General features: G+C 41.0%; 3 protein-coding genes across 7 annotated transcripts in view; 1 reads left to right on the top strand and 2 right to left on the bottom strand.

The window, feature by feature from the left end:
* Window positions 1-7,622: 7,622 nt before the first annotated feature.
* On the bottom strand, window positions 7,623-11,663 carry ANAPC13 (anaphase promoting complex subunit 13). The gene is made up of 2 exons (XM_007457551.1): window positions 11,544-11,663; window positions 7,623-7,762 (listed from the first exon to the last, which is right to left on the bottom strand). The coding sequence occupies exons 1-2, from the start codon at window positions 11,640-11,642 to the stop codon at window positions 7,637-7,639; spliced, it is 225 nt and encodes a 74-aa protein (XP_007457613.1). The 5' UTR covers window positions 11,643-11,663; the 3' UTR covers window positions 7,623-7,636.
* Window positions 11,664-13,135: 1,472 nt separating this feature from the next.
* On the top strand, window positions 13,136-92,008 carry CEP63 (centrosomal protein 63). 4 transcript variants are annotated; one of them, XM_007457547.1, is made up of 15 exons: window positions 13,480-13,514; window positions 21,112-21,180; window positions 22,163-22,340; window positions 39,340-39,435; window positions 40,283-40,405; window positions 45,715-45,828; window positions 75,167-75,400; window positions 75,678-75,817; window positions 76,621-76,758; window positions 79,382-79,496; window positions 82,638-82,835; window positions 84,522-84,608; window positions 88,512-88,717; window positions 89,539-89,818; window positions 91,612-92,006. In XM_007457547.1, the coding sequence occupies exons 1-15, from the start codon at window positions 13,480-13,482 to the stop codon at window positions 91,768-91,770; spliced, it is 2,172 nt and encodes a 723-aa protein (XP_007457609.1). In that variant the 3' UTR covers window positions 91,771-92,006. The 4 variants fall into 4 exon arrangements, with proteins under 4 accessions (XP_007457611.1, XP_007457609.1, XP_007457612.1 ...); XM_007457549.1 differs by lacking the exons at window positions 13,480-13,514; window positions 88,512-88,717; window positions 89,539-89,818 and adding an exon at window positions 13,136-13,222 and having other exon boundaries at window positions 91,612-92,008; XM_007457548.1 differs by lacking the exons at window positions 13,480-13,514; window positions 76,621-76,758 and having other exon boundaries at window positions 21,137-21,180; window positions 89,539-89,690; window positions 91,608-91,645.
* Window positions 92,009-112,286: 20,278 nt separating this feature from the next.
* Window positions 112,287-113,743, bottom strand: part of KY (kyphoscoliosis peptidase) — a 47,234-nt gene continuing 45,777 nt past the window's right edge. Inside the window, exon 10 of one of the 2 annotated variants that reach the window (XM_007457546.1) lies at window positions 112,287-113,543. In XM_007457546.1, coding sequence (XP_007457608.1) covers window positions 112,648-113,543 — 896 coding nt within the window. In that variant the 3' untranslated portion in view covers window positions 112,287-112,647. The remainder of the gene's footprint in view (window positions 113,544-113,743) is intronic. The other variant, XM_007457545.1, reaches the window with a different exon arrangement.

Here is a 113,743-nt window from a genome sequence, read left to right as displayed (position 1 = left end):
TGCTGAACGTCAGTAGAATGAGTTACTGAATGCTGACACAAGTTTTAACGTACGTTCCAAATCTTTATTCAAAGGCAGTGGAAATACTTTTTTTTAAAAGCAATGCCATTCTGATTTTCACAATATCTACATTATAATTTTCAAAAGTTACCCATAACCCCAACACTATCCTTTTCCAGAAGAAGATAAGATGTGACAATTTCCTTCTTGGACAGTCTAATCTTGTTCCAAGAGGCAACCACTGCCAATAATTTGCTGTCTTTCCTTCCAGACTTATAAAAACATGTTTATGTACATTTGCATACAGATATACCTACATGTACATTTATTATGTTTAAATTAGCACATATGTTAAGAGCTCTATGAAACATGAATTTTAGAATAAATTGTGAATTTATGAAGTAAATAAATTAAGATGTCTAATGTAAGTGTATACAGTTCTTTATAACTACAAAACAGTTATGAATTTATTGTACTCATTTTATTCCCTAACCCTGTGATGTAGGCTCAGAGAGGTTGACAGGCAGGCTCCTGGTCACACAGCTGGTAAGTAATAGAGCTAGAACTTGAACCCAGATGTTTTGCCTTCTAATTCTTTGCTGGTTCTATTATATAAAATAATCCCCGAGGATTTGGGGGGAATAATTATCTACGTAATAAAATGGATTATTCTTTGCTTGACTTCTGAGTATCAGTGTAGAATTTTTTTGGAAACGCTTATTTTATTATATTGAAAACAAATAAAAGCTAATGTTTATCAAGTGCTTCCCATGTGCCAGAAACTGTTCTAAGCACTTTACTTGCATTGTCTCATTTAGTCTTCCAATAAGCCATCACGTAAGCAGTATTGTCAACCCAATTTCCAACATGGAAACTCAGGTTCAGAAAGGTAAATAACTTATTTGAGGATGGGTACCAGATGCGCTACGCTGGCATTTTTTTTCTACACTGGGTTTGCAACCTAGGTCTTTCTGCCTCCAAAGTCTGTACTTTTAGCCACTATACTTTGCAGCAGCCAATATATACTTTACTTATATGTAATTTCATATAAGTAACTATTACGTAGAATAAAACAAGATGCAAATGTGATGAGTTCTACTTTAAAGGAATTTGCAACATGAAAGAAGAAAGATAAGTCTAATGTATAGAGGAAGATATTTAGAAAAATGCTTGAATAAGAGAAAGGGAGAAAAATAGCAAGAAAGAGAAATAGGAACATATACAGAGAAAGACTGATTCCTTGATTGATTTTAGAGAAAGACTGAAACCTGGTGAAAGAGGTAGGAAGCAGTCAATGGGAGGAGGGGGGACCAGAGCCACAGCGCTTCCACTCCTGTCTTGAGTCCAGTCCATCGGGAACCCTCCAGTCCGGCCTGGGGCTCATTTTTCTTGTACTCCTGAAGCCTCTGCTGCCTGTACTCCCTGGCTAAGAGCTTGGATTTGTCAGCACTGAATCTCTTAGAGGGCAGCCCTGGCTGAAAAGCAGCTGTAAGTGGGGCAGAAGGAGTATCTCCCAACATCTGCATAGCCCTGGGGGTTGAGAGCCTGAGCTGGGAGAAGAGTGGCTGGGAAGGCGAGAGCCAGGAAGATGGGCCTGAAGAGAAGGGCCTCACCAGGCGGGCCTGTTCCCATCTGTCTGGGCTGAGCTGGGGTAGGCTGCGGAGGGTCTTATTGGATGACAGATGTAAGGGTGTCCCCACTGGCAAAGAGGCAGGGATGCTGCCACCTCACTCTTCCTCAAGAAGACCTCACAGTTAGACTGACTGCCAGTTAGAGTGAGTACCAATCTGTGAACACGGTGGTGGGGGCAGCGGGTAGTGCTTGAGACTGAGCTGCATGGGCAGAGGTGACAGGAGAATGGAGGCAGGACCATGGCAAGGGCGGAGGAAAACCCCTTTGGCCTCGGGTGGTGGCGCGATGATAAAAGGGAACTGAGTCACTAGGGGAGGTGTGGAATCACTGGGATGGGTTTATGCATCAACCTCCCTCACTTCCTTTCCAGTCATTTGGCTGTTTTCACATTCTCCACCCTTTGCCAACTCCTCACCTCCCCCATCAAGTCCGGTTTGTGTGCACTGTGTGTGTATGTGTCTTTGGGTGTATTCACGCACAGTTGGCTCTAAGTAAGAATATTAGCTAAAGACAGAGGAATTTGTGACTGATGACTTTGACCTATAAAAGCAGCTTTTCCATATGGCTCAACACAGAAGGGTAAACTAAATAAAAACCTAGGTAGAACCCGTCATGAAGGAATGTGTTGACGGGGTTTCCCAGCTCCGTAGTTGTGCTTCTCCTCTTACTTGGTCAGAGGCTGTATTGTGAGCCAGCTGCATTGCTGTACCCAGGGCGACAGAGTGCACATCCATATAGTAGTTGGCTGAGCTCCAGATGAAACTTGGTCAAGAATATGCCTGGGATTGGGTGATCATCTCTCTTCAGGTTCTCTTAGCCATCCACAAAAATCTGTCTTGCTGCACTTCTAGCATTTCTATACATACCCCTCACCCCAGGGTCAGCTATCAGGCAGCAAGAATGACAGAGAAGCTCAGGAAACAATTTCAGCAACCGCACTTGTAGGATGTGCTGAGGAGCCAGAATACATTTCAGGACTCTGCAGCAAGCCTGGAGGTCTGCACCAGCTTTTCTCTTCCTTTTCCTGGACCTGCCTGCTTTTCTGTCACCCCAAAGGCCGATACTCATGGTGTCTTGAATTCTCACTACCAAGGTGGAACCCCTACAGATGGCTGCCAAAGACCAGCTACAGAATTTACGGAGCCCAGTACAAAAGGAAAACGCGGGCCACTTGTTCAAAAATGATTACTGATTTCAACAGAGCCACAGCAGGGCCTTCTGCGTGCAGGGCCTGTATGTCTGCACAGGTTGTGTGCCCACGAAGCCAGTCCTGGTTGGCTCAGGTGCAGAGGCCAAGGCCAGGAAGGCCACAGACGTGAAGTCCTCTCAAGAGATGGCGCAGCTGCTTTTCCCCGCCAGCCCCTAACCTCTCCCAGTACTTCCCAGAGGAGCCCATGGATGAGGTGCAGCGTGGCAATGGACTGGGGGATGAATTTAACCGTGGCAGGGCCACATCAAGGAGGAAGATTTGGGAAACAAACAGTCTTTCTAGAGTCTAATAGATCATTCCAGGACAGTACCTAACATCTCCAAATAACTTAACACAAAGAGCTGGGAAACGGCATAGGCCGGACTATAAGCTGGGGTCACAGGTGGGCAAAACCCCTGATTCTGGCTACCTTTTTCTGTAACCCAGATTCTGAACTCCCTGCACCTTCCATGTGCCCTCTTGGCCCCCAGAGAGGGAGTGAGAAGCCCACTAGGTGAGCTGTCCAGTCCATGTGTGGCCAGCCAGAATTCCGGAGACTCACACAAACCCTTACCCAGCACACTGGGAATCCAGATACGTAATCGCTCCCAAGCAAAACACCACATTTATTCAGGTCCTTGAGTTAGAGTTTACTTAAAGTTCTGCCAGCAATTCTGACTTTCTTAAAGGAATTGAGCGCCTCCTGCTGGGTACTAAGTAGCATTGGCATCAAACTGTCAAAGCACCAAAATCTGAAAACACATCTTAGGGATTTGACCTTGTACACAAACCAGTGACAACAACATGACTCATGGTGGTAAAATTATGAGTTATATGAATTACATATAGGTTTGGTAATAGGTTGAATTTTTAAATGTTTCATGACTCCTAGGTTCCTAGCAAAATTTTTTCAGTTTTTTTAATCTCAGTTGTAAAAGAAGGTAAACATTTGGAAGTTCTAAATGATCCAATAGGATTTTCTTCCCATTTCAGAATGCAGTGGTCACAGAAGGTTTTTCAGGGGACATCACGTGGTCCAGGAAGAGGACACAGATTTTAGGATCAGACAGCCTAGGTTGGAACCCATTTACTATTTGAGTGACTTTAACTTGGAATGAATTATTCAATTTTAAGCTGCTATCACTTGATCAATGAGGACAATAATATCCACCTTAAAAAGTGGACATGAGGGCTGGAGGTCACGTGTCTACAACACAAAGAAGCACTCAGTTAACTGTATTATTGTTACTATATTATTAAGAAGTGGGTTTAAGTTGGACTTCAAAGGATGGGCAGCTCCTGGACCAGATTCTCCATTGCTAGAGGACAGAGGCTGCACCCAGAGTCGTGTGTCTGGCTCAGAGAATTTCCCCCTTGGTCACAGGTTAGCACTCGCACTGGGCACCCGAGTCTCTTTTGAACCACACAACCACCATCCGGGGTGCTGGCTTCCTGACACACACCTCTCACCTGGCACTTGTGGGCAATGACCTCTAAGACACTCCAAGTCCCTCTACTGCCACCCCCATATTGCTGGTTCAAGCCATCATCATCCCTCACTTGAGCCAAGGCAAAGCTCTTCTGTCTTTCCACTTCTGTTCTTACCTGCTCAAACCCAGAGTGACTTAGGTTAAAAAAAAAAAGGTTAAAAAAAATAAAACCTGATTAGGCCACTCCTCTACCTCCTCCTGCCTCCCCACCCACCTTGTTCGGGATGCCAGCTCCACCTCTGAGCTTTATGCAATTTGCTCTTGGCCATCAATCCTCACCCCCTAATTCTTTCCCTGGCTACTCCTACCCATCCGTCAGGTGTTGGCCCACAAACTCAAGGAGGGTACAGGAAATATCATGTTTTCTTATTTTCTTCAGAGCAAATTAAGTCTTTTCGGCTCCATTCTGCTGTGCTGCAGCAGAAATTAGATCTGTGGTCCCTGAGGCATCCTTTCCTCTTTCAGGGTCTCACAAGCATTTAGGATGTTCATAAATGAGCTTGAAAATGGGCGAGGACCTCTACTCTCCAGTCCATCTGCGTCCCTGCTGCTGTCCTCACCGTCAACTCTGAGGGGCCCTTGAAGGAGGCGGTTCCAGTGCTAGGGTGTCTTTGGCCAAGCTGGGAGACTCAGGTTGACTTCACGTTTCCTTTGGGGCACCTCCGAACCACAAGCTTCTGAAGTCCACCATCTCCCTGGGTACCACCAACCACTGGGGCGCAGACTTCCACTACTCCTACTGCTCCCCAAAAGGGGGTAGGGTTGGTTTTGAGCACATGCTCTCTGCTGTGAACGGGAAGCATTAAGGACCTGACCACTTCCTTGGACAATGGAAAAAATTCAAACACAAAATATTTGAAATTATGTGCTATAAAAGCTACTTACCACAAAGTTTTGCTGTGATTATCTAATCTAAACCAGGTCCCCAGTCATACTCCCTATACCCTGCAACAGTCACTGCTGGGGCCCAGATCCCCTTTGCCCCATCTGTCTGTGCACCCGTTCCCTGACTGTGTTGGCTGCCAGGAGATACACTGTTCCCTGGAGAGCCCTGGCCCCTGGCAATGCCTGGTTATGCCCTCCCTGGGGCACGGAGGGAAGGCAGAGCCAACGGCTGACCACCGCATACTCAACACGAAGGCCTAGGATCTTGCTTCAAGGTGGGAAGACTCTTGGTAACATCGTGCTCTGTAGCTCCTGTGGGATCAGGCAGAGGCCAGACTCCAGCTGAAGCCACATCTTTGCTCAGGTTCTTCCCCTGCCCTACCCTGCTTCCCTCACAGATTTCTCCTGAGCGCACAATCTCAATAAATTCCTTGCACAAGAAACTGCTTCAGATTTTGCTTCTAGGAACCTAAGGGACATCTTCTATTTTTTCTTCCTAGCGTGTCACCATTTAAAATCAAAGATTTGTATGCCTGTTGGTTAAATGCTTGTTTCCTTCACTAAATAAAGGCAGAAGCCATACTTATTTTGTTCACTGCCATATTCTCAGCACCAAGTGAGGTGCCTCCCATAGAGGAGAGCAACACACATGCTTTGAACTCGAAAGTTACAGGAACCAAGGCGCAGGAACCAACTGGAAAGCTACAGGGACACAGCCTCTGAGCCTCCCTCTGCAGACACTTTCCTCCTTGGGTATTCTGGCACATAAGGTTGAAAAGGCACCCTACAACGGCACCCTAGCATCTCTTGTGCCTATGATCCTCAAGCCAGTCCTAGATGGGCAGATTCCAAAGCTGCAGTTGACAATTTGGCCCAGAATTTGTCACCTAATTCCTCACGTGAGCTATGGTTGTCACCACATCACAGGTCACAAACTTGGCATGGGGGCAGTTCTCAGATAAGGGTCATAAGCCAAGCAGATAAACCAACAGCTGCCTGTCTTACAAGCCTAATTCTGATTCAGCTGAAATCCAGACAGCTTTCATATTTCACTGTTCCACCAATACCCCTGGGAAAGGCTGGGTCCACAAGCATGGATGGATTCATATGAACATCTCCTAATATCCAGATGTCAGTGTTTTAGGTATTATACACCACAAATAAAGTTGTAGTAAAGCCCTCATTTAACTAGAACATGGAAGAACTGTGGAATTTTAGGTACTTTAATTTTTTGAAAAGCTTTGTTCTCTTTTGGTATAAAATGTTTTTCCTGAACATCATAATTCTCTTTTCTACTGGGTTGTCTGTCTTCAGTTATTGAGGGACTGCTGACTTGGGGTCTTTATTCTGAGATAAATGACTTCAAGGCAAGTCACTGATCCACAGGGAGATCAGCCTGGGTGTGTCTGGATGTCAGGTGAGTTGTTACAACCATGTTTCTGATCGAAACCCTAAAATCGGCTTATTTGTTTTGTGGTACACTTCCTACTCCTAAAAGGTAAGTAAATAAAATGGCCCAGTTAAAAAAACAACAAGAAGAGAGATTTCAATTATTCAGTGTTTCCAGTTTTTCAATGAGGGATACAGATGTAAAAGCCAGGGCCTCTTCCCACAGAGTTTACAATCTGGGGAGAGAACAAAAGAGATACCACATAAAACAGGCAAAGAATTCTAGGAGATAATGTCCATCAATGCGTTTTCCAAAATACAAGTTATTGCACAAATGTGTAACTAAATATTGACTCCATGGTGTTTCAGTTATATCTGAAAGGGCTTTGAGAAAATAAGAAATCCTGTTACTGGGTAAAACTAATGGTCTATCTCGCCTTTCCAGGGGCACCAAAGGAAGCTGTAGGGGGAGCAGGGGTTAACCGTCAAGAAAGCTTTTAATTTGTAAATTTATCCAAAGTTTGAAAATACCATGGCGAATCTTAGGAATCCCAGTAGTCAGTGAATGGGCCATATATACGTCCATTACATCTACAGACTCCACACACATCCACTCAGATGATTCTCGGAATGCAGGTACATGAGAAGTTAATTCTCATGTCTAGCTTCGTCGTTCTCATGTCTGGCTTTCCCTCTCATATCTTCAATCACCTGTGTCACAGGACACATATAAGTAGTTGGGAAGCGTTAAACTCTGACAGTAAAGCAAAATCAGAGTTAAAGGCAAATGTTTAATGAATCATGCTCAAATACTAGCTAGTCAATGAAGAACTTTAGGTTCAAAGGGCCAGATATTCTGCAATCCCAAGAAATCGCAATCAGCTTCTGGTTCGGGTTGAGTATTTTCACATTGCATTTTGTGGCCACAAAATTAGTTAATACAGTTTTGAGCGTTGATCTAACACTAAAAGATTCAAATTAGGAGGCTGAAAGAAAACATTTTGTATCTGTGTATTAAAAAAAAATCTGTGGATGAACAAGGAGCCAGGCATCAGTTTCCAATGGGGGGAACGTTCTCATGGAGGTACTGTAAGGCCAAGTCAGTCCACTTCATTTCTTGTTCTTTAACAGATTCTGTGGTGCCACCATTGTCCTGTTCAGGTTCAGGAAGCTCATTCTGAAAAGGTACAATGGACATTCAGGACGATGTTACACTCTACGTTAACAAACCCCTTAAAACTCAAAAGCACTTGGAATTAAAACCTGTGAGTTCCTAGAAACAGGCAGCATAGAAGCGTATCCTAAGGAAAGAGCTAGAAAATAAAAAATGTGAGGAAACATCACAAGTCTCGCTCAAACGTGCCCCATCCGTCTCCAGCCGGGAGTGATGGCATTATGACTGGTACTTGTGTGGCAGGCAGCGTGGCAGAAGGCTCAGGACACAGGCTTCTGGGAGCCACTGGGATCCAAGGCCATGACTCCACCATTTGTTGGGTTACTCAGGCAAGGTATTCAGACCCTTGCAGCCTTTGCTTCCTCTTAGGCAATGAGAGAAAAAAGTAGTCACCATCTCACAGGAAGGCTGTGAGGGCTAAATGAGGAAATGCAGGTCAGGTGCCCAGCACTGCGTGCGGTATCCAGTGCAAGGACTAACTGTCATCCTTACTAGCGGCTAGGAACACTGAAAAGAGCCAGTACTAAATCTTTTTTTGGGAAGGCTGCTTTATAGAATACCATATTTGCTGGCATGTTCCTTAAGCACAAGAAAGGTATTCAACAACGATCCTGTATCCAATGTGCCTATATTATAATGGAGGTAGGAGCACTGAAAATGTAACACAATAGATGAGGCTGCCCCCTAGCGGTGGAGCAGGGCAACATAAAACAACATAGCCTACCCGCAACTTTCTTAAAATGGTAAGCCACGGGCCACACTTAGTGTAGAATCTGGGGAATTTTTTAAATATATTTCGAGCTTTACTGAGATTTAATTTACATATAACATTGTGTAAGTTTAAAATGTACAATGTGATGATTTGAATACACATATATAGTGAAATGATTACTGCAATAAGGTTAACACATCCATCACCTTGCACAGTTCACCATTTTTTGGCGTGTGGTGAGAAGTTTTTGATAGTTTCCTTGTATTTTAAATTTAAATTTATTACTACTGGAACTCTGTTTCGTACTAGAATTCACTGATACCAATATATTTCTTTTCAGTTATCTGAATTTACACTTTTTTTTAAGGGTAGCAAACTGTTATTCAATATCCAGACTTATGATTTCCCACTGGACTCCAATGTGCAGTATATGACTATAATAACGTTTTTCCTTCAAAGTGATGTTCAATATGAATAAAATGATTTAATTACAATATGTACAAGTATGTTTGAATCACATCTTGCTCTACAAATACTCAGATTCAAACAACTTGTACAAATTGAAAGGAACTACCATTTTCTCTAAAGCAATATCGCAAAGAGAAAGTTTTGTTTCAATAACTACTTACAGCTGACAAAGCATAAACAAGTCCTTGGTTAATCAATTATTTGATTCAGATATTACTTAATTTCATCTTGTTCTAAAATAACGTTTTTCACTTGGTCACTATTGTCTCTTGCAATGAATGCCAACAGATAAAATTGCATATATGCCTGGAAAACAAACACAAAGTATCATAAAGTATCGTGAACATAATAATCATCTATTGTGGGGTACTGCAAAAATGGCCACAATTCTTTGTAGCCACTCCTATGAAAAGGCACTGTCTATTTCCCCAATCTTGCATTGGGACTGATCATGTGACTTCTTGGCCTAGGCTCCATGAAGCCTTGCAGTTTCCTCTCATGCTGCTCTTAGAACCCTAAAATGATTGTGAAGTCTGGGCTAATCTGCAGGATCATGAGACTGTGGCCTAGTCAGCTCATCATCCCAGCCTCTAGCCAGCCTGCTGGCTGACTGCAAAACACCACCAAGTCCAGCAGAGATCAACCGAGCTGGCAAAGATCACAAGACTCTCTCAGCTGAATGACAAAATCATGACATAAATAACGGCTGTTTTAAGCCACTATGTTTTGGGGTTATTTGTTAGGCAGCAACAAAAGCTAACGACAAAAACATTGCCTTAGAATCACAAGTCCTGGGAAAAAACACAGATTAGCAACAGGGCCAGGCTACAACTTGGAAGTCAGCATGGAAATCTCCCTCTCCCTCAACCCCTTCCACACAAATGGTCCCCAAATCCTGCTATTAGCATGTCCAGTTTTCAGCAATTCCCCTCCACTTTCTTGCTTTTGTTTAGGTCCTCCTCCCTTGTTTAGACACTGCATTAGCTTCCTAATCGGTCTCTTTGCCCTGTCACTGGCCCCTTTCTCCTTGGCACACGTCCTCTAACAATGCTGCTAAACTGATTTTCTAATATATTTGACCATGGCAGATCTCTACTTTGAAGACCACTCACTCCTGGATATCCTCAGGATGAGGGCTAAGCATGGCATCAAATGCTCCTCTCAAAATTGGGTCCAAGACCAACTTTTCTCCCTACCTTTTATGAGAAGTACATCCTCCATCCACACTGAATTGCCTCACCATCTCCCAAAGCAGTTTAAAACTCTGAGCCTTTGCACATCTGTCCCCTCTGCTGGTTGGCCCTTGTCTACCCTCACTAAACCTCTTTTCCTCCCTATGACCAGCTTAAATGTGATTTATCTCTCTGAAGCCCTTCCTCATGCCCACCAGGCAATCAGCCACTTCTTATACTACACAGCTGTTCACAACCCTCACTTACAACACTTACTATTACAATTATTTATTGATATATGTTGCCTCTCTAGACTCCGAGGGGCAGAAACTGTACTTATGTTTACCAAGTCTTAAGGTACACAGTAGGCTTCAAGAATTGCTTGTGGAATGAAAGAACCACCACTGGACAGGATCTGGAGCCTCACAGACTTCGGTGTGAAGTCCAACTTATTGGCTACCAACCTTTGGGCAAGTTCCCCTCTTTGATCCTGTTTCCTTCCTATACAGTGGGCAGAACACAACCACCCTTGAAGGTTATTTTAAGGATACAGATAATGTATGTCAGATTTCAACCTTGGTCTATGACACAGAACAGGTATTCAATAAGTGGAACTATAATTCTCATTATGCTCTTTTGACTATTTTTCTAAACTTAAACTTAAGCTGTTACTTGTTATTTGTTATGTTTATCATTCACTGAACATACTACCTCTTATTCTTAGATGAAAATGTAAATGGAAGCAGCACATGGTCTGCCTGCAAGCTCTATTTTATTAATGGCTCTTTGCAATTGGCAGGCTCTAAAGAAAAACAGTCTCTGTTCTCCTTGCTAGGCCTCTGTGACATAAATAGGATTTTTAATAAATATTTATTCAAGCAAAATGTTTAGGTCACTTATTACGTTAGGTTTAACAAACTCATTGCAGGAGAATTTTCCAGAGGTCAGGAAAGAAAAGAGTGTGATGGTCTAAATGCAAAAGAAGAAAAGCCAGGTCTCTTCCAAATATTTTCCAGGGAACCTAGAATAGGTATGTGTTCCAAAAATGTGAGCTTCTAAAAATGTCAACTGAGAAACCACAGGTAGAGAAGAAATAAAGTGCATATGCCACTGCTTCTTGTTCCTCCTCATTGTGTGCATTAAACTTTCATCATCTGGTTTACTAGCTTTGGTGTGGTAGACAGAACATGGCTCAGAAGACCTGGGTTCTAGTTCTGGAATGACCCCCTAACTGAGCTGGTCACGTCAGCCTTCTGAACCACATTTCTCTTCAAAGTCAAGCTAAATGTTCTCCAGAAGCTTCTAGAGTTAGAGGACTCCACAGCTTTGATTTCTTTGCCTTACTAGTTTATTTGTCTTGATATCTTACCCCTACTAGGGTCTACCAGATCATACCTTTAACCTATCACCCTCAGCACCAATTACAGCCTACCAGTGGTATTGCAACATCCTCATAAGGCAGCTTGTCTTCTCGCCAAGCATCGTCAATCAAATCCAAGATCCTTCCATCTCTCTGTACCTCACTGTCCATTCTCCTGCAGCTTTGATCTTGCCAGATCTGTAAGCCAAAAAGATTATTTCTTAAACATGAAGACTGAGGAGATGATGTAATCTAGCAGTAGGGTTCTCCAGGCTTTTTAGCCTGGATGTGAATTGTGGCATATCACCCTGGGAAAGACTCATCTCATCTGGGTCAGGTTGCAGTTTATTTATAAGACCATAGTCCCTCCCAGCTGATTTTCCCGGTCACACACAGATTGCACCTTTCTGTAAGATTTTCTCAGATCACTCCAGCTTCAGCAGACATTCTGCCCTTGACCGGTTCCTTCTTGTCCTTATGATCCACTATACAAGTTAGGTCGGTTTTATGACTGATTGCTCAGGCATTACTGTTTCCAATTGCTGTGTGTAAAATTTGTATCAATGACTCAGCATAGCCTTCCCCAATCTGGCCTCAATCTTTTCCCACCTGTCCCTCTTCCAAACACCTCTAACTCTGCCATACTTTCCAACCTTTGCACTTAAAGGTCTCTTTGCCCCATCATTAACACCTACTCTTCCTTCCAAACTCAAAGTTGGGCGTCAGCTCATCGGGGTCAATATCCCATTTCCAGAATTAGGCGCTAAGGTGCCTTCACTCTTCGGGAGCTGAAAGGGTGGATAGCATAAGACGTGCAATGACCAGGACACGGCCACCATCCCAAGTACTTTGCCACACTTGCCAGAATAAGCCATTACCACTTTCCTGAACAAAAATTTTCTTACACATGTGACTATCCCAATTCTTGGAATGCACGATCTTGTTCCTTTTTTCCCCAGCTAACCCTCAGTCAGTCTAAAAACTTAGCTCCCAGGTCGCCTCCTGCAGGAACTTTCTCTAAGCGCCAAAGAGAACGCGGTCCCCGCCCCTCCGCAGGCCCCATAGTTCCCTGGGAGCAGTGAATGGTCCCCATCGGGAGCTTGTTACATTGCCCGTCACAGGGTCTTCCCAGACAGGCGGTGCGTACGTTCCCCGGGGCAGGGCAGTTTTATCCATCTCTGTTTTAGAGCTCTGCAAACATATAGTTACAGTAGCAAAGCTAGAACTTTTTCCCGCGCTAAAAATGACCCTCGTAGGCCACCACCATCCGTACAGGTGTGGGAGGCGGCCCCACAGCCGCGGCTTCCGGCCCGAGGCAGGATATACCAAATGCGGCAGCGGGGAAAGCCCAGGACCGCGGCGCAAGTCCCCTTCCACCCGTCCCGAAGTGCGGTGAGGGGAGTGGTTATGAGGATGAGGTTAAGAGAACGGCCTCGGCCAAGAGGAGCAGCATAAGTCCGAACGCGCTCCCGCTTCTCCAAGACCTAGGCTAGGGGCGCGGGAAACCCTTACCAGCACCCGGCCCAGCGCGGCGCCCGCCTCCAGCGGACCACACCCCCAGTGTCACGTGACCGGCAAGGTCCTCTCTCCGATCCCCAGATATGGGTGAGCCCATTTGCAGGCGCGGAGGGGGAGTCAGGGAGGATGTTGCTTCAATTAAAAGTGAGGGGGCAGTGGGCGGGACGAACGTGCAGACGACTGTGGCTGGACGTCAGGTTGGCGGTGACGCGCGTGCGCGCCCCCGGCCGGAGGTAACGGCGGGAAGCTTCGGATGCGCGCTCGCGGCATCTCCGTAACAGCATGTGCGAACGTCGGACGAAAGAGGGGTGGCAGTGCCTGCAGGCAGCTCTGGCTGTGGTGGGGCCGCGGCCCGAGCGGTCGTATGGCCCGGGGCCGGCTTCCTCAGCGGCCCGCTGGCCTCCAGGCTCGCCCCCGCCGGCCCGGGTCCGCCCCTGCGCCCCACCCTTCGGCCTCGCAGCTGACGCCCTGCGGACCCGCGAAGCCAGATATGGCTTCCCCCAGCGCACTGTTCGGGCCAGCCACGTGGTCAGCCCTTCCCCGGAGGCCGGGCCGGCGGGAGGGCTGCGGGGTGGGCGAGCTGCTCATCTTCCCCGAGCGGAATCGGCCGCGGGCCAGTCTTCCACTTCAGGGGAGAGACCCCCGGCCCAGTCCTTCCGCCTGGGCTGCCTCATCTGGTTAGCTTCCTCACATTGTTGAGACTTAGGTCTTTGATGGCGGGTGATAGCGGTTCATTTATGGGTGGGAAGTTTAGCAAGTTGTAAAAAGTGAGTTTATTTAAAAACCTTAATGTTAGTACATTAGGCAGTGAAATGTGGCAGAAATCATGAAGGTCTGAAGTTGGGGAACCCTGAACTTTAGGATTGCTCCATTCAAATCAGGGATGGGAAATAGATAATGAAGTAAGGGAATAAAAGGAACGGGTTCTTAGAATACTTTAATCATGAAGGTATTTGAAGGCAGTAAATCTCGGCTCATAATGTGTTGTTTTGTTTTGTTTTTTTAATGTCTTACAACATCAGGGTAAAGATGAGCTTGCTCTCAGCGACTAGTCATCGTTTACAGTTACAACACTCTTACTTGCAGAGTAGTTTTCCTTGAGCCTTACAGACAATTCCTAAGCCAATCTTAAAATTTTTTTTCTTCCTTTAATAAAAGCAGTATTGTAGGATTTGTGCCCTGTATTTATACAGTTCCCCACATGCTTGCATTTAATTTTATTTTCTAGATACGAAGAGGAAATCATAAGGATCGTTAACTACATGTTGCCTTCAAATATTTTTATTTATATTGATCATAGCTGTAGCTTAATGATATAACAAAGGGTATGTATTTTCTTATTTGGAATGCAGTGTCATCTTTAGGTTGATTTTTATCCTGAGCTTCTTGCCTTTTGACCATATCATTACCAGTGATCAGTATGGTAAGAATGACTGAAATTAAAGTGGGTTAGATATTTATAAACATTCAGTCACACTGCTCTTTAAAATGTATTCAGGTTTTAACAATTATTTGTAGTTATTGTATATGTTAATTGTACTGATGCCACTTGTCTCCCATTAAAAGGTAGAACACCTTTGTTTGTTCCTTCCTGTTCTCACTTATGTAGTAGTGGTGGCAGATGGTAACAGCGTCAGTGGTCCAATTTATCAGAGCTTCCTACTTTTAAACATATGTCAACTTGATTTGAAATTCAGCTAAAGCCAACATTGACCTGGGCTTCAGGAATTGAATTTTCGGTTTTTATGTTACTTTAGTTTTTTTTTCTTCAAGAGCTAAGTTTGTGTTTTCAGTTTTACAAAACCACAGTATTGTCATCACATCTATGAAAATTAATAAAAATCCCATAATGTCAATATTCAGTCTGGGTTCAGGTTTCCCCACCTGTCCCATACATGTATTTTTATAAGTAGCTTGTTTGGATCAAAATCCCGTAGAGATCCACGTGTTGCATTGAGTTGATAACACCTTTTCAGTCTTTTTTAATATAGCAGTTTCATTGCCTCTCTTTTTTCCCTTAACATTCTAGATTTAGTTGATTGCATCCACATGGTATCCTTTAACTTGTACATCTATTCCCTTTATTCCCTCTAAACTGGTAGTAAGGTCTGGAAATGCACTGTCCAATATAGTAGGTATCAGCCATCAGTGGCTATTTAAATGAATTAAAATGAAATAAAGCTAAAGATTTCAGTTCCCTAGTTGCATTGGCCACATTTCAAGGGCCCAATAGTTTGGTGTATATGTAAAATATTTCCATAATTGCATAAAGTTCTGTTGAACAGCACTGATCTAGAAGCTTGATCAGATTCAACCTTGACTTTTTTTGTGGGGGTGAGGGCAGGGCAAGATTTCATCGGTGGTGCAAAACACTCCAGAGAGGCACATGATGTTTGAGTTTTCTCTCTGTGTTGTTAAAATTGAGCATTGTAGTGGGTTCAGGTGTTGTCAGCTCAGTCCATCCATCATGAAATTCTCCATGAGCCTTTCACTTAATGGTGAGATCCTTTCATGGATTTAGGTTGGCTATATCCACTATTGGCATTGGCAGTTGCAATACGGTGATTTTCTGATTCTGTCATTCCTCAGCATTTATTAGCTGGAAATTTTTTATGAAGAAGAACTTTTTACTTCACCAGCTATTTGACTACCCCACCAGCTATTTGAAATACAGTTTGTATAGGAAAGGCAAGAAAAATGCTTAATTCTTTCCCTCTATTTTCAGAACACAGTAATGAGTTGGTGGCCTAGCAACCTCCAAAGGTAACCATGAGGGTTTTGCCTTTTTTTTTTTTTTATCATCATGAAATTATAGACTTGAATATATTTAAACTTTCAACCTACTGCAGTATTTTTTTGGGGGGGTACTCAAGTTGTCCTGTTGTTGGCGAGTGGCAGCCTGTTTAAGTTGGCTTCTGTCCACTTTGATATGACCAGTAATCTTTGAGAGTTTCCTTATTTTCTGGTAAAACATGTTCCTGGCTCATTTAAACATTTCTGGCCACCAAGAAGCCCTGGTTCCTTTCAGTGGGAGATGGTGTTTAGAGACCAGTCTGGGTGCTGAAGGTACTCTTGCTACTAGATTGGTCACTGGTTTTAGGATTTACAGTGGCCAAAGTTAGGAAATATGTACATTTTTTAAAAAGAGAAGTATCCAGAATTCACACTGATATTTCCAATTTAATTTCATAGTTTTTTTTAAACACTTGATTTTATATTTGTATCTTTTTTGCCTATTAACATACTTTTTCTGTATTATATATAATGCTTTCAAATTAATGATACTAATTTTACTATTAACAATATGATTCCTGAGTGATGTTTAGGGTTTCTGTATAGTACGTTTTTGTCCTTGGTATATATCCCAGTTGGAATATGTACAGTAAAATTGTTGCATTTTAAAACCAATGAAACAATTTGTTATATGGTAAGGGTGCCAACTTGATATCTAATTGATAGTTGATTTATTTCATTTTGTTTCCAATTTTTTTTTTTTTTTGGCGATATGCGGCCTCTCACTGTTGTGGCCTCTCCTGTTGCAGAGCACAGGCTCCGGACGCGCAGGCTCAGCGGCCATGGCTTACGGGCCTAGCCGCTCCGCGGCATGTGGGATCCTTCTGGACCAGGGCACGAACCTGTGTCCCCTGCATCGGCAGGTGGACTCTCAACCACTGCGCCACCAGGGAAGCCCCTATTTCCAATATTTTTCAATACTGCTTTTTTTTCCAACTGGATTTCTTTCATTATATTATAAAACATTAGCATAGTGCCTGTAAAACAAATAGCTGTTAAGGTATACATCCAGACAAGTTTAGCTTCCTGTTTTCTTTACCCTATTTCCCTTCCTTATAGGTATCATATTTACCAGCTTTGAGCTTATCCTTCCAGAAGAACAAATACACTATATATATTATATATTTATATATAATTATATATCCTTAATATATTCTGACATTTATATTATATATAACATATATATAATTTATATTTATGCAATATATATAATATGTATCTAATTTTCTCCCTTTCATAGGTAAAAAGTAGGGTTTGCATATATTGTTTTGTATCTTGCTTTTTTCATCTAATATTATATGCCCTGTAGATCCCACCATAGAAGTATGTAGAGATCGTTTTCCCTTTTCACAGCTTCATAGTATTATTCCATTGGTGGATGAATATTCAACTAGTTCCCTGTCGATAGGCATTTGTGTTGTTTCCTACTCTTGCAAATAGTCCTGCAATGTATATCCTTCTGCATGTATGGTTTTGTATTCTTGCCAACATATGTTTGGGATAGATTCCTAGAAGTGTCATTGTTGGATCAAAGGGTAAATGCATATATTTCAGTTGCTAAGTATTGTCAGAATTTCCTCTATAGCAGTTGTACCGTTTTGCATTCCTACCTACAGTGTATGTGAATGCCTGTTCCCATAGCCTTGTCATCAGAGCGCATTTTCAAACTTAATTTTTCATTAATCTAATACAGAAGAAAGGGTAACTCAGTGTAGTTTAAATTTGTGTTTCTCTTATTGTAAACAAGGTTGAGCATGTTTTCATATGTTTAAGGTCATTTGCATTTCTTTTTATGAGAACTCTTTGTTCATACCTTCTGCACATTTTTCTATAGATTTTTATTTTTCCTTCAGTTTTTAGAAGCTCTTTATATATTTGGTTAGTTAACCCCTTGTGATAAAACTTTCAAGTAATGTCATCTGTCTTTCAGCTTTGCTTACAGCATTTTTCCCATGTAAAAGTGTAGTTTTGTCTACTAAGATTTCTTAGTCTTAGCCCCTTATTCTTTCTGGATTTTGAGTCATAGTTTGGACAGTGTTTTGAAATTTCATTTTTATTTTGGAAAATTTCTTTGATACTTTATCTGATAATTTTTTTCCCTTAAATTTAAGTAGGAACCTTTCTGGACAGTCATAAATGATATTGATTAGTTATTGGAGCAGGCACAGTTTATCAGTCATAGTATATCTGTCATAGCCATAAATCTTTGTAATCACAGTAACACCAAGGCAGGTAAGGGACAAAGCATTGTTATCTTCCTTTAAATGAGACTTGATGAGTAGGCATATTCCTTCTCTTAGTACACATATCTAACCAGAGTTTTTATTTTCTTCCTGTGTCCCATTTTGTGAGTAATTTGATCTTGGGTGCATACTCTGGATATTTTTCCTGATCTGTAAAATAGGTTAAATTGGAGCCCTTTGGGTTCTTTCTAGCTCTTAAATTCCAATATGTTAATGAATATCAAAGATTTGCGCATTACTAGATACCCTCTTTGTTTTTTGTTTTTTTTAATTTTGGTTGTGCTGGGTCTTCGCATGCGGGCTTCTCTCATTGTGGTGTGCAGGCTTTAGTTGCCCTGCGGCATGTGGGATCTTAGTTTTCCGACCAGGGATTGAACCCGGGTCCCCTGCATTGGAAGGTGGATTCTTAACCGCTGGACAACCAGGGAAGTCCCTAGGTAACCTCTTTGGATTCTTTTTTCCTAAGATTTAAAGTATGTTTTCCCTGCTTCCCAGACTTGGTGAAAAAGCCTGTATTTCCTTTAACCATTTTATTCTAGATTTCACTGATTTAAAGTAGTCTTCATTCGAAACGAGAGTTTTAAATATAACTTCTGTTCGTTGATATCTTGGTCTAACTGCAGAAATGACTAAGAGTGTCCTGTACCAATTGTAGAGCTACACAGTTTCCATTTAACTACATTAACATTTCATGTTAGTGGCAAGGAGCAGCAGATTATCAAACAGTAATTGCTTAAATTTGTATTTATTTGGATAAAGAATAAATTTTATATAATTACCACATGGCACAGGCAAAAAAGAAAGCAAATGGTGTAGTGCGTGGAGCTGAATGAGGGTCAGGTTGGTTAGGAAAGGAGTCAGTGATATAGCTGTGAGAAACTCGGATGAGAAAAGTCCCCAGAAGATCTGAGTCCTTGCTGTTTACCAGATCCTCAGGAATGAGAAATGATGGTTTGTCAGCTGCTCGAGGAGATGGTGAAAGTATTGTTAAAAGATCATTATATATTAGTAAGATTATTTTCCACAGAGAATGTTACTGTTTCCTCCCCACCCCATCCCCACCGTTTTTTTTTTTAAAAACAGAGATCTCCTTAACTAAGTCTTAGACCATGATTTTAATTTCTGAAATGGCTATTTTCCCCTATGTGGACTATTTTCACTGTTGTGCTACTGCCACCTGGTGGCCATGGTGGTGACATCATAGTTAAGTTTGTATATTTTTTCCTGTGTCCAGACTTTTCAATTTGATTTGATTTTGTTTATGCCAAGAACACATTATTAAATCAAAAGAAGATATGATGATGTATTTTAAGATCTGGAGTACTGTAAAATATATAAAGATTGCACAATGGCTGGAACTTAGGAGTCACATTGCTTAGGTTTGAATCCTAGGACTGTGGTTTGTAGTTTACCATAATCAAGTTATTTAACCTTCTGAGCCTCAGTTTCCTCAAAGTAATAGTAGTTATGTTTTAAAATTGTTATGAAGATTGAATCTGACAATATAGACAGGCAGAACAGTTGAGCATTCAGTGACTTTTAGCTTCTATTATAAATATTCCTAATTACTAAATAATATCATCCAGAAAATATATTAATGTATTGTATGTTACTAAATCTGTTTCTAATATATATTACTAAATGTATTTTTTAAGAATAACATGACCTAAAGGAGTATAATTCTACTAATGATAGTTTTGAATAACTGTAGTAGCTCTGTCCTGAGGAAGAGCACTTTCCTATGTATTTAATAAATATCCATATAGAGTTGTCAGGAGCATGGTGCAGAATATATGTAATTGGCTATTAGAATCCCACTAAAAAGCTGGAAGAAACCTTGGAGATTATATAGATCATGCTTCTTACTTTATGGAGGCAAAAACTGAAGTCCAAGGACACAAAGCTACTTAGTTGCAGAGTAGGACTCTATCCTGGGTTTCCATCTACATGGTACTGTGTGAACTGTGTACTGCCTCTCAGTTCCCTAGAGTGGATCAAAACACAGAATCTGCATCCTCTTGTAATTGACTGTATCATTGTTTGAAAGAAAGTGGAATAGACCATGAAAACATTTTTCTTTAGGTTTTTATTTTGTCTAATGTTGGTGTAATACAAAGGATAAACCAGCTGGAAAGAAATCCTCTCTGCCATATGTGTGCATGAACAGTTATTTAGTACTCCTGTTAGTAACTTTAGAAATAGATGCAAATAACGTGTAGTGGTTGTATTTTCCAGTCTTCTCGTTCTCCTGTGTCTCAGTTTTATCTCCCTTCCCTTCTTTCTCTGCTAGACTCTTCTCTGTAGTTCTCCAGCTATGACCAGTTGGCATAGGGGTATAGGTGAAAAGGGAGGGGAATTGAGATACATTCAGCCAAAAGCATTCAGCACAGGCCAGGTTGAAATGCTACTCTAAGCCCTGGAGCTGCAGGTGTGGAAAAAACTGGTTTTCTACCCTTGACGGTTGAATAGTAGGGGAAAAAGGTGTGCAAAAGGACATTTCCAGGGTGGTGTAACTCCTATGAAAGAACCTGTTAAGGACTGGGAGCAATGAAGTGCAGAGGAGGGAGGGCCCACGTAGCTGCCTCTTAGGTGAGGGAAGGTGTTCTAGGAGCTTCATGGGCCTGTCATCTAGCCGGTGAGTAGGATCTCCCATGATGGGCCAAGAAGTTGAAGCGCAGGGCATTTAACCTCTTTACAATATCTCTTTAAAAGAAGCTACACGTTTCCTCTGACCTCTCAATTTGTTAGTGTCAGTGTTCCTCTGTTGCTAGCACCCCATCTCCACCCAAGCCCACTCTTACATGAGGAAGTAGGGATGTGACAGTGAGGTATTTGATTTCAGTCGTGCAGGGGGAGTGTCAGTGGCAATTCAGATCATTTTAAATTGTTTTGTTTTAGTCTGAAATGTATTTGGTTCCAGTATTTCTTGAAGAGATATTCCTTGACTGCTTCTACAGTCATCTTAAGGAGTGCTGCATTTTCTCATTGTTATTTGTATGCTTTCATTTACATTCTTAAGTTTGTAAGTTGGAATGTTAGAACATAAAAAATGAATTTTCTCCTGACAGAGTTCTTTGCTTTCCCAGTTGCCAAAACAAAGGGGATTTGGCGATGGAGGCTTTGTTGGAAGGAATACAAAATCGGGGACATGATGGGTAAGTTTGCTTTGACCTTAAGCTTCTCACTGAGTTTAAAAAGCATGTCTGAGTTATGCCTCTGACCATTCTGTGCTTTGGGTACAGAAGCAGAAGTGTGAGCAAAATCTAAGCTGATCCATGTCGTGTTTGTGGACAGTATCTCCCCTTGGGGTGTTTCCCTCATCTCAGCAGTGTGAAGCTGGATGCTTACTATCATCCCAGTTAAATTTTCTGCTTTTAAAAAGGTAAAGGCTATAGAGGTTTTATGACACTAAGAACAAATGCTTTTTTTTAAAAAAGTATTTAAGCCTTAGGAGTTATCTCTGTGGCCATTCCCGGAAATCTCTGAATCCAGTACATCTGTGTCCACTTCTGTTTCTACCTTTGTAACATCTGGCATGTGTCCACTTCTGTTTCTACCTTTGTAACATCTGGCATCTCCAGAAACATTGAAGGATATCAGTAAGTTTACAACAATAAGATAGGATGCGGTAAGTTTCTAATAATAAGTTGGAAAGAAATAGTTGGAATAAATTTGGCTCAAGGATGGAGGTTCTTAAAACAGCTCTTAAAACTGTATTGTCACTTCCCCAATAGCCTACTTGTTTCCAAAGCTTTTTATTTTGTTTGACTAGCTGAGAATGTGACATATGCTTGCCTGGATTCTTCCTGAAAGCTTCCCTAAAATGTTACAGAAGAGCTAGTTGTTGGTTGTGGAAGCCTCACTCACAAACCAGACTTCAAACATAAACCTTGCGTTTGACCAGTTGACTTAGGCTTTAGGTCGGCTACTGGAGGAGGACAAACTTTGTGGAATAAGTGATCATCTTATGTGAGCATTAAAAGGAAAAGCTCAGAGATCCTGTTCTCTGCTTCTGATTATTTGTTGACACTGTTCCACTTCAGGTAGCTTTACATCTTGCCATATTTTTACATGTGAAAGATGAAAAGCCACTTGGAGATATGTTCTATGTTCTTAAGGGCCTGTCTTTATTTATAGGGGATTTTTGACATCCTGTGAAGCAGAACTACAGGAGCTCATGAAACAGATTGACATAATGGTAGCTCATAAAAAATCTGAGTGGGAAGGACAGACACATGTTCTAGAAACTTGCTTGGACAACCGTGAACGGGAACTTAAGGCTCTCAGGAGTCAGGTGGATATGAAACACAAAGAGGTAAAGCAGATGATTTGCTACTCTTTTTGATATTTTCATCTTACCTTTTATAATAAATATGTTTCTTAAATATTTGTTGAAGAAAGCATTTAAAAATTTTTGAATTCAATTTATTTAAAACAAAACAAAACAAAACACAGTTCACCCATTTCTCCCATCCCCTGATCCGAGCCTTGTCTCTTGCAGCCACCAATCTGTTCTCTATATCTATGAGCTTATTTTTTGTTTGTTTCTGTAGATTCTACATGTAAGGGAGATCATACAATATTTGTTTTTCTTTGTCTGAATTATTTCAGTTAGCATAATGCCTTCAAGGTCTAGCCATGCTGTGGCACATGGCAACTTTTTTTTATGGCTGAATAATATTCTTTATATATGTGTGTGTGTACCACAGTTTCTTTTTTTTAAAAATAAATTTATTTATTTATTTTATTTTTGGCTGTGTTGGGTCTTTGTTTCTGTGCGAGGGCTTTTTCTAGTTGCGGCAAGCGGGAGCCACTCTTCATCACAGTGCGCGGGCCTCTCACTGTTGCGGCCTCTCTTGTTGCGGAGCACAGGCTCCAGACGCACAGGCTCAGTAGTTGTGGCTCACGGGCCCAGTTGCTCTGTGGCATGTGGGATCTTCCCAGACCAGGGCTCAAACCTGTGTCCCCTGCATTGGCAGGCAGACTCTCAACTACTGCACCACCAGGGAAGCCCCCCACAGTTTCTTTATCCATTCATTCATCAATAAATACTTAGGTTGTTTCTAGGTATCTTTGTTATTGTAAATGAAGCTGCAGTGAACAGGGGGGTGCATATATCTTTTTGAATTAATTTTTTTTTGTTTTCTTCAGATAAATACCCAGAGTGGAATTATTGGATCATATGGTAGTTCTATTTTTAATTTTTTGAGGCATCTCCATACTATTTTCCATAATGGTTGCACCAACTTAACATTCTCAACCAAGTGTACAAGGGTTCCCTTTTGTCCACACCCTTGCCAACACTTGTTATTTGTTGTCTTTTTGATACTAGCCATCCTGCAAGGTGTGAGTTGATATCTCTGTGGTTTTGATATGCATTTCCCTGATGATTAGTGATGTTGACCATCTTTTTCATGTACCTGTTGGTCATCTGTATGTCTTCTTTGGAAAAATGTCTGTTTGGATCTTCTGCCCAGTTTTTCAGTGGATAGTTTGTTTTTTTGCTATTGAATTGTAAAAGTTCTTTGTATATTTTGGATATCAGCCCCTTGTCAGATACATGATGTGCAGTTATTTTCTCCCATTCAATAAGTTGCCTTTTCATGTTGTTGATGATTTACTTTGCTGTGTAGAAGCTTTTAGTTTGAAGTAGTCTCACTTGTGTAGTTTTGCTTTTGCTGCTTTTACTTTTTTTGCTTTTGCTTTTGGTGCAGATTCAAAATATCATCACTAAGACCTATATCAAGGAGCTTACTGCCTATGTTTTCTTCTAGGAGTTTTATGGTTTCAGGTCTTACGTTCAAGTCTTTAATCCATTTTGAGTTAATTTTTGTGAATGGTGTAAGATAGTGGTCCAGCTTCATTCTCTTGCATGTGGCTGTCCAGTTTTCCCAACATCATTTATTGAAGAAACTGTCCTTTCCCCATCGTTTATTCTTGGTTTATTTGTCATAAATTAATTGATCGTATATGTGTGGGTTTATTTCTGCGATCTCTATTCTCTGTTCTGTTCTATCGATCTATGTCTCTGTTTTTATGCCAATACAGTACCATTTGTATGTAATAATAGCCTTATAATATACTTTGAAGTTAGGGAGTGTGGTGCCTCCAGCTTTGTTCTTCTTTCTCAAGATTGCTTTGGCTATTCAGTTCCATGCAAGTTTTAAGATTTTTTGTTTTATTTGTATGAGAAATGCCATTGGAATTTTGATAGGGATTGCACTGAATCTGTAGATTGCTTTGGATAGTATGGCAGTTTCAACAATATTGATTCTCTCAATCCATGAGCATAGAATATCTTTCCACTTATTTGTGTCTTTTTCAGTTTCTTTCATTAATGTCTCGTAGTTTTCAGTATACAGATCTTTCACCTCCTTGGTTAAATTTATTCCTAGGTATTTTATTTTTGATGCAGTTGTATATGGGGTTGTTTTCTTAATTTCTCTTTTTGATAGTTATTATTTAAAAAAACAATAGATTTTTGTGTATTCATATTGTATCCAGTAACTTTATTGAATTCATTTATTAGTTCTGTTAGTTTGTGATAGAGTCTTTAGGGTTTCCTAGCTATTTTCATGTGATCTGCAAACAGTGAGTTTTACTTCTGCCTTTTCGATTTGGATGCCTTTTCTTTCTTTTTTTTGCCTAACTATTCTGGCTAGTATTTCTAATACTATGTTGAATAAAAGTGGTGAGAGTGGACATCCTTGTCCTGTTCCTGACCTTAGAGGAAAAGCTTTGAGCTTTTCAATATTGAGTATGATTTAGCTGTAGGCTTGTCATATATGACCTTAACTATGTTGAGGTATGTTTCCTCTATACCTGCTTTTTTGAGAGATTTGAGATTTTATTATAAATGGATTTAAATTTTGTCAAATGCTTTTTATGCATCTGTTGAGGTGATCATGATTTTTGTCTTCATTTTGTTAATGAGGTGTATCACACTGACTGATTTACAGATATTGGACAATCCCTGTATCCTTAGAATAAATTTCACTTCATGATTGTATATGATCCTTTTAATGTGTTGCTGAATTCAGTTTGCTAATATTTTGTTGAGAATTTTTGCATCTGTGTTCATCGGGGATATTAGCCTGTAAAAAGAAAGTTTTTTTGTTTGGTGGCACTCTTGTCTGGTTTTGGTATCAGGCTAATACTGGCCTCATAAAATGTGTTTTGAAAAGATTCCCCCTCTTATATTTTTTGGAAGAATTTGAAAAAGCTTGATATTAATTCTTCTTTGAATGTTTGGTGGAATCCACCAGTGAAGCCATTTGGTCCTGGACTTTTGTTTGTTGAGAGTTTTTGTTGAATGAATTGATCTGCTTGCTGGTAAGTGGTCTGTTCATATTTTCTATTTCGTCATGATTCAGTCTTAGTAGCTTATATGTTTGTCAGAGTTTATCCTCTTCTTGTAGTTTGTCCAATCTGTTGGCATGTAATTTTTCATAGTAGTCTGTATGATCCTTTGTATTTCTGTGGTGTCACTTGTAATATCTCCTCTTTCATTTCTGACTTACTTGAGTCTTTTCTCTTTATTTTCTTGGTGAGTCTAGCTGAGGTTTTGTCAATTGTATTTCTCTTTTCACAGAACTAACTCCTAGTTTCATTGATCTTTTCTGTTGTCTTTTTAGTCTCTATTTCATTTATTTCTGCCCTAATTTACTAACTTTGGGCTTTTTTTGTTCTTTTTCTAGTTCTTTAAGGTGTAGTTAGGTTGTTTGTCTGAGGCTTTTCTTGTTTCTAGAGGTAGGTGTTTATCACTATGAACTTCCCTCATAGAACTGTTTTTGCTGCATTCTGTAAATTTTGGCATGTTACATTTCCATTTTGTTTTTCTCAAGGTATCTTTTGATTTCTCTTTTGATTTCTTCTTTGCCCATTGGTTATTCAGTAGCATGTTGTTTAATCTCCACATATTTGTGTATTTCCCATTTTTCTTCATGTAATTTCTCATTTCATGCCATTGTGGTTGGAAAAGATGCTTGATATGATTGCAGTCTTCTTAAATTTATTAAGACTTGATCTGTGGCCTAACATGATCTATCTTGGAAGATGTTCCATATACGCTTGAGAAGAATATGTATTCTGTTGCTTTTGGATAGAATAGTCTATAAATATGTGTTAAGTCCATCTGGTTTAACATGTTGTTTAAGGCTGATGTCTCCTTATTGATTTTCTGTCTGGATGATCTTTCCATTGATGTAAGTGGGATATTAAAGTTCCCTACTGTTATTGTATTGCTGTCTATGTCTCCCTTTAGGTCTGTTAATAATTGTGCTACATGTTTAGGTGCTCCTATGTTGGCTGCATAAAGATTTACAAATGTTATATCCTCTCATTGGATTAACCCCTTTATCATTATGTAATGTCTTCTTTGTCTCTTATTAAAGCATTTATATTAAAGTCTTTTTTTGTGTGTGTGTGATATAAGTATAGCTACTCCATCTTTCTTTGCCATTTCCATTTGCGTGGAATCTCTTTTACCATCCCTTCACTTTCGGTCTGTGTCCTTATATTGAAATTGTATCTCTTACAGGCAGCATATATAGGTGTGTCTTGCTTTTTATTCCTTCAGCCACTCTATGTCTTTTTGTTGGAGAATTTAGTCCATTTACATTTAAAGTTATTATTGATGGGCATGTCCTTATTGCCATTTTGTTAATTGTTTTCTAGCAGTTTTTGTAGTTTCTCTCTGTTCCTTTTTTCTTCTCTTGCTCTCTTCCTTTGTGGTTTGATGACTTTCTTTAGTGGTATGCTTATGTTCCTTTCTCTTTCTCTTTTGTGTATTTATTCTAGGTTTTTGCTTTGTGGTTGACGTGCGTCTTACACTTAACTTATATCTATAACAGTCTATTTTAAGTTGGTAGCATCTTAAGTTTGATCCCATTCTAAAGCTCAACACTTACTCTCATGTTTTATGTTTTTGATGTCACATTTTATGTATTTTTACCTTGTGTATCTTTTAGCTAATTATTATAATCATAGTTGTCTTTTAACCTTTATACTAGCTTTATTAGTGATTAATCCACTACCTTCACTATATATTTACTTTTCCAGTGAGATTTATCCTTTCATATGTGTTCTTGTTACTAATTAGCATCCTTTCTTTCAGCTTGAAGTTCCTTTAAAATTTCTTGTCAGGCCAGTTTAGTTTAGTGGTGGTGAACTCTAACTTCTGCTTCTCTGGAAAACTCGTTATCTCTTCTTCAATTCTGAATGAAAATTTTGCTCGGTAGAGTATTCTTGGTTGGAAGTTTTCTTCTTTCAGCACTTTGAATGTATTGTGCTTTCTGGCCTGCAAAGTTTGTGCTGAAAAATCTGCTCATAGTTTTATAAGGTTTCCCTTGTATAGAACTAGTTGTTTTTCTTCTGCTTCTTTTAAGATTCTCTCCTTGTCTTTAACTTTTGACATTTTAATTATAATGTGTCTTGGTGTGGGTCTCTTTGATAGCATCTTTTTTGGGACTCTCAGGGCTTCCTGGATCTGGATGTCTGTTTCCTTCCCCAAGCTAGGGAATTTTTCAGCCATTATATTTTCAAATAAGTTTTCTGCCCCTTTCTCTCTTCTCCTTCTGGGAGCCCTATAAATTAAATGTTAGTCTGTTTGATGTTGTTCCATAAATTCCTTTTTTCATTCTTTTTTCTTTCTGCTGCTCTGGTTGGGTAAGTTCAACTGCCTTGTCCTTGAGTTGACTGATATTTTCTTCTGCTTCATCTAGTGTGCTGTTGAACCCCTCTAGTGTATTTTTTTCAGTTCAGTTAATACATTCTTTGGCTCTGTGACTTCTATTTGGTACTTTCTTATATTTTTTCGTCTCTTTGTTGAAGTTCTCACTGTGTTCATCCATTCTTCTCCCCATCTTTATGACCATTACTTTGAACTCTTTATCAGGTAAATTACTGATCTCCATTTCGTTAAGATTTTTTCTGAGGTTTATCTTGTTCTTTCATTTGGAACATATTCCTCTCTTTCTTCATTTTGCTCAACTCTCTGTTGGTTTCTGTACAGTAGACGAAACAGCCACTTCTTCTGGTCTTGAAGGAGTGGCCTTGTGTAGGAGACGAACCTTGTTATTACAAGGTTATACCTTGTTATAACCCTGCCTCAGCTCCTGGTTGTCTCTCAAACCTCTGTGCTTGTCCAGGCAGCCTCTTATAGTTTTAGTAGTTCCCAGTAGTTGAAGATATGCCAAGACCTGCTACTGTCCCAGAGTGGAGGATCTCAGCACCTAGATTGAATCTGACTGGTAGCTAACCCTCAGACAGCAGCTTTTATGCAAATATATATAGTTCTGAGGGGCTGCAAGGGTAGGCCACATTGGTCCTCAGAGCCAGGTGATCTAGAGGTGTCCACTATGTGGTGTCCAGATGAACTGTTTTCTGGGTGATACTGATGGGTTGGAGCAAGGCAAAGGGAGAGTGCCTAGATGGTGTCCACAGCCTATATTCCTTGATAGCAACTCCATAGGCCACTAAATGTGAGCCAAACCTGAAGCCTGCTCCTCAGGCCGAAGGTCCAAGACAAGTAAAGAGGACTCTTTCACAGAAACCCTAGGGAGTGTGCCTCATTCTGCTTTCTGTGCAGTGCCTTGGGGTTGGTAGCCTGCCAAGAACTATCCCTCTGATTGCCATAGTCTTGTGGGATCCAGGGATGCAAATCCCTCCAGTCACCTAGAGCTAGGTAATCAAGGGGAGTCCCCTGGGCACCAGCCACGTGTATAGCTACCCTCCAGGAGACACTGGTGCACTAGAGGCAGCAGAGTGTGAGAGCAAAGGTAGCACCTGCCCTCCAAGGTCTCTGGAAAGGATTACAGTCAACCCCAAGATGCATGCCTAATCAGAAGCTTGCCCCTCAGTTAGCAGTCAGGATGATCAGTTAATAGTCTCCCTTCACAGAAAGATTGAGCTCCTGGGTCTGTTGCCTTTGCTGTGCCCTTGGGGTTGTAGCTGTTTAAGAACTCTTTCTCCTTGGGCTACAGTCCTGTAGGACCCATGAGTATAAGCCCTACTGACCACCAGAGCCAGTTGACGTAGAGGTGTTCCCTAGCATCAGTCACAAAAATCCAGGCACCAGACAGGGGCATGAGCTCCTTTCTGGGTGACACCAATTATTACAGTTCCTTGGGACCCAGAACACAAGCTCCCCTGGCCTCCAGAGCCAGGTAACCAAGAATCATATCCTGGGTAGCAGCTGTAAAAGTCAGGACACCTGATGTGTGTAAAAGCTCCCTTCTGAGAGATACTGGTGCTCTGGAGCACAGCAAAGGTAGTGCCTGCCAGTCTTTGTTCCCAGAGCGTTCCAGCAGGCTCCTAGATGTGTGTGTTGAACTAGATTCCTGCCCCTCTGATGGAGGTTTTAATATAAGCAGGTGAGCCTTATTCACTTTAAGTGTAGGCATGATTGGCTGCCTCTGAGCTGTACTCTGGGGTGGGTGAGTCCAAGCACATGAGCCCTCTAAGAGGTGTTTCTCATCACTATCATTTTGTGGGTCTTGGGATGCAAGACCCATTGGTTTTCAAAAATTAGATGTTTGGGGGGCTTATCTGTCAAGTGCATGTCTTAAAAGCTGGCGTGCCCAATGTGGGGTTTGAACCCCTTGCTCCTCAGGGAGTTTTGAGTTCCCTTCTGGTTGTTGGTTGCTATATCAGGGGTGAGGTTTATGGTGAGATTGTGTCCCCATCTCCCCTACAGGCTTTTTTATGGTTTTCTTCTCTTTAACCCAATGTGTAGTCGTCACTCAGCCAGCCTTTAGGTTCTTTTTTCGAGAGGGAATTGTTCCATATTTAGCTGTAGATCCAGTGAGTCTGTCGGAGGAGGCGAGTTCAGGATCTTCCTACACTGCCATCTTGAACTGGTGATACTGTCTTTTTCATAATGCAAAGAAAGCATTTGTGTGTCAAATTCTGATGGTTTCTTTCAGAAGAAGAATTCATTGGTGAAAATGCATAAGAATGTTAATATTTATTTCAAAGATTATGTTACCTTGGTCACATGTAATACATACAGTAACTTCTTTAAGAAAATGTAAAGAGTGTCACATGATCTTTGTAAAAACCTTCATTCTATTACATGCCTATGTTAATAATCACCGAGTTTAGCGAATGTTGTTTTTGGCCTCATTGTATGACTGCTGTAAAAAGTTAGGCCCCAAATTTAATAATTGGCTTCTTTTTTCTTTTTACAGAAGATGTTGAGGGTAGGAGTTTATTATTTATTTATTTTACTTTTGCTGTGTTGGGTCTTCGTTTCTGTGCAAGGGCTATCTCTAGTTGTGGCAAGCAGGGGCCACTCTTCATTGCGGTGCGCGGGCCTCTCACTATCGCGGCCTCTCGTTGCGGAGCATAGGCTCCAGACGCGCAGGCTCAGTAGTTGTGGCTCATGGACCCAGTTGCTCTGCGGCATGTGGGATCCTCCCAGACCAGGGCTCGAATCCATGTCCCCTGCATTAGCAGGCAGATTCTCAACCACTGCGCCACCAGGGAAGCCCTATAACTGGCTTCTTTTGGTTGGGTTTAAAATAAAATTCAGAAAGCTCTTCTTAAAAATTTTATATTTGTGGGCTTCCCTGGTGGCGCAGTGGTTGAGAGTCTGCCTGCCGATGCAGGGGACGTGGGTTCGTGCCCCGGTCCAGGAGGATCCCACATGCCGCCGAGCAGCTGGGCCCATGGGCCGTGGCCGCTGGGCTTGCGCGTCCGGAGCCTGTGCTCTGCAACGGAAGAGGCCACAGTGGTGAGAGGCCTGCGTACCACAAACAAACAAACAAAAACAAGTGAACAAACAAAAAAATTTATATTTGCACTTGTTGACAATTAGGGAAAAAGAAAGAAAAGAGGAAAATAAATATTATTTGCGATCTCATCACCCAATGTTATTGGTGATTTGGGGGAAAAGTTTAATAACATTTGCTAATTGATTTCTCTTTTTTTTTTTTTTGCGGTATGTGGGCCTCTCACTGTTGTGGCCTCTCCCATTGCGGAGCACAGGCTCCGGACGCATAGGCTCAGCGGCCATGGCTCACGGGCCCAGCCGCTCTGCGGCATGTGGGATCTTCCCGGACCGGGACACGAACCCGTGTCCCCTGCATCGGCAGGCGGACTCTCAATCACTGCTCCACCAGGGAAGCCCTGATTTCTCTTAATTTAGCTGGTACGGTGAAAAGAACATTGAATATTGGAAGGGAAGCAGAAAGCATATATAAGTGCAAGAATTGCCCCTAAATTTCTGGCATCAATGTTGATCTCAGAAGGATTGGAAGAGTTGTAGTGAAACATTGGTCCCAAGCCCCACTTGGATGGGCTTTCCTACCAGTAGGATCACCAGTGCTGTCATTCAGCTTCTTCAGGGGTCCTTCTGTGAGTGGTAGATTCTGTTGATGATACTCACTTATCAAGAATATTTTAGAAATGTTTCATGTCACAAGGAGAGTGTTAGGCTTCATAAAGTGTTTTTTTCCTTTTTCTCAATTGGCCATGTGCACATTGGGTCAAAGCAGTACAGTTGACCCTTAAACAACGTGGGGGTTGGGGGCATCAACCCCTAATGCATTCGAAAATCCACATATAACTTTACAGTCAATCCTCCTTATCTGAGATTCCACATCCATGAATTCATGTAGTACTATAGTATTTATTGAAAAAAAAATCCATATATAAGTGGACTCATGCAGTTCAACCATGTTGTTCAAGGGTCAACCATACATAGTAACATTGCCCGTGTTAGATTCAGTGTTCTGAGAATGCCACTTGCTAAACTGGAATTTATTTTAAAATTTGGGTAGACTTTTGAGAATGTATTTTAAAATTACACCTCATGAGACTTCCCTGGTGGCGCAGTGGTTAAGAATATGTCTGCCAATGCAGGGGACATGGGTTTGAGCCCTGGTCCGGGAAGATCCCACATGCCACGGAGCAACTAAGCCTGCGAGCCACAACTACTGAAACCCGTGCGCCTATAGCCCGTGCTCCGCAACAAGAGAAGCCACCGCAGTGAGAAGCCCGCACACCACATGAAGATTAGCCCCTGCTCGCTGCAACTAGAGGAAGTCCACATGCAGCAGTAAAGACCCAGTGCAGCCAAAAATAAATAAATAAATTTTTAAAAATTAAAAAAAATAAAATTAGACCTCATGAAAAGATATTGAAGGTGAGTAAAAAAGTGCATGGAATGATAATCATATTTGATTTTTTAAAAATCATAATTTAGGTAGGGTCAGTGCTCCTTGGTAAGTTACTTTAGTTACTACTTCTTTATTTCTCCTGGGGCAAAACAAAAGTAGTTCTGTTTAGAAAGTTAAGGTGATAGTGCTTTCCTAGTTATAAACCACTGTACAGTTGAGCCTTGAACAACCTGTGGGTTAGGGGCACTGATCCCCGATGCACTTGAAAATCTACATATAACTTTACAGTTTGGCCCTTGTAATCTGTATCTGTTCTGAATCTGCAGATTCAACCAACTTTGGGTGGTGTAGTATAGTAGTACATATTTATCGAAAAAAATCCATGTATAAGTGGACCTGCACAGTTCAAATCGTCAACTATATATGTGGATATCTAAGTTGTTTACTTTGTTAGGAACCCATTAAGGAAATTCCTGTATGTGTGATCATGAGAATATTCATGCCGAGGCTGTTGAAACTTATTCCTGCAGCTTAGTTTTGATGTCAAGGGCATTACTGCACTACATGCAGTAATAAAACTACTCGTTTTATTGTGCTTCACTCTATAATGCTTTGCCAATATTGTATTTTTTTAAAAATTGAAGTTTTGTGGCAACCTTGTGTTGAACAAGTCTGTTGGCACCTTTTTTTCTAACAGCATTTGCTCACTTCATGTCTCTGAGTCACATTTTGGTGATTCTTGCAATATTTCAAATCCTCTACCAACATCAAGATTATGACTCACTGAAGGCTCTGATGATGGTTAGCATTTTTTTCTTTAGCCATAAAGTGTTTTTAAATTAAGATATATACATTGTTTTTTAGACATAATACTCTTGCACACTTAGTTGACTACAGTACAGTGTAAACATAACATTTATATGCACTGCAAAACCAAAAAAATACATGTGACTCATTTTACCACAGTATTTGCCTTATTGTGATCTGGAAGGAACCTGCAGTATCTCTGAAGTATGCCTGTACTTAATACCTTAAAGAGGAATTAAAGAGATTGAGTAGATAAGTTCCTTGGTAAAGATTTGAAGATTACAGGTTTGGCCTGGGTACATAAAAGATGTTTAGAAATGTAGCTGTCAATGATTTGCTGCTTCATTGATTGGGTTGCTGGAAGTTGATTAAATTTCTAGAGGTAAAGTGTTTTTACCAAATACTAGTTATAGGAATCTGTTCCATAGAGTTTGTCTGTGAAATTGTAATTTCACTGTGTTATTGGTAATAATATGTTTATAATCTACTTTGAATAGCACATGATAGAAGAACTAGAATATAGAGCTTTAAGTTTTTGTCAGTTTTATTTGTTTGAAAGTTTCAGGCCTAGAAGCAGTTAGTCCTATGGTATAAACCAGTGCTACTGAAATGACAGGTTCATGGTGAGATGAAAGAATTGCACCAGAATGTAAAGTAGTACATTGCATCCTTCACTTCACAGAAAGTTTTGCTGTATAAAAATGTCAGTTGCACTAAACAGTGTGTTTTGTAACGTAGTTGATTTACATTCTGCTTCAAGGTTCTTAAATCACACTGGATTGCTGTTGTGACCAGCTCCAGCCCATCTGCAGATCATACTTGGAGGAGTACTAGTAAAAACAACTTGTTTCATAAGTGAATGATCTGTTTTCTGGTTACATTGTTGGGATTGGATTGGTTTTAATGGACGTTTCTGCTGCTGTTACCTTCTAATGCCCTACAGAGCAGGTAGAGCTAATGAAATAAGTAAGGAATTTGGAGTCTTGGCTGTGCCTTTTCTCAGCTGAATGGCCTTGGACATTAACCTCTCTGAGCCCATTTCATCATGTGTAAAATTAGGATATAATCCCTATATTCCCGTGTTGTTGTGAAGATTGAGTTACTGTTTTAAGAAATCACTTTGAAAACTAAATTGTAGTTGAAACGATATCATCCATACTGACAGTTTTCAAACCTTCGCTTCCATTTCTCTAATGCCATCTCTTGCTCTCAGCAATTAAACTTTCTTCCTCCTCTTTTTCTTTAAGAAATTTAGATATTGTTGTGTGCCCATTAAGAACCAGACTCTGGTAAATAAATGAAATTAAACAATCTTTTCTTCACATTTTATATTTATGCTTTCCTTACATAGTAAATGAAAAGAAAAATGGTTCTACAAAGCTCGTAAGGAAAAACAGTGATCATCTGCCCTAGTCCTCTGAACCTAGGATTCTTGCTTCTCTGAGGCAGTCATTTCAGTATCTTTTACTCTTTTTTTGTTTGTTTGTTATTCTCTTCATATTTCTATATAACATTTTATGGCAATATTCTTAATTTTCAATTTTAACTATTTATCTAATAACTTGTTGCTATGAAAATTAAGGGCTTTGCTCTCATATACAATTTCCATCCCCTCATCCCGCCAGAATTGTATATCTTTATTTTTCATTAGGTCAGTGTTTAGTGTTTATATCAAGATGATAATTATTATTTACAGCTGAGTCAGATAGCATAATAATAATCAAGCTTATTTCTTGTGCAATGTTTTTGTTTTCTGGGGAATTAGTAACTGTCTTATTTTTATTTGCTTTTTAAAAAAGTACCTTCTCAATGATAGGAAGAATCGATAATGCCAATATCTAGATTTGCCATGGATCTCTTTCTTTTATTGCTTCTGCTTTTTTTCACTTTTGTTGTCTTATCTCCTTGTGTGTGTGGGGTTACTTTCTGAGTGGGTTATCAAGCACTGTATTTGTAAAATTATTTGAAGAAATAGTTTAAGACACAGAATAGTGGGTTTTTTTTCCCTTTGGAGAAAGTTTAGGTTTTTTTTTTCAAGTTCCTGGAGTCCCTAGCACTTTGGAGATGCCTGGGGACAGACATTAGCACTCTCTTAAGATCATCTTAAACTGATTTCAGAGATTCAGATGTCTGCAGTTGATTGGCAATTTCAAGAAGGCCTGTTCTACATCTGGCCCATTCTTACTCCTAGGGTACAGCCTTTCAGGGTCCCAACTCAAAGCAAGGAGGGGTTCAGAGCTGTTCTTCTCTTAGCCCCTTGAAGTTATCAAAACTCCTTCGGCCTCTTATCCTTTCAGCTGCCTTCTCTAGTTTCAGTTAATACTTGCCCCAAACTCTGGGCTCACCTCCCTCCACCTCTAGCCTAGCCCAGATGCTGACCTGGTAATTCTTCCCTATCATGTTAGTGCTTGACTTCAGGCACAGTTTTTAAGAAATCTTACTTATATAGTTGTCCTCAGTGTATGGACTGGCCCAGAATACCTAGTCTGCCATTACCAAATGTTAAAGTCTGAAAGATTCACATTTAACTAAGAACATCCTGAGTGAAATTTACTACTAAATTCTACAGCCAATCAAACTTTCAACCAGATGTGAAAAGAGAATAAAGGTATTTTCAGACATATAAAATCTCAAAAGAATGTTCTACCAAAATGAGAAGTAAACTTATGAAGAAGATGACAGAAAATTTTTTTAAAAAGCAGAAAGCAGAAAAGCACAGAAAGCCTCCAGAATAATGGTGAAGGGAGTTCCCAAGATGACAGCTATATAGGTAGCCTAGAGTAGCTTACCAATATTTGAGAATGGCAAGCTCCAGGAAGGATGTTTTCACAGGAATAAAGAAAGTAAAAGAAAGAAAAGGAAAGGAAATTGCAATAGCTATGTTTACTGTGTTCAAGGAGGTAAAAGACAAGATTGAGCATTTCTTATCTTTCGAAAAAATTGGAAACTATTAAAAGATGAGTGGAAATCATAATGTTGAAAAATAGAATAAACAAAATTAAGGCCTTTAAGATTAAGAGATAATTGGTGAACTGGAAGATATGACAGAAGAAAATGTTTGGAATAAAGCACAGACAGAATGATAGAAAATATAGAAGGTCAAATATGAGTGTTTTGGGACTCCCTGAAGGAGAAAACAAAGTGAGAATGGGCTAAAGCAATATTTGAAGATAAGTTGACCGAGATTTTGCCAGAAGTGAGGAAGGCCATGTACTTAAGAAATCCAAAAACCTCAAGCAAGATAAACAAAAAGAAATATTTACCTAGGTTGAAAACTAAAGACAAAGAGGACATCTGAAAAGTTATCAAAGAAAACAAAACAAAACAAAACCAGATATTTACCAAGAAAAAAAGGTGATCTACGAACGGCTTCTAACAGCTGACTTGTCAGCTAAAACAGTGAAAGCCAGAAGACAATAGAATGATGTCCACTTTTTTCCCTGCCAAACCAGAAATAAATTCTATACCCAGAATAAAGGTGAAATCAAGACATTTTCAGATCAACAAAGATTAAGAGAATTTGTCACTAGGAGACCTGCACCAAGGAAATACTAAAAGAATGTTCTTCAGGCAGAAGGAAAGTGACCCCAGATGGAAGCTCAAGAGATAAAGGAAGAAACGAAAGGCGACAGTAAATATGTGGGTGAATCTAAACGAATATTTACTGTATATAACAACAAGAGCCTTCAGTTGAACGTATATGTGGAATTATGATGGCATTTTAGTCAAGTTGGTGGGGGCGGTAAATGGAATTAAAGTATTTCTGTAGTCCTTGGATTGCCTGGGAATTGGTAAAACTAATGTTAATGTTAGCTAATGTTAATCTAATTAACATTAGTTAAGTCTAATGTTAATTAGTTAAGTTTTAATCTTGAAAGAACCATTAAAATATATAGTAATATGTTAATAGAGTATATGTCTTCTAAGCTAACAGAAGGAGAAAAATGAAGTAAGAAGTTACCAGCCCCAAAGAAGGCAAGAGAGGAGAGAAAAAGGAACATAGGAATGTAGAGCTTATTAAGTACAAATAGCACTTAGTAAGACAATAGATATAAATCCAAAGAGGTCCGGTAAATGTAAATGTACTAAATGGCTTAATTAAAAGATAAAAATTGTCCAACTGGGTAAAGATAATTGAACTCAATTATTTGATGTTTATAAAGATACAGCAAAGTTGAAAGTAAAATGTAAAATTAAAATAATATACCATACAAACACTTTGAATAGAGAGATGGTGTAGCTAAACTGTACTTGAAGCAGAAGCAGTGAACGTTACCAAAGGTGAAGAGAAACACTTCATAATGATAAAATATGAAATCTCCGTATATGTAACTGTAACAGATATTCTTACTGGCCTGTATCACATCTTCCTTGCCCCCTCATTTCACCTGGATATTATATACAGCTTACTGTGTACTGCCAGCATCTCACTACACTGTGCTTCTCTTTCTGGAAACTTAAAAGCTGCTCAGGTGAAACCTGGGATTGTGGGGGCAGTTAACACTCCTGGGGCAAGCCTCAAGCAGTGGAGGGACTGGAATCGGTGGATAAACTCTCCAGTTTCCCATCCCTTAGAGGGAGAATTCTGAAACACATTCTGTTTGGTTCCTTGGTGAGTTCCCTGTGGGAGTGGCTCCAGCGCTTACTGCAGAAATCAGCTCAGTAACACACTTTATTGGCTTTCCTTCCTTCTCTGGATCTCTCTCTTCATTTCCTTACTGTGTTTCCTGGGATCACCTCCAATTTACCTACCTGCCCTAAAATCTACACTTTTGGGAGAACTCAAACTAAGACAAAAAACAATCTGAATTTGTAAGTATCTAATTAATTTTAAATTTCTCTCTGTTTCTCTTATCTGTATGCAAAGAGTGGCAGAACTACAGGGAGGAATAGATGAAGCCACAATTGTAGTTGGGGATTTTAACCCAATTTTCTTAGTAACTGATGGAACAAGAGACAGATGTCAGTAAGGATGTAGATTTGAGCACCACAACAAACTTGACCTAATTTATATATACAGAACATTGCACAAGAGAACTGTGGTGTATGTTTTTTTCTAGCACAAGCAACTCTTTCTAAAACTGACCATATGATAAATCTTGACACAATTCAGAGTCTTGAAATAATGGAGTATGTTCTTTGAACATAGTGGAAACAAGTTACAAAAAGATACCTAAATACTAAAAACCCTTTGACATACTTTTGTAAATGTTTTTCTCAGTTTATTGATTTTTAATTTTAATGGTTTTTTTTCAAATATAGAAGTTTCACATTTTGCAGAGTCAAATCTGTCATTCTCAAATGACTCTTTCATTAGTTTTAAGCTCAGTTTCTCCCTATCCAGGAATTCAGTAAATACTCATTTAAATAAAAAAAAAATTTTTAAGTAGTTTTTTCTATTTTATTGGCTATATTTAATCATTCCTTTGGTTTGAACTTCAGAATCACTTTTTCGTTCCAAAAAAGAATTCTACTAGAATTTTTAATTGCATTAACTCCTTGTTCTTATAAAAACTTTATTTTTGCATTTTTTTATTCAGGTATAATTGAGATATAACATTATATTAGTTTAGTTATACAATGTAATGATTCAATATTTGTATATATTGTGAAATGATCACCACAGTAAGTCTAGTAACATCTGTCACCATACATAGTCACAAATGTTTTTTTTCTTGTGATGAGAACTTTTAAGATCTACAGTTTTTTAATTTTTAAATTACCATTCTGTATTGTGATTGAGATTACTACTTACTGTTCCCAGTTCTTCCTTTCCCTTCTAGCCATTAGTAGATAAAATGCTAACTGGTTATTGAGAGATGTAGAGAAATGCTGATGGATATTGATGGAAGTGAGGGCTGGACATGAGCTAGCTGTGGCTGGCATCAAACCACTGAAAAATGGGTTAGGATAACATGCTCACTCTGGCTGGTGAAACTGGTTTTCTTTGAAGTGGGGTAAATGGTAAAGCAGGTACAAGTCTCCTGCTGTCTTTCTGTCTGATGTTACTATTCTGTACTTTGATTTATAGAATTTATTCTTGAAGTCTTATAGATTTTTGTTCCATATTTTTAGATTCCAAGGTTCTTGTAACTTTATCTCTCTTAATTTTTTGTGAGGTTTTTTTTTTGATAAAAAGGGTTGGGGAGAATAAATGAGACAGAGGAAGTTTCCCTCTAAACCTAGAAATTCTAGAGCAATTGCTCGTTTTCCATTGTTTGGCATTGTTATGGATTATTAAATAATTAGATATTTGACTTCCTGAGAAATTGTACAGTTGAGAACGTGTATTCACAGATAAGTACAAAGGTTATTTCCTAGTTTTGTGTTTCAGGGTTATTGTTTCAATGCTAATAGTGAAAAATGCTACCACCTCTCTGCTTTTAGGTTGGAATGTTGCGTCAGCAGGTTGAAGAACATGAAAAAGCCAAGCAAGAGATGGCCATAGAGTATAAGCTGGAGTTAAAGAAACTACATGAAGAAGTAAGATTTTAATTCTGTTACGTGTTGTATAATTCTGTCTCTTCAACCCATGAGAATTTTGTTAATGAGCCAGTTTCTACTTCATAGAGTGGATGTATATATACTAAGGGAGGTGCAGGGGTGGAAATCTATTTCTCTGTTCTGAAACCCAGGTAAAGAATCTTGCCTATTTATATGTTTGGTACTACCTACAACAGCGATTCTAAAATGTGTTTGTTGGTTGAGTACCTGAAAGAAATAGAGCTATTTTTGTATAATACCATGAAATACTGTTACCAAAAGCTTATATTAAATGTTTTAATTTTAAAGTTGAATCAGTTACTAGATTTTAAATAATGGAGGATCCAAAGGTTTCAGAAGCATTTTGGGATAGATAAGAAAAGTAAGAAAATTCTATCAGTTAACTCAATTTTATTCTTCAGATTGGGAAAAAACTGCTTTTATTTTCATTTAATTCCACAGTACTCCTCTCTTGCTTACTTACTCAGTGTTCCGCAGGAGAATGGTTCAAGAACCACAGGCCTAGAGAAGAGAGACAGGGTTTTTATTTGCTGCTTTTATTGTGGGGTGGGTTTAGGGGCCCCTAAGTGCAAGGCGATTGTACATTGTAAGAAAAATTAAACTTCTGTTTATAAAATATTTTCCCTTTATTTTTTCTTTGACTCAATATATTTCTTTTCTGGTGTTTATTTTTTATATGTAGTTTTGAGTTGTTATTTTATCTGACATGCTGTCTATTTTCAGGGATACTAGTTAGCTCTACGTGTGCTTTCATAATGCCAATTTGTTGTATCAGCACTGTTTACACATTCTTAAATTTTAAGTCTAGAAATAACTGTGTCTACAGTTAGGCAGACTGAAGAGAAGCTATGAAAAGCTACAGAGAAAACATGTGAGAGACTTCAGAGGAAATGCCAAAAATCACAGGGAAGATCGGTCTGAAATTGAGAGGTTAACTGGAAAAATAGAGGTATGTTCACAGTACTGATTTGTTCATAGTGATTGTCAGCCTTCATGTAGGAAAATGCTGTTTCTAATAGTGCTATTTCCTGAAACCAATTTTCTCTCATCTCCAGGACTACTACTGAGCTATTTCAAAGGTGGGAGGGTGGTCCACTGTGCATCCTGTCACCAGGATGGTTACTAGCTATCAGTAGCTCTCAGTAGGGCAGTACCCTCCTTTGAGGGCATTGGAAATGTATGGAGACATTGTTCTGGTTGTCAGAATGACTGGGAGTGAAACTGGTGTGTAGGGCCCAGGGACCAGGGACACTAAACATGGCTGGGACTTTTCCACACAAGAAGGAGTATTGAACCCAAAATGCCAATATTGAGGAACATTGACTACCAGTTACTAGCTGTCCACCATGGGCAGTGTCCTTGTCTTATTTATCACCTAACAGAGTAGGGGCTTAGTAAGTGTTGAAGGTACTAAGTGTTGAAGCTTTTTTGTACAGAGTACTCTGCATATCAGATTGTTTATCATCAGTTCCCATTTAGATATGGTAAGTCACTTACTTCCCCCTTTGCTGACTTTTTTTTTATTAAGACTGAGTAACTCCATTACTATTGTATATATTGATTCCCTAGAGGAGTTAAGGGAGTGGTGGGTTAATACCACCAAGAGTAGATGAAAGAGCAGCACGAGGCTGTCACTTCTTTCCCCTTGGATCCCCTCCTCTGTCTATGCTCTTGGTTCTCAAGTGTACCTAAGAGTCACCCAGAGCCCTCTTTAGGCTCTCAGAGATTTTGATCCAGTTGTATGGCATGCGAGCTAGGACTCTGCATTTTATCTAGCTTCCCTAGCCAATGCTAATTTGAGAAACATTGTTCAACATCTTTGTGTGATTACTTATAATTTTTCTACTCAGTGACCTGTCACCCACAAATGCCAGTATTTTATTACTACCTAGAATTTTAATTTCTGCATTTAATATTTTCTTACATCTCAATATTTTTATACATTTGAAGAGCTTAGAATCAGATACTGCTTTCCCTGCAGCCCTCTTCAGTGAAATCTGGGGTTTTTTTGAAAAACCGCTCATGTTCTTGTTCCCCATTACCACTTCCTGACCATTGTCTTTTCTTTGTACCTCAGAATCTCCCATCTTTTTTTTTTTTACATCGGTATTAGAGTATAATGGCTTTACAAGGGTGCATCTCCCTCCCTCCCACCCTCCCTATCGCACCCCTCTAGGTGGTCACAAAGCACCGAGCTGATCTCCCTGTGCTATGCGGCTGCTTCCCACTAGCTATTTTACGTTTGGTAGTGTATATATGTCCATGCCACTCTCTCACTTTGTCCCAGCTTACCCTTCCCCCTCCCCGTATCCTCAAGTTCATTCTCTAGTAGGTCTGCACCTTTATTCCTGTCTGGCCCCTAGGTTCTTCTGACCTTTTTTTTTTTTAGATTCCATATATATGTGTTAGTATACGGTATTTGTCTTTTTCTGACTTACTACACTCTGTATGACAGTCTCTAGGTCCATCCACCTCACTACAAATAACTCAGTTTCGTTCCTTTTTATAGCTGAGTAATATTCCATTGTATATATGTGCCACATCTTCTTTATCCATTCATCTGTCGATGGACACTTAGGTTGTTTCCATCTCCTGGCTATTGTAAATAGAGCTGCAATGAACATTGTGGCTGTTTTTGAATTATGGTTTTCTCAGGGTATATGCCCAGTAGTGGGATTGCTGAGTCGTATGGTAGTTCTATTTTTAGTTTTTTAAGGAACCTCCATACTGTTCTCCATAGTGGCTATATCAATTTACATTCCCACCAACAAGAAACTCCATCTTTGATTTTCATGTCATCAGCATATACCACCAACCAGTGTACATACAGCCAAAGTTAGTCATCTTCTGATCCCTGGTTACTCCCCTGTTCAAAGACTTCAGCTCCCAGTTCACTGTCATTCTCTCCAACCTTGCTCGTATCGTAATTCTTGAGGATTTCAGTATCCACAGAGATGATGCTTATAATACTGTGGTCTTTGAGTTCCTTGGTGTTCTCTCCTCCACAGATATTTTGATCTCCTATCTGTCTCTTCTCCCTTTTCCCGTTGTCATTCCTTAGGTGTTACCATTACCAATACTTGCAATCCTCCTAGAATCACATTTTTAAGCATCACATTCTCCAACTACCATCCCTGTCTTTTCAGCTCTCTCCCTCTGGCTCCTGATGCTCGATACTCACCTGACCCCCCCATCCCTTAAAGTGCTTGGATCCTGCCCCTTGTCACTGCTCCGTCTCTACCTTGTGTCCTCAGTTACAAGTCCTTACCCAGCTTCCATCCCATGGTTACACTCCTTATATTCCCCTTCAATTCTGTGCTCTCACTTCATTGCCTTTGCTTGGCAAAACTGTAACTCTCGTTAAATCCAGCTTTCTCCCCACTTTCTACCTGCCATGTGTGGCAGACCATGGCTGGAGAAAAATATAATCGTGCTGACTGGCCTCATTTTAAATTCATGGTCACTCACCTCAAATGGGTCCTCATGCTGCCCAGAATCATATTATATTTCCCCTCACTCTCCTACTTTCCATAATGACTGTTTCATACTTTCTCTTTTCTTGAATTTTCAACACTTTTCCCCACATCCTCACTTTTGGATGATGATCTTCCTTTCTATTTCATTGAGAAAATAGAAGATAATTTTCACAAACTTGCAACCTTGTGTCTACCTGCCTATTTGCAACTGCACCCGTATACTCCGCCTTCCTGCTGGAGGGACGGTCCATGCTCTCCCAATTCCCTACCCACGACATCACTCTAGAAATGCTCCTCTCTTCTGCATCATCAGGTTTTTCCTCCCTACTGGATATTTTCCACCAACATGCAAACTTCCCCCCTCTTAAATATCCTTTCTTGACCTCTCTCTTCATCCTCTGGATACTGCCCCATTTTTCTCCTTCATTTTATAACTAAACTACTTTAAGTACCTATACTTGTCTCCAGTTCCTTTCCTTCCATTTTTCTTACACCCACTCAGTAAGGCTTTTGCCCCCTCTCTCTGCAGAAGCTATTTGCATGGAGGTCACCAGTGACTTCCCCATTACTCAAGCCTGTGGCCAGCCCTCATCTTCCCTCATCTGCAGCATTGGACCCAGCTGGTCTCCGTCCTCCTTACACCTCTTTCTGGATTTGGCTTGGAGAACGATTGCACTTTCCTGGGTTTTCTCCTACCTTGTTTGCCACTCTTTCTCAGTCTCTTTTGTTCCCCAACCTTTTAGCATTGGAACACCTTACGGTTGTGTCATTGTAATCTTCTTTTTTCTGTCTAGGCCCACTCCCTTGGTGATATCATTCAGTCTCATAGTTTTAAGCATTGTGTATATGTTGATAATTCCCACATTTGTATATCTAGTCCTGACCTCTCCTTTTTGCTACAGAATAATTTCCAACCTCCTGTTTCACATCTCCAATGTCTAAAGCTGTCTCAAACTTGACATGTCCAAAATAAAGGTCCTGATTTTTTTCTCTCCTATCTTCCAGCACCATTTCTGTTTCAGTTAATGGCAACTCCATTCCTCAGATTGCTCAAGCCTAAAAACCTTGGAGTCACCCTTGATTTCTCTTTTCCCAGCACAATAGCCAGAATGATTCTGTTGTAATGTAAGTCAAATCATGTCCTCTCCTGTACATAAACCTTCCAGTAGCTTCTCTTAAAAGATAAAGTTATCATAATGACCTACGTAGTCTCACCGCCTGTTAACTCTGACCTTTCCCTTCTTTTTTTCCCTTTTACTCACTTATTCCAGCCACAGCAACCTCCTTGCTCATCCTTGAACATACCAGGATGCTTCCACTTCAAGGCCTTGTACTTGCTGTTCCCTCTTCCCAGAATAGTATAACTTCATCCCTGTCTCCCTTGGTGTTTACTTAAATGTTACTCAATGTGGCCACTCCTTTTTAAAATTGCAGCCCCCCAACTCTGAGCACTTCATGCTCTATTTTCCCCAAAACAGGTACAGTTGGCCTTCTGTATCTGTGGGTTCCGCATCCATGGATTCAACCAACCATGGATCTAAAATATTCTGGGGGAAAAAAGTTCCAGAAAGTTCCAGAAAGCAAACCTTGAATCTGTCATGCACAAGCAACTGTTTTCACAGCATTTACATTGTATTTACAACTATTTACATAGCATTTACATTGTATTAGGTATCGTAAGTAATCTAGAAATGATTTCAGGTATATGGGAGGATGTGCATTGGTTATATGCGAATAATACACCATTTTGTATAAGGGACGTGAGCATCTGTGGATTTTAGAATCTGCAGAGGCCTGAAACTAGTCCCCCACAGATACTGAGGGATGACTGTATTACTATCTAATGTATTGTACAATGAATGTGTTGCCTATCTCCCTCCAATTGAGTGGGGCTAGAATTTTTGTTTTGTTAAATAGTGTATTCCCAGCACCTAGAACAGTACCTGGCATGTATATGGTAGAAATAATGAATAAGTGAGTATCAGCTGGTGAACAGTAATTACCCTAAGCTAGCATGAGACTTCTGGAGTTGAGCCTCCTGGAGGACAGTGATGGAAAGACTGAGTTTCCTTTCTCTTTGGTTTGCCTCATTTTCATAAATACTGGGCTCATTTTCTTGATCATACAACTTGAAGTTACTATTGATCCATTATTGATTTTGAACTGTTTGGCTTTGGGTTACAGATATCTGTTAAAATTTAATACAGATATTTCTTGTTATTTATGTCTTTGCAGTTCTGTTGAGATAATAAAAATTTGGATATCAAAGGGTACTGTGTTAACTGATTCTATTTGGTTCCTGAGTTTTAGACACTGATAAGAATTGGGCTACCCAGGGATTTATCTGAAAATTTAGTTGAATCTGTTTAGTTCCTGGGTTTGGATATCAAAAGTTGGGCAGTGAGGGATATCTGTAATCATATTTTGAAATTTTCATTATCTTAGCATCAGTTTTCTGAAAAATCACTAAAAAAATTATTAGCAACCCTTAGGTGGCAGCAGATCTTTGAAAATCATGAATCCAGTATTTAGCATCTGTGTTTCATACTCTTTGCCATTAGGGTGTTAAATTTAGAAAGACAGATCTCCAGAGGCACAGTATGTAAGGAATTTAGTATTACTCTATAGTTCTATCAGCTAAGTGAGTAATGGGGCTCCTGCTGTGGAGAAAGGTGCATGTGTACCCAGGGACCTGGGGAACAATTAAAGTAAAAGTGAATCTGGAAAGTAGTGACAGCAAGGGGAAGCACTTAGAAGTTAAGTACCTTAATTGCTTCTTCAGGAATTTCGTCAGAGATCACTGGACTGGGAGAAGCAGCGCTTGATTTATCAGCAACAGGTGTCTTCTCTGGAGGCACAAAGGAAGGCTCTGGCTGAACAATCAGAGATAATTCAGGTAAGTTTAAGACATTTTGGGATAATGAGAGGCAGAGAGGTTTTGATTAAATTTGAGCTGGCTTAATGCAGTGCGCATGTGCTCACCATGTCCACCCACGTCCCCACGCCCTCTTGCTCCCTTGCTTGCTGCTTTCCTCAATGGTTCCTAACTCCTCACCCGTGCTCTTTCTTGCTCTCTCGCTCTGTCACTATCTTGCATTCTCATGCTCACTCCACACTCACATTTGTTTCACTCTCCTAATCTTGGTCTCTCCCTCTCTCCTTTTCTCTTTCTACCTCTGCTCTCTCTGTCTCCTTTTCCATTTCTTTCTGGCTCTGGCTTACTTAATTCTGGCTGTTCCTGGCTCTTGCCTTGGTTTCACTTCAGTCTGTGTCTTGTTCCATCTCTGATAGTTTGGGGTGCCTTGGCTGAGGTCCCTCAGCCAGGGAGCTTTGGCCAGTCCACCTGTTTGGACACAAATATTGAAAGATTCACACTAACTAAAAGCAGTATCTTTTTGGCAACAGAAACACTTCTTAGAACACTACTAGAAACTGTTTTTTAATGAAAAAGAAATGGCTTAAACAAAACAAAAAATTAGCTACCTAATTTAGGAACTTTCTTCTTAGAACATATTCAGTTTGTTTGCTTTTTCAATTAAAAACCAAGATCACATGGGAAATGAAAATAGAGGGTAATGAATATTTGTGACCATCTTCTGTGTGCTAGACACTGTCTCAGTGCTTCTTCTAAATGTAGTTATCTAGAATATATAGTTATCTATTATCTGTTTAATACCATGATAATTTGTCAAGGTTGGTAGTTATCTCAGTTTTATAGAAGAGAGAATTACTGGAGTAGTTAAGAGAGCTAGAGAGAAGCTCTAAAAAAATTTTTTTTTAAGAAACAATTTGTATTATTTGCTGCTCTAAGTTTCAGTAATATATTGGCTTTTAATCATCCCCCCTGAAATATCAGCAGACTAGTAAACTACCACAAATGGCTCTGCTGTTAGTGAGTCTACTCAGAATGGCAAGAGGGGCCCACAGCAATCTCAAGGAACAAAATTAGTTACTAGGCTGCAGTAAGCTATGCAGCCAGAGTGGGCCAGTAAAATCCTGGATGTCTAGACCAGCGTTTTTTGGCCTGAATGCTAAAGCACTTATACATAAACATAAATAGCTATAAGATATTGTAGGCCTCAGATTGGCAAAATAGAAAATTGAGTCCTAGTTTTTAAGTTCTCAATTATTCATCTATGTAGTATGCTTATTGTTGATTGTAGATCCTTTTTTCAAATTACTGTTGTGATTACTCAGCATAATTAAAGCTTCATTGTTAGTAAAAATGAGATTTTTATTTACCATAATTTAGCTGGGGCTAGAGTAAGATGCCTTTAAAAAGCCAACGTTTGTTTTCCCTACTTAAAAGTATTTGAATTATTCTTCTGATAGTTTTCTTTAAACTAAAACTGTTACTATAAATGTTACTATATTTCTTTCTCCCTTGTGGTCCTCATTTAAAAAATTTTTTAAAAATGAATTTCTGTATACTCATTATCCAGCAATAATAGTTATCATTTTGCCAGTCTTTTAAAAAATTGTGGTAAAAAGCATTAAAACTTACCATTTTAACCATTTTAAAGAGTACAATAGTGTTAACTATATACCCCTTGTTGTGTAACAAATCTCTAGAACTTTTTCAGCTTGAAAGACTAAGACTCTTTGAGCAACAACTCATTTTGCCAATTTTGTTTCATCCTTCCCTACTTTTTACTTTTGGCTGGAATATTACAGAGCAAATCACAGACATTGTCTTATTTCCCAACAGATAGGACTTAAAAAATAAACATACTAGAGTCACATTAACAGACTAAATAACTTCTTAAATAATTTAGTATCTAGTCTGTTCAAATTTCGTGAGTTGTGTGAAATAATGTCTTGGACTCCAGTTAAGGTTGAAACATTGCATTTTGTTGATATGTGAATCACCATTGAACAATAAAGGTAGAAAGTCTTGCAGATCGGATAAATGGATATCAACATCCACACTTCCCCCCAATTTAAAAAAAATTTTGATGGAAAGTTTTTTCTTCTGTATTTTTTAACATCTAAAATTGGAGTTCAGGGAATTCCCTGGCGGTCCAGTGTTTAGGACTGAGCGCTTTCACTGCTGTGGGCCCAGGTTCAATCCCTGGTCGGGGAACTAAAATCCCTCAAGCCACGTAACCAAAAAAAAAAAAAAAGTGGAGTTCAGAATAACTTCTCACTCTTTGAGTCATATATTTGCTTGATTTTTTTCTTTTAGTCAGCTATTAAAATGACATAATACATGTTCATTTTAGAAATATGAGAAAATGTAGATGAAATGAGAATTAAATAAAATTACTCATAATTCCATCCTTTAGAGATTTACCGTGGTTAACATTTGTGTGTAAGTTTCTTCTGACTTTTTCTGTGCTTGTATGCTGTGTACATTGCACTCATGTACATTTGGTAGGAAAAACACTGTATGTGTGTGTATTGGAAGAGAGGAATAGTTGCAAACTTAAAAAATTACTAAGAATGGCAAAATGTTGATAATTGTTGAAGCTAAGTGATGAATATATAGGGTTTCATCATCTTACTCTTTCCATATTGTATACATTTGAAATTTTCCATAAAACATAATGTGAAAATGTAAATTTTTGCTTACAATGTGACAGGCAGTATGCTAAGCACTTTATAATGCAGTATTTTATTTAATTTTCACAAGTTAAGAATTTTCCTTTTTAAATACATGTCAACGAATGTGAGTCATAATGATTGTATAGAAGTTCAATCTACCATTAAATGTCTTCATTTATATAACCAATCTTTTGTTGTGGAACATGTAGTTTTTTTACTTTTTCACTCTTATAAGTAGTGCATGGGTGAACATCCTTATTTAAATATTTAGGAGTATATGTCCATTTATTTTCTTAGGAAATGACCCTAGAAGTGAGATTGCTGCATCAGAGTAGTCGTACATTCTTAAAGATTTTAATATATATTGTCAAAGTACTCTTCAAAGGTGCATTGATACACACTTCACCAGCAATGTTTGGGAATGTCCATTTCCTCACACTTTCTTAATATTGTCCATTTCCTCCCACTCTCAGTATTGGGCACTATTATTTATTTTATTATTTTTAAAAATTTCTCCTACTTTTAGGCTTGTCTTTGTCAATCTGATAGGTGGAAAAAATGGTATCTGATTATTTGTTTTAATTTGTATTTCTTTAATTATGAATGAGATTGAGCATTTTTTTCATCTACTTATGGCTATTTCCATTCTTTTGTAAATTATGTTCTTTGCTTTGCTCTTTTTTTTTCTGGTTATTTTTCTGGTTATTTTTTCTGGTTATTTTAAACTTTGTTAATTAGGAAAATACTTTCTATAAATTCAGTATATTTTTTCTTTCACAACAATAAAATAAAAATGTCTAAATGTACAAAGCACTAATCACTCTGACATATTGTGTGGAAGAATGTATAGCAGTTCACGTCACAATACACTGATTTTCAAAAACCAATATATTTTCTTCTATTTCAATCAAGCATTACAGCCTGAGACCCAGAAGAGGTCATAATGAAACCTTATCCAACCAAATCAGAACTAAAATAAACAATTTTTTAAACCAGTAATGCACCTTTGTAGCCTCTTAGCCCAGTTACCAAATGCTGCTTACATACATTCAACATCTAGCTTACTGGCATGATTTTTTATAAAAATGAGAAACTTTTGCAGATATATGATTAGAAGGTACACAGATTGCATTACATTAAACACAAAGGCAGTGTGGTCCTTGTAGGAGAAATCAAGTCAGTACCCCCTGGTAGAAATGTTCTATAAAAATGTGTCACATTGAAGCGTCTGTGTTTTCAGCCAATTATCTGTCCCTGATATATTTCCTTGGAGTATATGATCCGTCAGGACTTCAGGTTTCTTAATCCAAAATATCTGACTGAATTTAGGTACATCTGTAAAGCAGCTGAAAAGGTTTCTCCAATAGTCTGACATCACAGAAAGTGGGTTGAGAAATCCCTCTCTTTACCGGAAGACATACTTCTTCTACTTCAGGCGTCAACAGCTCACAAAGGGAAAGAAAAAAAAAAACAATCAAAACTTCCCCTCCCACACAATCCCACACAAGCTAAACAAAAACTACCCCCTCCCCCCATAAAACCCCAGCACCAAAGTGTCAATCATTCCTGGGAAATAGAACATACCCCTTGGATTCTCTGATTTTTTAGCTGTTCAAACTTGAAGGACAGGAATGACCTTATGTCCTTGTGGGGAGGAAGGAAGACATGTTAATAATGACTGTAGAGCCATTGAGAACGTGCATTATCTATTACACAATTAACTTAGAGCCCTGTCCTCCAACAGAGGTGGCCGCAACTTCATTTAAATTCTTTGCTCATTTTTTAAAGGATATTTATATTTTACTATTTTGAAAGAGCTCTTCCTACATTAAATATATTAACTCTTTGCTGTTTCATTGCAATTGTGTGTGTTTTCCCAGTTTACCTTAATTCTGCTTAGTAATTTTTATGGAAATACAATTGTTTTATAAACAATTGTTTAGAATGGCTTAATTCTATTAGTTTTTTCTTTAAGGTTTTTATCTTGGTTGTCATACTATGAATCCTTACTAAACCAAGATTTCTTCTAATGCTTTATAATTTCTTCTTAATATATTTGATATGAAAATTATTTTGGTATAAGGGATTTGGTAGGAATCTATATTTGTCTTTTTCCAAATGGTTATCCACATAATTTGTTGACTGTTAACATTTTGAGAACTTTACAGAATGATTCTAAAATTCATATGGAAGGATAAATGAGTGGTACTAGGCAACATTTTTAAAGAGTAAAGGCGATGTTTCCTTTATCAAATATTAAAATGTATTAAATTTAAAAGTACAGTTGTTAAACAACATGACATTATTAGATGCAAAGACAGAATGATGGTTATTATAAGCATAGGAAAAGATCAGTATAGTCACTAAAACATAAGGTCTTTTCTGTTTAGAGGTCAAAGAATCACTTGCTCCTTTCCCTCCTGCTCAAATAATATAAGAGTGAAAAGGAAACATTTAGGGAAATCTTAAGAGAACATAAGAACATTTGAAAAAAAATTAAAAGTATTAAGCCAACACAGAGTGTAAAATATTTAGCTTATTCATAGTATGTGAGAAAAGTAAAGGGTGCATTGTATATGTTTTCATTTTGAAATATTTAGATGAGCTATGTGATATTGTTCAAGTTAGTTTTTTTTTTTTTTTTTTTTTTTTCCTTTTGTTTTATTTGTTGTTTTCCCCTTTCTTATTTTTTTTTTTTTTTCCTTGCGTTATGCGGGCCTCTCACTGCTGTGGCCTCTCCCATTTGTGGAGCACAGGCTCCGGACGCGCAGGCTCAGCGGCCATGGCTCACGGGCCCAGCCGCTCCGCAGCACGTGGGATCTTCCCGAAACGGGGCACGAACCCGCGTCTCCTGCATCGGCAGGCGGACCCTCAAGCACTGCGCCACCAGGGAAGCCCTCAAGTTAGTTTTAGATCCTCTGTTCAATTATATATGTATATTTATAGGTTTGAGTATATGTTATATTTTTAAAAGCACCATTTTCTTTATGAGGAAAAGATGATCCTAACTCAAATGTTAATCTGTTGTCTTGGTAGAATTATCAGAGTTAATTGAATTGGCTCAGACCTACTGTTTAAAAGTTTATGGTGACAGAGACACAACAGTGATAAGAATGTCTTACTGGGAGCTGTACCGTTAATGGGCTGGCTCTTCAAGCTGCTACTTAGTGGAAATACTGCAGAGCTGTGGCCTGCACTGACACATTTGGAGTTGACTCTGATGGGGAGCTTCGTAAAAATTGATGCCTGCGGTGGCCATAACTTCATGTTGAGATCCTTTGGAAAATAAAAATCCCTGTTGCTTTGTATCATATTCTTCTCAGTAATCTCACTATATGGAAAAGTTATTTTCTTGAAGCCCCAGGATTACATACCACAAAGCCAGGGGAGGATTTGTGTTCGACCCCCAATCCCCAGCCCTTTCCAAACTATTTTCACACTTTCGCTGCCCACCCTTGGTTTTTGTTTTTATCTCCGTGACATAAATTGCTTTCTTAATTATTTCTTTACTTTTAACCACCTCTGTTGTGATTTGTGTTGTTGAAATAATTCTACCCACTCCACTAGAATAGTTAGGATGCTATATATTATATTAATAAGAGGAAACTCTGGTTTCTGGTTCAAAAAATTAGTGGCAGTGGTTAGTGGGAAAAAAAAAGGTTTAAAAGTATATTAGCCTTAAGATACCTCTAACACCAAATATTTAAGAGAAATAATCATTATTTTATAACTGGTTATATTTTTATTTCTGGCTCTCTTCATATTGGAAAGAGGTAGTCTTGAGATATTGTAGTGTAGCTTTGTCCAATAGAAATATGAGTCACCTATGTATAAAATTTTCTAGCAGTCACATTAAAAAAATAAAAAGAAACAAAATTAATATATTCTATTTATCTCAGTTTGTCAAAATATTATCATTACATTCACGTTTTTAAAAAATTGAGTCTTTGAAATTCAGTGTGTATTTCACGCTTTGAGTACATCTCAGTTTGGACTAGCCACAATGCAGGTGCTCAGTGGCTACGTGTGGCTAGTGACTGCTGTATTGGCCTAGTGTATTCATTCTAGTTAATGAAAATTTAGAATTTGTTCTTGTAATAATTATGTACTTTTCACTATGCTTAAAAACGGTGTATTTGTATGTGATTGAAATATTGAATAATTAAAGATAGGCTATGCCTGCCCACAGCAGTCATGGCCAGGCTTTACAGTCAGCTGGCCTGGGGACCAATCCCACCTACCAGTATGCCTGTAGTAATTGTGGTCCAACCAAAACAGGAGGGCACACCCATACAGGGGATACCCCCGGAGCACTTGGCTGAAGATGTAGCTGATATACCTCATACATAGAAACAAACATAGAGTTAGGCAAACACAGAGGAGACAAAGGAATATCTTCCAAATGAAAACTAAGACCAAACCTCAGGGAAAGAAAACTATATGAAGCAGAGATAAGCAGCTTACCAGACAAAGAGTTCAAAGTAATAGTCAAAGAGTCTCCAAACTTGGGACAAGAGTGGATGAACTCAGTAAGAGCTCAAAGTGATAGAAAATATAAAGATCCAGTCAGAACTGAAGAATACAATAACTGAAATGAAAAGTGCACTAGAGGGAATCAAAAGCAGATTAGAGAATGTAAAAGAATGGATCAGCAATCTGGAAGACAGGGTAGTAGAAATTATCCAATTAAAACAGCAGAAAGAACAAAGGATTTTTAAAAATGAAGATAGTTTAAGGGATCCCTGAGATAACATCAAGCATACTATCATTGGCATTATAGGTGTCCTGGAAGGAGAAGAGAGAGAGAAAGGGACAGAAAACCTATTTGAAGAAATAATGACTGAAAACTTGCGTAACCTGGTGAAGCAAACAGGCATGCAAGTCCAGGAAGCCCAGAAGGAGTTCCAAACAAGATGAATCCAGAGGCCCACATAAAGACACAATATAATCAGATGTTAAAAGTTAAAAATAAAGAGAATCTTAAAAGCATCGACACTGCGCACGCACACACACACACAGGAGCTAGTTACGTAAAAAGGAATCCCCCATAGGTTGTCAGCTGATTTTTAAGCAGAAACTTTACAGGCCAGAAGGGACTGGCATGATATATTCAAAGTGCTGAAAGAAAAAACTTACAACCAAGAATACTAACTGGCAAGGTTAGAGCTTCAAAGGCTCAGAGGAGAGTACAGCAGCTGGCTTGTGGCAGGCAGAACAGAGAGAGAGCAACACAGACAATCCTGGCCACCTCACTGTACTCCCCAGCTGGAGACATGTATCTGATGGTGCACGTGGGGGCTGGGTGCTGAAACTTGGGCTTCAGAGGACAGACCTGGGGAGAGGACTGGGGTTGGCTGCATGGAGATAGCCTGAAGGGGCTAGAGTGTTGGCCAGGCCACAACTGGGAGTGTATGCAGGACAGAGCCCAGGTCCACTTTAGAAGCCCCATGGTTAACATGCATGCAAAGGGAGAGGTGGGGCCCCATGATAGGAGCCTCATTTTCAGTGTGCTTGCAGTGGGTATGGCTTTGCTTCTGTGAGCTCTGGGAGTGTGCAGTTATGGGAGGGTTGCCCACACATGGAAGCCCACACATGGAAGCGGGGCTGAAATCTGAGCAGATCCCCAGGGGCCACATGACTTTGGAAGCAGGGCTGAAATCTGAGCCATGTCTGGCAGCTTTGCAACTTAAGTGGATTTACGCTGAGGTGCCTTTGTAAGCTCATTGTTATCAGGACATCAGAGCAGATACTGGTGCTCCTGTGGTTGGGGTGGGTCTGGAGTTAGCAGTTGTGGGCTTTGTGGGCAGGCAGTCGTGGAGCCAGGGCCAGGGTCTGCACTGATACTGTAGCTCCCATGGTGGGTCCAGGTGCACAACTACTCGTGACTATGGTGGGTCCCAGTGCCTGATATAAGTAGATCTGTGCTAGTGGATCTGTGCTGGTGACTTTGTGAGCACAGTGCCTGAGGACACCTGGTCCTACATTCCCACAGCTGAGGTGGGCCTGAAGGCAGTGTCAACAACAGTGTACTTTGTGAGCATGCACAATGGGTGATGGACAACACCACAGAGCATACTTCCTGTGGAGGAATACTCAGTGACTCCTCTCCCAGTGGAAGTTCTCCAGTCCCACCTACCCCACACTGAAGCTCACAAATAGATCTGGGGGCTTCTACTCCAACAACTGGGGAGAGACCCTGTTCCTGACAGGGCTTTGACAACCACAGAGCAAAGAGGAGGCGGCCCCACTCAACATCCAGTGCAGGCTCTGGTCACTACAACACCAATCACACCCTGTATCAAGGGGATAACAGCCAGCACACCCTGAGGAAAGACATGGCAGGCACCCATACTAAAAAAAAGCCCTTGCACCCAAAACATTAGACTCACGCAGGCCACACAGGGATGCTCTCATATAAAAACAGCCCTTCAAGACCACAGTAGATAACTATTTCTCCTAAATTTATAGAGTCAGAGAAATATAAGGATAATGGAGAAGCAGAGGAACCACTCCCAATTAAAAGAACAAGAGAAATCCCCTGAAAGAATAAACAATGAAACAGATCTCTCCAATCTACCAGACCCAAAGTTCAAAAAGGAGGTAATAAAAATACTGAAGGAATTAAGAAAGGCTATCAATAGAAATGTAGATCACTGTAACAAGGTACTAGAAACTATAAAGAGGAGCCAATTAAAATTAGAAAACTCATTTGCCAAGATGAAAGCTGAACTAAAGGCAATAAATAGCAAACTAAATAATGCAGAAAAATGAATAAGTGATCTGAAAGACAGAATAATGGAAATCACCCAATCAGAACAGCAGACAGAAAGACAAATGAAAAAAAATGAAAGCAATGTATGAGATCTGTGGGGTAATATAAAGCATCCCGACCAATGCATAATACAGATCCCAGAAGGAGAAGGAAGAGAAAAGGGGATTGAAAGTTTATTTGAAAAAATTATGGCTGAAAACTTCCCAAATAGAAAAGAAGCAAGAATCTATAGGGAAGAGAAAATCACAGTTGGAAAGCAAATCACTTAAATAAGCCAGTACATAGATTAAAATTTTTTAGTGTTTGTGAAAGTGATGGTAACTACAGTGAACAGCAGAAGGATAAACATGAAGAAGTAAAAGAGGACATCAGAAGCATAAGGTGTTGGGGAGGGGAGTAAGAAAACAGATTTTTTTTTTTCAAGAATGTGTTTAAGCCTATATGACTCTCAGTCTAAAGCAAGTATATATAGTAGTGGGTTAACATACTTGAAAAACAGGGGTAACAACAAATCAAAAGCATATAGTAGATTCATAAAAACCAAACAGAAGAGAACTCAAGTATAATACAAAAGAAAACTATCAAACCACAAAAGGAAAAACAAAAAGAAAAGGAGAGGAACAAAGAAATACAAAATCAACTGGAAAATAAGTTTTAAAATGGCAATAAATACATATCAATCCATAATTACTTTAAATTTTAGTGAACTAAATATTCCAGTCAAAAGACAGTGTCAGACTGGATAATAAAACAAGAGCCTACAGTATGCTGCCTACAAAAGACCCACTTTAGGGTGAAGGACACACATAGATTGAAAGTGAGAGGATGGAAAAAGATATTTCATGCAAACAGAATGACAAGAAAGCAGAGGTAACAATACTCATATCAGACAAAATTTAAAGGTCATAAAGACACTATATAATGATAAAAGATAAATACAAGAGGTTATTACACTCGTTAACATATATGCACCCAATATAGGAGCACATAAATACTAACAGACATAAAGGGAGAAATTGACAGGAATATAATAATAGTAGGAGACTTAAGCCCCCCCCATATCAATGGACAAGTCTTCCAGACAGAAAATCAATAAGGCAACAGAGATCCCAATTGACACAATAGAACAGTTAGACTTAATTGACATTTTCAGGACATTTAATCCGAAAAAAAAAAAAAAAGACTTAAAATACAAACTTTTCAACTGCACATGTACCATTCTCTAAGATAGATCACATACTAGGACGCAAAACAAGCCTCAGCAAATTTAAGAGAATAGAAGTTATTTCAAGCATCTTTTCTGATCACAATGGCATGAAACTAGAAATCAACCACAGAAAGAGAAACGAAAAAGAAAAAACGATTATGTGGAGACTAAACAACATGCTACTAAAAAAACACTGGGTGAAATTAAAGAGGAAATTTAAAAATACCTTGAGACAAATGAAAATGAAAACACAAACCTGTGAAATCCTTGGGATGCAGCAAAAGCTGTTCTTAGAAGTTCATAGTGATACAGGCCTTCCTCAAAAAACGAGAAAAATCTCAAATAAACAACCTAACCTACCACCTAATAGAAAAAGAAGAACAAACAAAACATAAAGTCAAAAGGAAGGAAATAATAAAGATCAGAGAGGAAATAAATAAAATAGAGATTAAAAAAAATAGAAAAATAATAAATCCAAGAGCTGGTTTTCTGAAAGGGTAAACAATATCAATAGACCTTTTGCCAGGCTCACCAAGAAGAAAAGAGAGAGGACCCAAATAAATAATATAAGAAATGAAGGAGGAGAAATAACCAATACTGCAGAAATACCAAAAAAAACCCCATAAGGTAATACTGTGAACAATTATATGCTAACATAGTAGACCACCTAGAAGAAATGGACAAGTTTCTAGAAACATACAGCCCACCAAAACTGAATCAAGAAGAAATAGATAATTTGAAAACCCCGATCTATTCACTAGAAGTGAAATAGAATCTGTAATAAGCAGAAAACAAAAACAAAAACAAAAAAAACCCTGCAAACAAAAGTCCCGGACTGGATGCCTTCAATGGGGAATCTACCAGACATACAAAGAAGAACTTATATCGATTTTTCTCAAACTATTCCAAAATAGAGGAGGCAACACTCCCAAAGTCATTCTATGAAGCCATTATCACCCCGATACCAAAACCAAAGACAGTACCAAAAAGAAAATTACAGACCAATATCTTCGATGAATATAGATGCAGATATCCTCAATAAAATATTAGCAAGCTGAATCCACCAACACATAAAAAAGGTGATACACCACAACCATGTTGGATTCATCCCAGGGTCACAAGGATGGTTCAGCATATGCAAATCAATCAATGTGATACACCACATCGACAAAAGAGAAGTCAAAAACCACAGGATCATCTCAATAGGTGCAGAAAAAGCATTTGATAAAATGCAGTACCCATTCGTGATAAGGACTCTTACCAAAGTGGGTATAGAAGGAACATATTTCTATATAATAAAAGCTATTTATGACAAACCCACAGCCAACATAATACTCAATGGTGAAAAGCTGAAAGCCTTCCTGCCAAAATCTGGAACAAGATAAGGATGCCCACTGTCACCACTTCTATTCAACATAGTACTGGAAGTTGTAGTCAAAGCAATCAGACAAGAAAAAGAAATAAAAGGTATTCAAATTGGGAGGGAAGAGGTAAAATTGTCATTATATGCAGATGACACAATACTATATATAGAGAGCTCTAAAGACTCCACACAAAAACTACTAGAACTGATAAACAAATTCAGCAAGGTAGCAGGGTACAAGATTAACATACAGAAACCTGCTACGTTTCTTTACATTAACAATGAAATATCAGAAAGGGAAGGTAAAAAAAAAAATCCCTTTTAAAATTGTATCCAGAAAAATAAAATACAGATAAACCTGACCAAGGAAATGAATGACTTATTTTCTGAGAACTATAAAACTTTGATAAAGGAAATTGAAGGTGATCCAAAAAATGGGAAGGTATCCCATGCTCTTGGATTGGAAGAATTAATATTGTTAAAATGGCCATACTACCCAAAGCAGTCTACAGATTTAATGCTATCTCTATCAAATTACCCATAACATTTTTCACAGAACTAGAACAAATAGTCCTAAAATATATGTGGAACCATAAAAGACCCAGAATTGCCAAAGCAATCTTGAGGAAAAAGAACAAAGCTGGAGCCATAACCCTCCCAGACTTCAGGCAATACTACAAAGCTACAGTAATCAAAACAGTGTGGTATTGGCACAAAAAAGGACATATGGATCAATGGAACAGAATAGAGAGCCCAGAAATAAACCTCACACACCCACAGTCAGTTAATCTTTGATAAAGGAGGCAAGAATATACAGTGGAGAAAAGACAGTCTCTTCAGCAGCTGGTGTTGGGAAAGTTGGACAGCTGCAGGTAATCAGTGAAGTTAGAATACCCCCTCACACCTCACACAAAAGTAAACTCACAATGGCTTAAAGATTTAAATATAAGAAAATGACGCTATAAAATGCCTAGAAGAGAACATAGGCAAAACATTATCTGACGTAAATCGTAGCAGTGTTTTCTTGGGTCAGCCTCCCAAGGCAGTAAATAAAATAAAAAATAATCAAATGGGACCTAATCAAACTCAGAAGCTTTTGCACAGCTAAGGAAACGATAAACAAAACGAAAAGACAACCTATTATGGATGGAGAAAATATTTGCAAACAATGTAATCAGCAAGGCCTTAATTTTAAAAATATAGAAACAGCTCATAAAACTCAGTAACAAAAAGGCAACATAATCAAAAAATGGGCAGTTGACATAAATAGACATTTCTCCAGAGGCCAATAAGCACATGAAAAGATGCTCAGCATCGCTAATTATTAGAGAAATGCGAATCAAAACTACAGTGAGGTATTACCTCACACTGGTCAGAATGGCCATCATTAAAAGGTCTACAAATAATAAATGCTGGAGAGGATGTGGAGAAAAAGGGACCTTCCTACACTGTTGGCGGGAATGTAAATTGGTGCAGCCACTATGGAAAGCAGTATGGAGGCTTCCTTAAATACTGAAATGGAGTTACCATATGACCCAGCTCCTGGGCATATATCAGGAGATAACTCTAATTCAAAAAGACACATACCCCAAATGTTCATGGCAGCACTATTTACAACAGCCAAGACATGGAAGCAACCTAAGTGTCCACTGGCAGATGAATGTATAAAGAAGATATGGTGTATATATACAATGGAATGAAATAATGCCATTTGCAGCAACATGGATGGGCCTAGAGATGATCATACTAAGTGAAGTCAGACAGAAAAAGACAAATATCACATGGTATCACTTATATGTGGAATCTAAAATATGATACAAATGAACTTATTTACAAAACAGAAACACACTCACAGACATAGAAAACAAACTTACGGTCCCCAAATGGGAAAGCAGGGGGGAGGAGAGCGATAAATTAGGGTTCGGGGATTGGCAGCTGGAAGCTACTGTGTATAAAATAAACAGCAAGGACCTACTGTACATCACAGTGAACTCTATTCATTATTGTGTAATAAATTATAATGGAAAAGAATATGAGAAACTATACATATATATATATATATATATATATATACACACATATATGTATCTTATATATATATGTATAATCGAATCACTTTACGCCAGAAGCTAAGACAACGTTGTAAATTAACTATCTTCATTAAAAAAATTGAAAAAGTAATAAAATAATAAAATTAGGTAAGTGATACACAAAATAAATGAAAAATATGCCATCAAAAACAAAATAGTAAAAATTTAGTGCTTTTCTTTTTTTTTTTTTTTTTGCGGTACGTGGGCCTCTCACCATTGTGGCCTCTCCCGTTGCAGAGCACAGGCTCTGGACATGCAGGCTCAGCGGCCATGGCTCACGGGCCCAGCCACTCTGTGGCACGTGGCTTCCTCCCAGACCGGGACACGAACCTGTGTCCCCTGCATTGGCAGGCGGACTTTCAACCACTGCGCCACCAGGGAAGCCCAAAATTTAGTGCTTTTAAATGCACTCAAATTTAAGCAACCATTAAGTTAAAATAGGTAAGTTACATATGAACCTCATGGTAACCACAAACCAAAACCCTATAACAGATACACAAAAAACAAAGAGAAAGGAATCCAAACATAACACTAAAGAAAGTCATCAAATTCCAAGGGAAGAGACCATGAGAAGAAGAAAGGAATGGAGAAGAAATACAAAACAACCAGGAATTAACAAAGTGGCAATTAGTACATACCTATCAATAGTTACTTTAAATGTAAATGGACTAAGTGTTCCAAAAAACAAAGGGTGGCTGAATGGATAAAAAAGGAAGAGATCCACCTACAAGATCTCACTTCAAATCTAAAGTCTTGCACAGACTGAAAGTGAAGGGATGTAAAAATATATTCCATACAAATGGAAACAAAAAGAAAACTGGAGCAGCGATACTATTATCATACAAAATAGACTTTTTAAAATAGGTTTATTCATTAATCAAAAATTTAATGTTTATCAGGCATAATAGGAGAAAGTGTTATAGAGGTGGATATAACTCAATCCCATTAAAAAGTTTGCATGTACATTTTATTTTTTATTTATTTTTATTTATTTATTTTATTAGTCATCAGTTTTATGCACATCAGTGTATGTATGTCAATCCCAGTAGCCCAATTCATCACACCCTCACTGCCACCCCCCCCACCTTTCTGCCTTTCTTGACCATACGTTTGTTCTCTACATCTGTGTCTCAATTTCTGCCCTGCAAACTGGTTCATCTGTACCATTTTTCTAGGTTCCACATATATGTGTTAATATATGATATTTGTTTTTCTGTTTCTGACTTACTTCACTCTGTAATGACAGTCTCCAGATGCATCCACGTCTCAACAAGTGACCCAATTTCGTTCCCTTTTATGGCTGAGTAATATTCCATTGTATATGTGGACCACATCTTTATTGATTGATCTGTCAATGGGCGTTTAGGTTGCTTCCATGACCTGGCTATTGTAAATACTGCTGCAGTGAACATTGGGGTGCATGTGTCTTTTTGAATTATGGTTTTCTCTGAGTATATGCCCAGCAGTGGGATTGCTGAGTCATATGGTAATTCTACTTTTAGTTTTTTAAGGAACCTCCATACTGTTCTTCATAGTGGCTGTATCAATTTACATTCCCACCAACAGTGCAAGAGGGTTCCCTTTTCTCCACACCCTCTCCAGCATTTGTTGTTTGTAGATTTTCTGATGATGCCCATTCTAACTGATGTGAGGTGATACCTCACTGTAGTTTTGATTTGCATTTCTCTAATAATTAGTGATGTTGGGCAGCTTTTCATGTGCTTCTTGGCCATCTGTATGTCTTCTTTGGAGAAATGTCTGTTTAGGTCTTCTGTCTATTTTTGGATTGGGTTGTTTGTTTTTTTAATATTGAGCTGCATGAGCTGTTTATATATTTTGGAGATTAATCCTTTGTCTGTTGATTCGTTTGCAAATATTTTCTCCCATTCTGAGGGTTGTTTTTTCGTCTTGTTTATGGTTTACTTTGCTGTGCAAAAGCTTTTAAGTTTCATTAGGTCCCATTTGTTTATTTTTCTTTTTATTTCCATTACTCTAGGAGGTGGATCAAAATAGATCTTGCTGTGATTTATGTCAAAGAGTGTTCTTCCTATGTTTTCCTCCAAGAGTTTTACAGTTTCTGGTCTTACATTTAGGTCTCTAATCCATTTTGAGTTTACTTTTGTGTGTGGTGTTAGGGAGTGTTCTAATTTCATTCTTTTACATGTAGCTGTCCAGTTTTCCCAGCACCACTGATGGGAGAGACTGCCTTTTCTCCATTGTATGTCCTTGCCTCCTTTGTCATAGATTGGTTAAACAGGTGCGTGGTTTTATCTCTGGGCTTTCTATCTTGTTGCATTGATCTATGTTTCTGTTCTTGTGCCAGTACCATATTGTCTTGATTACTGTAGCTTTGTAGTATAGTCTGAAGTCACAGGGTCTGATTCCTCTAGCTCCGTTTTTTCCCCTCAAGACTGCTTTGGCTATTCGGGGTCTTTTATGACTCCATACAAATTTTAAGATATTTTGTTCTAGTTCCATAAAATATGCCATTGGTAATTTGATAGGGATTGCATTAAATCTGTAGATTGCTTTGGGTAGTACAGTAATTTTCACAATATTGATTCTTCCAATCCAAGAACATGGTATATCTCTCCATCTGTTGGTATCATCTTTAATTTCTTTCATCAGTGTCTTATAGTTTTCTGCATACAGGTCTTTTGTCTCCTTAGGTAGGTTTATTCCTAGGTATTTTTTTCTTTTTGTTGCAGTGGTAAATGGGAGTGTTTCCTTAATTTCTTGTTCAGATTTTTCATCATTAGTGTATAGGAATGCAAGAGATTTCTGTGCATTAGTTTTGTATCCTGCAACTTTACCAAATTCATTGATTAGCTCTAGTAGTTTTCTGGTGGCATCTTTAGGGTTCTCTATGTGTAGTATCATGATGTCATCTGCAAACAGTGACAGTTTTACTTCTTCTTTTCTAATTTGTATTCCTTTTATTTCTTTTTCTTCTCTGATTGCTGTGGCTAGGACTTCCAAAACTATGTTGAATAACAGTGGTGAGAGTGGACATCCTTGTCTCATTCCTGATCTTAGAGGAGATGCTTTCAGTTTTTTTCCATTGAGAATGATGTTTGCTGTGGGTTTGTAGTATATGGCCTTTATTACGTTGAGGTAGGTTCCCTCTATGCCCACTTTCTGGAGAGTTTTTATCATAAATGGGTGTTGAATTTTGTTAAAAGCTTTTTCTGCATCTATTGAGATGATCATATGGTTTTTATTCTTCAGTGTGTTAATGTGGTGTATCACATTGATTGATTTGTATTTATTGAAGAATCCTTGCATCCCTGGGATAAGTCCCACTTGACCATGGTGTATGATCCTTTTAATGTGTTGTTGGATTCTGTTTGCTAGTATTTTGTTGAGGATTTTTGCATCTATATTCATCAGTGATATTGGTCTGTAATTTTCTTGTTTTGTAGTATCTTTGGTTTTGGTATCAGTGTGATGGTGGCCTCATAGAATGAGTTTGGGAGTTTTCCTTCCTCCACAATTTTTTTGGAAGAGTTTGAGAAGGACGGGTGTTAGCCCTTCTCTAAATGTTTGATAGAATTCACCTGTGAAGCCATCTGGTCCTGGACTTTTGTTTGTTGGAAGATTTTTAATGACAGTTTCAATTTCAATACTTGTGATTGATCTGTTCATATTTTCTATTTCTTCCTGGTTCAGTCTTGGAAGGCTGTAACTTTCTAAGAATTTGTCCATTTCTTCCAGGTTGTCCATTTTATTGGCATAGAGTTTCTTATAGTAGTCTCTTAGGATGCTTTGTATTTCTGCGGTATCTGTTGTAGCGTCTCCTTTTTCATTTCTAATTTTATTGATTTGAGTCCTTTCCCTCTTTTTCTTGATGAGTCTGGCTAATGGTTTATCAATTTCAGAATAGACTTTAAAACAAAGAGTATAACAAGAGACAAAGAAGGTGATTACATAATGATTAAGGAACCAGTTCATCAAGAGGACATAATACCTGTAAATATGCACCAAACATAGGAGCACCTAAATACATAAAGCAGACATAAAGGGAGTTATTGACAGTGATGCAGTAATAGTAGGGCGCTGTAACACCTCATTTACATGAATAGATATGTCATCCATACAGAAAAATCAATGACACAACATTGGCCTTAAATGATACATTAGACCAGATGGACTTAATAAATATATAAAGAATATTTCACCCCAAAACAGCAGAATGCAGATTCTTTTTAAGTCCGTATGGAACATTCTCCAGAGTAGATCACATGTTAGGTCACAAAACAAGTCTCAGTAACTTTAAGAAAACTGAAGTTACATCAAGCATCATTTTAATACCACAATGGTATGAAACTAGAAATCAAGCACAAGAAGAAAAGTGGAAAAAACCACAAATGTGGTGGCTAAAGAGCATGCTTTTTGACAAACAGTAGGTCAATGAAGAAATGAAAGAGGAAATTTTAAAAATACTTTGAGAGAAATGAAGATGTAAACACAACATTCCAAAATCTGTGGGACACAGGAAAAGCAGTTCTAAAAGGAAAATTCATCACGATACAGGCCTACCTCATGAGACAAGGAAAATCTCAAACAGTGTAACCTTGCACCTATAGTACTAGAAAAAGAAGAACAAATATAGCCCAAAATTAGTAGAAAGGAGGGAATGAGAAAGATCAGAGCAGAAATAAATGAAATAGAGACTAAAAGGACAATAGAAAAGATTAATGATACTAAGAGAAGGTTCTGTGAGAAGATAACCAACTTGATAAACCTTTAGCCAGATTTATCAAGAAAAGAAGAAAGGGCCCATATAAATAAAATCAGAAACAAAAGAGGTTACAACAGACACCACAGAAATACAAAGGATCATAAGAGACTGCTATGAACAACTTTATGCCAACAGTTTGGAAAACCTAGGAGAAATGGATACGTTCCTAGAGGATTTCAATTTTCTAAGGGTGAATCAGGAAGAAATAGGAATTCTGAACAGACTAATCACTAGTAATGAAACTGAATCAGTAATCAAAAAACTTCAAAAAAAGAAAGTCCAGGACCACAGCTTCACAAGTGCATTCTACCAAACATTTAAAGAAGAGTTAATACCTGCCCTTCTCAAACTGTTCCCCAAAAATTGAAGAGAAAGTCTTCCTACACTTCCAAACTCATTCTGCAAGGCCAGCATTACACTGATACAAAACCAGATGGAGATGCAACAAACAGAAAATTATAGGCCAATATTCCTGATGAACATACATGAAAAAGTCCTCAACAAAATATTATTAATCCGAATTCAATAATACAATAAAAGGATCATATACTATGATTAAGTGGAACTTATTCCAGGGATAAAAGGATGGGTCAATATCTGCAAATCAATTAGTATTATACCCCACATTTAAAAATGATAAAAAATCATATGTTCATCTCAGTAGATGCAGGAAAATCATTTGACAACATTCAACATTCATTTATGATAAGAACTCTCAAGAAAGTAGGTGGGGCTTCCCTGGTGGCACAGTGGTTGAGAGTCCACCTGCCGATGCAGGGGACATGGGTTGGTGCCCTGGTCCGGGAAGATCCCACATGCCGTGGAGTGGCTGGGCCTGAGAGCCACGGCCTCTGAGCCTGCATGTCAGGAACCTGTGCTCCATAACGGGAGAGGCCACAACAGTGAGAGGCCCGTGTACCACAAAGAAAAAAAAAAAAAAGAAGGTGTAGAGGGAACATACCACAATATAATAAAGGCCATATATGACAAACCCACAGCTAGCGTAATACTCAACTGTGAAAAGCTGAAAGCTTTTCTTCCAAGATCAGGAACGAGACAAAGATGCCCATTTTCACCACTTTTATTCAACATGATACTAGAAGTCCTAAGCATTGCAGTCAGACAAGGAAAAGAGATGAAAGGCATCCAAATTGGAAAGGAAGTAGTAACTGTCACTATTTGCAGATAGTATGTTACTATATATAGCAAACTAAAGCCTCCACCAAAAAACACTATTAAAACTAATTAATTCACAGGGCTTCCCTGGTGGCGCAGTGGTTGAGAGTCCGCCTGCCGACGCAGGGGACATGGGTTCGTGCTCCGGTCCGGGAAGATCCCACATGCCACGGAGCGGCTGGGCCTGTGAGCCATGGCCGCTGAGCCTGCGTGTCCAGAGCCTGTGCTCCACAACGGGAGAGGCCACAACAGTGAGAGGCCCACGTACAGCAAAAAAAAAAACACCTAATTAATTCAGTAAAGTTGGAGGCTACAAAATCAATATGCAGAAATCTGTTGCTTTTTTATATACTAATGATGAACTATCAGAAAGATAAATTAAGACTTCAGTCCCATTTACAACTGCATCAAAAAGTATAAAATACCTAGGAGTAAGTTTAAACAAAAAGGTGAAACACGTATACTTTGAAAACTATTAAGATGTTTATGAAAGAAATTGAAGATGAAGATGACACAAATAAATGGAAAGCTGTACCATGCTCATGGGTTAGAAGAATAAATATTGTTAGAATGGCCATACTACCTAAAGCAATCTACACATTCAGTGCAGTCCATATCAAAATTCCAATGATATTTTTCACAGAACTGGAACAGATTAAAGTTTGTATAGAACCACACACACACAAAACCAAACCCCAAATAGCTAAAGCAATCTTAAGAAAGAAGAATAAAGCTGGAGGTGTCATATTCCCTGATTTCAAACTATACTATAAGTCTATAGTAATCAAAACTATATGGGGCTTCCCTGGTGGTGCAGTGGTTGAGAGTCTGCCTGCCAATGCAGGGGACATGGGTTCGTGCCCCGGTATGGGAGGATCCCACATGCTGTGGAGCAGCTGGGCCTGTGAGCCATGGCCGCTGAGCCTGCACGTCCGGAGCCTGTGCTCCGCAATGGGAGAGGCTACCACAGTGAGAGGCCCGCGTACCGCAAAAAAAATAAAAACAAAAACAAAAACTATATGGTACTGACACAAAAACAGACACATAGATCAATGCACCAGAATAGACAGTCCAGAAATAAACCCACGCTTATATGGTCAATTAATTTATGACAAGGGAGCCAAGAATATACAATGGGGAAAAGACAGTCTCTTCAGTAAATGGTGTTGGGAGAATTATACATCTATAGGCAAAAGAATGAAACTGGATCACTTTCTTATACCCTGTACAAAAATAAACTCAAAATGGATTAAAGACTTAAATGTGAGACCTGAAAGCATAAAACTTCTAGAAGAAAACATAGGCAATATGTTCTTTAGCATTGTTCTTAGCAATAGTCTTTTGGATCTGTGTCCTCCGGCAAGGAAAACAACAGCAAAGATAAACAAGTGGGACTATATCAAACTAAAAAGTCTCTGAAGAGCACAGGAAACTATCAACAAAATGAAAAGGTAGACTACTGAATGAGAGAACATATTTGCAAATGATTTATTTGATAAGAAGTTAATATCCAAAATATACAAAGAACTTAAACAGCTCACCATCAAAAAACAACCTGAGTAAAAAATTGGCAGAGGACCTGAATAGACGTTTTTCCAGAGAAGACATACAGATGGCCAACAGACATGAGAAAAGATGCTCAGCATCACTAATCAGGGAAATGCAAATTAAAACCACACTGAGATACCACCTCACACCTGTCAGACTGGCTATTATCAAAAAGGTAACAAGTGTTGGTGAGGATGTGGAGAAAAGGGAACCCTCAAACACTGTTGGTGGGAATGTAAATTGGTGCAGCCACTACGGAGAACAGCATGGAGATTCCTCAAAAGTTAAAAATAGAACTACCGGGCTTCCTTGGTGGCGCAGTGGTTGGGAGTCTGCCTGCCGATGCAGGGGACACGGGTTTGTGCCCCATTCCAGGAGGATCCCGCATGCCGTGGAGCGGCTGGGCCCGTGAGCCATGGCCGCTGAGACAGTGCGTCCGGGGCCTGTGCTCCGCAGTGGGAGAGGCCACAAAAGTGAGAGGCCCGCGTACTGCAAAAAAAAAAAAAAATACCATATGACCTAGCAATTATACTTCTGGGCATTCCCCCCCCCCAAAAAAATCAGAAAGATATATGCACCCCTCTATTCATTGCAGCGTTATTCACAGTAGCCAATATATAGAAGCAACCTAAGTGCCCACTGATAGATGAATGGATAAACAAGATGTGGTATATGTATACAGTGGAATATTAGTCATGAAAAAGAATGAAATTTTTACCATTTGCAACAACATGGATGAACCTAGAGAGTACTACTCTAAGTGAAATAAGACAAAGACAAATTCCATATGACCTCACATGTGGAATCTAAAAGACAAAACTAACAACAAAACAGAGACAGACTCATAGATACAGAGAACAACTGTAGTTACCACGAGTTTGGGGTGGGGGAGTTGGGCAAAATAGGCTAAGGGAATTAAGAGGTACAGATTTCCAGTTATAAAATAAATTAAGTCATGGGGATGAAATGTACAGCATAGGGAATATAGTCTATAACATTGTAATAACTTTGTATAGTGATATATGGCTACTAGACTTATCATGGAGATCAATATGTAATGTATATGTGTAGAATCACTCTGTTGTAAGCCTGAAACTAACATAATATTGTATGTCAACTATACTTCAGTTAAAAAAATAAAGAAAAAAGTAAAACTATGTTCTTCTAGAACAAAAAATTTCACAATTTGCATGGAAACACTAAAGACCCCGAATAGCCAAAGCAATCTTGAGAAAGAAAAACAGAGCTGGAGGAATCAGGCTCCCAGTCTTTAGACTATACTACAAAGCTACAGTAATCAAGACAGTATGGTACTGGCACAAAAACAGAAATATAGATCAATGGAACAGGACAGAAAGCCCAGAGATAAACCCACTCACGTGTGGTCACCTTATCTTTGATAAAGGAAGCAAGACTATACAATGGAGAAAAGACAGCCTCTTCAATAAGTGGTGCTGGGAAAACTGGACAGGTACATGTAAAAGAATGAAATTAGAACATTCCCTAACACCATACACAAAAATAAACTCAAAATGGATTAAAGACCTAAATGTAAGGCCAGACACTATAAAACTCTTAGAGGAAAACATAGGCAGAACACTATGACGTAAATCACAGCAAGATCCTTTTTGACCCACCTCCTAGAGAAAGGGAAATAAAACCAAAAATAAACAAATGGGACCTAATGAAACTTAAAAGCTTTTGCACAGCAAAGGAAACCATAAACAAGACGAAAAGGCAACCCTCAGAATGGGAGAAAATATTTGCAAACAATGCAACTGACAGAGGATTAATCTCCAAAATATACAAGTAGCTCATGCAGCTCAATATGAAAAAAACAAACAACCCAATCCAAAAATGGGCAGAAGACCTAAATAGACATTTCTCCAAAGATATACAGACTGCCAATAAACACATGAAAGAATGCTCAACATCATTAATCAGTAGAGAAATGCAAATCAAAACTACAATGAGATATCATCTCACACCAGTCAGAATGGCCATCATCAAAAAATCTAGAAACAATAAATGCTGGAGAGGGTGTGGAGAAAAGGGAACCCTCTTGCACTGTTGGTGGGAATGTAAATTGATACAGCCACTATGGAGAACAGTATGGAGGTTCCTTAAAAAACTAAAAATAGAACTACTGTACGACCCAGCAATCCCACTACTGGGCATATACCCTGAAAAGACCATAATTCAGAAAGAGTCATGTACCACAGTGTTCATTGCAGCACTATTTACAATAGCCAGGAGATGGAAACAACCTAAGTGTCCATAGACAGATGAATGGATAAAGAAGATGTGGCACATATACACAATGCAATATTACTCAGCCATAAAAAGAAACAAAATTGAGTTATTTGTAGTGAGGTGGTTGTATCTAGAGTCTGTCAAACAGACTGAAGTCAGAAAGAGAATGCTAACACATATATATGGAATCTAAAAAAAAAAAAAAAAGGTTCTGAAGAACATAGGGGCAGATCAGGATTAAAGACACAGACATAGAGAATGTACTTGACACCGGGAGGGGGAAGGGTAAGCTGTGACGCAGTGAGAGAGTGGCATTGACATATATACACTAGCAAATGTAAAATTGATAGCTAGTGGGAAGCAGCCGCATAGCACAGGGAGATCAGCTCTGTGCTTTGTGACCACCTAGAGGGGTGGGATAGGGAGGGTGGGAGGGAGACGCAAGAGGGAGGGGATATGTGGATATAGCAGATTCACTTTATTATACAGCAGAAACTAACACACCATTGTAAAACAATTATACTCCAATAAAGATGTTAAAAAAAAAACGAAAGCTATGTTCTTGATGCCACAAAACTAATTGTTTAGTTTTTATGTATCAAATCTTGGCCAGCTGGTTAAACTATAGCTTAGTTAAACTATAACTTCAATACCAGTTTACTTTAAGGTCACAGATCTGAACTGAATAATGTTAAATAGCTGTTAACAGTGTTAAAAAGACAATGCTAGTGCTTTGCAGTTGTGTATTGTTTTTCATCCGGAGCGTCCAGTTGAACAGTGGTTTTCTAGCTATGTTCTGTCAAGCCCCAGGGCTGCTGTGCAGTTTAAAGTAGGGTTGGGGAGGTTCAGCACGCTGGGCTCTTTCTTATCATCCTCATCCAATGTCTTCAGTTATTTATTCTGTACAGAATTCTATGTAAGATTTCCCCTTGTTGGGGGTGGGTAGTTTATATTGTATTTTAAAAGTTTGGAGACAGTTGCATCCTGGCAGTTATTCTTGTGCATTTAAACCTATTTGATGTTCTTTTTTCACACTGTTGCAGGAATCTGGTAAAATTTTTTTGAATCTTTGTGCTGGAATCTTGGATCTGTAATTTATATAAACACTATTTATTTGCCTCTTTGCCTTTCTCCTCCCACCCTCTTTCTGGCTTATGGGCATTGTTGAGCGTCTACTTATGCACCCACAATATAGGATTTTGGCCCTGTACTATTCACAATAAAATCCTTAAATCCACAGCAGATAGATTTCCCAGAGACATTTCCACTTAAATTTCTAAAAATAAAATTGTGTGTTTTACCTATTTTTTTGCGGTACGCAGGCCTCTCACTGTTGTGGCCTCCCCCGTTGCGGAGCACAGGCTCTGGACGCTCAGGCTCAGTGGCCATGGCTCACGGGCCCAGCCGCTCTGCGGCACGTGGGATCCTCCGGGACTGGGACACGAACCCGTGTCCCCTGCATCAGCAGGCGGACTCTTAACCACTGTGCCACCAGGGAAGCCCTGCTTTACCTTTTAAAAATATTTAGAATAAGGGAAGTTTTACTTACACAAATGATTTATGTCTGTCTTCGGTGTGAAGATGAAGTACTTTTCAGGATGCTGGATTAAAATTTGTGAAAACTAGAAAGTTGCGAGCTAAAAACCAGTATAGCTGGGATACATAGCGTAAAAAATCATCCAAGTTCTAGGAACTGTGTAGTGCAGGTCCATGAGACAGTTGCTAAAGTGGTCTTATTGGTATGTAACTCAGTAGATAAAGCATAGAAGGAAACTTTGAGATGCACTATATTTAGTTGAGTCTTTTAGCTTAGGGAGTGTCCGAAAGTTGATGACAGAACAAATCCTTCCTCCCCTCCACGCACCTTTTTCCTGAAGGAACAAAATTCTACAATTCTCTTCTCCCCACTCCTTTCCTCCCACAGGTAAACATTTTTGTGGTCAATTTGAATCATTGGAATGTGTGTGATTTTCATGAAAAGAATGTTAAAACACAATAATTAACTACATGCAACATGTTTTGGGGTGGGGAGAGAGGAAAATTTGACCTGGAAATTTAAGTGGTTTAGTGACTTTTAAAAAATTTCAATTTCTGCACTTCTGTAAGAAATAAAATAATGCACTATAGTTCCTTTTTCCTATGTTTTAAATAACAGATAAATTCAGTTTTCCTATATGATGAGTCATGGATATAGTTAAACTTCTGCACAAGTAGGTAGAATAATGCAGCTATCTTTTCAGTAGGTAGGCAGTGTCTCTTCTCCATCCATCCATAAACATATCCATCATTATAATATCATACAGATTATTTTCACTGCCATAAATTTCCTCTGTGCTCTGCCTATTCATTACTCCCCTGCCTACCCTCCCCATCATCACTGATCTTTTTATTTTCTCTATTTTCCCTTTTCCAGAATGTTGTATAGTTGGAATCATACAGTATGTAGCCTTTTCAGACTGGTTTCTTTCACTTAGTAATATGAGTTTAAGACTCCTTCATGTGTTTTCATGGCTTGATAGCTTATTTCTTTTTAGCATTGAATAATATTCCATTTTCTGGATATACCACAGTTTATTTATCCCCACACATACTTGGTTGCTTCCAAGTTTTGGCAATTATGAATAAAACTGCTTTAAACATCCATATTCAGGTTTTTGTGTGGACATACATTTTCAAACTTCTTTGGGTAAATGCCAAGAAACACAATTGCTGGATTATATGGTAAGAATATGTTTTGTAAGAAAACATCAGACCGTCTTCCAAAATGGCTGTAACATTTTGCATTCTCACCAGCAATGAATGAGAGTTCCTGTTGCTCCTTATCCTCGCCAGAATTTACTATTATCAGTGTTCCAGATTTTGGCCATTCTAATAGATGTGTAATTGTTTTAATTTGCATTTCCTTGATGACTGTGATATAGATCATCTTTTCATATATATTTGTTTGCCATCTGTATTCAAGTCTTTGGCCTATTTTTTAATGGTGTTGTTTGTTTTCTTATTGAATTTTAAGAGTTCTTTTTATATGTTGTATAACAGTCCTTTTATCAGGTGTGTCTTTTGCAAATATTTTCTCCCAGACCTGGCTTGTCTTCTCATTCTCTTGACATTGTCTTTCACACAGTAAAAGTTTTCAATTTTAATGAATTTCAGCTTATCAGTTATTTCTTTCAGGGATTGTGTCTTTGGTGTTGTGTCTACAAAGATATTGATCTCGGAGAGATAGCGGTGAGCGGTCCTGAAGACAGATCTTAGTTTCCTGGCCAGGAATTGAACCTGGGTAGTCTGGATGAAAACCAGGAATCCTAGCTGCTAGACCACCAGGGACTAGAGGTTAGAAGCACTGTGGCCCTGGCTGTTACCCCCATTGAAGGCAAGAATGTTTCAAGGAGGCAAAAACTGTAAAAACAGGTACAAAGTTTATTATTAGAGACACAGCATATCATGTGGGAGAGCACACAGAGAAGCAGTTTATTTAAGACAGAAGCAAGGCAGAAATACACACCAGGAGAGGAGTGTGGTCATCCTGAATGAGTAGTGCAGTAAGTCAGAAGCTAGGCATAAATACACACCCAGAGAGAAAGAGTATGTGCATCCTGTCTAATGAGGAGGAGTGCAGTAAAGAGTTGATTTAAATTCCTTATGTAGGACAGTTCTTCCAGGTCTTTGTTTACCTTTGGCCAGTTATCTTGTTTCTTTTTTCACACCTGACTGGTCCTAGGACCCTCCCCAAGATGCGTGCGCAACTTTTTGCAAAGATGGATCCCACTGCAGAGGCCTGTGGGGATATGTCCACACTTATTACGGGCTGGCGCCCCCTCTCTTTTGGACCCCCAAGGAGCCTTCCTGCACATATGCAGACAGGGAAGTTTTCCTTGACCTCAGGACTGGTCATCTTTTTACTTCAGCAGAGCTCAGCTTCTGCCACTTGCTTTGTCCTTGGAGTGGCTGGGTGAGAACAAAGCTTCAATTTTACTTCACTTGCAGACACCAGCTGTCCAGCCCAGGGGTCCATCTATCTCCTACCTCAGTAGGTCTTCTATCTCCTACTGTACCCAAAGTCATCTATGTTGTCTCCTATGCTATCTTCTAAGAGTTTTATAGTTTTCATTTTACATTTATGTCTGTGATCCATTTTAGTTTATTTTTGTGGAGAGTGTAAGGCCTTTGCCTGGATTCATTTTTTTGCATGTGGATGTCCATTTGTTGAAGAGACTGTCTTTGCTCCATTGTATCACCTTTGCTCTTTTATCAAAGATCAGTTGACTATATTTATAAAGGTCTATTTCTGGGCTCTGTATTCTGTTACATTAATCTATTTGTCTGTTCTTTTGCCAGTACTACATTGTCTCGATTACTGTAGCTTTATAGTAAATCTTGAAGTTAGGTAACATCAGTCATCCAACTTTGTTCTTCTCTTTTGATATTGTATTGGCTATTCTTAGTCTTTGCCTCTGCATATAAACTGTAGTTTGTTGATATCCATAAAATAACTTGCTGATGTTTTGATTGGGATTGTGTTGAATTCATAGATAATATTGGGAAGAGCTGACATCTTGACAGGATTGATTCTTCCTTTCCATGAACATGGAATATCTCTTCATTTATTTAGTTTTTTAATTTCATTCATCAGAGTTTTATAGTTTTTCTCATATAGATCTTGTACATATTTTGTTAGATTTATACTTAAGTAATTTCTTTAGGTGTTACTATAAATAGTATTGTGGTTTTTTTGTTTTTGTTTTTGTTTTTTTTGCGGTATGCGGGCCTATCACTGTTGTGACCTCTCCGTTGCGGAGCACAGGCTCCGGACGCGCAGGCTCAGCGGCCATGGCTCATGGGCCCAGCCGCTCTGCGTCATGCGGGATCTTCCCGGACCGGGGCACAAACCCGCGTCCCCTGCATTGGCAGGTGGACTCTCAACCACTGTGCCACCAGGGAAGCCCATAGTATTGTGTCTTTAATTTAAATTCCACATGTTTATTGTTGACATATAGGAAAGTGATTGACTTTTATATATTAACCTTATATCCTGCAACCTTGCTATAGTTGCTTACTAACTCCAGGAGATTTTTTTTTTTTTTTTGGTCGATTCTTTCAGATTTTCTACATAGATGATCATGTTATCTGTGGACAAAGACAGTTTTATGACTTCTTTCCTGATCTGTATACCTTTTATTTCCTTTTCTTGCCTTATTGCATTAACAAGGATATCCAGTGTGACATTGAAAATGAGTGGTGTGAGGAGACATCCTTGCCTTGTACCTGATCTCAGTGGGAAAGTATCAAGTTTCCCCCCTTTAAGTATAATGTTAGCTGTAAGGTTTCTGTAGATAGTCTTTACCAAATTGAGAAAGTTCCCTTTATTCCTAGTTTTTATCATGGAAATTTTTTTTTATCATGAATGGATTATATATTTTAATGAGCTAATGCTATATGTATTTATGGAAGTAAAACTCAGTTTCATTTTAGTTTTCCTTATTCATTGGTTATTCTTTTACCTTTTCACTTTTACCAGTTGTTAATTTGTGTGTTTCTAGGCTCAGCTTGCCAATCGGAAACAAAAATTAGAGTCTGTGGAGCTATCCAGCCAGTCGGAAATTCAGCACCTGAGCAGTAAGCTGGAGCGGGCCAATGACACCATCTGTGCCAATGAGTTGGAAATAGAGCGCCTCACCATGAGGGTCAATGACTTGGTTGGAACCAATATGACTATTATGCAAGACCAGCAGCAAAAAGAAGAAAAATTGAGGGAATCTGAAAAACTGTTAGAGGTATGTTTTTAAATTGTAATATACTGTAACTGAGGAAATGTGTGTATGTGTGTTTTAAGAGAGACTAATGAACCTGGAACTAGGTTCCAAAATCTATGGTTTCTTCCCTACTCTGTAGCCAATATATATTGATATTAATAACAGGATCAGATATTAATAACAGACCTTATTAATATGGTGCCTGTTATATAACTTACAGTTTGACTCCCTGGCTATGTTTTCTCATGAAATAGAAAAATTTAATAACATCTGACTTTTTTTCTGAGTATTTTTGCAGGTTCTGCAAGAAGAAAAGAGAGAATTGAAGGCAGCTCTTCAGACCCAAGAAAATTTCATGTGTGAGACAAGAATACAAAAGGAGAAGCTACAAGCAAAATTAAAGGCAACTGACACTCAACACACAGTAGAGACCATAAGGTATATTTAATCTTAAATATTATTAATCTTAGCCACAGGGTGGTTTAGCATTAAGCACCATTTTTAATATTGCATATTCATAATTTTGTGTTTGATCATATTATGGGTTTTCTTATTCAGTTTTAATTTCTGAGTTAAAGTTTTATATCTTTAGAAAATATTGTATGATTAGTTTTTTCTGCCTGCAGTTTGGGTCCCCTAACCAAGAGACTCTGATGTTTAGAAAGTTAGGAACCCTTTTGTCAATCCATATCCTTGCCAAAACTGCAAACGTGAAAGGAATTATAGTCTATGTCTCCTGGGAGGCCTCCCTTCCTTGGTAGAACAGATCATGTTTAGTAGCTGCTTATCATCAATACCATCAATAAGCCAACTATTGAGATAGCCCTTTAAAAAAATCCTAAAGTTAATTTTGTTTCTATGTATGAATTGTTGCTCTGAAGTTTGTAATTTAAGTCTGGTGCACATTTCTGTTTTTGTCTGTAACTTTTCAGTTTCTTTAACTCAAGATATCAAGTGTCAACAAGGTGATTTTTGCCATTTTGTCTTTTTCCCTTGAAAAACAGGCCAAATCCCAGTTGAGAAAAGAGTAAACTGTTGCTGACTTTTTTAGAAGCATCATCTCTGCCTCTTTACTCACCCAGTTTTTTGTTTTGTTTTGTTTTTTCGTAAATCAGGAAACAAACTGAAGAGTTCTGAAGAGTTTCATTACCAAAAAGAGTTGGGAAATATGAACTGGCTGTGTTTTGCTTTTGTTTGCAAAGATACAAGGCGTTTAACAGTCCTCCTGTGTCTTCCCGTAGGTCACTGGAGGAGTCTCAGGCAGAAAGGAGGTATGCCTCTCAAGGGCAGGGAGACTTAGAGAATGTGCTCTCCCGACTGGATTTTACCCACAGTGGTGAAGAACTTCTGCAGGCAGAAGTGACTTGTCTGGAAGGCAGGTAGGCAATTACATACATTTCAGAAACACTCAAATTGTTAGAAACTATTTTCAATCATCGTATTGATAAAGTAAGCTAATATAACAAGTGAAAAAAAATTTTTTTCTCTATCATTCACAAATGGCCTAACTTCTTATTTCATTGAGATTAAAGGAGAACTGTAAATCTCAGTTAAAGGAGAACTTCCTAATATTCTTACCACCAAACCTACCAGTCAGCCTGCAATCTGTCTGTGTCCTTAATCTGTTAGAGTGAATGAATCAATGGATGATGTCTGTGCTCCTAAGACTCCACTTAAATACTGATTCTACAGCTTCTCCTTTTCTCTTTTACATCATCAAGTTTTTAATCTCTGCTAAATCATTTCCACTAGTATAAAATATGTTTTAATATTCCTCATCTTGGGAAAAAAATGAAAATCCTCCTTTAATTCTATACCCCTGTCAAGTTACTTCTGTATTTCTCTGCTGTCCTTTAAAACCAAATTCTTCAAAAGGGTTGTGTCTCTATTGACTGACTGTACATCTTCACATTTCTCCTGTGCAGAAGGCCTTCAGTTAGGCAGCCTTTCCCCTCTACCAGCCACATCACTGGAGCTGCTCTTGGGGAGATCTCCCTGGACACATGGTGCTCCTTCCTTCTGTGCTGAAATGCTGTTGATATTTCCTAGTGTGTTGATTGAATCCTGACTTATGCTATACCATGCCCAGCTCACTTGTATCACCATACTGTGAACTTTTTTTGTCAACCTGCTGAATTTGCTGATTGGGAAGAGTTTGATATTTTGTTTAAACGTAAATCATGGTCATTTGTACAGTAGTATTTTCTGCTGTGTAGAAGATAAAAATAAAATAAATAAACTGTTAGCCTTTAGGCAAACAGATAACCAAAAAATTGCCATTTTACCCTTTTAAGTACAGTAATAAGGTTTTTGTCCTATCTTTAAGTAATATATCTTTTATTTCTGTTTTTGCAAACCACTAAATATTTTCTTTACATATTAAATATACATGCATATACACACACAGAGTTTTTGCTTTATTTCTTTCTCACCTTGGAATACTTAAGATATTCTTAGTTGTCATTACTGAGGTATATTTGCATACTTTAGGTTGAATAAAATAAAAGCTTAGTATTCTTATTGATATTAGAACTAATATTTACATTTTTTATCCTGATTTTCCGTTGATTGACTTTTTAGTGATCTTTTACATGTTTTGCTGTGCTCTCAGCAGGCTCTGAAGACTTGCCTCTTGTTTCTGACACACTGCCTCTTGCATTGTGACCTGGGACACTTTAGTCTCTTTAGGCCTCAATTTTCCCGTCTGTAGATAGGACAAGATTATCTGATTTTCTTCTTGCTCTACCTCAGTGTTTGACACACTGTAGTCACATTCTAAGTACCAAATAAATAAGCATTCTAGGATTTTTAGAAATAGGTAAAGTTGGAATAAATGGATACAAATACCAGTGTTCAGTAGTAAAACAAAGACTTTCAAAATTATTTTTCTGTATCAAAAGGCAAGTAGAAAAATGAACCCTTTTAGACAGCTTATTTGTGTTGTTCAGTTTGAACAGAATATTCCCTGAAACAGGAACTGTAGGAATTTAGGTGATTGTTTTTGTGTTGTTGTATTGTAGAGATGGTATTTTTGAACGATAGCTTATCTGGTAAGTTGGCTGTGTGGGTGAAACAACCTAGATAGTTATTAAGCCTGTATTGAACAGTCTGTAACCAAATGATGCAGGGCATAAGGGTATGGTGGGCAAGGTTAGAGGGAGGTAAGAAGTAAAAGACATTATTTTAATCATAGAATTTGTAGTTCGAGAAACATAATATGCACATTAAAGAACCTAAGAGCAATTTAAAGTGAAAATTCTAGAAAATGTCTACATTCAAGCTCTAACAATTGAAAATAGACTGTTTTTAAGGTAATTAAGGAATGAGGGTCAGTGTGGCTCTATCCAGGTAAATGTTGATCTGATTCTTGAAAGGGTGTTGACTATCCATTGCCTGGTAGGAGGGGAAGGTGCTGTGTGGTCAAGGGGATGGTGTGTGAAGAGACAAGAAGTCAGGCTTAGCAAATGGCACGTGGCAGACAGTAAAGCCTAGCAATTTAATGGCAAAAAGACTTTATTAGTAGATATGAGCTGTGAGATAAGAGAGGTATGGTGCCCCTGAGGTTCTTGTATCTGATGAGTGATTGATTCTTAAGTAAGGGTGACAAGTTGGAAACTCTTTGAAGAAGATTCTTTTGGCAGCTGTGTGTAGGATGGGATTGTAATTAAGTTGGTGAAGACTGAGATTATGATGCAGCTCCTGTACAACTAGAGAGAAAAAAACTACCTAAGTTGTTATAATCTTTAGAATTTTGTAACCAGTAATATTCTAAGCAGAGAGAAAGAATATAGGTAAACACAGAACTCAGAAGTATCTCCAGAAGTGTGAACTGGATTTAGCTGCCTCCAGTGATAAGGAAATCGGAAATGAGTTTTATTTTGGGGTGGGAGGTGATGTTTAAGGGTATTTCTTGGACATCAAGAAGGTAGGTTAGATAACTCAATTTGTGGGTTTCAGGGTTTTGTTTTATTTTAAATATGTGACCTTAATTTTGTCATACAGCTTGGAATCTATGAGTACAACATGTAAACAGCTGAGCCAAGAGCTAATGGAAAAATATGAAGAACTGAAGAAGATGGAAGTGCATAACAATGAGTACAGGGCCGAGATTAAGAAGGTAATGGTCCGCATGCCTGGGATCGCAAAGCCCTTTGTGTTTATGGACTGAGCTGTGGGTTGAGAGGTTACAGGAAGTATTTTTAATGAGAGAAAAGTGTAACCCAGAGGCCATTTGATGCTCATGAGTAGAGAGTACCTGGAAGGTGCTTAGGAGAGTGTCTTTCTGTGTCATCCCCAGGGATGCCGTGTAAGTATTTTCAAGATAGTTGAAGCCTGCCCCTTTGAACTCTACAACGTTATTTTAACTTTTTTTTTTTTTTTTTTTTTTCTGTCCGCGGGCCTCTCACTGCCGTGGCCTCTCCCGTTGCGGAGCACAGGCTCCGGACGCGCAGGCTCAGCGGCCATGGCTCACGGGCCCAGCCGCTCCGCGGCACGTGGGATCTTCCCGGCCCGGGGCACGACCCCGTGTCCCCTGCATAGGCAGGCGGACTCTCAACCCCTGTGCCCCCAGGGAAGCCCCTACAACGTTATTTTAACTTTTTTTTTTTTTTTTTCTGTCCGCGGGCCTCTCACTGCCGTGGCCTCTCCCGTTGCGGAGCACAGGCTCCGGACGCGCAGGCTCAGCGGCCATGGCTCACGGGCCCAGCCGCTCCGCGGCACGTGGGATCTTCCCGGCCCGGGGCACGACCCCGTGTCCCCTGCATAGGCAGGCGGACTCTCAACCCCTGTGCCCCCAGGGAAGCCCCTACAACGTTATTTTAACTTTTTTTTTTTTTTTTTCTGTCCGCGGGCCTCTCACTGCCGTGGCCTCTCCCGTTGCGGAGCACAGGCTCCGGACGCGCAGGCTCAGCGGCCATGGCTCACGGGCCCAGCCGCTCCGCGGCACGTGGGATCTTCCCGGCCCGGGGCACGACCCCGTGTCCCCTGCATAGGCAGGCGGACTCTCAACCCCTGTGCCCCCAGGGAAGCCCCTACAACGTTATTTTAACTTTTTTTTTTTTTTTTTCTGTCCGCGGGCCTCTCACTGCCGTGGCCTCTCCCGTTGCGGAGCACAGGCTCCGGACGCGCAGGCTCAGCGGCCATGGCTCACGGGCCCAGCCGCTCCGCGGCACGTGGGATCTTCCCGGCCCGGGGCACGACCCCGTGTCCCCTGCATAGGCAGGCGGACTCTCAACCCCTGTGCCCCCAGGGAAGCCCCTACAACGTTATTTTAACTTTTTTTTTTTTTTTTTCTGTCCGCGGGCCTCTCACTGCCGTGGCCTCTCCCGTTGCGGAGCACAGGCTCCGGACGCGCAGGCTCAGCGGCCATGGCTCACGGGCCCAGCCGCTCCGCGGCACGTGGGATCTTCCCGGCCCGGGGCACGACCCCGTGTCCCCTGCATAGGCAGGCGGACTCTCAACCCCTGTGCCCCCAGGGAAGCCCCTACAACGTTATTTTAACTTTTTTTTTTTTTTTTTCTGTCCGCGGGCCTCTCACTGCCGTGGCCTCTCCCGTTGCGGAGCACAGGCTCCGGACGCGCAGGCTCAGCGGCCATGGCTCACGGGCCCAGCCGCTCCGCGGCACGTGGGATCTTCCCGGCCCGGGGCACGACCCCGTGTCCCCTGCATAGGCAGGCGGACTCTCAACCCCTGTGCCCCCAGGGAAGCCCCTACAACGTTATTTTAACTTTTTTTTTTTTTTTTTCTGTCCGCGGGCCTCTCACTGCCGTGGCCTCTCCCGTTGCGGAGCACAGGCTCCGGACGCGCAGGCTCAGCGGCCATGGCTCACGGGCCCAGCCGCTCCGCGGCACGTGGGATCTTCCCGGCCCGGGGCACGACCCCGTGTCCCCTGCATAGGCAGGCGGACTCTCAACCCCTGTGCCCCCAGGGAAGCCCCTACAACGTTATTTTAACTTTTTTTTTTTTTTTTTCTGTCCGCGGGCCTCTCACTGCCGTGGCCTCTCCCGTTGCGGAGCACAGGCTCCGGACGCGCAGGCTCAGCGGCCATGGCTCACGGGCCCAGCCGCTCCGCGGCACGTGGGATCTTCCCGGCCCGGGGCACGACCCCGTGTCCCCTGCATAGGCAGGCGGACTCTCAACCCCTGTGCCCCCAGGGAAGCCCCTACAACGTTATTTTAACTTTTTTTTTTTTTTTTTCTGTCCGCGGGCCTCTCACTGCCGTGGCCTCTCCCGTTGCGGAGCACAGGCTCCGGACGCGCAGGCTCAGCGGCCATGGCTCACGGGCCCAGCCGCTCCGCGGCACGTGGGATCTTCCCGGCCCGGGGCACGACCCCGTGTCCCCTGCATAGGCAGGCGGACTCTCAACCCCTGTGCCCCCAGGGAAGCCCCTACAACGTTATTTTAACTTTTTTTTTTTTTTTTTCTGTCCGCGGGCCTCTCACTGCCGTGGCCTCTCCCGTTGCGGAGCACAGGCTCCGGACGCGCAGGCTCAGCGGCCATGGCTCACGGGCCCAGCCGCTCCGCGGCACGTGGGATCTTCCCGGCCCGGGGCACGACCCCGTGTCCCCTGCATAGGCAGGCGGACTCTCAACCACTGTGCCACCAGGGAAGCCCCTACAACGTTATTTTAAATGTGCCTTGATGAAAAGTTTTCTAGAAGCTACGCACCTTCTTGCTTGCACAAGCACATGAACATATTATATGAGCTGGCATTTAATATTTTCTTACTGACCAAAGGTGGTGATGGATGTGTATTCTCTTCTGTGCTGTGGGTAGTTATATCCTTATTGGCATTTGAAGTGTGCAGAGTTTGTCTCTATGTTAGTGGGCCCTGGCTGTCCTGTTTGTTGACTCATATTTTTTATTACTTCTTTGAGATTACTTCTAGCCCCTTTCTTCCTCTTGCCTTTCTGTTGTCTTCTGTGGACCAGGAAACTATATAAGCAAATTTTTTAGATTTGCAACTAGAAAAAGAATGAAGGTCACAGGTGCTGTCCTCTAAACAACGTGGCTTCGACTTCGATACTGGTTCTCAGCATTTGAGTAAGACATCTCTCCCTGTTTTGAAATCTAATAGGTAATTGTGGGTATAACTACCTGACCTTCAGTACAGATATGCAGCTTGGTAAATTGCTAATTTTCTGCAGATTTAATCAGGGAAAAATTCATGTCTTGAGGTAAGGTAAAAATTACTTTATTATTATATTTTTCTATCTAACATGTCTTCTCTTAATTTTTAATGCCTTCTATTTCTTTGTAGTTGAAAGAACAGATTTTGCAGGCTGAACAGAGTTACAGTTCTGTACTAGAGGGAATGAAGATGGAGATCTCCCAGCTAACTCGAGAGTTACATCAGCGAGATATCACTATTGCTTCCACCAAAAGTTCTTCCTCTGACATGGAGAATCAACTCAAAGCAGAGATACAAAAGGCAGAAGAAAAAGCAGTAGAGCACAAGGTGAAACTAGAACAAAAATTCTCTTTATTTGAAGTTTTTTTTTTTTTTCTTTTAATTTATTTATTCATTTATTTTTGGCTGCATTGGGTCTTTGTTGCTGTGTGCAGGCTTTCTCTAGTTGTGGTGAGTGGGGGCTACTCTTCATTGCAGTGCGCGGGCTTCTCATTGCAGTGGCTTCTCTTGTTGCGGAGCACAGGTTCTAGGCGTGCGGGCTTCAGTAGTTGTGGCACGTGGGCTCAGTAGTTGTGGCTTGTGGGCTCTAGAGCTCAGGCTCAGTAGTTGTGGCTCATGAGCTTAGTTGCTCTGCGGCATGTGGGATCTTCCCGGACCAGGGCTCGAATCCATGTCCCCTGCATTGGCAGGCGGATTCCCAACCACTGTGCCACCAGGGAAGCCCCTGAAGTTTGTTTCTGAAGATTCAATTTATTAAAGGTATAATTTCCATAGTACTTAATTCAGTAAATTTTTATTAGCCCTCTTCTTCAGGCTAAGAGTAGGCTGGTTAACAAGCAGTCTAGTGGAGATTGGTGGGAGGTGAGAGTAGATGAGACAAGTGAAGAGACCCTCTCTGTGGTGTGTAGGGTGTGTATTGAGGCTGTGCCACGTTCGCTGTGACAGACCAGAGTTCAGACAGGGCGAGTGGTCAGGGATGAGACTGGAAAGCAGTGACCTGCTCCTGAAGGGCCTGCCCACCCTGTGCAGGAGTAAAAGGTCTCTGTGATTGTCGTGTGGAGAATACGTGAGGAGGCAGAGAGACTACTAGGATGCTGTCACAGCAGTGAGACTGTGGCCCGAGCACTGCGCCAGGGAGGCAGAGGGAAATGGATGCATTCTGGAGAAAATCGACTGGGCTTTGTATTTGATTGGGCCAGGAGAATGAGTTAGACAGAGTTAGGAAAAGATGTCACTCAGCATTCTGGCTTGGGCAACTGAATAGGAAGTGATGCTCTTTAGTGAAATACAGAAAAGATAGGGAGCAGGTTTGAGGAGGATAATGAGTTTGTATAAAGGGTACATAAAATAGGCAAACTATAAATAGGATTTCCATATGGAAATATCTAGTAGTCAATTCCACAGAAGGCCTGGAGTTCAAGATTAAAATCAAGGTAAGACATTTAGCTGTGGAAATCTTTGCATGAAGTTGGCATTTGAAACCCTGAGAGACTTTGATATTATAGCGGGAAGGCATAGAGTATGAAGAGGGGAGACTTGCACCAAACTTAGGAATCTACTCATTTAGGGTAAAAAGGTGTTGGAATGGAGCTAAAAAGAAAAGTAGCAATGAGGAAGGAAATCAGGTAGTTTTCACAAAGGAAGCAGGAAGGCAGGGAAGGAAGGAATCTTTTCAGGTAGGAATGGCTAAGCAGAAAAGCTAAGGAGAATGAGGACTGAAAATAAGGTTTACTACCTTGTGAAAGGAGTGTAGTCCACAAGATGCTGGGGGTGGAGGCCAGTAAGAGGAGTGCTGGGGGTTACCAGTGCCTGATTCATCTTCTTAGAATAGTATTCTAATTGCACGCATATGAATTCATGTTGAAACACCTTTTCAACAACCTTTCAGAAGGTATTTATATATATGAATGAAGAATGTGACCTCGCCTAATGAAAATTACATGTGGAAAAATTTTATAATATGTGTTTGATTTATTTGTTACATTTATTTGTTTTTTGCTTTTCCCTTCTCAGGAGATTTTGGCTCAGTTGGAGTCACTCAAGTTAGAAAATCATCGTCTTTCTGAAATGGTGATGAAATTAGAATTGGGTTTACATGAGGTACATAAATAGAAACTTAAGTTTTTCTACTATGCAAGCCTTTAAAGAAATCACTTTGTAAATTCTGATATTGTAAAGAGAAAGTTAAGATCAAACTATGAAATGCTCCTTCTGCAAAAACTTTCTCAAATGAAAAGAAGTCAAGACAGTGATGGTAGTGAGCAAAATATGACTTTCCATTCCAGCAGTTGGAAGATTTAAAAAACTATTATGTTTGTGATAAAATACATAAGGTGTTCTTAATAGGGAGAATGTATGTAAAGGGCTTGGCATAGTGTCTGGCATTTAGTAAATACACAATAAATGTTTAATGCTGTTAGTATTATTACTGAAATTATTGTGTTCACAATATCTTTTCATTATAAAGTATATGATCTTTTAAATAGTTTGGTTTTAATTATATTTCTACAAGATATAGTTCATTTCATCAAATATTCTAGAATCTTTTATGTTCAAAGTATTTTAGTAGACAATGTAATGGACACAAAAATGAATTAAGATAAGATTCTTGCCTTTACAAGATTGAGGGTAATCTAGTAGGGAGGATAAGAAATGTAAACAAACTGCTGTGAAACCAGGGAACATGATCAGCTAACAGTGAGTTATAAACTGTGTGGATGCTCTTTGAACTATTTTGTTATAAAATCTATATAATTTTCAAAATGACCCATCTGTTCTGACCCATCTTTTCTTGATGTAGGTCAAATGCCCAGAGATTGTAGAAATTCTTTTTTTCTGTATTTCCAGAGAGTGTGTGCCTCCAAAGATCCATGGTCACACAATGCCCCTATTTGCTCCTAAGTAGTTTTAGTTCCACACTCATGGATTATGGAGGCTGAGTGGAAGAACATGCAAAAAACTACATGAATACGTTATTTCAGCTAAAAGAAAATACGGGGGACCATTTTTATAATATTTTGAGAGGGTGAGACTCTCTTAGCATCACAAAACCGTAAAGAATTTTACAACATAAGGAATTTTACAACATAAAAACATAAAATTTCTGGATGACAAAAGACCCCATTAAAAAAGATTAATAGACTAGAGGAAAACAATCTATTAACAGATAAAAGGTTAATATAAAATATTAATATATAAAGATTTCCTGTAAAGATAATAAAAAGATTGGAATCCAGTAGAAAAATGGGTAAAGGACATAAATAGTTAATTCATAGAAGTAATGCAAAAATCCAGTAATGAAGAAAAGCAGTTACACCCCTCTAATAATCAAAACAAAAGAAATAAATATTCTTTTGTTTATTGGCTTGACAGTGATTTATTAAATCCAGTATAGCCAGTGTTGGCAGGGATATAGAGGAATAGGCTCTTCAGTGGTCTGTTAATGAGAAAGTGAATTGACATAGCTATTCTAGAGGGCAATTTAGCAATATCCATTAAACTGTATGTAAATACATGTAGCCTATAAAGTCCTGAGTCATGTGCTTTTCTGATTTTGATCATCATTGTTTTCCAGAAAGGTCATATCAGTTTGCATTCCCAAAGAACCCATCCTGTAGGAGCAAAGGCATAAAAATGGTCATTTCAGTGTTGTTTGCAATATCCAAAATTTTGAAAAAAACTAAATGTTAATCTATAGAGGGATGGTTAATCATGACTTCCTATACTAGGAAATATTATGCCATCATTTAAGGTGGCAGATGAATGGGCACATCTAATCTTGCTCCCTCCCCAAATCCCTCTAAAACTATAATGAAAGGATTTTTTTTTTTTTTTTTTAAAGCACAAACCTACAAGGATGGAAAAAGTGGGAGAGGAGACAACAGCTAAACATTTTGTAAGGGGGGAGATGGAAGGAAGGAAGGAAGGGAGGGAGGGAGGGAAGGAGGGAAGGAGGGAGGGAAATGACTTTATATGCCCTGATTTAACCCAATACTAAGCTAGTGGTGGAGAAAACCTAGAACCAGTCTGATTTGCACCACAGAATCTTCAGAAGGCTCAGGATTTGGCATTAGCTGATTGACAGAATCTTATCTTATGCAGTGATTACCTATTCATATTGAAGAGTTGGGAACTCTCAGGGGTGCGTAAGCCAAACTATGACCAGAGAATCTGTTCAGCTTAATATCTCCTTGAAACCTCTATCTAACAGTGGTGATAATGTCCTTTCTTTACACAGCAAGGTGTGTGCTTGCTATGCACTTTTTATATTACCTTCCACATTCATCTGTAATTGTTGATAATAAAATAATAAATTTGAGAAAAATTTAAAAGATGCCTGCCTGGCAAAAGCAAACATTATCTTCTTTTAAAAAGTATATTTAATAACATCAGACATCAAACTCTGGCTGGTGAGAATCCTGTTAGCAGTTTATACTTCTCCGGTTTTGAAGTTACGCACAGTGTAAACATGGTGTACATATTAAGAACAATTATTAGAAAGTGCCGTTTTGCATTTTACCATGGAGGAAGGTGATGTTACTTTTACAAATTAATATTTTAGTTAAATAATTGTTTTAATAAAAGTATCTAATTATCTTAATAGTAAAAGCAATAGCTCTGATAAAGTATTTACCACAGTAAAAAAAAAAATTGACAGTAGTTTATAGTTTAACTCCTAAGTCCTGCAAATTTTTTTTTTTGAGATTTTAGCATTTTGTAACTTACTGTCACTGCTAGAACAGATAGTTAAACGGTTGTATTTTAAGATTTACTTTTTTGTTAGGTAAATTGTTTGTCAAACCACTGATTACCAGCTTATTTTCGGAAAGTTCTTTATAGAAAAGACCAAGCTAAACATTGAATTAAATTCCAAAGAAGATAACCATAATGTTTCAGAATGCTAATGAAAATATTTTGTCATTAGAAGAAAATGGTCCAGACCTCTGTTTTTTTAGGTACTGTATTACCAGGAAACACCTAGAATTGAAGAACAATAAATAATCACAGAATTCAGACCAGATCAGAGTAGTCATACCTACCTTATCCTTGAATACTACCTTATCATGTCCAAATTTATTTCACATACCAGAATAGGTGCCAACATTATGTAAAACTCTTTAAGACCAGAGAGTTTTTTTATTTAAAAGTTGTCCCTGCCAGCCAGAATTCCTTTCCAGAGACTTATGTCCAAATTTCTTTCTTTGAAATAGGTCTCTTGATTTTCTTCCACAGGTATTCTGGGGCTATTCAACCTTCTCTTTCCTTTTTTTTTTTTTTTTTAATCAGTAGCTTTTTTTTTTTAAGTTAAAGCGTAGTTGTATAATTGTATAGTTGCAATATTATATTAAAGTGTACAACATGATTCAGTATTTTTATAGATTATAGCCCATTTAGAGTTATTGTAAAATAATGGCTTTATTCCCTGTGCTGTACAATATGTCCTTGTGGCTTATTTATTTATACATATACATGCATTTGTACCTCTTAAACCCCTACCCCTATCTGGTCGCCCCCCCCTCCCCATTGGTAAACCACTAGTTTGTTCTGTTTCTGTTTTGTAATATTCATTTGTTTGTTTTATTTTTTAGATTCCACATCTAAGTGATAACATACAGTATCTGGATTTCTCTTTCTGACTTATTTCACTGAGCTCAACGTTCTCTTTCTTGAGGAAGAATCCATGGCTGCTATTTTCTTTCTTTTTCCCTGTTTTTGATTCTCATCCGTAGCTTTCTTCCATCCTAGTTCCAGCTTTCCTCCAGTTCCTTGGATATTCCTTGGCACATCAGGGAAGCCCATTGTGCTCCTCGTTTTCTGCCTCTATTTACTGTAAGAAACAGAACGTTGTTTCTCTTTTAGGGGACCAAAACCAAATCTTCACTTTTTCCTGAGTAAAGCCATAGATTAACTAGTCACAGCTGAAAGTAATTTTCCAACAGCAATATCACAGATTACAAGTTATTCTTGTATAAAGTAAGTGACTCTAGTATTCTTTTTTATTAGGCAAAAGAGGTTTCACTAGCAGACCTCCAGGAGAATTATATTGAGGCATTAAATAAATTAGTGTCTGAAAATCAACAACTACAGAAAGATTTGATGGATACCAAAGCTCAGCTGGAGATTTCTACTCAGATTTGCAAAAAAAAACAGGACAGGACCTTTAAACCAACACACAGCAGAGTACCTGAGTTCAAGAACATGGAGTTCAAGTAAAATTTCTTCATAGTTTATTTAAAATATATATCTTTATAATATAATTCTCATTTCTTTGAGAATAATTTCCAATTTACAGAAAGTAAACCTTTGTCAAAGGACTCTGTTTAATCCTGAAGTACACAGTGCACAAGTAAAGCTGTTAGGTTAAGAGGTGCAGGGGTTCTAAGCACTTTCATTGAGGCTTCTGGATGTAGGTGTAAATGGCAGCCTGTTCCACTGAGCCTCCTCATGCCGCCTCCTACCTCTCCAGCCCCACTTGCCCCATAAGAAGTAGAAGTTGGCTTTTTGTAAAAAGCTTCTTTTGTATTTTTGGTCAACTAATGATAGACTGTTACCTAAGAAGTCAGCATTCAGTGAAAAACCACCTGGCTTCAGCTCCTACGGTACGGTTTACACGTTTTCCTACCGGGAGCCTTTGCTGACACCCTCACCCCCACTCCCACCTCTTCCCCAGATGAAGATAAGGGCCTTCTCTCTGCACAGTGCTTCCCTCTATCCTAAGCACCAACCACACGGGGTCACCCTGGCAGCTTGCTTATCTTCCTTGCTGTATTGTGTGTGGGGGGCGGGCCTGGCAGCTTGCTTATCTTCCTTGCTGTATTGTGTGTGGGGGGCGGGGGCCTGGCGGTGGGGATCGGGGATTGGGGCCGGAGTGAGGGAAAGACCATCTGGTCGGAGCTGGCTGCTCATTTGGTAAATTACAGCCTTCTTAGCCTGGTCCTGTGAGTTTAAGTGAACTTCAACAACAAGTATGTTTTAAAAGAGGAAAGTTGCTACAATGTTTATCTGTTTGATTTTCTAATCTGCTATCCAGGCCAACCAGTGGCCAGCGCAAGCATGATGGGATGGAGGCTGAGCACTACAAAGCAGGTCTTCATTCTACGCAAGGACAAGCGTTGGATAGCATAGAGCCTGTGTCCAGGGGCCTCAGCCCCCCGAGTCATCAGATCAGCCCTTGCTGCTCCACCATCTCTCTGCCTTCTAACTTTCTGTGCAAAACTCACTCTCTGCCTTCAGTGCTAGATACAAATGAAACCAATTTTTCTGACACTGTCTCTGAAAGTATAAATGACCAAGAAGACTTTATATATTCGGTATGGAGACTTGCTGAGCTTACTAGTGTATTAAGTTTATTTAGTTTGATTTTATTTTTTATTTTAAGGAGGAGCAGTATTCCCCCCCGCCACCCCCCTTACTGGTTCTCTCTCTTTAAGCAGCCTTTATTATCCTCAGTTATTTCTGTCTTAAGGTTTTGCTTGTGAAGACACTGTTGGCCACGACTACTTTTCAAAATGGATCTTAAGAAATATAACATAAGTTATAGGTATTCATTTCTTTTTAGCCTGAATGGGAAATTCCATTCCTGCCTTTTTCAGAGAGGGTCAATTTTGTGTTGGGATGATTGGTTCAAGGAATATCTCTGCCTGCCAAGATAGTCCTGGGGCATAGACAGTGGGGAAGGAGAAAAGGAACGGTTGGAAAGGGAAAGAGGTGGGTAGAGGCGAGGGAAGGAGTCGCATCTGACGTGTCTAGAACATGGACTGGGTGCCACACAGTGGTGGCCCTGGTGTCAGAGGCTGCCTTTCCACGTGGACTGGCCCCTTGTTCTCGCAGCTGCTGTGAGGACTCCACTCCACCATCTTTTCTTTACCTTCTGTGCTGAAGCACTCGCCTCTGGCCATTCATTCCCATCAACCTCCCGTGGTCGTGTACCTGAGAAAGTTCAGTATTTTTGACTTTTTAATGTGCCAACAAGTCCATGGGAAGGTTTTCTTTTAGTTGTCAAAATATATGTAATATATGTATTTCTGAAATCCAAAAAAGTCCTGACAACTAACTTTCTTCCTAAGTTTGTCAGCAAAACTTATTTGGCACTGAAACCTCACCTGGCCTGAACTGAACTGATGTGATAGTATGTATAGACTTTATTGATCCCACTTAGCATTTTACTTCAGAAATATCAATGTGTTTGATTATGGGAGTTACCTCTGACCCCTCATGAGTCTGTATTTGCGAATTCATCTACTCACTAAACTGTTTGTAATCCCTGAGCAGTACTCATGAGCACTTCCACAGTGATTCGTGAACGTGTGCAGAGGTGCACAAAATTTGAGTCACTGGACTTGCATGTTTCCACCTGAGGTCAGTCAAGGTGGCACTTTGCCCTCTTGTTTCAGCTCTTGTGCTGAGTTGAGATACCCAGAGGATGGAGCCCCTGGGGGACAGCACAGTGCAGTGTAAGAAGCTCGGATGCTGGCGTTGAACAGGGTTTGAACCCCAACTCTGGCACCCTTTAGTGGGGTGGCCTTGGGCAGGTCACTAAACACTCTCAACCATGTTTTCTCTTTTGTAAAATAAAGAAAATAGAATCTACTGGTTGAGTTGTTTTTAGGAGTTAGGATTATAGTCTATGTGAAGTGTGTGTGTGTGTGTGTGTGTTTCCCATAAGAACAGTGTTTCAATATTCATTAATTCAGTGTTTGAGATGACTTTCATAGAAAATAACTACTGCAAATGAGGATTGACTGAATTTGGTACATGTGACCTTTCTAAAATCTAAATTCTGAAACCAGTGGTTTCAGATAAGGCACTGTGGACTCAAAATTTGGAAGAAGGAAAGTATTGATTTTAACTGATATCTAATTTATTATAGGTAGCTTTTCTATGCTTTAAAACAAAAGTAACATTCAGATTTTAAAAGTGTGTTTGAAATAATAGGCATTAAGTATTTCTCTTCTGGGGTATAGAAGGATATACAAATGCTTTCAGAGGAAAGCATTTTTTAAAACATCACCTTTTAATATTGCTAGTTAGAAAATATCATGAATAATATGTCTTAGAAATATACTATTCAACTTATGTGTGTCAAAATGTGTTTCTCTTCTAGTGTCCCTTGCCTCTGTCTCCTCTTGGTTCAATAGCCACAAGATTTTTGGAAGAGGAGGAACTGAGGTCTCATCACATTCTAGAGCGCCTGGATGCGCATATTGAAGAACTAAAAAGAGAGAGTGAAAAGACAGTGAAACAATTCACAGCCCTAAAGTAGCCTCTTAAAAAATCACAAACTTGGAAATAAAAATAAACACTGAAGAGTTACTGTCATCATGAAGTAGCGGCTCTTTGAAAGGCTGAACATACAGACACACCATAAAAATGAGATGCACTAATAAAGCTGCCATGAGGACTCTGAGAAACTGATATCAGCTCTAAGGTGTTTTCACTGCACTGGTTTGTTCGAAGGACTTTTTCCAGCAATAACTTGTAAATAAACCACTTTGCTAGACTTTTTCTCATGTTAATATTTATTATCGTAAAGTGATACTTTCTCATGCTGACTTAAATGTGAATAGCTGTAAAAAAAAAATGTGAAGAGCTGTAGACTAACTAAAGATTTTATGATTCGTGTTGAAAATAAAGTAACTATAGGAACTTCCTCTGAGAGCAGTAGCGTTGTATGTAGTGGAAGCATGGATCTCGGACTCAGAGTGATCCAGGTTGGTATACTGGTTTTGCTTCTCATTAGCCAGTTGGGCTGGTAATGTGTGAGGTTGGGCCGAAGTGTGTAAAGGGGCTGAAGGACTTTGACAGGAAGCCTTCTCTTGCTCAAAACACAGGGGGAGGAGAGAGGTGGGGGTGGAGCCTGGGGCTGGGTTAGTGTGGGTGCCTGGGCACGCGGTGGAAATCTTGGTATCTGCATTTCTGAGGAGAGGTTTAAAGGGGAGATGGAGCTTTCAAGGTGCAGGGGCATTTGAAGCCACGGAGAGCTGAGGAGGAGGAGGGCAAGGAGAGAGAAGAGCAGAGCTTAGAACTTGGCCGCCCTGAAGGACACTGGCACAAGAGCATCATGCGATTAGATCCAGCAGAGGAGCTGGAATGTGCGACTAGAGACCAGAAGGTGAGGTGTAGGGCTCTTGCCGCCAAGGATGGGGCTTCTGTGATCTGACCCTCTCGGTGGATCTTTCCCGTCGGCATGGAAACATCCTGTTATTCTTTCTTTAAAGCAAAACAAAACCTCGGTCCCATATCCTCCCTATGTACTGCTGCATACATTTGCTCCCCTTCACGCAGACACCTCTGGTGAGAATTGTCTGCAGTGACTGTTCCCGTTGTCTGCCTAACCCTCTCCATCCCCACTTCGCTCCCTGCCATGAAACTGCTCTCCTGCTCTAGAGGTTGCCAGTGACCTCCTTAGTCCTGAGCATCATTTCACACACTTGGCCCCTCCCTCTTTCGCTCCTGGCTTCTCTGACCTGACACTCCTGCCCACTGGCCACTCCATCTCATTCTACTCTTGTGGCTTTTCCTCTTCTAAAGGGCCCCCCTAGGACTTCCATGTGGGTTTTCTCACTCAGCATGCTCTTCCCTAGACTGTTCCATTCAACTTCAAGCTTTTAGTACCATCTGTTGGCCAGTGACCCCTGCATTCAGAACTGATCTTGGACCTCTCCCCAGAGCTGCTGCCTTACATGTTGAACTGCTTATGGAATATCTTCACTTGAATGTCTGATAAGCATCTCAGGTTGAACATTTCCAAGAGAGAACTCTTGATCCTCCCTCTTGCTTAGATTCCGTGTCAGGACAGCGTCATGTGTGCCAATTGCTAGCAGTTATACTTAATTCCTTCCTACCCACACGTCTGTATCCAAGCCATCGGGAGGTCCTGTCCATGCTGCCGCCTATCTCAGGTCCAACCATTTCTCTCCTCATGGCTGCCACCCAGTCACTCACCTGGGTTCTGGCAGTAGCCTCCTAATTGGTACGACGACTCCTACTCTTGACCCCAATAATTCATTCTCCACAGCGCCTCCGCCTCCGGAGATATCCTTTAGAAATGTAAGTTAAACACCATCAAGCCCTCAAAGGCTCCTTACTGCTCTCAGTTTAAATCTGAATTGCTTGTCATCACCTACAAGGCCCTCGGTACTCGTGTCCGCCTCTGTCACCCATGGCATCATCGTCCTTCCCTCGTGCTCCAGCCACGCTGGCCTCCTTTCTGCCTCTTGAGTGCTGCCAGCTGTAACCTGTGAGGGTTGCTGCGCTTGCCGTTTACCTGGTGTCCCTTTCTCTCACCGCGCCAGCTATGTGCACTTTCTTCAAAGCCTCCCTGACTGATGTCTCCAAAACCCGCTTCTCCCAGCTTCCCTCGCTCCCTGCCCTGAGTTATTTCCTTCATAGTACTCGCCACTCTGCAGTCATTTTGTTACTTGATTTATGTTTTTATTGTCTATTCTGCCTTTAGAATTAAGCTCCTTGAGGGGAAGGACTTGGCAATCTGGTGGGGCCCTCATCTGTCCACACAAGCCCAGCACTTGGAGGTGCTCAGTTCAAAGAGCAGTGAATAAATGTCCTTCCTCAGAGGCAACACATTTTCCCTGTGAGCCTTTGTGCACGCCGTCCCTTCAGCCAGCCCCTCTTCCCACACGCTCCCACCCCCACATTCCCACATCCCCCGTGCCCTTAGTACCTCCACTGGCAAGGCTTTCGTACATCCCAGGAGGAGTTCCTCCTCGTTTCTCACAGCGCCCTGTGTGTGCGTCTCTCAAAGCGCTGAGCACCCTGTGCTTCCTCTTAGAATTTCTGTCTCTCCCACTGAACCGAAAACTCCTCAAAAGCAGGGGCTGTCCTCAGTCAGCAGGCTGCCTAACACATAATAGATACTAAGCAAACATGAGGTGGGTGAAAATCACCACCATTCTAGCTTTCATTGTACTGACCTCTAAAACGGGGATAATACTTCATGGGGTTGAGAGGATTTACTGAAAAGGTATTTCTGGGAGGGCTTTGTAGACTCTGAAAATACCGTACCAGTGCGGACTGGTGTGAGGAGAGTCTGAGTTTCAGACTGTCCCAAGCTTCCACTTAGAATATATAGGGTACAACCCCTGCTTCTGGAATGCTCATAGTACTTGTTGACTAGGAGGAACAATGGCAGACTGTAGTCACTGGAAGCACTTAAGGAATCATGAGGTGCTATGTATTTCCTTAAATTTATACTGTATTGTTTAAAGTTGAAGTTGTTAATGATTGTCTGAATTTGTCAGAACATTTGATTGTAATTTCATCTCTCAACTTCATTCTTCAAAAAGATATGCCAGGGGTTTCCCTGGTGGCGCAGTGGTTGAGAGTCTGCCTGCCGATGCAGGGGACACGGGTTCGTGCCCCTGTCCGGGAGGATCCCACATGCCGCGGAGCGGCTGGGCCCTTGAGCCATGGCCGCTGAGCCTGCACGTCCGGAGCCTGTGCTCTGCAACGGGAGAGGCCGCAGCAGTGGGAGGCCCGCGTACCGCAAAAAAAAAAAAAAGATATGCCAAATATTAAAATGTGTCAAAATTCAATTTGAGTTAGATTCTTCATATACAATACATTTTACAAAACCTCTCGGTGATCAGGGTGCCCAAATTAGCTGAAAAGATAAGGGTGCTGTTGTCTACTTTTGGGTTTTTGGATGATGTTTTGTTGGGTGAGTTATTCTCCTTGGCCTGGATTCTAGTGAAGTTGTGTTTGGATTTCTACACAGATTTTAGCCGAAGAAGACACAGATGAGTTCCCACTATGGGATGGACGTGACCTTCCCATGGAGCCTCATTTGATTTCAACAAGTCTAGGAGGCAGTGAGTGTCATTGTCCCATGTGACAGGGAGGATTTAAGTGGCTTGCCCAGGGTCCCAAAGCCCCAGCTCTTTCTAGCAGCGCCTGGGGATAGAGAGTGTGGACTCTGCAGGCACACAACCCTAGCTCTGCCACTTATTAGCCCTGTGACCTTGAGCAAAATAATTAACCTCTCCATGACTTCATTTTCTCATCTGTAATGTGGGGGAAATAAAAATTGTACTTACCTCATAGGATTTGTGAAGATAAGTATTTGTAAAGCACTTAGAACAGTGCCTGGCCTAGTAAACATGGAAGTATCTTGTTGAATAGAAACAATACAATGCTATGTGTTTCTATTATGTCTGCTTAGCTGCAAAAAATTCTACCTTCCTTTTCATACACAGACATGTAACACCTGGTAAACTATAGGTGATGGTTGTCTGTTTGCAAAATATCCTTGAGTCCAGAACCTAAACGTTACACGTGAGAAAAATAACTAGAAGATAAGCTCTACCTGTCATTGGGAACGTATATTAAGCAAACAGATGTCATGCATGGCGTTTCATGAAGTGCACAACATGAGGTGCAGAATGGCAAGGTTAGAAAAAGAAATGTGTTGACTTGTTCTAGAAACAGCTTGAAATAGTATACAAAAATGCTTTAAAAAGGAACTAACAGTGGGGTTGGGCCAAAGGACAGATGAGGGCTATAAATGCTGGTCACAAACAGCTAGTCCAGTCCAGTTGCCAGAGGCAGGCAGCAATGCTGCTCTGATCTTCTTAAGGGCCAGAGTAGAGAAGAAAACATTATTACTTACTTAAGTACATAATTAAATTATTGTTTATTAATTAATTATTACAAAATCAAAACACCATGGGTTCAAGAGAAGCACTCTCTTTCTCAGTGTGTATATGAGCCGTCGGAGCGGGACATAGCATTTTTGTAACTGACTAATAAGAGGATCGGTACAACTTCCTTACCGGGGGCTTCAGTGTGGAATGCTGGCGTAAGGCTGAAGTGCAGTTCAGAGGAACCGGTTCTCAGAAGTCCCCAGCATGACGGTGTGAAGCTCTCATGGCCTGGCTTGATCAAAGGGGAACATTTAGAGGAATGATGGACTGCAATCATCTCTGAAAGCAATCTTCTATAAAAGCTATTTCTCCACAGTGCGACTTTAGTAACTTTAACAACACGGTTCACTCTTTCTCTCTGTGGGAGCTTAGAATTTGGGAAACTTATGTTGCCCATTAAGGCCACGTCCAAATGATTTGACAATACAATCAGAAGTAGGTTTATACTCCTCTTATGAAAAGAAGGAACCTAGTCAAGGCAAAGCTTGAATGGTGGAAAGTCCAGGAATTTCCTTATACTAAATGCAGGTTCCCATAGTTCCCACCAGACTCTCAAAGATATCTGTGAGACAAAAATAGATTAAGAACCACAACTTTAGGGGCTGGAATTCTCCCAGAATGGTGATCTGTTTCCTGGGGAGAGATACAAAATTGGAGGAGCCCAACAAATTCCTATTGGGGCTGAGTTTTAAAGTGCAGTTGAATAGTCATGAAAAATTCAAGCTTTTCAATAATAAAAAGACAAATAACTCAATTTAAAAGAGGGGGAAAGATCTGAAGGAACATTTCTCTAAAGAAGTTATACAAATGGCTAATAAGCACATGAAAAGATGCTCTCAGGGAAATGCAACTCAAAACCCTTCACACCCACGTGTAATAAAAAAAAGATGGAACATAACAAATGTTGACAAGGATGTGGAGAAATTGGAATACTCATACATTGCCGATGGGAATGTAAAATGGTTGTTACTTTGGAAAACAATTTGGCAGTTCCTCAGAAATTTAAATTTAGATTTACCATATTACCCAGCAATACCGAGCCTAGGTATATACCCAAGATCAGTGAAAACATATGTCCAAAGGGTTGCACACTAATGTTCATAGCGACATTATTCATAATAGCCCCCAAATGGATAAAACATAAATGTCCACCAACTGGTGAATGGGTAAACAAAATATGGTATATCTATACAATGGAATATTGTTTGGGAAGAAAAAGGAATGAAGTACTGATGCTACAATATGGGTGAAACCTGAAAGCATTAGGCTAAGTGAAAGAAGCCAGTCACAAAAGAACACATATGTGTGATTCCATTTATTTGAAAAGTCCATGATGTGCAAATCTGTAGAGACAGAAAGTAGTTGCTGGTTGCCTTGGGCTGGGGGGTATGGCAGGATTGGGAGTGAAGACTAAAGGGTAAGGGTTACTTTGGGGGTTATGAAAATGTTCAAAAATATGATTGTGGTGATGGCTGCACAACTCTGCATATAGCACAACTCTGAATATAGCACAACTGAAAGCCATTGAACTGTACACTTTAAATGGTTGACTTATATGGCATGTGAATTATATTTTAACAAAGCTCTTTCCGAAAAAAGCCTCTGATGCACAGCAACACCTAAAAAAAGTCAAGTTTATATTCAGAAAACATTACAGCACATACAGCACATGCTATTCTAAAATTTCATATTTTCCACTTTCACACTCGGGAGTAACAGTGGCACCCCTCTTTAGAGGGTGATGATCAAGCTCTGAATAACTGCTTGTGTGTGGGCAAGATTACACACTGAGACACTGTGGGTAAGGGCTTTGCCGGGATCTGGGTCACCGAGGTCTCCTGCTCTCCCCGCAGTGGAGCGCAGGCTTCTGCTGCCACTAGTGGGACAGCTTCCAGGAAGGCTGAGGGCCCTGGCAGCAACGTCCGTGGTCACCAACCACACAGAGTGTCTTGGCCAAGTATATTGTCTGGAGGGGCTATGGGAATGCTCGGCGCTCTCTCAGTGGTTAGAGGAGGGCTGTTTACAAAACGTTTTAGATGGAGTTCCAGACCACTGCTGGGAAGTGTGGGAATACGAGACTGTGCCCTAAGACTGCTTGGCCAGTCCCCAGTGTCTTTACAAGCATGACAGCAAAACAGAGGAAGAAAAGCCAGGTACACGCCATATACCCGCTCATTTCTTCAGCTAGGGGATAGAAGATCAACTAGGACACCGGTCGACACCCCTTTGCCCGGTGCTGTTATGGACCCGCCATGATCTGGGAGGCATCCGGTGTGGATAAGCTGGCTGCTAGCTCTGGGAGCTGTCCTGAGGCCCGAAGCACTGGCTTGGGGAAGTGGCATGGGCCTCTCGCTGGGCCATCTCTTGGATGTGTCTTGCCCCTGATGTGTAATATGGACTAAAACAACTCTCCAGTCTGAGTCTTTCTTCAACCTAGGACATGCATTTCAGATCCTCAGCCTAAAATTAAATGCCAAAAACAAGGCGACAAGTGTCTTCTACCAGTTAGTCCCTTCAGCCGTGGCTGAGCACAGCCCTTGCTCCCAGCAGGAGCATGTGCTACAATGTGCAGGTCCCCGTGTAACCCGACAGAGTGGTGGCTGAGGCAGAAGCCCTGTGGCTTCCCTAGTGATTCTCCTCTGGGCTGACAGGCGCCTCAGCCCAGCATGGAACGCTGGCAGCAGCCTGTTCATATTAATAAGAGTTGGACCGTGAGCAAAGAATGGGGAAGGTTCTAGACGGGTGATGTGTCCAACCTGCTACCTCCTGCATGAGCTACTGCTTGTGGACTAAGAAGGCTTCCCCTGATCTCTTTAATTTGCTTCAAAAGTTTTAACACTAACACATGGTTTAGCAACACCACTCAATTCCAGTATATTCCCAGGTTAAGTCATTCCTTAAATCCACATTTCTCAAACTGTGTTCCAGACACCTGAAATTTTTCAAAATGTTAATAAGAGCTCCTTAGAAATGTACCAAAGCAGAATGGGAAAGCCTGCATGTCATCCCCCCCAGAGCGGATGGAACTGGGAGAGCTGCCTCTCTTCCTCCCACTGGCCATGACCCCTGCATCCCTCTCCCTGATGGTCTCCCCTGTGCTTTCCAAATCACTGGGAGCTGGGGGTCTTAGGCACTTAGACGTCCTTAACATTTTGTGTGCCAGGGACTTCTTTGGCAGAGTGATGAAGCCTATGAACCCCTCAGAATAGTGACTAAGTCCACAAAATGAAATATAGAATGTTAAAAAGAAAACCAGGGCTTCCCTGGTGGCGCAGTGGTTAAGAATCTGCCTGCCAATGCAGGGGACACGGGTTCGAGCCCTGGTCTGGGAAGATCCCACATGCTGCGGAGCAACCAAGCCCGTGAGCCACAACTACTGAGGCTGTGCATCTGGAGCCTGTGCTCCACAACGGGAGAGGCCGTGACAGTGACAGGCCCGTGCACCGTGATGAAGAGTGGCCTCTGCTCGCTGCAACTGGAGAAAGCCCTCGCACAGAAACGAAGACCCAACGCAGCCAAAAATAAATAAATTTATTAAAAAAGAAAAGAAAACCAGTTACATTGACATTCAGTTATCAAAACCTAAGAAAAAACAAATTTGTGATTAAAGTATGACATGCACCTCTTTATTAACTCATTAAATAACGAGACCCAGTGACAGGTTTATTGCCCACTATGTTTTGAAGCAATGATGCATGAAGATACTATTTTGAGGTGTCTGCAACAACTGTAGTGAGAGGTGAAAATACCTGTGATTTCTCTTGGAATAAAGCCCCAGGTACTGCTAGCACTGCTGTAGTTTATAGCCAATATTCCTAATAGAATGGAAACTAAATTTCAGTTAGAGCTTATTGAGAATAAGGATGTTGAGTTTTTCCACTCAAGTTCATGGAGGCTTAAATTCTCTCCTTGAATCCCTTGGTAGGGGGTCCATGGACTCCAGGTTAAGAATTTAGAGGCTTAGAGCTTATTTATGCTTCGCCTTGTCCCTGGTCAGTCTGCTTCTCTGTGAATATTCACTTGTGTAGTGGGGGCAGTATTTGTGCTTAACTGTGTGTCACCTGTGATTCTAAGAACTCAGTCTTTAAACGGATGAGATCACAAACCAATTTATGCAAGAGGAACCTTATTTTTTATTATTCGTGGAGTGGCTTTGGGCATCTTAGAGAACTAGTGTCATTCACTCAACAGCTCAGAGCATTCCCCTGAGTTACAGGGGACCCTGGGCTCTGGATGCTCTCAGCATTTAGGGCAGCCAGGTCAAGCCTGGGATGGTCAGAGCTCCTGGCCTGGGGCTCCTCAGAGGAAAGCTAGGTTTGGCCAAGCATCCCACAGTCCCTGTAGGTGACAAACCCAGTGGGTGACAAGTGGCATCTTGGGCTTGCTACATGTGATCAGGGAGAAGCTGGACCACTCGGACATCTCCTCCAACAGAGCTGCAGAGGGTGCCGCCGCCCACTGTGGACAAGGAGCCCATGAAACACGGGGGTAGCTGGGGCTCTGTGCACCCAAGCAGAATTCTGTAGCCCAAAGGCAGCCACCCCGGGGACTGTGGGGCAAGGGACAGGAGGAGGGTAGTTGGTGCAGGTGAGACAGGCTGGGACCTGGGAGCCTTTGCTGCAGTGCTTGCACCTGGACACACCTATCCTCGAGCAATGGAATACAAAGAACGATAAGGGACTAAAAATAACTGCATGCATGTGCAATCGGGGCAAATTATGAACAACAAAATACAAAAAGACCAAAAACCCACACAGCACCCCCAAGGGGGTGGGCAGACTACCTAAGCCACCCCTCCAGCCCAACCCTTGGACCAAACCCTACGCTCACCCCATATAATTAACCAGCTAACCGAACCCCCGCCCCTTGGGGATCGAGGAAGGGGAACTGTTACTTGTTCTCGCTCCCCCCTGCTGCAGCAGGGGCCCCAATAAAGCCTTGCCTGAATTTCTTGTCTGGCATCTGATCAATTTCTATTGATTCAGGAGGCCAGGAACCCTGGTTGGTAACACAGGGAGGCCAGTTGGAGTTCCTGTGGGTACAACTCTAGATGGCAGTCCTGATTCTCTGTCTTCACAAAACAATCCAGTAGTGTCTGAATCTCAGGACATGCATTTTGGACTCTTGGCCTAAAATTAAATCCTACAAACAAAGCAAATGTTTTATCCAGCAATGGTCAGATAGTCATAGCTCTCTGTTGTGTACCCTCGCCTCTCACCCCGAGCCAGCTACAAGATGACTCTACTCCAATGAGAAACAGAAGTTCCCTAAACTAGTGTTTCTCATAATTTAACAGTTGACTTAAAAATGCTTCATTGGATTCAAAATCTCTCCATAAATTACTAGAAACTTCAACAATACATTTGTCAGTTAAAGAAGAGGAATTGCAATGAGTCTTTAAACACATTTTGCAGTGCAGTAGTTTTCAAATTAATGTTGTAAAGAAAATTATCACTACTTTGTAAAGTTTCTCATCAAGGTGGACTAGAAGGAATTTAAAGACACTGTTAGCTAAAAATATCTTAATTAGGAATTGTTTGTAACCATTTCCAGTATAAATCCTGATATAAAAAGTTAAGGTCATTAATCATACTTAAAAGCTTTTGCACAGCAAAGGAAACCATCAACCAAATAAATGAATAGACAACCTACAGAAAGGGAGAAAATACTTGCAAATGATATGACCAATAAGGGGTTAACTTCCAAAATATACAAATAGCTCATAAAACTCAATATCAAAAAAACCCAAAAAACCCAGTGAAAAAATGGTCAGAAGACCTAAACAGACATTTCTCCAAAGACATACAGATGGCCAACAGGCACATGAAAAGATACTCAGCATTGCTAATTATTAGAGAAATGCAAATCAAAACCACAATGAGGTATCACCTCACATTGGTCAGAATGGCCATCATCAAAAAGAATACAAATAAATGCTGGAGAGGGTGTGCAGAAAAGGGATCCCTCATACACTGTTGTTGGGAATGTAAATTGGTGCATCCACTGTGGAGAACAGTGTGGAGGTTCCTTAAAAAACTGAAAATAGAGCTACCATATGATCCAGCAATCCTACTCCTGGGCATATATCTGGAAAAGACAAAAACTCTAATTCCAAAAGATACATGCACTGCAATGTTCATTACCAGCACTATCTACAATAGCCAAGACATGGAAGCAACCTAAGTGTCCATCAATAGAGGACTGGATAAAGAAGATGTGGTACATGTATACAATGGAATACTACTCAGCCATAAAAAAGAATGAAATAATGCCATTTGCAGTAACATGGATGGACCTAGAGATTATCCTACTAAGTCAGACAGAGAAAGACAAATATCATATGATATCACTTATATGTGAAATCTAAAAAATAATACAAATGAATTTATTTACAAAACAGAAACAGACTCACAGATATAAAACAAACTTATGGTTACCAAAAGGGAAAGGGGAGAGGGGAGGGATAAATTAGGAGTATGGGATTAACAGAAACAAACTACTACATATAAAATAGATAAGAAACAAGAATTTATTGTGTAACACAGGGAACAATATTCAATATTTTGTATTAACCTATAATGAAAAAAATCTGAAAAAATATATATGTAACTGAATCACTTTGCTGTACACCTGAAACTAACACAATATCGTGAATCAACTATATTACAATAAAAAAAAGTTAAGGTCATGAAAGAAAGCTCAGGGTTTTCATTAAAAATTTTGAAAAGATCATACTGGAAGTTTTATATATATTCAATGTCTTTCCTAATACTTGCATTTTATTTTTATCATCAAAATTACATATTGCAGAGAAAATGTAATGAATTTTGTCTCATACAGACACCCTTAAATCCTCTCCAGTTTACCCCAGAGGATTGTGCAAATATTATTGTCTATGCTTTTCATGGGAAGTCTTCCCTTAAATGAGAAGGGGGCCTCGGTGGCGAGGGAGGGTTTGGCATGGGTGCATTGTAGGCTACCTTCCTCCTCTTCTTTTATGCCTGAGCTAAAATATTTCTGCAGTTAAAATGTGTTGTGATTAATAGTTAAACGTATGTGGGCTACTCAGATGACAGTTCATCCATTTATTAATTCATTCATCAAATATTTAATCAAGCAAATTCCTCATCTTAGAAGCCTGAGCTCCTGTGATTCCCTGAAGATGCTGGCGACACAGACCCCAACTCCCAGAACCTCTGACAAGTGTGCGTGACGGGTCTAGTAACACACCTGTGCCCTTAGCAATTTGCATCACCAATGCTTAAAGAAGGCCCCAGTGCCCGGGGGATGGGCTGAGTGAAATGAGTCTGAGAGCAGAGAGGGAAACCTCAAAGCTGGGTCTCCACTTACCAGCTGTATGCCTTTGGGCAGTTTCTTCATATGCAGAATGTGGACTCTGATACTCGCTCAGTGAGGTTGTCCTGAGGCCAGGTGAGATGCTGAATAGGGAAGAGAATCAAAAAGCTGTTGATGGGGCCTCACAGGTAATATCCGTCACTGAAGGGGGAAGCTGTAGGAAAGTATCCACTCAGGGGCGGGCAGCTGACCCTGGCTTCAGGGTCTGGGAGATGGTCGGAGGGAGAGGGGTAGGAGGACCTGGGCAGCCAGCCCGTCCAAAGCGGGTGCTGCAACTCCGTTCCCTGTGGAGCTGTTCACAGGCTTCTCGGGGAAAAGTTGCCAGTTAGATTTTAATGTGATTTTCCTGATTTTTAAATGGTGGCAGCGATTAACACTGTGCAGTCTGAACAGTAAGGTTTGTAACCTCTACCCACACCGGTGTGGAGGTGATAAGGATGACCTAGGGCCAGGGTGCATCACCACAGCCAAGGCCTCTAGGACAGGGGCTGGGGAGGGCCGCAGGAGGGCAGGCCACCTTCCCTTGTCTGCAGAGCTCCGAGGGACACTGAGGCCACAGCAGCTGGCTGTCTGCCACATGCTCCTTCCGTCCTCCAGGGAGAACGGAGCTCTTGGAAGAGAGTGACTTCCATTTAGAGTTAAAACTATAAAACCTCTAGAAGAAAACAGGAGATCTTCGTGATCCTGGGTTAGGCAAAGATTCTTTTTCTTAGATGGTGGCATGAGTGATTTGTTTTCCCCTGGATTTAACAAATGCCGGCATTTCATCATATATGCTTCAAAACTTACCTAGCATAAAAGACTACTGAAAACTTTTCTGTGATCCTTTCTAATTTCTTGCCCATTCTTCTATCCCCAGAAGCAAGTGCTATCCTGGTGATAGTGTTAACATTTCACAACCATATTTTTGTATTTGTACACATCCACAAAGAACACACTGCATGATTTCAGGTACTATAATTGTTATTTCTGTACCCTAGAAAAAAACAAGTAGAAAATGAACTTAAAAATTGATACCATTTACTGCATCATGAAAAATACATCTGCGCTTACTTAGAAATATATCTAATAAAAGATATGCAAGCCTCTACAAAAGTTTACTAAACATTACTGAGATAAAGCAGGAATTTCCGCCCTCATCCTCTGAAGAGGGAGACGGCGAAGGGAGAGTGGGGTTGGGATGAATCAGATGGGTCTTGTATTGGTGGCTCAGGGCTCCTGCCACATGGTGGTCCTGGAATATAACAGATATATCCACCAGCCAGTGGGCGGACCTTTAACGCACCTTTCAGCAGAAGTGCCCAATAATGTAATAGCTGCCTTGTGGAGTGCAGAGCTCCTGGTCTCTGGAAGATTCTAGGACAGGCAGGGTGGCCAAGTGTTGGAGACAGGATTTCTTCTTATTAGGCTGGAATCAGTGACTGGTATGATTTTATGAGGGGCCTGTGACCTTCGGATTCTTCAGGGAACAACACACAACACATCAGTATCATCCTCATAATGCTGGTGACAACTGTGGCGTGGTGGTGATGACAGCTGAGTCTCACTGAGCCCTTCCTATGTGCCAGGGACTTTGTTCACTGTGTTCTTTTTCACTCATTCAAACCCCATAAGAAGCTTACATGGTGGGTGCTATGATTATCCCCGTTTTACTGCTGATGAAACTGAGACAGGAGGCTCGGTAACTTGCCAACAGCAGTGGCAGGTGGCCGCGCTGGGTTGGAATCCGGGTGGCTGACTGCATGGTTGGTACAATCCTGGTGTCATCCACGGATCCGGCCTCAGGAGCTCTGCGAGGAGGGGTCCCTGGGGATCCTCAGGGCCCCCCCCCCCAACTCCACCCTGAGTCAAGCCAATGTTTACAGAGCGAAACTGAGGTTTCAGTCCTGCATTAATGGCTCCTGACCGCACAAGGCAGCTTTTGCTCAAACAGTGACCAGCGGCTAAGAGGCCATCTTTCCAGAAAGAAGCCCATTGCCTTCTTTTAAAAATGGGCTTTGAACACTCTTGTTGAGCTTTAAAAATGTCAAATGAAGCTTTCACAGACAAAGCCGATTTCCTCCCAAGATCAGGTTCTCTCCACTGCATTTCTCCTGGGGGGTGGGGAAAGGGATCTGAGGCTGATGAAACAGACACGAGAGGGTTCACAGTGCCCACGCTCATCACCCAGCCTAAGGGCAAGGTGGGGAGCAGCCTCCAGATGCCTACGGTATCTTGGCTACATTTAATTTTTTGTCGTATAATGAAATGACCAGTGTTAACTTTCAGATCCCCTTGGTGTTCACATACACTAATAACTATACAGACCGGCAGAGCACTCACCAGACAATTTGTCATCCCGCAGTCATTTCTTTTATGTAAACGTTCCTAGTCCTACCTCATCACCACTCCTTGTCCATATGGGAGCTGCCAGGGGCCCCTCACTCCTAACATTTGTTCTCCATTAATCATGTGGTCCAATTCCTCTTGGCCATTCTCGGTGTGGCTGCCCCTCTGCCCTCATGGCACAATCCTCCCCACCGTCCTCCCTGCCACCCTGGAGGGTGCATCCTCGCCCGGTCCCTGCACAGCTGGGGTGGAATTATGTCTGATTCCTCGTGTCACGGAGGCATTCAGCCGTCCCCCCAGTGGAAACAGAGCAATCTGAGCACAAGCCTAGGGCCGCAGTTCCCCCGGGAAGAAGGGCACTCCTCCGATTGACCGGTTGCCCTGGTTGCTTTTTGGAGGTGAACACCAGTAGTACACCCAGCCAGGTGGCAACCATTGTGTCCCTTAAATCCATATTTCCCACAGGGGCAAAGGAGCTCGGCGCCCAGCATATAGCTTTCAGTTAGTCGGGAAAAAGAAGATGACTCAACAGTCTTTTGGGTCAACAGCCATGTAAATAAATCCAGTGATTTATAATTTCGTTTTTGAAAGGACAAATTGATGTTCACTTCAAACACGTGCTGATTGCTTATTCTAAATGCAAGGTACTATTTCATCATGAGATGAAATAACACACAAGTTCGGGGTGCTTTCTCCTTCCTGGAGCATTATGTCTGCATGCGTGTGTGTGCTCCACGCGGGTGGGTTGGGTGGTGACCTCCTGGAGCCCAGAGGTGGTCAGGACGCCTCCAGACCAAGGGCAAAGTTGCCGGGAAGCCAGCGCTCACCCACTGGTCTGAATAATCTCCTGTATCATTTGGTCTTGGCTTGAGTTTGGCTGCCTTTCGGTCAGAATTGGCAAATGCGTGGTGCACCTCACCCTTCAGTCCAGTGTCTATGGATCACTAGCTAATCACAATACTCTTTCCTACTGAGCCCGATGTGACCTCAGAATCCTTTTTAACCCAGTGCTCCAGGAAGCAATGACCAAACATGTGCAGAGCCAGTTTAAGTCCAGGTTTCCTTCTCATTCTTAACCCCTTGTGACTCAGCTTTGCCACTGGATACACAAGGACTTTGAGGCATTTTGTCTCTTTTATGTCTCATCCTGTAGGCGCTTCTCTTTAGAGGATTGTCCTTGGGGACAGTAATGCTCAAAGAACCAGGAGCTCTGAGTGTTCACTGGACCATTGTTTTCTGAGACATCAACCCTCCTGAAGATAGGCCTGAAAATACTCAGGCTTTGTCAGTAAAAACTGTTTATGCTTTTTGGTCTTAAATAACAAAAAATGTGCCATTTTTGCAGCTCTTTCCTAAGGTAACAGGTTTCCCTGGGGTTTTAGAAGCTTTCCTGTAGGAAGGTTTATTCGCTGGGCTTGTTTGGGCGGGACCGGCAGGTGCCTCCAAGGGTATTTTTGTTCCTGAATGGAAGCACCAAGCTTAGGTCATAGAGCCTCCTTCAGACTGGGCCCTGGGGGAGAAGCTGGGGCAGGAAACGTTGTTAGATGAAGGAAAGGCAACTCCATAAGACTATTCATGGCCAGAGGGTCCCTGACCATCCTCTGCCATCACCCTTACCAGCAGGGTGACCACCTGCAGCCACCACTGCTGCACCTGTCAGAGGTGTCCCCTGGCTGTGGTGCTAAGAGCTGTTCTCCACACCGTCCCCTAGAGACGTCCTCAGCACCTTGCCTCTTCAGAGTGCAGGGAAAGGAGGAGACTCTGGCATTTTACCTGCCTCCCTATTAAAACCAGGTTTTGTTCGAAGACCTACATTTTCCACCAACACCTGACCAAATTATGCCTTCTCCAGAGGTGGCGAACTTCTGGAAGGTTTTCATGGACACCTTGCCTTAACCAACACACTGGTGCTCAAGTAAGAGGAAGCATGGAGAGTGACAGGGCAGGTGGAGGTTCATGTCATCAGAGGAAGAAAGCACACAGTGTCACCGGGAGACGAGGAGGGCCTGAATTATGGCAAAGGCTGCTCACGGCATTGGACTGTTCCCAATATGGAACACGGCAGAATGGACCAGATTTCCTCACTGAAGGGGATGCTGGGGTTACTAGTGGCCACCATGAGTTTGACTTAGGGGATGGGGATGCATTTGTTGGGGGCCCAGGAGGAGGTGGAGATAATCTGGGGGAGAGAAGTGACTTTGGTTCAGTATCTTTTGACTCAGGGATGTGGGTGGGACATTCCAAGAGACGGCATCCCAGTTGCCGCCTGACTTTTAGTTTTCTTTAGTTCTGCTCACAAAATCAGAGATCCTGTCAGGGGCTGTTGCTTCCCCTTTGGTCCCGCAGGCAAGAGAGGAGCCAGCATCGCAGTCTGCTGGGGGCTGCAGGGCAGGCTCTTAACCCAGCAGGGCCCTTCAGATGTTCCGTCACTGACAATCCCAGGCCTACCGCCTGCCAGCATCTGTTCATGGAGACACAGCATCACAAACTCTCTGGACTGGAAGGGATTTTAGAGGTCATCCACTGAAGCCTCGGGGCTGGCATTTTCAAACTGGTCTAAGAATTTGAGAGTCCCCCCCTTCTATTATGCGGAAAGTGTGTCTTCTGACTTTCCCTTATCATGCTGTTAAAGATCACCCGTGGGCCTCTTTCGTAAGGAGAAGCGTGCTGGGGCTTGTGTTTGTGGGTCTAGCAGTGAGGGGCGTGACAAGGCCAGATTTGGGAACACGAATTCTTTTTGTCCTTCACATGACAGCTATGAGAATGGTCTCCATGGTTACGGCAGCTTCTTAGAGGTGTCTAGATTTTCATTTTCTATATTTCCCTAAATGTCTAATTTATGAATAATCTGTTTAGATAACCTGCTGGAAAGTTTCTGCATGTATACGTATATCAAGGAATATATATTCACAACGACAACAAAAAGTAGGCTGATAGGCATTTTTGGAACATTTTTTTTTTTCTCCCACTAAAAACAGAAGTTACGATTGAATTAAAAAATTTCAAGTTAAACAAGATTCAATGAAACGAACACTGCCTTTATGTTCTTCAAAGGCACGTGAGCCAGAGAGGGGCTGGAGCTAACCTAATTATGTTTCCTTTAATGTGAAGTAGCTATTTGCCTGACATTCTATTTGCATCTCACCATCACATTCAAATATCTGGGACATTGATTTTTTTTCCTAGCGTTCCCTTTGAACATGAAAGTGTTTTTTCCTGTTCTTTACCCACCTTGTGAGAACAGTGATAAGAATGGATCGATAATTACATTGTTGGATAAAAATGAATATAAATTTTATTGAAAAACAACACGAGCAACAATGTGGGGAAAGCATACTCAACAGCCAGTAGCCCACACAACTCAATGCACACGTTATGAAAACTAATCACCTCTTCAGAGCTCATCCAAATGAAAAGAAATGATCGACCTCAGATAAACTGACAGGGGACACAGATGCAGACAACCTCTGAATGCTTAGCCAACAGCAAAGGACGTGACCATACCATTCTGGTCCCCTGTTTGCTGTGGGTGATCGAGCGTATTTCAATAATTAAACTGGTTTGGAAAGAACCTAGTCCTTCCGGTTAGTGTGGCATCAAAGACCCCAGACCACTGGGAAAACTTTTCTATTTTTCCCATCCTATAAGAAGAGGATTTCACAAACTTTCTTGGCAACTTGTCCCTCCTGCTTAACAACAGGAAATACTTTGTTATGTCTAGCCTAAATCTTTCATGCTTCAGTTAATCTATTTATTTCCTTTTAATCTCAGCAGGCTGTGAGGGGTTTGCCCTGGTGGGACAATGTAACATATGGGGAACACACAATGATCACAATCAGATTGAAAACGGAGTCCAGCTGTGCTGGTGGCGCTTCCGAAACAAGCTGAAAAGAAGTTAATTGCGGTTGTGTTTGTACCCCATTTGCCCCATCCTACTCCCCCCACCCTCCACGATCCTCCATGCCCTTCTGGGGACTTGCAGCAAAAGCTCTCTGAGTTCGATCAGTTCCAGTCCTTCACTGGCGCAGGAATGAGTGTGGTCAAACTGTTCCATCCACTCCTACGGGAAGGGATTTCCGGGCAAAATACGCCCCAATCCTATTACATTCACGTCATTTCACCATGCCAGAAAGGGCCCCAGTCTCGCCTCACAACTTGTGCGTGGCAACGACGTGCTCCATGTATACACGAGGAAGCGCTGAGAAGCCACGAGAAAGCACTCAGTGAATTTAACATAAACATCTCAGCTGCATTTTTCAAATTCTGTGTAAAAACCCCGTGATAGATTCAGCCTCAAGGCGATTTGCAGCGCCCGCAGCTCCGCACATCGGGCACCAGGGGGAGCCCGCGTCATTCCGCTGGCCGCTGGAACGCCTCGACCGGGAAACAAAGATAAGGATTTGAATAAAAGACTTCGAAATGCAACCCCGAATTCTACCCTGAGCAGCGTGCGTGTAAAAATTCATGAAGATTGGATTTCATTTCATGTATTTTTACTTTAGTGGGAAGAAATGCACGTGTCGTCTGACTGCCTACAGCTGTCTTTACAAGGGGCGGGGGCGCCTGTTGAAATGAGCACGGGGGGCTGCTGATGCTCCCCAGCGCTTTGAGAGGCTGGGCCTCCGTCTCCATCTCCGTCTAGGGACAACTCCTATTTTTCTGGGTGGCATCCTTTGTGTGCTCTAGAATGTATAGATTAATTGTATTGTTTTGTAAAGGATGCATGCTGTTCCCGGCAGGACTAGCAGCCAGCTCTGGGTCCAGGGAGTGACATGAGTCATAGAAGGCACTTATTATTTTGATGAAACAGCACATTTCTTTCAGCCCATAAAATCAAAGGGGTGAGAAAAGGCTGTTTTCAGGGTGTAGAAACTGCCCTTGTTTCCCTGTTGCGGTGAACAGCGGTTCTGTGTCTGCGGCCTTTGTGCATTTTCCAGGCATGAGTGACACGGTGCTGAATGCCTGGGTGGCAGAGCCTATCAGAGGGCAGCTGGACACAGGCCAGGGCAGCTTGGCCCCCCACGGTGTACTGCCCTTGAGTTCCAGGGCCCCCCGCCTGGTGGAGGATGGGCACCCCATAGTAACATCTCTCTGGACCGGGCCCATTCTGGGTGACAGTGGGGGTTTTCGGGGGAGAGATCCTAGGGGGATGACAGACTGAAGTGTTAGGAGCCTGGAACTTGAAACAGGCCTGGGCAAGAGAGGTTGCTGCCACCCACCCTGAGCTCTGGGATGGCAAGGGCAGGGCCCCTTGGTTCCCTCTGTAGCCCCAGCATGAAAGGTCAACTGATGCCATACCTGGTGCTTATTAAGTGCTCCACGAACATTTGTTGAATATACAAATGTGAGGATGAAGGCTCAGGAGGCTGTGAGGATCCCCAGGGCCCTGGCTGTAGCTGAGCCCGGGCATTTGCAGCGACAGTGTGGGAAGCAGAGTGCTGGGCAGTGCTGGCTGTCAGGGGCTGGGGCACTGATAGGCAGGGGCTGCAGAGTTGGAGAAGCCAGGAGGGCAGGCGGAACCACCTCCAGTGTCTCCATGTGCTGGGATGGTGCTGCAGTGGCCACGCAGGGCCTCTTGGGGCCTCTCCATCCTTCCCTTCCTGCTGCCCTTGCTGGAGCCAGCCTTTCTGCTGTTGCCATGGCAACGTTGGCCCAAGGTGCTGCTAAGGGCCGGCTGGGCAGCCATGCTTCTCAGGCCTGAGCAAGTAAGGGGCTCTGGACTGTCGCTACGGAAGGCAGGCCCTGGGGGTCTCTCTTGTCTGAGAAAGGAGCATAGGATAGCGATCAGCACAGAAACTGTTCCCAGTTTCTGGTCGAGGTCCCCCCAGGTGTGGCTTTGGTGGTAGGGATCTTGGGGCTGGCAGGGCCCTGTTATCGTGGGGGCCCCTTGGCACTGCGGCATTCTCATTACTTCACCCAAAGTCTTTATTTAGGGTTATCTCCAGGGCTCCCCAAGGGCCCAGCAGCCTCCTGGGACTTCCTGTGAAGTCCGGGGGCGGGGCGGGCCTGAGAGGGCCTGGAGGGGCCGAGTGAATTGTTCTGAGACAGAGTGGACTGAATTACTCCCTCTGAGAGCAGAGTCGGAGGTATTACATCCTTAGACTCAGGTGGCAGGGCTGCCATGTATCCCTGCACCTCCTGGCCCCTACCCAGGACACAAAGAGCGGGCACTGGCTGCTCTTGGCCTTGGAGTCTCCCATAACTTTTCTGTTGCCATATTCCCAGCACACACAGGGATTGTGGAGGCCCTCAGCCCCCAGTCAGCTGGGGGGCAGTTAGTTTCCTCTCCACACCTTCCTTCTCGGACCCTGGAACAACAAGTGGCATCGGGAATGTGGAAGGCGGTCAGGTCTGGGAAAAAGATGACAGTCCAGCCTCCCCTGGGGTCCAGGAGTTGGTGAGAAACACTGTGATGCTCCTTGAAAGGGGCTCTAGGATTCAGGATGACTCAGCCTCGTAGAGTATGCCCTCTTCTCTCTCTCCATCATGGGAAAAGCTTTCGGCCCGGGCAGCATCCCTGCTTTCCCGCACCAGCCAGATAACAACAACGACAGCATCAGCATGAGGAGGGGGCGTCTGGGCAGTGGTGTACAGTTTACAATACTTTAGATTTACATAGCACCTTTGTCTTCTAAAGGGCCTTTGCCTCTGTCCCCTCGGCCACCAGAACACAAGCGTCACAGCTCCCGCGGCAGAGCAGCGAGACTGAGGCAGAGGCCTAGAAGGGATTCCATGCAGACTCAGGGGTGCCTGGGGCTCTCTGCACTGCCCAGAGCAGGGGTGCGGGGCCCCGGCCCTCACTGGGCATTCACCTTGTATTTCAGGATGTAGGAGTAGAAGTTGTGGTTGGCATTCTCCAGCACCATGACGTAGACCTCCTGGCAGCCGGCTGTGTTGCAGCTGCCCTCCCAGTAACCCTCGTGGTTCAGGGTCAGGGGCCACATGTCCTGCCCCTTCACCAGGGCTTTGGCGACACCGTGCAGCTTCAGTTTGAACGGGACGTTGTGGTTGGCGGGCAGCACGCCCGAAAGGGGCTCCAGTAGCTCATTGTCCTGCCCCCAGTTGCCAAAGCTCTCGGGGAACACGGGCCAGTTCACCTTGCTGTTGGTGCAGCACAGGAGGTAATTGAAGACGAAGACGTAGTTGCCCGGTTCCTGCCTCTTCTTGACGAAGATCTTGAGCGCGAACTTGCCGGCGTGGGGCAACTGGACTTTCAGCTCCGTCCGCTTCTCCCGCTGCAGCTGGAAGATGTAGCGCCGCTGTGTCTCCTCGGTGACGGGGCCATCGTCCCCGTGCAGCGATGCCAGGACGCTGATGCCCTCCTCCACACTGAAGCTGACAGAGCAGCGCCCGTCGCTGGTGTAGATAACGGGCTCGGGGTGGGACGGCTTCGTGATGCCCATCTGCTCCGAGAACCAGCTGGGCCCCACGGGCTGGTGCAGCTCCGCGGGCAGCCGGACATCGATGTCTGCGTAGTGGCACTTGAGTGTGTACTCCAGCACCGAGCTGTAGATCTCCGAGTTGCCCTTGGCGAAGATCTGCAGCTTGTGGGTGCCCACGGTTGGAGGGTACACGTCCAGCTTCATCCCGTTCTTCCTGAGGCTCAGTAGCCCATGCTCCTGCTTGCCGTTGAGCATGAACATGAACAGCGTCGGGGCGCAGCTCTCGATGGTGACTGTGACCTTCCCGTTCACTGTGGAGAGAGAGCCGGGGTCAGGTAAGAGGGGTCCGGCCTGTGCTGATGTGCTGGTAAATGTTTAACAACGGGATCTCTGGGGGGAAAGCGCTGACATATAGCGTCTCCCCATTTCCATGGTGTAAATACCTTCACTGAGATAGTTTTTTTTTTTTTTTTTCTGGTGGGGGGCGGTACCAGGGCCCCTCTCTGTTTTG

The sequence above is a fragment of the Lipotes vexillifer genome, unplaced genomic scaffold (genome assembly GCF_000442215.2).
Source record: "Lipotes vexillifer unplaced genomic scaffold, Lipotes_vexillifer_v1.1 scaffold86, whole genome shotgun sequence".
NCBI classification, from domain to species: Eukaryota; Metazoa; Chordata; class Mammalia; order Artiodactyla; family Lipotidae; genus Lipotes; species Lipotes vexillifer.
This window is presented reverse-complemented; position numbering and strand designations above follow the sequence as displayed.

Bases quoted from the DNA above. Each gene is read 5' to 3' on its own strand.
- ANAPC13 (XM_007457551.1), bottom strand. From the start codon at position 11,642: ATGGACAGTGAGGTACAGAGAGATGGAAGGATCTTGGATTTGATTGAC. The intron at 7,763-11,543 runs GTAGGCTGTAAT...GTACCTTTTCAG, and splicing joins AGGATGTTGCAATACCACTG to AATGAGCTTCCTGAACCTGA.
- CEP63 (XM_007457547.1), top strand. From the start codon at position 13,480: ATGGCTTCCCCCAGCGCACTGTTCGGGCCAGCCAC. The intron at 21,181-22,162 runs GTAAGTTTGCTT...CTTTATTTATAG, and splicing joins CAAAATCGGGGACATGATGG to GGGATTTTTGACATCCTGTG. The intron at 39,436-40,282 runs GTAAGATTTTAA...CTGTGTCTACAG, and splicing joins TAAAGAAACTACATGAAGAA to TTAGGCAGACTGAAGAGAAG.